This window comes from Cadophora gregata (assembly GCF_030347475.1).
Source record: "Cadophora gregata isolate MNR1 chromosome Unknown scaffold_14, whole genome shotgun sequence".
NCBI lineage: Eukaryota > Fungi > Ascomycota > Leotiomycetes > Helotiales > Ploettnerulaceae > Cadophora > Cadophora gregata.
This window is the reverse complement of record NW_026695937.1, coordinates 1,429,304-1,531,159: the sequence shown is the minus strand read 5'-3', so window position 1 is coordinate 1,531,159 and position 101,856 is coordinate 1,429,304. Positions and strand designations below refer to the sequence as shown.

The window sequence follows — 101,856 nt, the reverse complement described above, 5'->3', positions numbered from 1 at the left end:
AGCGGGAGATAAGTTATGAAAGCTGAACCATACGACACAATAGCAAATTCTTAACAGGCTCTAGGACTTGGAACTTGAAGTACGATTCCATTCCATTTGACTGATATTTCTGAACGCGCCAGAGGGGTGTGCATGCAGACTTTGGGGTTAGGGTTACCTACTAACGTGGGGTAGATGTACTACGTGCGCACCTGGGGGCTGACATCAAATTCAACGATAAAGACTATTCTTATTGATTGAATAGGTCAGCTGTACAATTGTATGAGGAGATCGCTGGATCGCTGGGGAAACGTGACGGACTGTATAAGAATGTGTCGCTGATGTAAGAATACCATGTCGAGACTGTGCAAGAGAAGAATTGACACAAGAAAAGACCTCCTCCTGGGTTCTAGATTGGAAGGTATTTGGACTGGTCAAAGCTAGCAAGTACAGCCCAAGACAAAGCGTGCGAAATGACTGTTGTGAGTATAGAGGAGTACCGTTGCGACATGGGCCGTCAAGCAGTGTATGGAGGCTGCGAGGAAAGCTAGGAGGTGACCCCACACTTCAGTTCATTCAAATGCCATTTAGAAAGGATTGAACATAGTTGAAAAGGTCAGAATCAGTCTTGATATTATTCATCAACTACCCCATCTGCGCACATATAAGCGTAACTAACTCACTCCCTCATCCCTGGATCATTCCAATCTATCGCACAAAAATCAACACAGCACACCCCTCATCCTAACTTCCCTATTCACTCCCCAACATCCACATCCCACCTTCCCACAACCCACCTCACTCCGCAATAGAAGAAACATCATACAAGGAAAAGGGGGAATAATGATGTATGCATCCATCCTTCATGTTCACATGTGATTGTCTTTAACAAACTCCAACGCAAACAGACAGGGTCATTACACAAAAAATTTGGAAAAAAGGAGATTGTTGGTTTGCTTTGATAGTAGTTGATCATTGTGATTGATCGTAGGCCGTGAGTGATGAATTACTCGCACTCCGTGGATATGCGATTTTGATTTTGCTGCTGCGAAAGACTTCCAGAAAAAGGAAAGACATGACAGTCGTAAAGAGAAATCCGTGATTGGAATATGGTGGTGATAGGTGCAATCGTTCAGTCTGTTCGTCGCATGATACTGTTTCGACTCTTGGTACGTTGCTGCGCAGGGTCGGGTCTTGAACCAGATGCTGCACCGATTGTTGATGCGTGGCGGCTCTTGACAGAGTGGTTGTGTAGATGACCAACGTCGTGTTTGCCTGCGTAGTTATTAGCGATTTTCCTGGGATAAAGTATGATGGAACTTACCATCACAGCATGCTCTGACATTCTCGAGTCTATCAGACTCGCGGTCTTGCTTCTCATACTGCTCTCTCAAATCTTCAGCACTGTCATGAACTTCGCTCGCCTCGTATATTTGACCGTTCTCGCTCATGCTATGTCTGCTTCGTCGGCTAGAGTATGACTTTGAAGGCTCTCCTGGCTTCCAATAGCTGCTTAATCGAGATGAGAAGCTACCCAGTGACGGACGAGTAGCTGTTGAGACCAAACGAGGTTGTTCATCGATGCGCGTTGACTTTGAAGGAGATTCATTACGCGTTGTGCGACTGTTATAAGAGGAAAGAGAAGCTGGGCCACGACGGGTGCTGCGGGTACCATTGCCGGGATTAAATTCATCGACATCCTCTTGCGTCAAGGCGCCATTGGCGACAGATTCGGTGTCTCCAACAGCATCCTCACCGGTCCGGAGAAGGAGATAAGACAAAGCATTGAACCAGGTCTCGTGGCGTTGTCCAGTTGTCGCGGTAAACTTGACAGATCGGCCAGGTGTCATAATGATCAAACTCTTGCGGTGAAGGCCAGGTGGCATCGGGTTGTCATCAGTCACCACTCTCACTGCTTCGATAGGAACACTCTTAGCCTTCAACTCGGTTCTGCCCGTTCCAGATGGATCACGGTCACTCCAATAGAGTGTTCTGGTGTACGGATGGACCCAGAAGTATCGTCTATGTCTGTTCTCTGACATAGCGCCACGTCCAGCCTTCCTGGTATACTTCCAGAGGTACTCTCCAATCATGGTCTGTGTAATGGCGTTGATCATGCGAGGATCGGTCCCAGGGTCAAGACCACCAGGCAAGCCAGCCTTCATGTTGAAGCGGGTATCAATTTCAGAAACAAACGACGAAACTGAGGACGCTCTCGATCTGCCAGTTCGGGTTGGGGACTGAATCTCCGCAGTTCCGGAAGAAGAATGAATTTGTCGTGGAGTTGCACCTGCTCTGATGGAGATAGGACTCATTGGTGGCTGCGAACTTGGCGTTCTGGGTCTGAACGATGGGTTCTTGTAAGCCGACGCAGGTAATGATGGAGGTCCCATGCTTCCAACTCCTCCGGAGGAAGAGTTGGAGCGTTGAGCAGAGGCTGGTAATGATGGGGGACCCATGGTACCAACTCCACCTGATGAAGAACCAGAGCGCTGAGCAGCAGCAGCAATGACTTGCTTGTGATCCATTGGCAAAGGTGGGTGGACACTGCTGATAGAGTTGTTTCGCCCGCTTCCAGCGCTGCCAGGTCCTTTCAAATTAACGACATCATGAACAAAGTCAGGATCAGCCATCTTGGACCTGGCTCTACCAACACTGCCAATACTCTCTTGCGATCTCTTGGCTCTGATGGACAATGGAATAAGAGGAACACGAGGTGAAGTAGGCGATTTGTTACCATCTTCAGCAAGAATGTTATCTTGTCTCTTGACGCGTAACATCTCATCAATTTGAGTTGCTGTCAACGCAGTCTGTGAGCTCTCATCGGTGGTCTCCACAGGAGCTGTCCTAACAGTACGCTCATGAGGATTACTGGATACCTCCTTGAACGGACGCTGAGATTCTGGAGTCTCCACCAAAGGAGAGTCACTTGGTGACTGACGAGTCTCGTCTTCGGCAATGATTGGTGTAGCAGGCGCCTTGCCCTTATTCCATCCGAATACTGAGCCGAGGAAGTTATTCTTTGGTGTTTGGGGTTGCTCTCTTTCGGCCACCTCGTCATCCGTATCGTCTCTGGGAATGATGACACCATCTCGTCTAGGGCTGCGAGGAGATATGGGCTCCGTATCGAGGAATTGTAGAGACGAGAATGCTAAGGGTGCAGGTACTGATGAAGCCTTGGGTGTGGCGACTTGAACTTCCTTCGCTGCCTCAGCTTCGACAAGTGGTTCAGCCTCTGTAGGCTCAACTTGCTCCGAAACAATATGGGACATCGTCAAAGGACTGGACATTGCCTCCAAGCTAGCAAGACTAGCCATAGGAGTATGAGCACGAGAGGCTGGTGGAGATGGGAACTTGGCAAGCTTCTCCTCCATGACCTCTGGATCATACTGAGAGCTCATATCACTGTAGGTGGAGTCGGAGACTGGTCTTGCGCGATCTTCATTAACAGTAAGATAATTGTTCATCTGATCGTTCAACTGCTCTTCATGCCATTGGACTGCGGCATCTGACATCTTGGGCTTGACTGGGGTATCAGTTGCAGTGTTCTTGTCGCTCATAACGCGCACTGGTTCTGGCTCGGTTGAGGTGTGGCTATCGCTCATGATGCGGACCGGCTCAGGCTCTGTTGATGTGTGGCTGTCGCTGGTAACACGAACTGGTTCTGGTTCCGTCGATGTATGACTGTCACTCATGACGCGAACCGGCTCTGGTTCCGTTGAAGTATGGCTGTCGCTCATCGATCTTCTTGGTTCAGGCTCGGTCAAAGTGTAACTATCGCTCATCGATGGGCGAGCATCTGGTGCTACCGAAGTGTCCTTTCCACCAGCCAAATGCGCTGCCTCTCTCACAGCAGCCCCTGCTAATCCAGCTCCAATTAAGGGAGCGGCAGTGGAATGAGGAGTAGCCGGCTCTGGCTGCCATGGCTCAGTCATCATGCCAGAATCGACCATCGGAAGTCTTGGAGGAGAAGCCGTGGAAGGGAGGAGAACCGGAGTTTCGCCAAGAACTGGCTTTGCTGTTCCAGGTCTTGATGTTGGCGTCGCTGATTGAGACGTGAAATTGATGCGGCTTGGAGTGCCTTGGATCGAATCTTCCTCATCACTCATGTCTCCCAGCTCAGCAAACAAGCTTTGCCCAGCGGCTTGAGGTGTCCCGTTCTGGCTGCTGTTTGCAAAGCTTGCTGGGCTGCTCTGGAAATTAGGCTCTTCACTGACAGCTCTTGAGCGTCGGTTGAGGCCACGGCTCACGCGAAGACGCAGACGTTGAGGCTGCTGCGAAGTTGGTGTCTTGACCTCTTCATAGCTGTACTCGTCGCCCGATGTGGAGGCAGTACTCTGGAATGATTGACGATTTCCTGCTTTGGTCAAAGCCAGAGGTGTTGGCTTTGACCTCGTAGTACCAGCTTGGCCCTCGGTCTCCGTGAGTTCATCACTGCCGCTCATTTCTTCGACACCAGTCTGAAAATCTTCGGTCTCTGTACCCCGCTCATTTGCAGTCTCGAATGCATCAGTTGTATCCTGTTCGTTGGCGGTCTCGAAAGCATCACTGGCATTGTTTACGGATTGTGAAACACTGGCAGCGCCTGTAGCAGCTCGGGCAGCTGCTTGGCTTGGGCTTCTTTGCCCATCGTCTTCTTCCCAGTTTGGATCTTCAATGAAGACCTCGCTTCTGCTATTCCTCAATCCTCCTAGCTGACCGGGCTTAAGGGGCTTCTTGAATTCTCTAGAATCAACCTTGCGGCTTCTCTTTCCATTTCCTGACCCAAATTCGGTTCTGCGAGCATCCAATTCATCTCTGGCATCCTGAAGCATGCGCTTAAGCTCCAATTTTTCGGTCTTCTCTCGATGAATGTTGCCCTTCAAGTTTTGGATCATCCGGTGAGCATGGTGCAGGGAGCTCTTGAGAGTCTCGGATTCGAGCATACTATGCCTTGGGGTGCCTTTGATAGGAGATGGCGGCGGTGAGTGTTCCGGAGTGACATTGTCAGGTGCTGTCTCGAAGTCTTCGTCACTGAGTCCTCTGGATTGTTGCTGATCCTCTAGTCTACCTCGTTGATGCGCAACAGCTCTTGCAAGTTCTTGATTCTGACCAGTCAAGTCCTCAACTTTACGTTGTAGCGCACCTCGTTCGTTGTCAGCCATAGTCATGCTTCGCTTGACACTGCCCAGTTCCACTTCATGGTGCTTGAGAGCAGCTACATGGTCCTCGGAAAGCTTTGCATGGCTCAACTTGATCTCATCCAGTTCCTTCTGCGCAGCACTCTTCTCGGATTGCAAGACACTGAGATTCTGGTTCAATCTCTTCTCTCGATCTGCTGACTCCTTCGCCGCAGCTAGGAACTCGTGGATTTGGGTTTCCAGATTCCAATTCTCATCCTTGTATCGGTGTTCACTCTCATCAAGGCTCCTAAGCCGCTGATTGAAGCCCTCCGCCTCGATCTCCAGCCTTGACTTTTCCAAAGTAACCGTCTTCAACGACTCCTCTTTCTCTGCTAACAGAGCTTGCAAATGCCGGACTTGTGATAAAAGTGATGTGCTGATTTCCGTGGCGAACTCGATATCATGAACTCGATTTGACGGTTGATTTCTTTGCTTCCTGTTTGGTACGCTTAATTTAGAGGGAGAATTCGTAGCCTGACTTTCAAACTTCGAGGGACTGACAGATCGCTGTAATACGTTAGTGGAGATCATTACCTGGTTGATATAACCGTGCTACCTTTGCGTCACCTACATATGGGGATCCACCAGCCATCTCAGCACTCGATACTCTTGATTTCGGCAGAAACGCCCTTGCCGTCTCCCGCCCGACCTCATTGTACTCTTTTTCCACCTCGACAAGCTTCTGGCGTAATTCTGGCGTGATGTCTCCTTCGCTTTGCTGCTTCTCAACATCCTTCAGACGCTCTGCCAGCTCTTTCCTCTGTTGCACGAGCGTGGTACCCAGCTTCGAAGCCTCTTGTATACGTCGCTCTGTCTCGGCGAGATGGGCTTCTAGAGCGCGCTTTGCTTGATCTGGAGATGCTGTCGGACCGAGAGCAAACAGCTGGTTGTCGAAATGCGAGAATCGATGGTGTGCCGAGCTGGTCGACGCGGAGAAGGGATCCTGTTGATCTGAAGACATGAACTCGGATTGAGATGCCAGGGACGGCTGGTCTGCTGCTAGGGACGTAGCCATGCTGGTGGCTAGAAATCAGAGAGCTACCACGAAGGTGGCCCCAAACGTGGCAATGTTGCTCCAGGCGTAGAAGGGGTACAGAACACGCGCTGGTCCTGCTCTCCACTTCTCCTCGTTCACACCACCGGCCAATATTGATTTACTTGAGACAAGCTGTGTAGGTCGTGGAGACGTAATGAATTGTAGAATTTGGCAATCGGCGCTTGTGCGACTCCGTGCGGGACACAAGGAGTGCTTGATTGACTGGAATGCTGGTTGTGTGGTGGTGAGGTTCCAGATCTGAGCTTTGTTGATTGGGCTAAGGGGCGCGTTCCTGAGTTGTGACGGTATCCCCACTGAGACAGACAGATGGCAGACTGTTTTATCGCCAATGTGACCAATGGATTTGGATGCGCGACTGCGACCCAGGCTGGGGTCTCGCGAGAGGAAAAGAATGTCGGAAGTAAACAAAGATTGAGGTTCGAAAAGGTGACGAGCTGAGTGAGGAGAACGATCTGGCGTCGATCACCATAAAAACAGCAAGTGCGGGCTGCTGGGCTGGGCTGTTGGGCAAGTTCACGTTCACGCAAGGAGCTACCTCTTGACCAGGATGCCGACGCGGCAATGTGACTGGACAGACGAGCTCACTGGTGTTTTCTCCTTGCCCTCCGAGGCAGTTATGATTGGCTGTCCGCGTCCCAAAACAACAACACGAATGGATCCCGATCAGTCAGACTGGGGCTTGCATTGACGACGTAATTTGAGTAAATAAACTTTGTCACAAGCAGTCCGAGGTTCATCCTGGTAAAAATAGCTGCTCTTCTAGAAAGGCGGATAGGTGATTCTTTGACCTTCCAGCCTGAGGCAGGCACTTATGTGGTGGAGTTCTCCCGCTCTGCATTAGTCAGCGTGGAGATGGAGATTGGTGGAGTTTTAAAAAGGCTGCTGGGCAAGGCTGAAAGGCAACAGCTACAAATCACAACGACGTCCGCCACCATATCTCTGCATTGAAGCTTGAGACGAAACAATCGCAATGGAGCCAACAGAGTTCACGCCCGCTGCTCCAGTAGCCCTTTTCAAGAAACGCGGCGGCAAATCCAACTTTCGCAAGAGAGCCGCCACTCCACCTCCCGCCTCAGACAGCGACTCGGGAGACTATTCCTCCTCAGAAGATGAGTCCGGACACAAGATCAAACGAAGGAAGAAGAACACCGGCGCCGTAACCGTATCTTCCAAGAACAATGCCGGTTCCAAAGCCGACCTCACAACAACCAAATACACGGCAGAGCGCAGCACCACAATCAAAAGCTCCAATGATGCGACCAAGCAGACGAATTGGTACGACGAGAATGCCACCGATGCTCTATCCAGCAAAAATCTGCTAGGATCGACAAGAGCGGTACCTGATGGCACATATAAGGGTCTTGCGAACGCTACTTCCTTCATTCAGAAGAATCCCGATGCGCCAAACCGAGTGGTTGGTCCTGTAAAGGCACCCACGAACATCCGAACCATCACCGTGACAGACTTCGCGCCAGATGTCTGCAAAGACTACAAACAAACAGGTTTCTGTGGTTTTGGAGATAATTGCAAATATCTACACGCGAGAGAAGATTACAAAGCAGGGTGGCAGCTCGACAAGGAGTGGGAGAATGTCACGAAGGGCAAGAAAGTCATTGTAGGGACGAAGATAGCGAGTGCGAATCGAGATGCGGAGGAAGATGATTCTGGGGATGAGGATGCGATGCTGGAGGGGATACCATTTGCATGTGTGATCTGCAAAGACAAGTACAAGGATCCGGTAATCACGAAGTGCGGGCATTACTTTTGCGAGAGCTGTGCGTTGAAGCGATATAGGAAAGATCCTAGTTGTGCTATCTGTGGAGCTGGAACTGGTGGAGTCTTCAATGTTGCGAAGAATTTGAAGAAGCTGCTGGATAAAAAGAGGGAGAGGAATGCGAGGAGGAGAGAGAAGGCCATTGAAGCCGGAGAGGAAGTCAGTAGTGAGGATGAAGATGATGAGTAGGCAGTTGAATTGAGGAGCCCTGGTTTTTCACACAATGGACGGTCAATGCATGTTGTCGGGAAACCATCAGGTTGGCGACCGACGCTTCAGTCCTCCGTTCGCTGTTTCGCATGCCGATGAGATAGTCCTACGCCCGTCCAAGAAAGAGCCATTACGCGAAACAAGACGCTGATCAGAGAGCATCCGTCCACGTAATCCCGTATCAGCAAATCGGAAGAGAGAAAATACGACAGACACGTGGTGAACTCAACCACGATGCCAGATAGATGCTCCAGTAGAGCAAAATCTACAGAGGCTGTGTGGTTTTTCAATCATTTCCAGACCCTTCGCGAAAAGATATATGCTACAGCCAGGCTCTTGATTAGATTAGTCAAATATAGACCATATCTGTACGAGGAAAGGAGCTTGGCACCACCCTCGCTTACTATGTTTACTATCGGTTTCAATTTACTCTGCCTATCTTTGCTTGTGGTGCTTATTTGGTTATGTTTCGTAACTGCTGCCCCTAGACGAGAATTCCCCTTCCGAGCATGTCAACAGAGCTTTAGCTTAGTAGCTACAAATCATATCCTTGGATTGTATAAATACTTTACCAGTCTAAAGTCACCAAGTCCTCACTCGATTCTTGCCTCTCTCCTCCGCTTTAATCTCAAGGAAACACCATCATCGGGTCAACGACCGCATAGATCACAATCGATACTTTGTTCTTTGAAGCAATATCTACAATACTTTTATCTCTCTCCCTCTCTCATCTTTCTCGCCCATCTCTCGCCCATTTCTCGACTCTGCTTAAATAGCCAGTTACAATTCCACCTTCTCACTTGAGCACTCTTCCCATCATCATCCTTTCCTCTCCCCATCCACACACATATTCAATCAAGTAGGCACCGTCAACACCCCACCCGTCCTCGTAATCCAGCTCAGCGACGGCGTCGTCGGACACGGTAAATACTTCGTCTATTCACACCATCGTCAGCAACCCTCCTCAATTTCCCAGCCAAATAGAAATCCCCAAGAAAAAAAATGCGAGGGCATAAAACGCAAGAGAAAAAAGCTAGGGTAGGGGAAAACTCACAGCCCAATTCGTCCAACACCCACCATCACACGTCCTCAAACAGCTCGTCACCGTCCGAATCGTCTCACACCCACAACTAAGCGTCACATCACTCGTCCTCGCGCACCGGCTATACGTCACTGGACACCCTGCGGTCCAACACTCTGGTCCTTCAGTTGCTGTGATGGTGGCGCAGTAGTCTGGCTGGGTTTTGGTTGTGGTGGTGGGGGAAGAGGATGGGGTGGTTTTGGTGGTTTTGGTGGTGGTGGTGGGAGGTTTGACGGGTGGGTAGGTCGTGGTTGTTGATGGTGTTCCTGTTGGGGGGGTGTATGGTGGGAGAGGAGGGAGGATTGTTGGTGTGGATGTGGATTTGGAGCTGGCTTTTGAGCTGATCTTCGAGCTGGTCTTCGAGCTGGACTTTGAACTGGATTTGGACTTGCTCGTCTTAGACGAAGCCGAAGTAGTCGAGCATCCAGTTTCTACTGCAGTCACATACTGCGTCGCACAGGCACCATTACATCCCTTAGGACATGGTGTATATACTGAGGAGACTGCTACCTTTGTAGGACAACCGCAGGGAACGGTGAGTGAGGAGAGGTAGATGCAATCTGGTGATGGACAGGGCCAGGGTGTAGGTGCTGGGCAGGAGGCCAAGTCCGTGGTGGTTGTTATCGTTGGGCAGGAGACTACGGAGGTTATTGTGTGTGTGGAAGGGAGGTCGATGGTAAGGGCATTGATGGGGAAGGAGAGAATGCTTTAGAGGGTTGGTTAGTTGAGTTGATGCTTGGTTTGGGAGTGTTTAGTACATCGAGAGGAGGGTGCAAACTCACCTAAGGAGGAGGCCAATGCCTGTGAGTAGTTGAAGAGGTGCCATAATGTAGTTGAAGTCTTTGGTCACGATCTAGTCAATACAAGGAGATGAACAGCACAACAAGAACAGATCAGATCACCATTTCAATTCTCAAGAAGCAACCAAGCACTTTATATCTTCTCACTCTAGCCTAGCAGCCTCCCGTTCCTCACCTCACACTATCTACCTGTCAATCAACCAGCTGCAAGGGGAAACAATTCCCTCCAAGCCGCGTCCTCGCACAAGCTATAAAAAGACCACACCTGCATCAATTCGGACTGTCAAAACCCACGAATCGGTACACTCTTACACAATCGTATAGCAATCACTGTTCCCTCGAATTCCAATTGGCTCACACGAGTCTTGTGTGTTCCCCATTCGCCAGACCTATAACTCTTTGAACGGAGGGTGCTGAAGGAGTCCGGTAGGACAAACTCGTAGCGTACTGTAACTCGCTTGATGGCTTGCTTACCTCGTATTGAACTTAGGCGACGGGAAGGAAGGGGCTTCAACCGGGGCCCGTCAGGACGGAGCAACATATCTGCTCTGCATGCAGGGGAGATAAATGACATGCATATATCCGTTTCGTGGTAGGACGGGGTAGTGCGGGATGCGAGATGGTGAGATCAGATGAGGGGTACGGTACGGAGTATGGGGTGGATAAAGGCCGGCTTGCTTCCGAATAACCCAGGCGAGGTAGTTAGTGAGGAACGGAGTCTCTAACTCCTTGTTTTACCTGCACTGTCCCAATTTTTGGACATGGTAGGGAGCGTGTATCATTGTGGAGCTTGAACAATTACATGTCACTGATATGCTTCCTAAGTACCTCCATTCAAATTCCCTTGATAACGCCATCATATACGCTATGGGAGACTTCTGCCGAAAAATCACTTGAAGAGTTGATTTCAAAGCTATCCCACAAGCCGATAGAACAATAATCTCTGTTATGAGGCCACTCCTCACAATTTACTCTTAGGATCCAGATCCGGTCCAGTCCCTTGCATATGGGACGCGGGAGCTTGTTGGACAGAGCCACTCTCGCAGCAGGATTCGGATGGAGCAAGAACGGAAGCAGTGTTCTTTGAGCCCGGTACATCGAGAGCAGGGTTCGCTGAGAAGAAGTCCGCCGGACGAAGGTGGAGTTGATGTATTTCGACAGGCCTAGTAGAAGTTAGCAATATATAATGACTTCACTAGGTAGAGACTTACATGACAGGCCAGTCCTCAACGCGCGGATTATGCTGAAGACTCATTAGCACTTATTTGTGGATTTCGTGGTGTGGCATACCGTCAACCCGAAGACGTTCCAAACCACCACATCATCATTCTCAATATTGTCATTTCTTGCGACTGCGTCTGAAACGCCGTCGACTTCCTTTTGACTTTGGTTGGTGAACTCTCCACCTGCCCAAAGCTCTCCGTCCTTGTATTTGGTAACCCAGACATGATGAGTCGCGAATTGCGCTCTCTTTGCCATGATTGAGTCTGGGTGAGCAAGCAACAATTGTGATGCCGATGGAATGAACTTGTATGCTACCGGCTTACCGGAAACCGGGTTCAATTTGGAGGGGTTTGTCATTTTCACAGTCAAATTTGTCCATGGTGAGGCATCGAGGTGCTGTGATGTCTTGATGGGTGTTTGTCTAACCTAGGATGCATTTAGTATAGTTCTGTCAGTTTGGAAAGGGGAGATTGACTTACCTCATATCCGCTGCCATATGGGTTGAATTCTTTTGACATTGGCATTGGCAGACTCTCTTCCGCCACGACAGTGTTGTTTGATCCATCAATCGCCGGGTCGATCCGTATACAAAACAGATGTTGATGGTTCTGAGCCAAAGCTCCCGCGGATACCACATTCCCCCAAGGACTAGTCTTCCCTGGATCGATATTGACCACACTTACAATACCGGTCGCCCGCGTCTCAACAGTAATTCCACCTGCTTGATCCAGCTTGTACGCAAAGATATACTCATAATTGGCTAGAGTAATAATGAATTGTACCACGAGCTCTCGAAGTCTGGTGACGACAGCTCTACTGGTTCGGAAGTTGGTGTGCTTCCATCCAATTCCATTATCCTGCTCGTGCAGACATACCACGTTCTTGCTCAAGCTTGCTTTTCCGTCTGGTTCAGTCAGGACGGCATCAAAGTACTTGATAGTTCCCAGACAGTCGCAGCCCAGAGCTAGGTTGTTTGCAGCACGTCCAGCACCGGCATCTCCGAAATCAAAGGCCTGCTTTCGTTGGAAAGGAGGTCGAGGATCTCCATATGGGACAGTCATCTCCGAAAGACTCAGTCTGTAGAGGACGCTGCGACCATCATATCTGACATCGTGAAGCGTTGCACCTTCTCGAGGGTTGAAGCCTATTCTGAATCTCCATTTCTGCCATTCGATCAGATTCCCGTCGACCTTGAAAGAAGGGCCTTCCGGTTGAGTGACATTCAATGGTTTGACATCGTTCCGAAGGGGTTGTGAGAGCAGTTCCGGTACATATTCGGAGGGCGAACAATGAGAAAGAATGTCTCTTTTGTGTGTTCCGCAAGCCAACCCGTCTTCCTTGCCACCAGTTGCCAAGCGGTCTACTCGTACAATCTCCTTGCTGTACGTATCCATGATAGGAATAATCGGCAGTGGATAGCCATAGTGGTTGGAGTCTTCATTCCCATTGCGGGTGTCTCTTGCAAAGCACAAACCTTGTGTATATCGAGGAGCAACCTCGGAGGGGTCGGGACCTCCATATGGCCACTGAGAAATGTTAGCCATGGCATTCTAGAAGAACCGCGATGGATGCGTACAGGATCAATAGCAACTACGAAGCCTTCTGGAAGGTGGAATTCTGCTACAGCTTTCTTGAAAATCGGTGATTCCACACATGCCTCGCTAAACTCTCTGAATTCGTGACTAGGATCGGTCAGCATCGACTTCTCCCACCGGATAGTTCCGAATAGACGGGGTACCGCTCATATTTGCACAACCAAGTTATACAAATCTGGAACGATGGTTTTGACGACCTGATTACTCACGTTGTCAATGCAGCCTGGTGCATCTTCTCAACAACCCGCTGCTGTACCTCCTTCCCAGAAATAAGATCCACGCACGACTCCATGTATTCGTGCTTTTGATCCCCTCTAATAACATCATATTGAACCTTTGCTACACGAGCCGGCCTAGGCGTGTGTGACGTTACTCTTCCGGCATTTTCTAGCTCCAGGAAGCGGGACAATTCTTGCTTTGGAGGCTCATCGAGGAATATGGATCTGAAATTGATAGCCACTTGAGAGCCTCTCGCTTTGAGAATGACTTCCCGAGCGTGATCAGATTCTTGGACTGAAAGCTGGTCGAGTGGATGAGGAGCTGCTCTGGATCCATCAGGGCGTAGTTGGCCCGTCGTTGATTGCTGTGCAGGCATATTCAATGTTCGAGGATGTGGCAACTACCTCAATGGATAAATGGAAAATGTATAAAGCTCAAAAAGCGGAAAGTGAAGCGGAAAGTGAAGCGAAAAGAGGATAATGACGGAGAGAATGGAGATGATACTTATATCATTAACTTAGTCAACACAAGCTGGGTACGGCACTGGCCCAGTTGCCCGGCTTGTAGCAATCCCACTCCCACTTCCTCGATGTGCTCTAAGACCCAATGTGGCAGGTCCAACCCAAGCGAGGACAGAGCCAGTGGGAAGATGCATGAGGAAGCTTGATGGAGCTCCAGACCTGCCGTGGCAAGAATGAGCCGAAAAGACGGCAGCAGGGCAGCACGAAGGAGGAAGAAGACTTCCTCTGGGTCGACAAGATAAGTATCGCTCTCTCGACAAGCAGTGAGGGGTGATGCCAATCTTCGGAGGCATGTGCCTGGATTAGTGGCACACCCTGTCCAATTGATCACAAGTGCCGTGGTTCTGCCGCTTTCCTTACTACATTGTCCATTATCAAATATCATTTGACCTGTCTATGCTAGATCCCAAGTCGACCATAAGGTGTAAAAGAAAGGACATTCGTTGTCAGACTCCAGGGGTAACTTGATAAGTAATGAAGTCGGTGCTAATGGCGGGGTACCCATGTGTTGGTTCCAAGTCGACAAGGTCCTGTGCTTGTACCTACCTACTGTAGCCGTGGTCAAGATCGAAATAGTGGCTCGCTCCAGAGCATTCCAACTCGATGTTTTCCATTCAATAAGTAGGAAACAACACCAATAGCACTTTATTGAAGCACCGCCTATCTACCTCCGATTTCTGCGTCTTTATCTAGGAGGCCAAAAGTAAACACAATGCCCCTCTATTCAAGACATAATCACGTGTGAGGGGTTCCAAATAGTGGATGAAGGCTGGAATGGAAGTGGAGCTATCAGTGCCGCCACGAAGATAGGAAGGAATGCGTCGAATTCTGCCATGAGTGTCCTCGTTTATCTGCATGTTCGCTGGCCTGTGCCTGTGGTACCTCGATATATCCATAAGCACAGTGTACCATGGCTCTCTCAGCAGATGAAAACAGTTGGACATGTCAATGTCAGGTTGGAAAAGTGAAAGAACAAAAACCAACACAGACAAAAAACCCAACAGTAGCTCACGTACCTATTCTCTTTTTTAAGAATTTCAATTTAATGTTTGGTAACATTATTCGTGTGCCCAGATATTGTAGCATTTTTGTGTATCAACCGAAATGGTCCCTCGAAAAAGTTTAGAGCACTCTGCAGGGACCAATCCCTTCCTGTCTTGTCAACAAGAGGCTAACGGCTGAGGTGACTGCAAATCACCCTCTACGCGACAATTTTCCTTTCAGAAGTGAGCAGTCTCTGTTCTTCTTCTATTGCATCTTCTGTGATACCTCACCTTACTTATTTCTGTTTCCTCGATCCTGCACGTCCTCTCTCTGCCTTACCTATCCCTTCGCTCGGCCCTCGAAACGTGACACCGCCCGCATTTACTTGATCAACTCGGGCGGTCAGTCTCGACCCGCAGAAAACTGTCGCCGCTTCGTCCACATTTAAAATATTAACACTACCTCGCGGCGCTCAGCTCAGCATACGTTCCACGTTCCCAGACTGCACGGCGCATCTGTAGCCCAAAGATGGATGTAGCTGTATTGAGAGGTCGCATTGTCGCGACACTCAGCCCTGATGCAGACCTTCGACGCCGCGCAGAACTCGACCTCAAGACCGTAAGCATATCTCAGGGCAGGCATAGTGGAGGGGAAGATTGAGACTGATTCTATACTCATAGGCCGAGGAGCATGCTGGATTTACGGATGCTCTCCTCGAAATCCTCCAGGCTGAGCAGGAAGCTTCTGTGCGAATGTCCAGTATGCAAACCTCCACCAAACACCCACACACAACCCCCCCTTACCCCGCTACTCCCACATGCTAACTCGAGACTGTAGCGGTTGTTTACCTGAAGAACCGAGTCACCAGAGGCTGGTCACCGAGCGAGGAATCCCCACAGAACAAAGCTATTGCCGATGATGAGAAGGCGAGGTTTCGAGAGCGCCTTTTGCCGGTCCTGGCTTCCTCCCCACCGCAGATTCGACAACAACTTGTGCCCGTCCTACAAAAGATCCTACATTACGATTTCCCCGAGAAATGGCCCTCCTTCATAGATATCACAGTCCAGCTGCTCAACACAAACGAGGCTGCCTCAATTTTCGCCGGCCTGCAATGCCTCCTTGCAATCTGTCGCGTGTACCGCTTCAAATCTGGTGAAAATCGAGCCGACTTCGACAAGGTTATTGAGTTGACCTTCCCAAGACTATTGGTTATCGGAAAGGGTTTGATACACGAGACAAGTGAGGAGGCTGGGGAGATGCTCCATGTTGTCTTGAAGGCATATAAGCACGCGACTTTCGTACGTTTAGGAGCTCAAGTTGTCCCGAGTAGCAGAAGTGCTGACAAAATTTAGTTCGAGCTTGCTGCTTCTCTGAGAGAGCAGTCTGTGGTTATTGGGTGGTTGGAGGTTTTCCTAGGAACCGTCACAAAAGCTGCTCCGGCCTCAGCCCTACCAGAAGACTTGACTGAGCGTGAAGCAAATCACTGGTGGAAGTCTAAGAAATGGGCATACTTTAATCTCAACCGTCTCTTTGTTCGGTACATAGGACACGCCCCCATCAAGATTCAATATGCTAATCTGCTGCAGCTATGGCAACCCCTCCTCACTACAAAAAGGCAACGGAGACGACTACACCGAGTTCGCCAAGAACTTCACTGCCAACTTTGCTCCAGAAATTCTCAAGGGCTACCTCTCACAAATCGAGCAATGGGTGGCTAAGACAACATGGCTCAGCAGACCATGCTTGTCATACACCCTCGTTTTCCTTGATGAGTGCATCCGACCAAAGCAGATGTGGACTCATCTTAAGCCACACCTTGATACCCTCGTTACCCACTTCTTGTTCCCGGTTATGTGCCTCAGCGAGGACGATATTGAGAAGTTTGAGACGGACCCAGAAGAGTACCTTCACCACAAGCTCAATTTCTACGAAGAAGTCTCCGCGCCAGATATTGCTGCCACAAACTTCTTGGTTACTCTTACCAAAGTCAGACGAAAGCATACGTTCACCATCCTGACCTTCGTAAACACGATCGTCAGCGCATATGAGGAAGCTCCAGATGCAAGCAAGAATCATGTGGCAAAGGAAGGTGCTTTGAGAATGATTGGAACCTTGTCAAGCGTCATCTTGGGAAAGAAGAGTCCAATCGCCGAGCAAGTGGAGTATTTCCTTGTTCGTTTTGTCTTCCCAGATTTCCGAAGTACTCAGGGATTCTTACGTGCAAGAGCCTGCGATACCGTGGAGAAGTTCGAACAGCTTGATTTCAAGGATACCAATAATCTGCTCATCATTTACCGTAACATCCTGGAATGCATGGCAGACCCAGATCTTCCTGTTCGTGTAGAAGCTGCTCTTGCTTTACAACCTCTGATCAGACACGACATCATCCGCACTAATATGCAGCAGAACATCCCTCAAATTATGCAACAGCTTCTCAAGCTTGCAAATGAGGTTGATGTCGACGCTTTATCAAACGTTATGGAGGACTTTGTTGAGGTTTTCGCAACCGAGCTCACCCCATTCGCAGTTGCGTTGAGTGAGCAGTTGCGAGACACCTACCTGCGAATCGTCAGAGAACTGCTGGAGAAGAACGATAAGCGAGACGACGACGAGAGCTATGGCGATTACTTGGATGACAAGAGTATCACAGCTTTGGGCGTCTTGCAAACAATTGGCACCCTTATCCTTACTTTGGAAAGCACACCTGACGTACTGCTTCACATGGAGTCAATTTTGATGCCAGTGATCAAGGTGACTTTGGAAAATAAGCTTTATGGTAAGATACTAGTGCATTTATGGTGCCAAGATGCTAATGATGAGCAGATCTGTATAACGAGGTCTTTGAAATTATCGACAGCTGCACATTTGCTGCCAAGTCAATCTCTCCAACAATGTGGCAAGCATTTGAGCTTATCCATGCCACATTCAAGGCTGGTGCCGAGCTGTACCTCGAGGACATGCTCCCAGCGCTTGACAACTTTGTACAGTACGGTGCCGCCCACCTCGTCCAGACTCCGGCATACCTCGACGCCATGTTCGGCATGGTACAGGATATGTTCGCGGATGAGAAGGTTGGCGGAGTTGACAGGATATGCGCCTGCAAGCTTGCTGAAGGTATCATGCTGAGTCTCCGTGGTCATGCCGATCAATATGTCCAGTCTTTCGTGAGTTTCCCCAATGCTTCAAGCTATGTTCAGGTTTCTGACAGGTTCCAGATTGGAATTGCGATGCGCACTTTAGTGAATGCAGAGGTTAAGGTCAAATCGTACAAAATCCACCTGATGGAGATGGTCATCAATGCCATTTACTACAATCCAGTGAGCACTCGTGTTCCAAGAAGTGCATGATCGGCATTCTGATTTATATTACTAGGTTTTGGCTCTTCACATTCTGGAGACGAACGGTTGGACAAACAAGTTCTTCAGCTTGTGGTTTTCCAACATCGACAGCTTCACCAGAGTCCACGATAAGAAGCTATCAATTGCTGCCATCGTTGCATTGCTCACACTCAATGCTGATCAAGTACCAACCAGTGTCCAACAAGGATGGCCTAGATTGCTCCAGGTGCGTACTGACTCCTTCCAATGGCATTCCACTAGCTAACAGTATTTAGGGTATCGTTCGATTATTCCAGACCCTCCCAGCAGCCACCAAGAGTAAGTCTCATTCTCTCTCCATTTTGATATCAGGCTAACCGCCCAAGACCGCGAAGAAGCTCTCAAGGATGATTACCCAGTCGATGGTGATGCGTACGATGATGATGAGGATGACGAGTGGGCCGGTGATGACACTGCCTGGAATGATGAGAACGAGCCAGAAGATGAAACCGATGGCAAGGATGAGAGCACTGCTTATCTTGAGTTCTTGAACGAAGAGGCAAGTCATCAATCCAGCAATTACTTCCACACTTACTGACTCGTTGCAGGCACAAAAATTCCAGAACCTCGAGGATAATGATTCGGATGATGAGTTAGGAGAGGAGAGTCTTCTGGAAACACCTCTAGACAAGGTCGAGCCATATCAACTCTTCCGAGATGCCCTCTTGAGTAAGAAACCTTTTGCAAAATTCAACAGAACCAATTATGCTAACCACCATCAGAACTCCAACACGAGCAACCCCAACTCTACGAGTCCCTCACAACGTCTCTCAACGCCGGCGAACAAACAATCGTCCAAGGTGTTGTGAACCAAGCCGAGATCAACGCAGCAGCCGCCGCCGCCTCAGCCACACAAGCCTTACAAGCTGCCCAAGTTCCCGCCACGAACGGAGCTCCTTGATCTAGGACTAGCAATAGATAACGAACCAGGGCGTGGAGGCCGGTGTGGGGTTTTGCCAAATGGGTCGAGAATCAAGAACGGTGTGATGCATGGCCGGGCGTTTATATGTGTTGGTTGGGCACTCCTCAGCGTCCAGGTCGTTTGAGTATTTGTGTTTTGTGGATATACTTCTCCCACTTCCTTTTTTTATTTTCCGGAGAGAGAAGCATCGTTTTGGGCGATTGATTGATTGATCGAGCTAGCGAGAATGCAACGTCAGAATGGATGGATGGATGAATGAATGAATGCAGAAAGAAAGGCGCGAGACCAAAATGCGAGATTGAGATTTTTTTTTCTTCAGATGGGTTTTGGGCGACCAGAAAGAAAGAAAGTAGGAAAGAAAGAACGAACGAAAGCATGAATGAATGAATGAAAGGTAGGTAGATACTTGGTGGACGGGATGGATGGATGGATGGATGTTCAAGTAGATGATACATATCAATGAATTCCAGTTGTCTTCTCCAGCTTGTTGTGTCGCAGAATTGCGAGTCCATTTGGCTTTTGTATTTGAATTTCGTCACGCGTGCTTGCTAGCATGAACCTTCGCCAGAGAGCTGCGTATTTCTGGTTCCATTTCTGGTTCCATTTCTGGTTCCATTTTGAGTTACCCCCCGGTCGTGTGCTAAGGTAGGCCACCTAATCAACAATGTACACCTCTTATCTAATCTCTTTCCACCTTTCTTCTGTCCCAATTCTTACTTTTGAATTATTTCCCGACCCTCCCTCTGTCAAGACTTATTGAAATACCTATTTATCCTTCCTTTTCAAGATCATTAACAGCGCAGGTGTCTATTTAAGCACTAAACAACATAGACAATCGCAGTATTTTGCACAAAACCCTTTCCATTATGTCCAGGACATTAACGCAACAGTAACTTCAAGAACTGAACCCACAGCCGCACTATACAATCCTTCTGCGATTGATACTCCACTTCTAAACAGCTGGCATACTTATGTTTGTTGGAGTCCTTAATCTCCTTCCTCAGCCACGTAAGCGAGGAGGTCTCTCTTCTCCGAAAGTTAATATAGCACCAGCAACCAGATACCCACAAAATTAGCACACTATCTTACGTGTTTCGAGACACTAAAAGATGAACTGATGGCTCGTGGGCTGGAGAAGCTTTCTTGGACTACAAGGGCTCCGGTTTTTCATTCAATGAAGTGTATGTCTCACAAGTCCCGAAGATCGAGGATTACAGTGTACAAATAAGTAGATGGGAACGAAAGGAGAAAAGGGACTTCTTAAAATGCGAGATTCGAAAACCGTGCGTTACATGTACTGTACTTAACTAACCCAGGAATAGAGATCAAAAGAGAACTCAAAATCAACAACCCGGCGCTTGGCCACGGATGTTGATCGCGAATGGCCTACCTAGACGAGCGCCGCCTCCGTCAGAAAACAGCCTAGGCGGCGTGTCAAAATTCTCCGATGCAGACTGATAAGGCTTCGGGCTGCGGGTCGGTAACAAAGAGCCTCACTTCATGATCTCACTGTGCAGCGCAGGGGTAGGCCCCAAAACGACCAAAGACAGGAGACTGTGATGCGGTGATGTGGTTCCTGATCAATCTAGCTAGGTATTGAATGTACAAAATCCAGGTCAGGTAATCTCATTCCCAAGCAGGCCGCCTGCCGCCCAGTAAACGTAGGACCAACCAGTAAACACCGAGGTCTGATTGATCGATCGATCTATCCATTGGCCTTTCCCAGCGCCAGAGCGGATCAGATCAGATCAGATCAGACCTTTATGCAAGTTCTTTATGAGGGGAGTGAGAGGTGAATGAAAGGGGAAGGGGGTTACAGTGAAGTGTAGGTGGTGATGATGGGGAATAGGCCGCAATGCGTCAACGCTCAATGCTTGCTTGCTCTGCTGGGTTGTTATCGAAAAAGGAAAAGGGGATGCTGTCCAGAGCAGGATGATGCCGTAGTGCCCGCCCAATCTGTGCACTTCCACTAATGTGATAATGCGATTCGATTGGCGGCACATAGATTCCGAGCCTGGCTTCCAGAGTAATTAGAGGGAGGAACCATCACACAAATCGCGCTCAAGCTGCGATGCGGGTGTCGATTCCTCCCAATAGTGGTGGCTTGCCTGGATCATGTTGAACCTCAGTTCGGCGAGCGGGTGGTGGTGCAACAGGAGATGGCGGAGGCGGGTCATCCTGGGCATACTCATCATCGTACTCATCCTCGTAATACTCCTCGCTCTGCGTACCCTGGCTCTGGCTTTGATGCATGGCAGCTGGTTGCTGGTGTTGTGCTTGTCGATCCTGCGGGGCAGCATATGGCTTTGGTGCGGCCTTGTTTCCCTTCTTTCCCTTTCTTCCCTTCATCTTCGCCTTTTCCAACAACCTCCTTCTCTCCGCTTCCTGCTTCCTAACACGTCTATCCTTCATTTCGTACTGCTTTATTAAAGCCTCGGGCGGTGTGCCGAAGATACGCTCATATTCGCAGAACTCGCAGATCCAGATGTCTTGTGGGGCAGGAGGATGGTGGAAGTTCCGGAATTCTTGTTGCTGACGACGTTGGCGTGCTGCAATCAGATACTCCTTGCCAGTTCGACGTTGATTCTTCTTTTTCGGTTCTTGCACTGGTGCTTGTTTTCCAGTGTTGGGCGCGTGCTGAGCTGGACCTCTAGCCTGAGGAACAGGATGGGGGTTATGGCTCGCTGGCAAGTTTGGGCTTGTTTGTGTTCCATGCGTGCTCATTCGAGTGGCTGCTGGAGCTGGGTGCATTGTGGCAGAACTGCTGGGGCCGGGCCATGCAACAGTGCCTGGGACTTGAGAATCGCAGGTGAACGTGAACTGAGCAGAGGCTGGACTGGCCTTCTTAGAAGCTTGTTGCTCCAAGAGACTGACGTTTTCTTGACCTCTGGCGGGGGTAATTGGACTCTTTTCTGCGTTCGCATTTGCAATTGATCTAGAAATAATTCCTGGAGATTCGGCTTAAAAACTTGTCAGCGAAGTGAACTTCCAATTCACCGTTATTGCACTTACTTGAAGGTGACCACTGAGGTTGTCTCTGCTTGGCCGTTCGTCCGTTGCCCCAATTGCTCGAGGTATCAGACAGCGTTCTCAGAGGGCTCCTTCCGTTTCTCACTCGACCGTACCTTCCTCTTCCAGGACCAGAAATTCCTTGACCACTACCCGAACTCTGATACACTCCAGCACCAATGTCTTCCCCTAGATCTTCCGGTCCAACTGCACCAACAATATCACTTGCAAGATGAACCCCATTCAGATTGGAATCTCCTGGTGTGGGGATCTTTCTTTTCTTCTTGTTGTTTGTATTTTCAAAGGAGTCATACCCGTCTGCTGAAGAAGCTGCCGAACCTGGAGGGTGAGGCTTTGGGTGCTTAGAGTCTGGCTTCTGGACGTAGCGAAAAGATCTTCCAGTGTCGTCCACCGAACGCCTCGAATAGATCCGACTTGGATACGCAGCCTCATCATCTTCACTATCTACCTCCTCCACATGCCGTCTCGAAATGTAGTTACGCTCAATCTCATCAGCCCTCTCCCGCTCGCTCGGATGCTGCGATTCTACTAATCCACCACCCGCACTAGTCTCTTCGAGGTCTCTTGGATTGTACGGATGGTAAAACAGGGGTGTGGTTGTCTTCGGTGTTGGGGGGTACTTGATCGTTTCGGCAACATCTGGGGAAAGCCTTTCACGTAGACGACGTTTGGGGAGAGGTCGAATAGGACGATCCGGGTACGGAGAAGTTGCATCTGGAGACATGTGTCGTGGTGATTCGGGGGAGTAGCCTAGAATAGGGTGGAAGCAACTAATCAGCCAAATGGACAGTGCAAGTGCTAGAAGGCGGCATTATCTGGGGATCTGGAATTATATGTGGTTGCTGAAAGAAGTAGGTGGCGGATAGGGGGACGAGGAGCCCAAGGACGAAATGCAGCATACCCATCACAGACGCAGACTTGGCAGGTGTCCCTGCCAGCGACTGTTTTCCCGTCTCTCTCACAAATCTTTCCAGTGCCTTGGGAGGTCCGATCGGTCGGGTATGAGCAGATCCAAAGGAAAATCCAACGGGGTAATTCTCGAGACTCTCCTATTGCTGCTGAAGCAAATCAGCCAAATTCCCCTGTTCGCCAGTCCCTCTTTCTAGATAGAAGTAGCAGATGTTCCCATGAAGATGCCCCGTGGAGAGGAGACCAGAAACTGCGTACACGTCCAAAGGGTTGGGTTGGACAGGATGTGCCGTGGAGGATTCGTACCTCTAATCCTAGTGCTGAAGACACCGGGTCCAAGGAGATGAGCCAAAAACGCACCGGGTATCACAAACGAGTAGCCAAAGAATGTTTGAAAGGACGCTGTCAATGGAAAGAGAGCAAGCCCGCAATAGCAAGCCGGCCAGTGTTGAGAGCAACAGGAGGTGGATTGGATTTGGTTTGGTTGAATAAGGTCGGGTCTGCACTCTGCACTCGTTTGGTCACTGAAGATGAGGTGGATGATCTGGTGTGTGCTTAACCCAAGTCTCCACTCAACAATGCCCTGCCCAGATCCACCCAATCACAAGAGCGCTTGGCACCGCGCATTAATAAGGCGGGAGTAAAGCAGCCTCGCCGTTACAGCAAAGGCAGCACCAGAGAGAGGTGTGCCTGCGCCAAAGGAAAAGATTGCCTAGGGATTTTACCACTCAATTCATTATTACACTGGACCAAGTCACCACTTGCACATGTCGCGTACAGAATGGTAAGTCTAGGTAAATGAGCATCTGATTATTATGAGACTCGCAGTAAGTCACAAATAAACTCGAGAACCGGCCAACCTACCTAGACCCAGTAGGTAAGCAGTCAATCGGCCTTTGCATACAGCGAGGCACGTGAACCCATGGCGTTGTCCTGGCCGGTCCTCTGTGCTGGGCTGGGTTGGGCTGGCACTGGCACTGGCAGAATTTCCGTCGGCCGTCTGATGAAAGTCAAGCTCCCTCCCAAAACCCCCTCCCCTCTCTTCTTCTCTTGCTTCTGCTCCAGAGAGCTCGTCCACTTCACGCACAACAACCCATTCGTAACGGCAGTCATGATCATTCCAACGTCTGCAGTCTCTCGTTCTCTGATCGCGCCTCTCTACAATACTCTTTAATCAAGCAGCTCTCTCGAATCCCTCTTTCCTGGTGCTGCCCTCGGCGCCCGCGACTGAGCTCGCTCACTTGGCTTCGATCCTCGACCCAATCCGCCAACGCTTCCACGCCGAGTCGACGTGGAAATTGGGCATCCAAATACAATTCAAAGAGCCACATCTAGGTCTGCGAGCGATTCCATCGCAGCAATGGACACCGCCAGACGATCCTCGAGAGCTGCTCGAGCCAGTCAACCTCTACAATCGACGTCACAACACTCTTCAGCTTCTTCGAACTCATCTGGTCGCGCAGAGCGAGCTACTAGATCACACAATAAAGCGGAATCGCCGCGAAAATCTACGCCATCAGGCTCATTGTCGTCGGAACCTCTCGACGACAACATCAGGGCTACCATGGAGGATTCTATCCAAACACGTCGAAAGCGCGGTCGAGGCGAGGAGCAGACCAAGTCCACGAAAGCGCAACCTATGCAGCCCGAGGTCATAAACGGTGTAGAAGAGGTCGGAGAGGACGATGAAGCCGTTCGTTGTATCTGCGGCTTCGACGAATATCCAGGACCACCTCAAATTGGCGACGAGGACAACAAAAATGGCATAAAAGAAGGCATAGAAGAATCTATCATCACGCCGGCCGACGTTACAGAAGATCTCGCGGGGTTCTTTTTACAATGCGACATGTGCAAAGTCTGGCAACATGGTGGCTGCGTGGGGATCATGAACGAAGATACCAGTCCCGACGAGTACTTCTGTGAGGAGTGTCGAAAGGATCTACACAAAATATATACTGCCTCTAATGGGTAAGTGACGATCTAATTGTTGCGACCTCTCAATTCCTTCGTCATCCTTCCAACTTGTCCATCAGCCGCCGACGCGACAACGTGGCGCAGATCAGTCTCACAAGGCTGGCTGGCTCCTTCATTTGCACCAACTCCCACGATGATTTCTACTGCATTCATAAACCTCGAAAAGTCGCTAACATGATGGGACGCAGGCAACGCTATTCACATTATCTTCCTCTTTACCAAACCATATCCCGGACGACTTCTAGAGCAGCATCCTTCTCCAAGGATGGCACACGATCTCCAAGGGGTAGCAAAAGTGGCCGACCGTCTTCCAGTCTCCAAAGTAATGCGAAGAGGAGATCCACTATGAACAGTAGAGATGCTGCCTATGACGAGGCAGCGGAGTTGCAGCGGGCCATCGAGGCTAGCAAAGGAGAGAAAAGTGGTGAGAGTACCGACGGCGGAACGACAAGACGTGGAAAACGTGGGCGGAGCGACAGTCTAGAGTAAGTAGTTTTGGTTTCGGAACGAGTGTTGGGTGTTGACATGTCCAGGAAACCTGAGGGACCAAAACGGCAACGGACAGCATCAGCCTCGCCTTCACCATCGCCTAATCGCGAGTTACAAACGGTCGAATCGCAAGCCGACTCGGACGATGGCACTAATGGAAAACCAACCGGTGCAAAGAAGATTCGGGGCGCTGCAGCGCGCAACCACAAGGAGAAGGAACTGAGGGAAGAGAGAGAGAGATCAAGGCTGGAAGCAGCAAACAAGCGCAAAGGCCGCGCAGAGCGTCGAAGAGTCGAAGGTGGGTTTCTCTTCTTTTGTGGATTCCCAACATACTGACGGTCGGTGTAGACTCGGAGCCTTCAGAAGAACTTCCACCTCAGAGCAAGGCTGCTGTGGCTAAGAGTACAGAGGTAACCGCACAACCCTTGGGTCCACCGCCGTCGTCTCAACCTGCCGCCCCTGATACACCACCACCGATTCCTCCCCCAGCTTCTCATAAAAAGGGTGGCAGGCCGCCTAATGCTCGAAAGGGAAAACTGGGCAAGAACCAGTACACGAAAGAGAGAGATGTCGCTGATACGGATGACCCTTCACCAAATCGATCGCAATCCCGGGATGTGTCTAAAGCAGATGAAAACGGACATACAGCACCAAGTAAGACGTCGAATCATGAAAGCAAAGTTGGAAAATCCAAGGGGCTCAATAGCAAGGTCTCCATGGCAGATATGAAAAAGCGAGTGACGGCGATTCTTGCTTTCATTTCTCAGACCGAGTACGAGCTGGGAGATTCGATATCACCTACCACCGGAGATGCGACAGAAAAGATGATTCGAGGCCTTGCAGATGGCCTGCCAATGATCAAAGTCAATGGTGAAGATGGTAACACCCCATCGACAGATGATGGGACTGGAGAGGCATCGTCCACTCGAGACTTCAAAGATCTGTCCTGTAAAGAAATGATTGTTGAGTTGACGAAGCAATTACTCAAGTGGCAGGAGGAGTTTGCATGATGATTTTGGTGTTAATAGGAGGATTTTATAGGCATTAGGAGTCGGTTCATATGGGAAAACGGCGGACAGGCGCTCAGGACAGACATTGGGACATGATACCACTCCCATCTTTTGATGATAGGTATCCCTAGATAGTGACTAGGATAAAGTACTACCCGGTACTAAGTGTATAATACATGACACTGCGGTCAAAACAGAACTTAAGCTGCTCTCCAGACGTCCGTCCCATTGAGCAAATTGTCTAGCTCCCACTGCTGCAGGTCTCCTCTCCTTTATTTTGTACTCTGCTTCGGAGGGTCAGTTGATGCTAGGAAGCACGCCTAGGAACTGTTGAACTGCATCATCGATATGCTGTTTGAAGAACCTCGGGCCCTCGCCAAAACAAACCGCTTCCTGGATCAACTTCTCGGCTAGCGGCTGCGAATTGAAAACAAAGTCGGGCGGGCTCGGCGCTTGCCTTTGAAAGCTCACGTCTTCAAAGAACCCACCGACATCAACCCCCTGCTGCTGATTTTGAGCATCCCAAATATGCACATCCTGCAGGCCAGTCTCCGGTAACATCGGCGACATCGTGTCGTTCGCAAAATTCTTGGATGTTGGAGAGTGCACAGCCGTCCACCGTTCCGCAGGGATACTCGCCGTCACATATGAACAACGCAGTCCCCACCTACTTAGCAGATACTGCTGCGTATTCCACGGATCGAGCCACTCAGACATGGATCCAATCTCATAGTTGACTGCACTATGTATCTTTGCTCTCAGCGGCGCCGACATAACAGGATGTGATGGCCCGAACAGCACCACGCTGCTATCCGTACCAACACCAGCACTAGCCTCATTTTGAAAAGCAGCTGCATATTTCTGGGTCGGTTTCGCTCCCGTCTCTAAACTTGGATCGGAATCTGAGATGCTCATTCGTGATAATTGGCCTTCTGCTAAGGACATGAATGTGTCTGGGGTCTCGTATTTGAATCTGAAGCGTGCGATGCTGGGTATAAAGCCCGGGATGGAAACTTCCCCGCGCAGGGCGCGGAACATAAGGAGGATGGTGTCGGTGTAGAGACGGAGGGCGAAGGATGAGGGGCCGGAGATAATGTAGTGTGTCCAGAGGCTGGGGAGAGTGTTTCGAAGGGGTGAAGTGTTGAGGAGTCCGTAGCCTAATCGTGGACTAAATCGGCCAGTGTTGGGTTGGATTTGTTGAGACATGTTCAGGTGAGGAAAGGATGCCGAGTTGAATTGTGGGAATATGGTGCTCATTTGTACAGGCGTTTGGTTGCGCACGTTTGACGACATAGGAAATGGCGATTTCGACGATGATGCTTCTCCCGCGACTCCCTTTGGAAACCCAGGTCCCGGTCCAGCTTCCGCGGAGACACCTAGCAATCCAGTTCTCACCCTCTCGTACTCTCCATCATCCTCCCCATCATCCCCAGCAACCTTCTCAGCAACCCTCGCAATACTCAAAAACCTCTTCGTGGAGTCTCTCAAATGATCCAAGGTCTCGCTTCTCTCACTCATGTCGCTTCTCCTTAGACCTGGTGGGACTTCCTCGGATTTGACAACATGTTCCCCAAATTTTAGAAACTCGTCGCTCATCTCTTCAATAGCATCTTCGAGAGATGAGATTCGATTGCGCAGTTTGTCATTTTCGGCTTGTTTGCGCTGCATGTAGGTACGCTGGGCGAGGCGTCCTTTGGCTCGCTTCTAAGGTTAGAGGTTAGAGTTAAAAATTTGTAATATTGAAGCGACGGAATGTAATTGAGACCTAAGACAAGGAGATGTTACTTACTTCTTCTCGTGAGTCATCTTTTGAAGCTTTCCGTGGACGGCCACGAGAGCGTCCAGGTTTTGATGAAGAAGGGTCTTTATCCATTTTGAGCTTCAATATCCAAAGTCGGATTTGACCTGCTTTTAAACGAGACCTTCTGTCTTACATACAGAGTTGCAATATAAAGGATGTTCGTCAAACTTAGGCTCATGTGTATTTACTTCTTTGGGGTCTATTGCTCAATTATTAAGCGAATCCTTCTCCCCATGCAGGCCGATTACTGATCATTGCTTGTGTAACGTCGCTGACCACTCTTCGCCTGTCAACCAGATTTGTTCGAAAGTTTTCACTGTTGATGGTTGGTATTTGCAGTGGGAAATTCCCGTTTGATAGACTTTCAGAAAATGTCTGAAGTGAGGAAGATGCATAGCCGAGCAATTTACTCACCCTTTCTAGGTGGAACGGCAGAAGATAGCCAGGACTCCAGCACGATATCATGTTTATCAGTGAGTCTAAACTCTTCTGAATTCTACATTCATAATCATTCATTAAGTTCCCATTCTTCTATGCCGGATTATATCCTTTACTCTCTTCGGTACAGTTCAAACCGCCTAGGAGCGACCGATCCAAGTTCCTACAGGTCACCAGATTTGCACCACTGTTCATCATCAAGTCAGTATAGCTCTTTTCACTGTCTTCGATAAGGGATTGGTGTGGAACATAGAAGTGCTTTGAGGAACTTACCTGATGGTTCTAATGTCAACATTCTCGGCCCGGATATTCGAGCATGTCTCATTGCTTGAACAGACAAGATGAGCCACAATAGGGGCAAATACTCTGTTTGTACGACCTCTGATATTTCTGAAGGTGACATCCTGGATGTTCAGTTTCGACTGTCGTAGTTAGTTCAACTGAAGGACAAATAATAGCAGGAAAGAATCTTACAGGATGCTCAAAACAAAGCGTCTCATTGTCCTGTCCATAGCACTGGGTGATAGTGAGACCGTAGTCGACATTATCAAGCCACATTCCATCGTATGTCACGTTGCGGACAAGACCACGTCCCCCGCCACCGGTGAGTGCGGCTGATTTCTCAGCGTAAGAGTTAGGCCAGACTTTGATGCGAGCACCCTCCGAAGAATTGTACATGTTTACATTGGTCACAAGAATGTTTTCAACGTAGCTGCCAGACGAGTTAGCTTTACTTCTGTGGACAGAATAGAACCTGGGGTATTGTTAACTTACTCGACTCTTTCTGGATATTGCCCTAAGCTTCCAACTGAGATACCGTGGGTACCATTGCAGCTCAGGTTGCGGACAATGATATTAGTGCTGTTGGGCTTGAAGCTGACGCAGTCTACCAGTGATTGATTAGTCTTGTCTCATAAAGTCTGCAGACCATAAACTTACCGTCAGCATTGGTAATCGTAGAATTCTGGATAATGATACCGGTTGAGCGATACGTATCCCACCCATCAGTATTCTTCTCGAAATTCTGGTTATTGGAAACCGAGTACAGACGCATGTCTGTATACACAACATCACTTGAGTTCGCAATAATGTTGTGCCAGAACGGAGATGCAGTGAGACTTAGGTCAGAAATGGAACCACCCTCAAGTCCGACCGTTGCAAATAAGATAGGGCGATTCGTGCTCTTCTTCGCAGCGAAGGCATTCCACCAGGTCTGACCATTGCCGTGGATAGTTCCACCGCCGTAGACATTGACATCTTTGCCACCGAGAAGAAAATAACTGGTAGCGTTCTGGAAAACAAGCCGGAAAGAGTTCTTCTGCCAGTAATCCGTGTCGTTTGTGAACGAGATGCTGCCTTGAATATCCAAGTCGACAGACGAGAGATATGTGAGGTTCAGAGGAGTTCCAATGACATATGATGACTTCTCCAAAAAGATGACGTGGCCGCCATTATTACAATCCTCAATAGCCTCGAGGATGTATTTGGAGTCATCAGAAACTAAATCGTTGTGACTGTTCACAAGACATGTTTTGTTTCTTGGGGGAGAGCTCTGAGCAGTGATGGGACGAGGTGATCTGAGATTTCTAAAGACTGGGATTTGAGAGATGCTGGAGGCGAAGGTACACAGCGGCGCTGCTAATGAGAGCAAGAGAATACTTGATGAGACCATTGTGGAGTTGGAGATACGCCGTACTAAAGAGCTTCAAAACAACTTACATCTTTATATACTTCTCGTTCCGATCAGATGTCCGGCTCCCGGCACAAAACTCGGCAGGGACTGTCCCAATGTGCCATCCTTTGTTCGGGACATTAGGAGCGACAGTGTCCCCGATTTCTTGGGTATCATCCTCGACCTTGAGCCTCAGAGGCTTTTCAGTGCAACTCTGACCATTAATAGCGGCCGGAAAAACTATGAAGCACGAAAGATCAAGAGTGGGGGATAGAACGAGATGGTTCAGCAGAAAAGTTCGGATAACATGCGGGGTTGCGGGGGAAAACATGGGGACTCATGCTGGAAAAGTAGCAAGTGGAGCGGAAAAGAGAGTTCGTGGAGGTGAGATAGGTATCAAGAGTTCAGATGATGTTATAAATTTTCCGTTTAATTATGATTCGTCAAACTTTAGGCGAGTTCATTGGAATGGGAAATACCAAGACGGGAAAATACGATTCCTTGGGAACTGGCACTGCGAATGGCTGAGCTTGGCACATGAGTCATGAGTACATGTGGGAAGGTTATCGTGATATCAGTGCTACATGCGCGTTTGATGAAGCCCAATTGATGACTTCTTGAATTGTAATTCTCTTCACTTGAATAATAGAGAACTGATTCATGACGAGTTTGATAGTGCTTGTGGCCAGAACCGGAGCTGAAGATGGAGCAATCAAATATACGCCATTCGTCAACAGTGGGAAGAACTGATATCCTGTCTAACGAACAAGGAAGAGATGCGTTCGGGCTCTCATGTACGGCACATTGACCTTAGGGGTCGAGATGGCTCAGGTTATAACTTCAACATCAGATGACTTCCTTCAAATTATGGACATGACACTTCAAAGCGCTGAGTATCTATTACTCGTTATTCGATTACCTACCTATCGCAACGAAATCCCAGCATCATCAATACCTGCAGGAATGATCTTGCAAGGTGTCTTGCTATTCTGGTTCATGGCCAGCCAAGTAGCCCGAAGGTGAACTTGTCAGAGCCTTCAATATCCTTGGACATCTCCTTGAGGTCATCAACATCCCAATGAGCCCACACAAACTTGCCATTGAGGAATTTTGCTTCTGGGCTGACGGCCCAAACAACGAAGTTCGTCGGCAACTCCACTAAGTCGAATATTAGCGTCAAGCTATGTAGGCCTGGATGATCAAAGGACTTACTGGAGTCGAATGGAAGCTCAATACCAGAATCAGACGTTTTGTCGTTCACTGGTTAATCAACATGTCAGCATGCTTCGATAGTAGATCAATTCAAATTGAAGGATCAGCGTCGTGTACGTCTTGAAGGAGGTACTTACTGGCAGTCATGATAACCCCAGGATGGACATTCAGAACGAAGAACTGAGGAAACTCATGGTGAACATATTCGAAGAACTTGGCAGCTGCCAACTTGGATGTGTGGTAGCCAGAATATCCTGGCAGGTACTTCAGATGCGTAATTCCAGTGCTAATGCTGATGATAGCAGCATCTGAAGCAGCCACAGGCACAAAGGCAGTCACAACGTTGAAGTTCCCCTTCACATTAACTTCGAAGCCATTGTACCAATCCTCCAGGTCTGCTTTTGCAACGGGGTTGAGATTAGGCAAGAAGCCTGCATTTGCAACAAGCACGTGGACTGGTCCGACTGCGGAGTTGATGGATTCGAAAGCGGTGATGAGAGCATTCTTGTTGACGATATCTGCCACGTAAATGAAGATCTTGGTTTTTGGGTACTCTTTTTCAAGCTGCGACTTGGTGTTGAGGAGAGTTTTCTCGGTTCGACCAAGGATGGAGATGCTTGAAGCTCCAGATTGTGCGAAGGAGCGGGCAAGTCCTACACCAATGCCCGCACCACCACCAGTAATGACGATGTTCTTACCGGCAGTGGAAAGACGGGAGGAAGTTGGATCTATTGCAGGGTAGGTATCCCGATGGTAGTTTTTCACAGGTGATGGAAATTCCATTTTGAATTCGGCTCTCTTGGTCTGATGTGACTGGTTGGAAAAGTATGCTTTGAGGAAGTTCTGAAAGTTGATAATGCTTGAGCTTTTGGAAATTAGAATGGCTAAGACTTCTTCTAGTTATATATCCAGTGAGTCTCTTCAGCTGTGACAAATATGTTCAAGCCCTGTTAGGATCAGACCGAAGAGGTATCGGCACCTATGCTTATTCACAATAGTGTTGGTAATACGTGGCCAATGAATTTTGATACTCCCGGCTGCTCGAGTTGTTCTAGTGCCCAATTTGCAAGCTTCTGTTTACTCTTTCGGGAAATCTTGAAAATGGCTGTGAATGCATGCCTTTGTTTGGTGGCTCGCTAAGCATGACAGGGGTTGGCGGGTTGTTTATTGATGCCTCCGAACGCCTCAAGCCCTGGCAATTTAACATGGCAGTATCTTAATGGATTACAATGCGGCGTGCTTAGCAATTGCATGCTTCTATTGCTTCCTGGAAAGCCTTTGTCATCTCGATTGCGATATTTCAGATTGGGATGGTAGTCTTGGCAAAGGCAAAAACGGAAGTTCGAAGGCTTCCAAGGCCACCTGGAGGTTTCTTCCAGCAGCTCTGAACTCGCATTATAACCTTATAAGTAAACCCAAGAGTCTCTTTACATCTTTCCAACCCTCTCCTACATCTCCTGCCTCGTTGTTAATCGCTGTTACGTTGGGACCTTTCAGATGAAGGACTTCATCAGAGACTCGACATTTGGTCAGATTGTCCGCCTCCTGACCCACAGCAAAGTTTTCCTGTATCCCGAAGAAGAGCCCAATTTCAAATGTCCCAAAGGCTATGGCGACAATACAGATCTGCCAGAAGCGATTGTCAGGGAGAGAAGTCGATCGTTCTTCTCGACCGCCAACAATCCCCACACCTCCTATGTCGACAGTGACGAAACAAACAGCGTATCCGAACGGAAAAGCGAAGAGCAATCTCCAGATGAGAACACAGAGAGTTCCAGGAACATTGATCTTGAGAGAGCGAATACAGGGAGCCTTGCGCGCACAAAGAGTCGACCAATCCTGCCATCTAAGTCAGCGGATGGTACAATCCTGGTGGATTGGTACGTGACGGGTAGGATTCTGCGGCTTATATACCCTACCATCATCACTTACAGACTTCAGATGATCCCGAGTATCCCCAAAACTGGAGCACCGGCAAGAAGCTTTACGTTGCTTTTCAGATCCGGTGTGTCAAAATCTATAGATATCTTATATTTGAACTAATCTCTGTAGCATCTATTCCTTTACAGTCTATGTTGGATCATCTATCTACTCACCTGCCCTCGGAGGTGTGATGGATGAGTTCAATGTCAGTGCTGTGACTGGTCTTCTAGGCTTGGCGTTGTATGTTCTTGCATGTAAGGGTTCGCTCTTCCTTTCTCCATACGTGGTCTAATGAGACGACAGATGGTGTGGGCCCAATGCTCTTTTCTCCCTTGAGCGAGTGAGTACCATATGCTTTTATTATGGAATACCTGCTAATTTACCCTAGGATACCTGCTATTGGTAGAACTCCCATATACGTCTGGACTTTCGTTCTCTTCGTCATCTTGCAGATCCCAACTGCGCTGTCGGATAATTTTGCTGGATTGCTGGTCCTTCGATTTCTGGCAGGCTTCTTCGGTATGACCTATGGATTAAATATGGACCGAATAACTGGCTCACTGGTCCATAGGCTCCCCATGTTTAGCTACTGGAGCAGCTACTTTCCAGGACATGGTGAGTTCCACAGACGCCAGAGCTGAGCAGTCGCTGAACATGATTAGTACGCTATGGTGAAAATGCCACATCTATTGGCTTTCTGGGCCGGTGCAGGTAATTCATTTGGGAAAAGCTTGAATTCAGGTACTGATATTGTCCAGTAACACTAGGTCCAGCCCTAGCTCCCATCATCGCCGGCTTCAGTATATCAGCCAAAGATTGGCACTGGTTTAGTGCGTCCCTAGACCCTATGAATAATGTAAACCACATTCTTATGTCACAGCCTGGGAAGAGCTCTGGCTATCCGGCCCGATATGTCTCATGATGTTCATGTCGCTCCCGGAAACCTCAGCGTCGAACATCCTCCTTCGACGGGCTCGCCGGCTTCGAAAACTCACCAACAAATCCAACCTAAGATCACAGTCTGAGATAGATCAGGCAGACATGATACCCAGCGATGTGGCATATGACGCGCTGATTAAACCGTGGCAGATCAACTTCCTGGATCCTGCTGTGGTGGGTACTCTCTCCCCCTTTTCGCTCGCTTAGCTTATCCTACCGACGCCCATATTTATTTGCTAATTCCCACTTCAGGCCTTCACAACTGTTTACACTGCACTCGTGTACGGTATCTTCTACTCTTTTTTCGAATCTTTTCCTTTGGTCTTCCCGGTCATGTATGGCTTCAATCTCGGAGAATCTCAATTGCCATTCTTGGCAGTTGTTATCTCACTGTTGTTCTGCGTACCACCGTATTACTATTACTATTACTACATCGTCGAGCCTCAAGTCAAGAACAGGGGCTTTGGTCCACCTGAAGAGCGATTGATCCCTGGTCTCATAGCTACCTTTTTCGTACCCGCTGGTCTGTTTCTGTTCGGTAAGTGCTCAGATCGACTCCCGGCATTCGTTTTACCGTGGTCTGACATCTTTCTCTACTCTAGCATGGACATCCAATCATTCAATCCACTGGATTGCCCCGACTATCGGAGTGTTCCTCGTAATGATAGGTTGCTACACGATCATGCAAGCCATCTTCCTCTACTTGCCCTTCACTTATCCCCAATACGCTGCATCGTTGTTTGCTGCAAACGACTCTGCTCGATCGGCATTCGCGGCTGGAGCGACGGAATTCTCGGGTCTAATGTTCCATAAACTAGGCGTCACGAGGGGCTGTAGCTTGCTGGGTGGGTTGACCGTCGGGTGTACGGTATTGTTCTACTGTTTGTTTTATTTTGGGGCGGCTTTGAGGAAAAGGAGTAAGTTTGCTGTTAAGTGAGTAATGATCTCATGTGAGTGGGAAGTTTGGAAGAAGGATGACGGAAGATTGTCGGTGTTGATGGTGGTAGAAGGTAGCCATAGTGGATGTTAACATGTATTTGGAAGGTTTGAGATCGAAGAATGCAGGTTTGACTTATTTTATTGTTATTTTTGGCTACTGGAAAAGATACCTTGCACGAAAATCTGGTCTGCAAACTTAGTGCTGCCACAATTCACCTAAACATCTCGAATCGTTCCCTTTGTGATATCCTGACTGATCTATTGCTGGTGCAGCCTACTGTGCAAAACTACTGTACTCTTTGTTGAACGCCTGGAAATGTTAGCAAAGCCTACAAAGTACCGTGGACTTGTACTCACCCTTCCAATCACCATCTTTCTAATCTCAGTCGTTCCTGCACCTATCTCATACAATTTGGCACTTTCACAGTCAGTACCACTCATCCGCGATATGGGAATCAGACTCACTCTCTCAATAATCTCGAAGCGGGCATCTCTTCAACATATCCCATGCCGCCTAGCAACTGAATACAGTCAAGTGTGCACTCAGTCGCTCTCTCTGCAGCGTACATAATAGCACCTGCACAATCCTGAGTTCTGATCTGACCAACCTCATCAACCTTCCTGGCAGTATCGTAGGTATAAGCTCGAGAAGCTTGGAGCTTGGTATACATGTCCGAAAGCTTTCCTTGTACAAGTTGATTATGGGCAATTGGAGTACCGAACTGTTTCCTCTGATGCGTGAAAGGAAGAGTAACGTCCATAGCTGCCTGCATGATGCCCAGTGGCCCAGCACTAAGAACCAGGCGTTCTAAATCCAAACCCTCCATCAGGACTTTGACTCCACGATTGACCTCGCCGAGTACATTCTCCTTTGGTACGAAGACGTTTTCAAACACAAGTTCTCCGGTATTGCTTCCACGCATACCCATTTTGTCTAACTTCCGAGCACAGCTGAAGCCCTCGAAGTCTTTCTGGACAATGAAAGCCGTGATGCCCTTGGAGGCCTTGTCTGGCTCCGTTTTCGCGTATACCACAATAACGTCTGCGTCAGGTCCGTTGGTGATCCACATCTTAGTTCCGTTAAGAACGTATCCGCCATCAACAGCCTTCGCTGTTGTCCGCATGCTCACGACATCGCTTCCTGCTCCACTCTCAGACATTGCCAAAGCACCTACACTAGTTCCAGCGATCAAGCCGGGTAGGAACTTCTTCTTCTGCTCCGGATTTCCATTCAATTGGAGCTGATTTACACAGAGTTGGGAATGTGCTGCATAACTCAAGCCAATTGACCCTGAAGCTCTTGATATTTCTTCCATAACAACGCAATGTGCTTGGTATCCCATGGATAGTCCACCAACATCCTCATCCGCAGTTATTCCCAGGAACCCCGCATCTCCGAGCTTCTGCCACATCTCGTTTGGGAAGGCATTGCTTTTATCTGTTTTGGCAGCGACGTCTTCTGGAATTTCTCGTCTTGTGAACTCCTGGACACGTTCTCGAATTTCATCTAAGTCTGCAGAGGATGGTGCTTCGAAGCTCTTGGGATGTTTCGAGGAAGCATTCCGGTGCTGGATTGCTGATATTGGGATCTGAGGCTTGACTCGAAGCTGTAAAGTTGGGCGACTTGCCAATGATCGAATACACCTCGCTGTCGCCATTTTGCTGGATACAGTAAATGCGAAGGAGAATGGAGAACAATGGTCTCTGGAGACCTGCTCTACATTATTGTTGTTTCTTAAGCCGAGCCGCATCCATCAATGACCGCAACTTTAAGCCGATGCCAATGTGAAATCCCTGTCAATGACCCCAGGTTTCGGTGATCCGCGAATAACCGGCGTAAGTACTGCAATCACCTCGGGACATTTGAACAGGACAAACTTCTTCGAATTGATGTAGGAATTCTATACTGCTGCTGCAGCTGCGGCACACTCTAACGAACGCAATGTTGACTTTTAGGGCCTCAAGAGAGGCATTGAAGCTCTCGAGGCGCATACCGAGGTCCTCACCACGATCATTTCCCCTCCCTGTACCGCTCTGCTCTCGAAGCATTGCAACGCACTGCACGCCCAAACAGGCCAATGCCATATCAGTCTTACCTACTGTTGTCGATCCGTCGTCAGAGGAATACAAGGAAAATGCGAAGCAGATGGGAGAAGTCATGGGGAAGCTGGAGGAGTTGACAAAGAAGATTCATCAGGGCGGCCCACCAAAGGCGAGGGAGAAGCATCTGGCTAGGAAGAAGATGCTCCCCAGGGACCGAGTCGCGGCTTTGATTGATCCTGGGACTTCGTTTCTTGAGCTGTCCGCATTGGCTGGTCATGAGGTATACCCTGAAGCGGAGATACCGGCTGGTGGAATCATTACTGGCGTTGGTGTGATTGAGGGGGTTACTTGCATGATCGTTGCGAATGATAGTACTGTCAAAGGAGGAACGTACTATCCTATCACGATCAAGAAGCACTTGAGAGCGCAGGCTATTGCCCAAGAAAACAATCTTCCGTAAGTCTCGAATATCGTCCTTCAGAAGATGTCTAACAGTACGCAGTTGTGTGTATCTTGTCGATTCCGGTGGTGCCAATCTACCCCACCAAGCAGATGTATTTCCTGATCGAGAACACTTTGGTCGCATCTTCTTCAACCAAGCTAGAATGAGCTCTATGGGGATACCACAGATAGCAGTGGTCATGGGTCCTTGTACAGCAGGAGGAGCTTACATGCCAGCCATGTCAGACGAGAGCATTATTGTTGACGGCCAGGGACACATCTTCCTTGCTGGACCGCCACTGGTCAAAGCTGCTACTGGCGAGGTAGTAAGTGCAGAAGACTTAGGAGGTGGGAAAATGCACACCACTGTGTCTGGTGTCACAGATTACCTTGCAGTAGACGACGCTCACGCACTCGTCCTCGCCAGACGCTCCATCAGCAATCTGAACTGGCCCAAGAAGCCCTTCCCTGCTCCAACGACCTACGAAGAGCCCTTATATGATCCCGAGGAACTCGTCGGCATCGCAAGCACCAACCTTCGCAAACCCCTACCCATCCACGAGATCATCGCTAGAATCGTGGACGGTAGCGTTTTCTCGGAGTTCAAGCGTGACTACGGTAGCAGTCTCGTAACAGGATTCGCTAGCATCTACGGCCATAAAGTCGGCATCATAGCCAACAATGGTATCTTGTTCAGCACATCCTCACTCAAAGGAGCACACTTCATCGAGCTCTGCTGTCAGCGCCAAATCCCGCTCATCTTTCTGCAGAACATCAGTGGTTTCATGGTCGGTACAGACGCGGAGCGCGAGGGAATTGCGAAGAACGGTGCGAAGCTGGTCACTGCCGTTGCGTGTGCCAATGTTCCGAAGTTCACTGTTGTCGTGGGAGCGAGTAACGGCGCTGGTAATTATGGGATGTGTGGACGCGCATATAGTCCTCGGTTCCTGTGGATGTGGCCTAATGCAAAGATTGGTGTCATGGGGTCGGAGCAGTTGACTGCTGTAATGGAGACGGTTGGAAAGGCGGTGGATCCAGAACTGAAGGCGAGGATTGAGAGGGAAAGTGAAGCAGTGTTTTCATCAGCGAGATTATGGGTAAGTGTTGCCATTCCCTCTTCTTGCTATCCTTAAAACATAAGTCTTAATGTAAGAAACGTACTGACAAATACAGGATGACGGTGTGATACCCCCAAGCCACACGCGCCGTGTATTGGGTCTGGGCCTGATGGCTGCACTAGGTGGAAAGAATGAACCGGATCCTACCAAATTCGGGGTCTTTAGAATGTAGTTGTAACAGTACATTAGGGCACCCAAAGAAATGAATCTATTTACAATCCTATCCTTGCCCAAGCTTCCGTTGGAGGTGTCGTTGCTGCTACCGAGTCACGATGTGTGAAACAGTAGCTCCTCCCCCGAAGCGAAGTAAATAAATGCTCGTGGAGCCAGGCCGTGACCCATCGCTACCTAGCAAGCTCCTCAATTGTGTAGTATCCCTTCCGACAAGTAGACGCTTTCACGTAATCACGATCGCCATCGCACCTGGGATTTCAATATCAATTCGCATAACATCCATTCCAACAGCTATCGGTGTCCGTGCCATATGGGCCCAAACTCTCCCTCAACCATTCCACAACTCACGATTAAGATATCTACCTGCACAGGTATCATATATGGTTCCACGAGCCAGCGGAGACCATATGAACCATGTCATCTGACATCATGCAAGCTCCCTGCCATTATGCTGTCCCAACCTCGTTCACATGCTTCAATCCAAACTCTGATTTCCAGCTGCGTTCCCAGTAACTTCCCGAGATTAAGACATTGATGGTGCTTGTATACCTGGTTCGCAGTGATCTTCCGCGGAAAGCAAGATGGCATTCCGAATAGACTTTGTCATGCGACGGTAGGTTTGAAAATATCGCACTCGAAGTTTCAAAAGGAGCTTTCCTCGAAGTCAAATTCAAGGCGTCCGAAATTTGAGAGTTACACACGTGAGAGTAGAATTGACATGTAGGTCATCACGAGGGCAGAACAATTGCGGGTAGATGGAAGATAGAAGCTATCAAACAATACACGCCCGTTGTATTCCCTTTTCCTGAAAAGGTGTCTAAAAAGGAACCTATGTAGTGGTACAGTACACAATAAAAGAGAGTCTGCGTTGCTTGCAATCAGATATCCAATCCAACCCACTCCATCCCGTATGATAACTCCTCCCATCCTATCCACTTTCCAACCCTAACTCCTCTCTCGTTCCATTGTTGAAATTCTATCACAATACATCACTTACTCAGCATCCTTCTTCTCCACCACTGCATCCTCGTATTGGGGAGGTGGGCCCTGAGCCTCGAGGAACCCTTTCGATTCATCCTCGGACTCCTCATCAGCCTCCTCCTGCATGACTTCCGCGTACCTGGTCTTATTCTGGCCACGACGGAAGAGCATGCGCCATGTGAATACAACGATATGTCCAACCACCATACCGATAAGGCTCGCAGTGATTCCAACCATGACACCGATGAGAACTGGTACCAGAACGTGGAAGACGATGCCACGGATGAATCTGGAGAGGCTGCCGTGTCTATGGTGATGGCGCCATGGGCGGTGAGATCCATGGGGGCGAGGACGGCCGTGGCCGGGATGCTTGTTGTGTGGATGTTTGCTGTGGTGAGGCTTTGGCACAAAGACAGGTCTGACTTCTGGAGATGGACGCTTAGATCCGCATCCCTTCTTCAAAGCTGCCAGACGATCTGCAACAATCACACGCCACTTGCAGAGAAGAGTTGTGCACTCGCGGTCGTCGTCTGTGGGATTGGAGAGGTTCGCTGGGGCGGTGATTCCGCTGTTTCCGAGCATAAGCTTTCCAGAAGGCGTCTCGAGGATTTGGAGGTCGACGGTTGGGAGGCCTTTGATGAACTTGTCGGCTACCTCGACGATCTCCAAGTGAACCGCTAGTAGGTCAAGTTGATCCTGGGGTGATGTTGCTTGACGGCCGATGGCGAGAGAGTATCCCAGCTTGGGATTCGATGCGTATTGCCACGTATCATCTGCACCCTTGATCATCTGCGATGCAGTGAGAGGTTCCATGAAACTCTGGGAGGTTGGATCGACAGGATAGATTTGCACCCCGTTCAAGAGAAGTTTATCGGGTCCGTCCTGGTGGGAGAGGCTGAAGTTGAGTTGAAGAATAGACTCGGCTTGCACTGAGCTTGTCTTGTCGTTGAAAGCCGTCAGAACTGGGCAGCCTGGGCAATTAATCTCCATCACCCGTCCTTCCATTCCGACTGCATCTTCAAAGGGCAGCGTCTTGATGACATCGGTGTCTGCTGAGGAGATCTCGGGAGGGATAAGGAAGCCTCGAGACAGGCTGGCCAGAGCCGCCACGGCTCCTAGCTGAGCGATAAACATGATCCGGCTGCTCGATGCTGGCTTTTGTGATGTTTGGATGTTTGTAGTGATTTCGATGAGAAGGATGTTGCAGTGTTTGTTTTCGTGAGAGACCAGATTCTATCTGGCTTGGTTGTCAAAGAGGAGTCGTAAGATGGCGGAGTCAAGATACAACGGCTCTGAAACAAACGCCACTCGAGGACATTCTGGGTTAGCTTGGCATGTCCCGCATCCAATCACAGACGAAGCAAAGTACGGCAAGTGGAGACAACCTGAAGCGCAACCTGAGCAGCGCCCCGGCACCAAAATTGGAAGATCCCGGCGTCAGTATTCCGGGCACCCCGCTATCAGGAAAGGTACCTACCTATATGGACTCGAGACGAGGTACAATTTAAAAGCTGCTGTTCAACACGGAAGTATCATCATTGACTTGGTCTCGGAAACGTGGTTTTGTCGGCCTTTCTTCCATCTTATGCTGTTCCACTCCGCTACTCTATACGTCCTTGAATGGTTCCATTGTTGTGCACTGCAGGCACAAATCTCCAGTCCAATCGATAAGAAGGACCCCACCTTTTCAGCAGGTAGGACCCTTCAGATATGGGGCTGATCGCCGCGGACGTCATAACTTAGTCAACTCCATAGCGTCCGTCCCAGCTGTCACAACACGAAGATTCTTTTCACAGTTTCAATTCATCTTCAACAAGAATCAAACGGCCATTCCATTAAGAAAAATCATTTTGTGTCTTTGCATCTCGTCAATTGAGTCTGCGAGTCTTCTATTTTCTCCTTTACAGCGTCTTTTCCCCGCTCGTTCTCGAGCTCAACAAGCTTCAACATGTTCCGTTCACAGCTGCTCCGCCAAACAGCTCGCGCTGTACGAGCTTCAACAGCGTTCCCACAACCAATTGCCACAAGAACACTACCGGCAATATCTAGTCAGAGGAACATCCACAACACCCCTTTCCTTCGACAGGATGAGAAGAAGCCCGGGGAGGACCATGAGGGTTCGTTCGCCCGGACTGATCCAACCGTCGAGGTAGAGTATCCAGCAGAGAGAGACCTCCCTTCTAGTACTCCCGTGCAGGGAAGAGGTGGCATGCATTTCAGACGTACGCTTCCGTCCTTCTCGCTGGAAGGCAGGGTCGGAGTTGTGACTGGAGGTGCTCGTGGATTGGGGTTGGTAATGAGTCAAGCTATGGTTATCAGTGGTGCGGATGTGGCTATTGTCGACTTGAACAGTACGTTCCGAGTCCTCATGTGGAATACTTGGCTAATACTTGACAGAGGAGGAGGCAGAGAAGCAAGCAGAGCAACTGGTAGCAGCATTTGTAAAAGAGAATCCAGGATCAGACAAGTACGCCGTCACTTCCCTAAAAATGGAACCACACCAAGACTGACAGTGAACCAGAGTCCCCAAAGTCACAGCCCACTACGCCGACGTATCGTCCCAAGATTCCGTCGAAGCCGCCATCGCCGAGATCATCGCTGAGCACGGAAAGATCGACAACCTCGTCACATCCGCCGGATTCACAGAGAACTTCGAGGCAATCAACTACCCCATCGACCGCGTCCGAAAGCTCTGGGGCGTCAACGTCGACGGAACATACCTATTCGCGATTGCCGTCGCGAAACACTTGATGGAGAGAAAGGCACCAGGAAGCATGGTCTTCATCGGTAGCATGTCAGGAGCTATTGTCAACGTCCCACAACCGCAAGCGCCATACAATGCTGCCAAAGCGGCAGTTAGACATTTGGCTTCGAGTTTGGCGGTTGAGTGGGCCCATGCCAATATTAGAGTCAACTGCATTTCTCCCGGATATATGCTCACAGCTCTGTAAGTTGGCCAGGTCTATACTTACTCAAGACAACATTTCTAACCATAAAACAGCACAAAGAAGATCCTGGACGATAACCCAGATCTGAAGAAGCAATGGACGTCTCTTATTCCTCAGGGTAAGATGGGTCAGCCAGAAGATCTGATGGGCGCCGTCACTTTCTTGTCCTCCGACGCATCTGCATACGTCACAGGTAGGCTCCGCCACTCCATACACTTCTCGAGTATCTTCTAACAAGGAAAAATCAAACAGGCGCCGATCTACGCGTCGATGGCGGATACACCGTCACATAAGCCTTACGCGGGTCGGGGTGGACATTGATGTTGATATTGCATACAGGGGAGAACATATAGATATTGGTAAAAATAGAATCAAGTGCATTGAGCGCCTTGCAAATCTTAGTCCAGGCAATGCTACAGTCGAAGTCGCTGCTAATTCAGAAGAGGGGCAGCCTGTCGCTCTTTTTGTTTACATTGTGATATCGCCTGCTTATTGGCTTCGCTTCGCGTCGCTCACACTCATACCGAAATTCATACTTGAGCCATTAAGCGAATATACTGGATGATTACTAAAGATCAATCACTTCACTTCATGGGACCCCGGGTGCAATACGTTGCTCTTACGCTGCCCAGACTCGGGATATGTACTTGGGTATTATACATTTACTAGTCACCTATTTCTGTATTTACTCAACCCTCCAGGCCCAGGTAAAAACCTGTACCATCGATCGCATCGCTTCATTTAATCGCCTCTTACTTAATGCCTTCCAACGCCAGAGCAATGTATACGCCGTGCAATCAAGGCATTTGTTCACTCCATCTTCCACACGGAACCAAAGCGTCTATCAAATATAAGACGCAGCTGCGAGAATGAACCACAATCGCTTCAAAACTTTTCTCTCCAAAGTACCCACGCAACAGCCACCCGCTAATGTTGTACATAGCTGATAATTAGAGCTCCGTGCCTTTACTTCTTCTTCTTGTATTCTCTTTCATTTCGGTTGTTCTTCTCCTTGTCCTGCTTCAGCAACAAAGTGAGTTGACTTTTGCTTCTGGTCAAAGTATCTGCTACTGGTGCTGCTTTCACAGGCTGGACTGGTCGTTTTGCAAACATATCGCCTTGCTCCGCTTGTTCTGTGGCCCGTGATTTGCCTTTCGATTCTCTTGTTGAAGATGGTGACGTTCTCGAGGGAGACCGAGGCGGGTTGGGACCAAATTCACCTAGCTGTACTTGTCCAGTTGCATCGGCCAGCGTTGGGGCCAGGCTAGGAACACCCTTGGAATCGTGTTGCACAAGTCGCATGGCGTCTGATCCAGACGACTCGGGGGTTCCAGCCGATTTTGACCTCGGTGACTTCAGTAATGTCGTCTGTGGACGCTCCGGTTCCGGGTCACTGGTACGGTCTATCGTTCCTTTAACTTTTCGTTGTAGACGAGCATTCGCTTCGGCTAGCATAATCCTCTGAAGTTCCAATGCCTCGGACTCCTCCGGAGCCAGTTCCTCCTTCTCCTCTTCCTCCTGGAGATTTTCGACACGTTGAAGTTTAGAAGATGGTCCAGGTTGTCCAGATAGGCCACGCTCGCTGGAGGAAGCACGCACTTTTACACCAGCTGATTTCCGTGGGGAAGAACGTTTCGTGTCAGTAAGCTTCTTCTTCGCTAGCTGACTACTAGCGGATCGGTCAGGAGATGGAGTGAAGTTCTCTTGAAATTTTGACTGCGTCCTTGCAGGTGGTCCATCCAGCGGAGAACGGGTTCCCGAGGTCGCCTGCGCAGCTTCGGCTTCTCTAGTAGCCACATCCGCTGAAGATTGAGATGTTTGCGAGCTTTGTCGGCGAACGATCACGGGGCGCTTCTTTTTCGTCGAGGCAGCGAAGCCAGGCTTCTTCCTATTCGGAGTCCCGGCCTTCTTATCGGCCTTTCCCTCCTGTGTATCTGGCGAAGGTGGCTGAACTACAACGTGGGAATTAGGACTGATGGGCGAGTTTTCTTCGCCCTCCTGTTCTGACTCATGGGGTGAGATGAACCGAGCCGTTGGGCGTGGACCGCTTGTAGATGGCCCTCTTGTTTTCTTCAAGATTGGGTGTGGCATGGGTGCAGGCCCCTTGGATGCGGAGGAAGCGGTAGTGGTCGTCCCACTACTTGTTGATGGCCCACTTGGGCGAGGGTGGTGGAGAGCTGTGGTGCTCGAAGCTCCAGGTAGATGTTGAATACTTTTGTTCTACAAATCCAAATTCAGTACGGTACAGCGTGTGCGGGTGGGCAGTTCATACCGGTGGTGATGGTCCTTCGACACGATTCGGAGGTCCGCGTAGTGGTACGAAGGTTGGTCCGTTCGAGATGTGATCAAAGAGTCGGGCAACAGTCGCAGCTTCTAGGTGTTTCTTGTCGCTGTACCATATACGCCACCAATAGTTCTCTAGACGCTCCGCCGTAGGATCCAGGAGCCTGCGCTTCGTAGTGGTATACACTGTTGAAGAGTTCGAATTAGTCGGGTCCCAATCAAGGCCTGGTAAAGTTTACCTTTCCAGAATTTGGCAATTTCTGCTGCGTCCAATGGCTCGGAGGCAATCTTCTCAATACTCTCATTGATTTCATCACTGTTGACCACGATCCCTTTGGGTAAAATCAACGCCATCATAGCAAGGCCAAGGTGACGCAGGTCGTATTGACAGCAGCACTTTCAAGGCAGGTGGTGAACACCTCCCGAGAAAGATGCTGCGCCTAAATGTCAAGGACTCCGCATCCGGATATTGATATCAGATCAGAACGAGAAGGTACGGTATGGCGATTCGGACTTCCTCGGTCGGGGCGCAAGATATCCGGGATGCGAAATGAGGCAAGTGCAGTCCATGAACCACTACTCCACTCCAAAATTTCTTTTCTTGCCTGAGAGAATTTTGAACGCTTGCAAGCTCTTCTATCGTCCTCCCCTCTCTTCTCTTTACTCTGCACCAATAGCCACTTCTCTTGCTGCAAGACCAGACCTAAAGTATCGTTCGCTTATGGATGACTCGGAAGAAACTCGGCAAGGTGACACAGAACTCGAATCATGTAGCTGAAGAAAATTTGAAAAGTCGACTTCGTTATACAGGGCTGTGTGAAACCAGATAGGGACCGAGGAAGAGCTGAGCTGGACTGAAGGTGGGGTCGAGAAATGGCAGCTTCTGCAAGATAGAAAAATTAATTAGCTAATGGGTGGCTGCGCTGTAACAAGCAGCGGTGAGACAACAGAGCAACATGCTTATAATAAAGCTTAAAGAGAAGGGGGTAGCAAGTGAGGTATAGAGGAACCAAGCTGACTTTTTGAGGTAGCCCAAGGTAAAGACAGACAGTGTGCAGCGCAAAGCAGTGAAGTAGTATTGAAGAGCAATCAAACAGCTAGGCCAGGCAGGGTCAGGGCAGGGCAGGGCAGGGCAGGGCACCTAATCCAGGGACGGATCCGTTTTGTTCTGGACTTTCCAATAGTGGGGAACGAGAACGAAGGGTGTGGCGTCGGCGTGGGTGCAGGTGCAGGTGCAGGTGCAGGTGCAGGTGGTGTGGTGCAGGCGTGGGAGGGAGAGTGGGAGGGAGGTGTGAGTGGAGTGGAGTGGAGTGGAGTGGATTGGAACGTGGGAAGGAGGGGTGGTGACCTGCAGAAGATGTCGGTACAGCAGTACAGAACAGTAGCACCTTACCTGCCTTCTACTTTGCCCACGAGTTGAGCGCAGGTGAGATTTGAGCTTCGAAGAGGCAGGTGTGAGCTGCAGCGAGTGAGAGTGAGAGTGAGCAGTGAGCACTTGGCTGCGACCTAGTGTGTGGCGTATGTAGGGTAGGGTAGGTGGGAAAGAAAGAATGGAAGGATGAAGAAGAAGATGAAGATGAAGATGAAGGGATGGATGAGGACGGACAGCAGGAGAGAAATGACATGATATGGAGTGAACGAGGAAGTGAAGTGAAATGTTTCCTTTGCTTACCGCAAGAGAAGAAAAATGAGCTAAGACAGAGCTCAGCTCAGCTCAGCTCAGCTCAGGCTCTGGTCTGGTCTGGTCAGTGGTCAGGTCCGGTCCACTCGCTCAGTTCCGGCCAGTCCAGTCCAGTAGTTCCGTTCCAGTCCAAGTTCAGTTGGGCGGTCGGTCTTCTTCGCTTTGCCCTGTGTCCTGACCCAAACTCAAAATGTGGTGATGAACGGACCTCGGATTTCGGAGGGTACAGAGAGGGCTATTATTACTGTTCCGTGAGCTGTGTTGCCATGCCCTGACTCCCTGCCTCGTCGTCCCCTCTGGTGAAATAATAGGTAAATTACTTGTCAAGATAAATTTACTAGGTAGGTACTGGCTGAGGAGCGATGTGATGAGCTGTGCTGTGCCTATGCAGGAAGGTAGGTAATTTACCTACCTAAATTACCTCCTTAGGTCCTTGGTTGGGCAAGGAAATGCTAGTGAGGGATTCCACCCTTCCGTCTGTTCCTGTTCTTCGAGAAGGATTGGAGCATCAGGCGTCAACACCCAAACGTGGCAGGCGTGCAGTCAACTTCCTAGGTACAGACAGATAGGTGCGGCGTAGTACAGACAGATGTACAGACGTGTGTATAAATGACAAGTGGACACAGAGGCAAGAGGTCAGCATAGCTTTGTTATATATTATGATGGCCAGGGCCCTTGCATCGCGGATCAGTACCACGAGGCGAGAAGTGTACTATAATTGATATGATATGACCGATCCAGTGCAGCGCCGCGCAGGGTACGGCAGGGCTCCAGGTTGCAGGGCTTGCAGGCTTCCAGGGCTTCCAGGGCTTCCAGAAAAGAGCAACTGTGGTCTGGGCTGGAGACGGCGGCAGTGCGGACATGGATGGGCTTGCATGCCTTCTGCGCCCCTGGAGACTGCCCGGGAGCGACTTTGTGTGTACAAGTAGTGCATTACGGCGAGCACTGGCGGCGGCAGTGCAGGGCGTCAAGTCCCAAACCAGCACCAGCCTGGACGAGCAAAGAATGCGGCAGCCCAGTCAGCAGACTCAGGGGATGGCGACCTAGGTAAGGTAGGTAGGTAAGGTACCTAATTTAGGTAGACTCGGTACCTATCTAGGCAATTTTCCTACTTGTTGTTTCTGCACAAGGTCATCCGTTGGGAACAGAACACTGGGACGCTGATATCTCACCTACCTACTGGAGGAACCTGGGCAGGTAATAATGATGTGCGCGCTATTACTGCCTGGCTTGGATTGCCGTCTTTCTCCTCTCCTCTCCTCTCCTCTCCTCGGGCTGCTCGGCACAAACACCAGTCGGGTCAAGCTTCGAGCTCTCAAGTCAAGTCAAGTCAAGTCAAGTCAGGGCTGTCCCTCGGCTCGGTTGCCTCAAGTCTCCATCAAAAGCCGGGCCCTACCTAGCTCTCCCCGCACCCACGACCATAGCTCTGTCTCTGGGGACCTTGGGTACTATCCGGAACTGTACAGCCTCACCCATTCATTCCCATTGGCATGGTAAGACACAACATAACATATCAATCTGGGAGACAAACCAACATACGACAGAGCTGGCATACTACTTCCACAAGCCACATCATGACTCTCATTCGTGTTCTTGTTCTTCTCGACTATCGATATATGAGTGTATTTAAGTTCGTCCCCCATTCTCTTGCATCCAGATCGCTTCAGCACTGGGTCACTGCTCAGATATCAAATCTCTCCCTGACCCTTACCACCCGGCCGTCACTCACCGCCACTCGCCAAGTTCAGCTTCCCGACGGCGCTGTTTGATTGCCTTCCCATTTCCCATTATCCTTCTCATCCCACCAATCCCTCCGTGAAGGTAGGGTTCAGTTCGAGCTGAGAATGGCCATTATTCGTCTTGATCTGATCACAAGCCCGACTAGCAAAAAGCCACCACCCTGGCTGAAGTTGCTGAGCGTGTACTACAAGGTGGGTCAAAAGATGAACAAGTTGAGCAGTCCTTCTGGAGTTTCCAAATACTCTTCGAGTGCCTACGGCCGGCTCGCTTCCGGGCCAAAGGCTAGGTATGTAAGTCAGTCGACGTAATAAACTGTACTGCTGACCTTCTCTCCAGGCGAGTACATGCCTGCATGCCTTTCGTAAGTCGTAGTTCACATCGTGTGACGTTCAAGAGATTGAAATATATAGCCGATACCACTGAGACAGCTCATGATATCTCCCCGTCCAGCTCAACGGTACGACCACTCTCCCGATCCGTTGGAATTTGCATACTACATGTCCTTGCTGCACAAGTAATGTGCTGAGTGAGCTCTGGGTTTTACCTTCTGCCTCAAGGTCATCCTCAATCTCCTCCCGCTTTGCACATGCTTCGAGATGGTAAGTCGTAGTGCATGCCTCTTGAAGATGATGAGCACTGCAAGCAAGCACGCCATATCACATCGCCTGCCACCTTCGACTGGTTATTTTCCTCCATCTCCGTATCTTTGAGAAGAATACGCCAAAATTCGCATTCCCATTACACATGCTATCTCCTATCTCTCCTCGCATCCCATGCATCTGATCAGCCGCATCGCATATTCCCAAGGGCCCAAGAGCCGTCATCTGATAGCCATCCCACCAGCCGACAACCAATGATTTGTAGGGCTTCCACAACGTTGTTTTAGCGTTCCCTTGCCTCATCCTCCGACCTCACGGTGTGATACAGTACTCACCAACCCCCACTCAAGCCAAAAGTTCCACCCCACGTTTTCGATGCACAATGCAAGGGACGGCACGGCGGCGGGTATGGCACTCCTCCATCCCGGCGAGGGCGAGCACATTGCACTGGACGCACCACCTGCAGCACCGCTTAGAACTTGCTTGGAACTTGCTCTACAATGTAATCTATCATTTTTCGCGCATCCACTTCCTCTCACCATCAGCGAAAGAAGTAAAACTCCCTGCCACTCCACTCTGAGCCCCGAGCCATGGTACTGGGTCTATCAAAATTGGACGGATAGGGATGAATTGGGTGTCAATGGTTTCGGATATATTGTAATCTGTTTCATGAGACCAGATACCGGGAAACACATATGTGATAGAAGAACGGATGAGTGTGTTCAGTTTTGTCTTTGCTTCTTCCTGGCTCTCGGGACATAGGGGTGCTGGGTGGGTTCGGCACAACGTAACCGCTCGATCGGCAACCCTACGGTAATCATACGATAAGTGAGAGTTGTTACGAGCAGTAACTTTTCCTTTTTCAACATCCGAATCAAAATGCTGATCCTTACTGCTGACAAACCTTGGTGGACCAGGTGGAATAAAATTAGCGTCGCGTTGGTCAGAGATGAAGTCAGAGGAGGTTTTGTTTTGACATTAAGCGAGTGAGTGGAGCTGGTGTTTATTTTGCGACGTCTGAAGCGAAGCGTGTTGGTGGATGCATTATAGCAGCCGGGACATGTGCAATTGGTGTCACTGATATAGAAATAGCTTTCAGATTCCAAGTTCTATCTAGGACATGTACAATCGTTCATATCTCTATGTAGATGAAACTCCGCTGGGTGAGTCCGACGCTGAGTTTCAAAGTAAACAATTCCTTACCCACCTCGCAACGCCCCACTTCCGCGTATTTCCCATTATCGATCATTCATGGGTGAGTAATTGCGCATTTTCATCAATTCTCATATCTGAGAGAATTAAGGGCAGAAGACCCCATTCCAGAGTCCTAGTTATCTCCTTCCCCGCTTCATGACCCTTTGTCAACCTTAATTCTCTTCCATCAAACCGCTCTACCCGAGCGTAATGTCCCTCCAAGTAGACACCCAACCAGCGATAAAGCACACAATATCTGCTGCAATCGCACATGGCCAGACGATTCGAATGAAGTAATGCCCTGCTTCAGGTTAGCCAAATCCATACAGGCCATTGTTTCTTCAGATACAGCATCAAATCTGAGAAAGTAGGAGTTGATGGGCTGATGACGACTGAAAGACTTACAATTCAATGCGGTCATTCTCAAAGTGAGCAGCGCGACGAAGAACCCCCCATAAACAAGTACAAGACCGAGAATCACGTAGTCAAAATTATGGCGCTTGTAGCTACCAGACATACGTTAGTACATCTCTCTCCCAGGACAAGAAATCAAGAAGAGAGTCGTCAACCCACATCCCATTGAAGAAGACTCTCTGCCCTCTCATCACGTCCAACTTCCACAACGCGTATCCAACACAGAACAAGTTCAAAAGACTAAACACGACCTCCAGAAACAGCCATAAACTAACACCATAGCTCATGATCGACAGAATATTAATCGGTAAGTGTAGCACGAACGCGAGCAAACATACGCAGCGTCGGGCGAATGATGGCTTATCGCTAAGATCCCATTGTGTGATGTACGAGCGGAAGGCGGAGGTCGAGAATTGGCGAGGAGATTTGGTGGAGGAGCTTGGATTTACGAGGCCGTTTGTTGAGGATGAGGAGGGCAGGATGTCGGGTTCGATGCGGCCCCCTTGGGCGGATTCGCGGAGAGAGAGGAAGAAAAACATTGTGAAGGGAAGTTGAGGGCCTTTCTGTGTTCTATTTGAAGGTGTTTCGTCTTGCTCGTTAGGGTCCTGGCGATCAGTTTGGTGAGACTTGCGATTTTTTTTGGACCGCAGCTGTATTGAAGAAGTATAAACGAAGAACCAGAAATTTTCCAAAGGCGGGGAGGAGCTCTCGTTCTTTAATACAAGAGGTTACCGAGAAAAGGAAGGACTTTGGACGCGCCGAAGGATTGTAGTGAGACTCATATTTATCATTACCAACAAATTGGGGGGAAAGACTGCCTTGTGCAAGGCGCACTCGCGTGTTGGTTTGTTGGTATTGTGCATGAGGCGGCAACTCTGAAACTTCAAACGACTGCTATGGGATAGAAACGGGAGAATTTACGCTTTGAATTTGAGGGAAGCAATGAGATTGAGGGGAGCAATGAGATTGAGGATTGAATAAAAACAAGAGTCGCCGGTTTTCGTTCATGAAAATTGCCAGAGCAGACACCAAAGGCAACAGTCAACATTGTGAATCAGACTGCTTGGCCAAATTCAAAGAGGCCTTAAATCAAGTAATACCAACAGGGAGTTTCAAAGCCCCAGTGTTGGAAATGTTGGAGATATTTATAGGCTACTGAGCCATTCGATGCGGTCATACTCAAGCGAGCGTCTACCTCCGCCCCACAGTATGGGGTTCGAATGGAGCGCTTAATACGAGGCCGTGGCTGCGGCGATTGCGGCTCTCGTTGAGAGAGCTTTCGAGCGAAGTCCAGTTCTTAATTGGCAGCAATTGCACTAGGATGATACTAGCTGCAGTGGTGATGGTAATCTGCAGGTCCTAGTTGACACCGTGAACTTGTCTCTTCCTGGAGTTCCGCCTGACATGCTTGACACTGCTGAAATCTGTGAAATTCAAGGCTGCAAGGGAGTCATAGTAAATCTGAATATATCAGGCAACTGTCCTTAGTTGCAGTACTTCTGGATCTTTCAGGCTGCAGAAGTCAAGTCCACAGTAAATTGATAGTGGTATCAAAGTTCCCCCGAAAAGCTATTCGTACACATAGCCATTGGGTATCATGCGACAGCTGCGACCCTTTTCGAGGAAACAAGCAAATCTCGTTAACTGATCCACCAGAACTCCGAGCCAGTGAATTCAAATACACCCTCCAATCTCGACAGTCACTTGGACATAAAGTACTTTTCAGAGCCTATGAAGCTCCAGGTTTTGGACTGTTGGCCGCGCTGCCACCGCCCCTCTTCATAAGCCCTGCAAAGAATGATGCAAGGGCTTCATTCTGGTTCTTTCCATCCGGGGTAGCCACATTGCCTGGTGACGCGGGCTCTGGTGTTTGGTAGGTTTGACGGTCCTGGGGAGTAACTTAGCACTTGAAAACCAGAGAAGGGGAACACTTGGAAACTCACTCTTAGCCGTTGTAGCATGTCATCCGCATCTACCTGGATACCACCCATGTTGAACTGTACGGGACCGATATGCTCATTGACACGGCCCTCATCATAGTGCTCTTCCTCGCCTTCTTCGGCCTTAGACTGAGAAGATTGCCGGCCACGAACCACGCGGCTGCTGTCCATGGAGCTAGGTTCGGCTCCTTGTCTGATCTTATCCAGGACTTCCACTTGGGTGGCTAAGAACGTCTGGGCATCTTGGCTCGAGACCTCTAACTTGAGCCCATTGCCTTCGGAAGCTGTTGCTTGAAGCGCGTCCAGGCTTGGGTCGCGAATCGTTTCTTGGTATGCCTCTACCGCAGCCCCAGGGAGTGGTGGGGTCTCTTCATCCGGACTCGAGTGACTATTCACACCATTGGTGCCGTTCTGGACCACCAGATTATATGATTCCTCGATATCCAGAGACCAACCCTTGTTGACAGCTTCAACGTCGAAACCGTCACGCAAGACCCTGATTTTACCCCAAGAATCCCAGTTTGGCGGTACAAGCACCTTGTCACGGTCAATCACGTTGTGCTTGAGAGGCTGTCGTTTCAAAAGAGAATGAATCCCAAGAGATGAATGTACGAGGCTCTGCAAAGGGCTTGTGACAGATGGTGCTGTGTATATGAGAGATGCGCCATCTAGAATTCTGTTAGTGTTGAGACTTTGGATATTCAGGGAAAGTCTCACGCTTCAGCAAGACCGTCCTCAGAAATTGCAAGACAAAGTCAAATTCTTCCTCTCTCCAGGACCGTTCCTTTTCCAGGGTTTCAATCTGGTCAGACTGACAAAATAAGTATTAGACCCTTAATATGCCTCGAACAACTCACATTTTGACACACGACGCAAAGTGGGAGCCCCAGAGCTTCTTCCCACTCTCCAGGTCCCAGAGGTAGACTAATCTCCCCATCTGTGGAACTAGTGACCACCCCCCCATCGAGACTATTTCCACCTCTACCCCTATCTCGCCAACTGATCATGACTTCTTCCATTTTCTCCTTGCATTCTCCATCCAGCGAAACCAGCAGTGTCCGTAGCAGCCGTATCCAATCCCGTAATTGCCTGAGCCAGAACCATGGTTGCGCCCAGTCCAGCAGCACCACAATAAGAGTATTGGGGATCGTTTGCGGTGTTAATAGGGGTTGCAGCAGAGGTGTGAAGGATGGCGAGGGGTCCGAGAGAAGATATACGGAGAGACGAGCAAGGATATCTGGGGGAAGTTAGCTGTATTGATAGCTAAGCTCTCCGAAGCTGCCCACCTTCGTGATCCGCATCTAGAACGTCGTGGTATGTGTATCCAAGGGCAAAGTTATTCGCTATCGGGGGCTGTTTACTGCTCTGCCGATCCTGTGTCCTTCTGGTATTATCCGTAGAAAGAGCTTCTAGAAACTCCTTTTGCGACTCTGTCGTGCCCCCTAAAGCATTGTCAGCCAAGTTGCTTAACCCTCCTTCCACGAGCCTACCTAAAACGAGGATATTCTTCTCTGGCAACCGCTTTCCACTGGCCACACTATCTAACAGGGACGCCCATAGGTTCTTCTCCCCTGCGCTCTTCGGTCTATCATGGTCACTAGATGCCGAGACCTGCGTATAGGTGGAAGTTCTGTTGTTGGAAGCCATCATGGTATATGGGTTTCAGGAGGTCCAGCAACCGGGTGTTTTCTGGGCTCCTTGCTGCTGTCCTGTGCTGTGATAGCTCGATTATGCATCCCCGTAGGTTCCTCTGCGACAAATCTGCGATTACGTATGGGTTTTACGCGTTGTTGGATTCGATTTCATGGTGCAAGCCTCCAGCCACGGAAAGTCGTTCATAAAAGTTGTGAATCGCGTCCCTGGTGAACGCGAGGCGCCAGGCTAGATGAGTCGGCAAACGGATCCAAGGTTTTTGAGATTCGCAGCCTCGCCTGACAACTCAAACCACTAAAACATTCAAATGCAGAGCATCCGACAAATCCAGGAACTGAACAAGCGCGAGCTCGAGGCTGGTGTGTAGGTAAAGCTCACAGCCCTTGATCTTCTTCTTAATGACAGATTTTCAGGTCCCCAAACGCATCATGGCATACAGACTATCGCGACACAGCCTACATATACATCGGCGGCCTGCCATTTGAGCTCTCCGAGGGTGATGTAGTTACGATATTCTCTCAATATGGCGAACCGACATATATCAATCTGATTCGCGATAAGGAAACAGGAAAGTCCAGAGGCTTTGCATTTCTGAAGTACGAGGATCAACGCAGTACAGATCTGGCAGTCGACAATTTAGGAGGGACTGTGATTATGGGGCGAACTTTGAAAGTAGATCATACTCGGTATAAGAAAAAGGACGACGAAGCTGAAGAGGGGCACGATCTCACGCAACGGCCACCAGAGGATGACGAGGATGGCGAAGGCAGGAGGAAGAGACGGCGGACAGACGAAAGCGAGAGCGAGGAGGAGAGACCTATGTTGAAGGAAGAGCGCGAGTTGGCAAAGCTTATCCAGGACCACGACGATGAAGACCCTATGAAAGCCTATCTGGTTGAGGAGAAGAAGGAAGAGGTTACAATGGCTTTGGCAAGACTGAAGGATGGGAAGAAGTCTGAAAAGTCCAAGTCTAGGCATCATCACCACAGGTCACGACGACAAGAGGATGGGGCTGGGAAAGACAGCGGCAGTCGCCGTTCTCGTCACCGAAGTGAGCATCGAGAGAGGAGACACTCGCGTTCCAGAGAACGGACCCCGGAGCGTGCAGATGAATCTCGAGTTGAGCGGAGCAGGACATCTGGACATAGGGATGAGCGAGACGATTCGAGATATCGCAGAGAGAGTCCTAGGAGAGAAGGAAGGGATCGAGGAGGCCGGGAGAGGCCTAAGGAACGACCGAGAAGGAGAGAGACTTCTGTTGAAGATAGACGTCATCCTTCCAGGCGGTACTCTTAGGCGAAAAAGAATCATGAGGCCCGTCTTCCAATGTCTTGATTCCAGGTGTTTACCGAGAGGCTCCTCTCCACAGTGTATGCTTTAGCTTCAAATTTCAAGGAGATGAAAGCCTTCTTGGGGGCAGCATCAACAAGGCGCCTCTATTTCGACGGAGCTTTTCGTCATCTCACTATGACAAACACATAGTCAGAGCATATATCTGCCTCCAACCCAAATGACTCCGATGACCAAAACCATCCTTCCGCGGAGCCGATGCCAACAATATGCCCAGATACGCCACGCTAAGTAACACCAATCTAAATATGAGCCTAATTCGCCCCAAGGTACCGTTTCCATCCATCCCTCACACAATACCGCCGACCATCCTCCCCTTCAGCAATAACAAACTTCTCCCATCTTCCGTCTCGTCCAGCTCCAATCACTATGATACTATGGTCACTAGTCCATCCCAAAATACCTTTTGGGGGGCGAAATGCTGCATCGCTGTTCAGTGGAGTCGAACTTCCATAAAGCAGTTCGTCACCGATCTCGAAATGTGCTGAAGCAAACGAGTACACATCTGAGAAGACTCTTGGCAAAAGAGGTATGCGACCCAGGATCCCCCATTTCTGGCTGGTGTCCACATCACTTGGCCCTGGGCTCCCTCCTCCACCACCCATGGTGGTCAATCTCCGATTTAGTGTCGGGGCTTCAGTTCTCGGTGGTTTGGAAGGGTGAGGGATGTCGAAGACGTGAAGCGTTGATTTATCAGAAGTGACTGCCAGCAGCTGCCCAGATGGAGCAATCGACAGTGAGAAGATAGTTGCATGGTCCACACCACGCCTCAACTCGGCAATACGGGCACAGTTGCTGGTTGCAAATACTCGTATCAAGGTCCCCTGGAGATATTAGCGAGATCTGGCGTGTGGTGATGTTTACTTGCCGTCTCGCTTGCAGTCGCCAAAATCTCACCGTCCCGGCTGATGTCAAGGGCCCGCAGTGCGGAGCCATGAGCTGGTATGATACTGACATTGCCCGTAGAGAGCTCAACGAGCTGGACCTGTCCCGGTGTTCTCCCAGGGAAAGCAAGAGATGTTGGCGTTAGACAGCACAGACCCAAGGGGTTGTCGGCAGTTTCGAAGACGGACCACAGCTCCGGTGGGCTTTTGAATTTGTAGACGCGGACGCTATTCTGTAGTGCAACGATGACATGTGTTCGCGATAATCGTACGCCACGAACAGTCGTGAGAACCGGTATCTGGATAGCAACCTGCTGTTTTGCATCATCCCATATGATGACCTGCTCAATATCAGCACCCTCTTCTCCCTCCTTTGTACTGTGCGTAACCGACTTTGTTCTGCGGAAATTTTGGCTGCCGTCCACCTCCGATAAGTGCGATGAAGTTGGCCTTCCCAAGCATTTGAGCAGCACCTATACCAGCGTTGAAATCTATACTCTCAGCATGTGTTCCTCAGTCGCTGGTGCGAAGGCTGTACCTCGAGAGACCCGGAGTTGGCAAGGCTCAGAGTTGAAAACTGGCGGCAGAAGTTAGCTCGGCTTTCCATCATGATTTTGAATAATCGCAGAGAACTCACTACAAAAGCCAGTATTGAGTCCAACAGAGAAGCAGCTGGCATCATGGTTGAAGCTGGCCGAGAGGGCCACACTCGAGCTTTCACTCTCGATGGCCGGCCTGGTATTCATGGCTTCGGGTGCGGGGAGGTTTCGTGTTTTGTACGGAGAGGCAAAAATGAGCTACTGAAGCAGTGAAATATGTATGCTAGTTGTTCGTGCTCATGTTGTTTGTGATTCTCATGACATGGACGAACGAACGTCGAGTCTTAAAGTTTGGGCGGTGCTGCCACATGTCGCGAGGCTGGCAGCCTGGCCCACGATACCTTATCAGGCGTCCGCCAATGCAGGAGCGACCCCTGCTAGCGTCCATGGTTAGCGGCTTCCCCTGTTTTCCCCCTATCCCATCCCATCTCCATCTCGCTAACCCTGAGACTCAAATTTACTCCGACCGCGACTTCGACTTCGTGATACTCTCCCAACTATCTCCCAAGCAAACGGCCTGCCTCACCTTTTTTTGACACCCATAACAATCACACGAATTGGTTGCGCCACCAGTGCTCGTCCAGACCGCACATCCATCACCATGTCATCTCCATTGAGCGCAGTATGTTGATATCCCCTCCTGGCCAACCCCTTTTGCCTATTCTGACCACAGCGTTGCCTGGTAGTACCATGCTGGGGTTTGTTTTCCGCACATCGACAAAACTGCTGAGCCAGTACTAATGTTGCCATACTCTTAGATCAAGATCCGCAGAAAGAAGAATGTCAAGAAGGGTATCCAGTTCTGTTTGATGGTCTGCGGTGCCTCGGGTACAGGTACGTCGGACGACACCCACGACACTTCATGAGACAATTGACTCATCGCGCCAGGTCGAACAACCTTCGTAAACACTCTGTGCGGAAAGAAAGTGCTGGCAGGAAAGGATGCCGACGATGCGACAAACGCTCACCTCGAGGAAGGTGTCCGGATTAAGCCCATCACTGTTGGTGCGCATTCGAGCCCGTCCCTCGTGCCAGTCGAGCACCAAAGCTGACAATATTGCAGAGCTGGAGCTAGATGAGGAGGGAACTCGTATCTCTCTGACTATCGTAGACACGCCAGGCTTTGGAGACCAGATCGACAATGAGGCGAGGTATGTAGACAGCCAGGGGAGCACACTCACAGTGGCACTGACAAAAGTTATAGCTTTGGCGAAATTGTTGGCTATCTTGAACGACAGTACGATGATATTCTCGCCGAGGAGTCCCGTATTAAGCGTAACCCCCGCTTCCGCGACAACCGTGTCCATGCACTTCTCTACTTCATCACACCTACCGGACATGGGTGAGTCGCCCTGCTGCCAAAGACGGGTGACAGCCCTCTAACTTACTGCAGTCTCCGCGAGCTGGATATCGAACTCATGAAGCGCCTCTCTCCCCGTGTTAACGTCATTCCAGTCATTGGCAAGGCCGATTCCCTCACACCAGCTGAGCTTGCCGAGTCAAAGAAGCTTGTTATGGAGGATATCGAACACTACAGAATCCCGGTCTACAACTTCCCTTACGATATCGAGGAGGATGACGAGGACACTGTTGAGGAGAACGCCGAGCTCCGTGGACTTATGCCATTCGCCATTGTCGGTTCGGAAGAGGTTGTTGAGATTGGAGGCCGTAAGGTTAGAGCTAGACAGTATCCGTGGGGTGTCGTAGAGGTGGACAACCCAAGGCATTCCGATTTCCTCGCCATTCGAAGCGCGCTTCTCCACAGCCATTTGGCAGACTTGAAGGAGATCACTCACGATTTCCTCTACGAGAATTACCGTACTGAGAAGCTCAGTAAGAGTGTTGAGGGTGGTGCTGGAGCGTAAGTTCATCACCTACACCTCTTGTTGACACAGACTAACCAGACCTGCAGCGACTCGTCGATGAATCCAGAAGATCTCGCATCCCAGTCCGTTCGCCTGAAGGAAGAGCAACTCCGCCGCGAGGAGGAGAAGCTCCGAGAAATCGAGGTTAAGGTCCAGAGGGAGATTAACGAAAAGAGACAAGAGCTCTTGGCTCGTGAGAGTCAACTCAAGGAGATCGAGGCCAGAATGCACCGAGAGCAAAGCGCACATCTGGAGGCTACGAATGGAGCACACACGGACTCCGAGGCATGAAATCGGAGCAAGAGTTACTTTGCGAGCGGGTGGACTTTGGGAGGACTTGGCCTAGCTTGGCAACTAATTGGTCTGTCGGATGATATCCAAGTTGTCAATGGGGGAAAATGGAGCTATGGGATTTCTTTTGCAGGTCTTTGTCGGCATTTGCAAGAACTATTCTGGCTTTGAGAAGCTAATAACGTGTTTTCTTATCAACTTCTAATGCGGCGGCTGAATTACTTCCCTTCTTCAACGTCCTTGTGATCGAGGCACAAGCGGACGGCTGTGAACGGTTTATGGTTCTATTTATCTTGTGGTTATAGCAATGAAAATGTTCAACTATGTCCCAGAAAAGCCAAGAAAGTTAGAAGGCTGATAACACTTAAAACATGGCTCATTAAACGCTAAGTCTTGGTGGTAAGTGATACCTAGCAAGTATGTCCACGTCTCAAATAGTCGGCTTTCTCCCCTTCCACGGCGTTGTCACCTTATAACTTTGCCAGAATACAATGCGATGTAGAGTTCGAGAGATTTAAAGTGTACAGCATAGCGTGTAACAGCCAGCAAGTGCAAGTGAGTCGAGGTATACAGGGCTTCCGTTTGCGGACTGAGAGAATGTGATGTGGTGCCTCCAGACAGACTCCTAATATCTAGTCGCTGAGCAAATCTTTCTCATATCAAAATTCCTGTATGTGGGCTTTTTCTTCGCTTCTCACCTCTCGAATAAATGGAATTGTCATATGTCCAACCATGACATGAATTACTTATTGTGACTGTCATGACTGCTGTCTAGAGGAGGAGGGGTGGGTTTCTGGGACGGCAGCATGTTGACCCGCCCCGGCTGACGCTCCCCGCCGTCATCAGCTTCAAGCACCCGACCGCGCCACCCAGCTCTCCTCTTCCAACAACAACCACAGCATCCATAAATCGCCGTTCTCGATAGCAGAATCACCCAGCACGATGTCTGGAACTACCAAATACACAGCAGCGCCGCAGCGCGACTCGTTTGATGAGACAGCGAACTACAGTCAGGCTCCTCCCTCCTATGCGGATCAGCCTTCCAGCTCGTCTACAGATCAAGAAGCTCTTCTTGGAGGCGCTCCAAGGAGCAGCGAAGATAATATACCAGATGACTTCAAGGTTCGTACGGTCGAGGATATCGTCTCGGCTAGCCCTAACAGCTTATAGTTCGGCGGCTCAGTGTCTGAAGCATCGATAGATATCCGCATGGCCTTTGTCCGAAAGGTCTATGCTATTCTTTCTGTTCAACTTATTGCGACTGCGGTCCTGAGTTCCGTCTCTTTCTTCAGCAACTCATACAGAGACTGGATCCAAAGTAATCAGTGGATGATGTGGCTTTCGGTTAGTTGTATCCGCTTGCGTGGCGTGTCTTCTGCTAATTCCCAAGCTTTTCGGTGCTATCGGTTTTATGATCCTCACATACTGGAAACGCAAGTCATATCCCACGAACCTTCTGTTCCTCAGGTATGCAGTCTCAAGTCTTGGAGCCAACATTCGATCTCTACTAACCTGTCAAACAGTGGCTTCACAGCTTTCGAGGCATATTCAGTGTCGGTCATCGTATCGTTCTACCAGTCCAGAATCGTCCTCCAAGCAGTGCTTCTGACAGCCGGAATCTTCGTTGCTCTTACACTATTTGCCTGCCAGACAAAGTATGATTTTACTTCCTGGATGCCATATCTCTTCGGAGGACTCTGGTGCCTAATTCTCTTCGGCTTCATGGCTGCCTTCTTCCCTCACAGCAGTACAGTTGAGTTGGTATATTCCGGTATTGGAGCTCTGATATTCTCGGCATATATATTGGTCGATACCCAACTTATCATGAGACATTATCATGTCGAGGAAGAGATTGCGGCCGCAATCAGCCTCTACCTTGATATCATCAACCTGTTCCTCAATATTCTCCGCATTCTCAACAGCCAGCAAAACAACTAAGAAGTGGTCGTTTGGATACGGACTGGCGGAGGTGGATGAAACAGGCACAGAGTTTTGGTCTGATTCCCAAGGGTGTTTGTTGGTGACTGCATTCAACTTGGCTGGCGTTTGACGGAGAGCTAGTTGCGGAGCCACGGGTCTTTTTAAGTTCTATCAATGAAATAGTTTCTGCAAATGTCTACATTCGCTCGGAGGTTTCAAAGCATCCAGCGACTCAGGGTGGGGCATGCGGAGTGGCAGAATGAACCCAGACATTCTGGACCCTTGAATCCCGTTTCGGAACAGAGTACGGAGGCATTTTTCATGTTCTATCTGAAGCTTTTTTTCTTTCTCGACGAAAATAGGACATGCTGGATGGATTGAGCACTTTCAGATGAAGCTTATTGTTTGATGTCAGCCAACTGTCGAAAATGGCATGGACTGGCTTCTATTTTTTAAGCTTTCGGTTGGAGTGCAGGAGCTTCAGGGGCTCGCAAAATGTACGCAGGCGGGTGGAACAGACCACCTGTGGGGAAAGCAGGAGGGACCAGCCAGCAATGTACAGAACGATGAGAAAACACAAAATGTTCAGTTCCCTTGCGCAAACTATTTCATCCACTTCCTTCTCTCGTTGCAAACTCCTCCTATACCTTACCGAGCTGCTCTGACCCCCTCCTCACCTTTTCTCTATCAATATATTGCGCTCCTGATCACCGAGATCGCCTCTCCTATTGGTCGTCGATCACTTTAGACCAGACCAGCGGTCTTGAGCGGCACTTCGCCCTCACCAAAAAATATCCTCCACACCGCTTTGCTCAAACAAGCCGAGCAGCGAAGTACCCAGGTCCTCAACACCACGCTCGTTCCATTTCCTTTCGACGCATTATACCCTAGAATATATATGACACTCGACGTCTAAAAACCACCAACAGGCCAGTGGGAGTTTTCAGCCCTCCTCATTCGGTCATTCCACTCGCTCTCTTTCCTTCTCGCAGCTCCTTTTCCCTTTGCGTGCTACGAAGGGCAATACACAATGAGCGGCCCCCCACCGACTATTGAGATACAGAACGAGAAACTCGAGGCGGCGCAAGAGTGGTTACATCAGAATGGAAACAATGTGGGCGGCATTGAGTACACGCCCGCAGTGGAAGGTGCCGAAGATGGGTACCCGACGCACACAATGACTATCAGGAGGAAAACCAGAAGGAAAGAGGATGGGCCTCTAGAGATAATATGCGGATGGATTTTCCAGCATCAGATTGGTACGCTCTCTGGCCAATTGCCCCAATTGCGCGCGGCTGCTAACCATATGCTGCAGGTCTTTCAGTCAACTTACTGATGCTCCTCTCGTTGACCCATATGTGCTTTCCTCGAGCTCGCAGACATGCTCGCAAGTTCTTTGAACTCTCCTACTACAACCCTGACTCGGGAGCATATCGTGCGGGCTGGAATGATGCTTGGATGGTGTTCTTTTGGATTGTTGTCTTTACTGGTCTTCGCGCCGCAGTAATGGAGTACATTTTGATCCCTCTGGGCAAGAGGGGAGGTGTGAAGACTGAGAGAGATCAGACCAGATTTGCTGAGCAGGCTTGGCTCTGGATCTATGCTACAAGTGCATGGAGTTTGGGTTTAGTAAGTTGTAGCGATACTAAAGAAAATTGTGTGCTAACAGACTCAGTACATCCTTTCTAATTCCGACTACATGTGGGATTTCAAGGAGCTGTGGACCAATTGGCCAAATCGCGAGATGGACGGACTCCGAAAGTGGTACACTCTCGTCCAGTATGCCTTTTGGCTGCAGCAGGTTCTTGTCATCCACCTCGAGGCAAGGAGAAAGGACCACTGGCAAATGTTGGCGCACCACATTGTTACGACAGCACTGATATTCACGAGTTACGGATACCACCAAACTAAAGTGGCCAACCTCATTCTCTGCACCATGGACTCTGTAGATCTTGTCTTCCCAGTAAGTTGCACCTGTGCCTTCGAGGTTATGCGCTAATCGATGTCACAGCTAGCGAAGTGTCTCAAGTACATGGAATTCACGACTGTCTGCGACGTACTCTTTGGTCTTTTCATGACTATCTGGTTCGCCACTCGGCATGTGATTTTCTGCATGATTTGCTACTCTGTCTGGGCCGATATCCCCAGGACAATCGATTATGGCTGCTATAGTGGCAAGACTGGCTCTATCAAGGGGCCCTTCCCAGCTCCAGATCGATTTGGGCATCTTTTTGACCCATTCCGCAACCCTGAAGGCGTTGTTTGCTTCAATCACAAAATCAAGTGGGGGTTTCTCAGCGCCCTCCTCTTCCTCCAATTCCTGACGATCATCTGGTTCTTAATGATCGTTAAAGTGGCAATTCGGGTCCTCAAAGGCGGAGATGCCGATGATGTCCGCAGTGATGATGAAGGTGACGAGGAAGAGGAGCTTTTGGACGAGAAGATCATATCCACAATTGAGCAGATCGATGAAATGGAGCTGGCACCATATGAGGAGGAAGTGGGCGTTGAGTCCATCAACTTGAAAGGCAGGAATTTTAACACCAACAAGTATAAGAAGACTGCTAGCAGCGCCAGCGGAGTCAGTCTTCCAGGGCACAGCGATAGGAAAGAGTTGCTCGGACGGATCGGGTGCGACAAAGGCGTTTGAGAGGGAAAATGCTTGACTGATGGACTGACTAATGATTCCGGGGCCAAGATGGGGATGGAGTTTGTCTTTCTATCATCCCATGCATTCATGGTCGTTTATTCCTAGGTCACCGGATACCAGACCAGACGGTACGAAGGGAGTGAAGAACCAACGAATGGTTGCAGTGGCGGATGTCTCACTGCACATCTATACTGCGCTCTCTTTATTTCGTTCTTTGTATCGGCGTCATGGACGAGATGATGGATGTGTACAGAAAGAAAGAGTTGGAACTATCCATGTAAATAAGCGAAGGCGAAGGAAGCCAAGTGCAGACCTGGATTGGCAATCAGAACGAACTTTTGGCTGACTTTCCTTCCTATCTGATCCTGCGGTGCTACCATTATGACTTCCTCCTCCATTTGTGACGCTTTCGTGAAGTTGTACTAGTGGCCTAATCAAGCACTTATCCTGACATTTGAGGAGATTCTGTTCTCCGACCGCTTGCCGAGGGTATCTTGCACGACCACTTTGACAGTAACCCTTGGCCTGGCGGGATGGTAAGTTCTGGGTAGAGAGCAGGACTAGTTTTGATTCCTCCACCGTACAACGTGGCAGATGTCAGTCGTTTATCAAGGTGGTAGTCGGGCGAGTACATGCAAGTTCTGATTTTGCCACTCCTTTCGTTGCTGAATCAAGATTATAAACCATCCAACGCAGCTTTCATATGCTCTGCAGATGAATTGGTTACTGAATAAGAATGGAGGAAGTACGAGTGCTGACAGCCGATTGCTGTCTCCTACTAAGCTCGGCTTTGCTCGTGTTGAATGCGAATGACAATGAGGATGTCTATATTCTCTACGTCAAGAACAACAACGATTGTGAGGAATAGATAGAGATACGACATTGGCTCTCCAGAAGCTGGCACAGATGTATGAAGACGCTTTACTCCTCCTTGCACAGATGTGATAGGTCTCGACCTCCACGGCAAAAACCTCATATTGTATCTGTGATCTCACTGACTGAAATCAAAGGCATACCAATGTATAGACACGCATGGAGAACGTCCCTTGAATTAAGTCAAGAATTCCACTGTATATCTAGAGCTGTACGATACACCAAGAACAAACTCAAGCAGCCCTAGCAAAGTTGGCCGGAACTACATGAGAATTCTGATAAATGTTCACATACTCAATATATGACACTGCATCTCCTTATTCATTTGAACGTGACATATAACGTCAGCTGTCAACTGGATTCCTCTCAACACCTTTCTCCCTCTGGACGCAAAGCAGAAGGTTGTCCAGGAAAAGGGGAGAAAACAAAAACCCATGCGATCTTCCAAGCAAATAGGACAGTAAAAAAATCGAAACACTTTAAAGGTGACACATCAAAACAATACTTAGGAAATGCAACACTCTTCTCGAGAAAGTTCGGAACAAGCGAAGAGTAGGTGCTCGTTTTATGGAATCGATCGGCCAGATACGCTACAGGTTTCCACTTGTTGTGTTGATATGTGGGGATTGAGCGAGGAATATGGCTTCGCTGATGGATTAAGGCAGGTAGGGAGCAGCGAGGCAACTTGCTGAGAGACGTCTAGTCGGGCAATTGTCAATGTCTGCCGTCGTCGAGGACTCCTGCTCTGATATTGATCTTCTACAGAAGAAAAATCGCCTTTGTGCTCGTTGGCATCTGCCCTGCTCGCCAAATACTTATTGCATAGGAAGTGAAAAGGAAATAAGAACCAGTCGTATCACATTGACTTATTACATAAATACTCCTCACAACTCCGATATGTTTGTCCTTCCCTTTCCCAAATATATCCCTAGTGGCGTCGCAGCTAGCTAGCTCACTTACGACTGCAAAAGCCGAACCTGGCATGCTTGCCTGCGTAACCTAATCGTAACACCAGTCCAGCCCGATCAAGTTTGGAGCAAGCCCAGTCGACCGTATTTTCGCCGTCTCAAGAAGAAAGGAGAGAAATAAAAGAGGTATTGTCCTATAACAGGATCAAGTAATTTGATGGTGCTATGCCAGTATCTCCGTTTTCTTTCTTGGCTTGCCACCATCTCCCGCTGACGTCGGAGACTTCTAGTATTTCGTGCTTCGAGAAAGAGATCTCGTTGGCGTCATCCGGGTTGGCCTCATATGAGTAGATGGCTTTCGCCCGGTATGGGTACTCTGTTGGCGCTACAACTTCCCCGGGCGTTTGCTGTTGCTCGTTGCTCATGGGTCCGCTGGTCCCTAGGTTGCTGGTTGGAGTAGGCCCGTTGCCAAATCGTGGCTGAGATGAGTTGCGATCCCCTCCTACTGGTCCACCTGGGAACCCTGCAACGGGCGATGAAGTCTCGAACCCTCCAAGTTGAGCTGATGTGTACATCTGCGGTGGGACGTTCGAGGAGATCGAGGTGTCTGGTCGCCCATTTGCAATTCCATTTCCGTAGCTCATTCCCCTTCCACCTTGGGAGGTTCGGTGATCTTTGTGGAGAGCGAAGGAGTCGAGGTAGGCACGGGGTACGGCGGAGGGGGTTGATCCAAAATAAAAGATCCACACAATCTGTTGTATTGTTAGAGCGAGCTGGGAAAGGGCAGGGGATTCCATACATTCACCATGGAAAGCAAGATATGTCCAGCAGCGGTTGCTTCCTTAGCACCGTTCGAAGAATAAATTAAAGAATTGACCGATGAACTCGTCAACACCAAACCACATGCAAGATACCCAACGATAGCAACGTGGTATGTCTGTGTCGTGTCTGATGCGATAACCACAAATACCCCAGCGATGCAGCACAGCATATACGCTATGGCAAACCAGGAGTAATTCGGAAAAGCATTGTCAAGCTTCTGTGCTGTCGCAATTATTGATCCGACGAAAGCTATAACCCAAGCAAGCTGTGCAATCGTCAGTCCATGTTGTTCATCCTTCTCCCCTGAGGAGAGAGGAATGGGTGTTCTCAACATACCATGGCAATAGATACCGTCGCCAGTGCGAATGGATCGCCCAGGATGTTATCCATACTCATAGTCCTCATCCCGCCTGTCCTCCGGCCCTTCATATCCATTCCGCCGTTCATTTTGCGGAGAGATGGCGAATGCAACGATCCGTACGATGGCATAAGGAACAGCGGCGTCGAGACCGGCGGTTCCTGGCACGGGGTATTATGTAGAAGTTATCGGCGTCAAGATTGAATCCGATTCAATCGGAGGCCGAGTATGATGAGAAAGGCAAAAGAGATAGCGGGAAAGTATGGTGCGGTGGATAATGGTTTCAGCTGAAGTGGCCGTGGCTGATGCAAAAGTGCTCACTCCGCAACGAGATCCAGGGATGATCGTGAGGTCGTAGATGAGTGGACGTGGACAGAAATGAACTGAAGTACAGAGCAAAGGTGATGAACAATTTCCGCGTTGCTGACAGCCTGTCCAGCAAGGGGAGGGAAGAGGATGGGAATGGGAATGGCGACCGTTGAAGGAGCGTGGGAGACTGGTCGGTCGGTCGGTCGGTCTGTCTGTCGATGCAAGAGAATGTGAGACGTCGAGACGAGAGAATAATGCGATCGGTCGTGGAGGAAGGGAGGGAGGGAGAGAAGTGGAGGGAGTGGCAGTAGAAGGAGAAGTGAAGGGAGAAGGATCCAGGTCCCAATCAATTCCAGGGAGGCGGATTGCGGATTGGGTGGAGTCGAGGTTACTGTGGGTGCAAGTGGGTGCAAGTGGGTGCAAGTGGGTGTGGGTGTGGGTGTTGTCCTGGTGGTACAGTAGTCAGGTAAGGCCAGGCAAGGCGAGGCAAGGCGAGGTAGGTAAGGTATGGGCCGGTAGGGGGTTGAAGGGAAGTGGTCAAGGCGGTGGTGGTGGTCGGGGCAGGGCAGGGCAGGGCAGGGAGAAATATGCAAGACCAATGAGTTCCCGCAGAAGACGAGACGACTCTGTCCGGATTGGGATGCCTGGAGCTGGAGGTTGGCTGTTGCGACGACGAGCTTGGGGGATGTGTGTGTGTGTTCTTCTGGTGATCCGGAGCGGGAATGTTGATGTTTTCGATGTTCGTTTCGTGTTGGGCAAAAAAAGGAGTTGATGTGATGCCAGCTTCTCGGGGTGCAGAGCTAGGGCTAAGGTTTTTGGGCGGCGGGTTGAACTGGGGCGGTGCAGTCAAGTCCAGCGCAGTCCAATCCAGTCCAGTAGTCCAAGATTGTACAAGTACGGAGTACAGCGAGATTGTTCTGGAGCGACAGTCCAGAGGAACAATAATGCAGTTCGCGGTTGGCGGCGACTGAGGTTGATCCGATGATCTGCTTGATTAATTACGCGGCTGCCGGCAATGATAGGGCAGGCAAGCCAGACCAGGCCAGTCCAACAGCAAAAGACTGTCTTCCAAATTGCTCTCCTCTGGCTCAACAGCTTCAAAGCCGACTCCAATGGATCAAGTCGCGTCTGTCTGGTGTAGCGCTGCGTCGGATGTGCTGCTTGCTTCCGTGATATGTGCTGCGTGCTGCGCTGTGCCTGTGCCTGTGCCTGGAGGTGAACGTGAACGTGAAGCCGTTCCTCGATGGTGTTGTGGGCCAATAAAACAGGACGCTCCCGTGGATGGTCCGGCGTGTTCGGCCCCTGGAGATACCAATAAATTTCTTTGCTTGCTCGCAGCTCGCAAAGCTCAGGCTTGACACGAGTCGTTTCAAAAGGTTGCTGGTGGCGGTTGGCTCTCAGTCAATCTGCCTGACACGGACCTTGCTGATTGCCGATTTGAGGGGAAGCGAAGGGCGGACCTGGAAATCAGGAGGACGATGAGACAGGACAGGTTGACGATTTGTTGGCGTGCGTTTGTCTGACGACTATGACGACTGCCAGACCAGACCAGTTCGTCTGTAGACAGGCCGCTGATGTGGTTGTCGTCGAGTTTCAGCGGTGAAGGAGTCTTGGAGTCTGGAAAACGAGCAAACAATTGGGCCTGGGATGTTCCTGATGCTGTGCTTGTGCGACTCTACACCACTCCTGACAAGCAAAACATATGATATGCTGGCGGCGGCTAAATATCTTCAGCACAGCACCAATATCCTATAAAACCACTATGTCTCTGCTGTCAAACATGCAGCCAGATAAGCATAAGCCTCGTGGACGCCTAGATGAAGTTGGCGTGGCGTAGGTAAGGCACTTGGAAGACTAAACAGATGTGTTCGGTGTTTCGAGGGGTGTCAAGTGTCAAGGCAAGTGAAAACGCACTCATGAATACCGGGGAGATGGGTTTTTATCAATTCCCAGGAACTTAAGGGCTTCAAGAGATCGACATCTGTCAAGTCGTCTAGGCCGCTCAATTACGACTTCCTCCTGCAGATTCCTGGTCATACACATCTCGCTATCGTGGAAATCATGGAAGGCTGCTGTTTCTCATAGGTCAAGCCACGGAAGATGTTCACCACATGTATCCAAGCCGTCTGTGGCGAGCAGATTGTCCAATTATATCGAGACATGGCTGTGGCTGTGCTTCCAAACAAGGCATGAGATCGCCGGATTCCTGGAGAGCCTGCTTTGGACTGTGAGAATGAATGGAAATGAACATGCAGACTTCCTCGGTTGCTCTTCGCACAGAATAAGCTTTATAGAAGCGTGGAGTGGCAAATGGAAAGATGCACCGACTCCATTTTTCACGTTGTGTCAAGTTGTGTGAGGTAAGGAAGGGACGGTGCAGTGCAAAATCAGGCCCTGGATTTGGCTTGGCTGCCCATAATGCCATGCTCTCTCCGGTTCAGTGGCCAATTTTGACGTAGTACCTAATTCTGAATATATAATTCCATCGCTTTGAAATTGATAGAGTAAATGTAAATACTATTTCTAGAAAAGTATTTAAACATTCTTGTGACTTTCCGATTATTGTGTCCAGAAAACAAGGTGGTAGTGACTCTGGGATTGGGCACTCGCGTGTCAGAACCACTTACCTTCCCGCTAAGAACATGGCTTCGGGCCAATCAAAACTTGAAGAGATACAGATATTCCATCACAGAATGCTGCGTCCGGAGTATTCTTATTTCCCAAGTTTACGTCTCCCTGGACTTGGGAGATTCAGGAACGTGAAAACGAGCTGTTCGAGACCCGATGCACATTATCTTCCGCCTGTTTCTGCGTCCTTTCCCCATACTATTTTCTAAGTCTCCTGTCCCGATGCTGGAGTCTCAGATCAGAACAGAATGGTTCGTTTCTTAACCTTGTATGCATTGAAGTCACCGATCGGGCAGAAATAGATTTAAGGCTTGGTACAGCTAAAACATCTCGTTCCACCGGGTCCCATACGAACGACAACAGTACAAGCGACAAATTTCAATGCCCACTTGCGTTCGTTGCCCAGCCGCCACATCACCAAAACCCTTCCACAGTGACATTGCATTGATACCTTTCATATCACTTGGACTTGGACCACTATCCGGAAAGGCCATTTTGTCCCCATAGAGATCGTAGTTATGAGACACGGATATTGTGACTCCGTTCATGCGCGATATCCAGGCGCCGATGCCATGTGTGTTGCTCTCAGCTCCTGAGATCCATAGCCACCTCAGCCCTATGGAGGGTAGCCTCAAGCCTCATCGCAAGGAATGTTGCGTCGTTATGCATGTCTCGCAGTTGTTTCTCCCCACATGTTTCCTTTTGTGCTGGATGGCTTCCCCATCGGGACTGCTGTAGCAATGATACGATCTCACAAAGCGCACGTCATAACTTTTGGTTATCAGTTGTGCGTGCAAGATTCAACCTCGCATTCCAAGTCCAATCAAGTATTCCATGGATTCGGGATGCTCACAGATCATTGAGCTACAGTAGTGGTCGTCAATATTGGGGCACCAAGATATGTTATGCAGCTTGACCCAGACTGTCTTTGGTGGAGCGTCTATCTGTACGACCTGAGGCGGGAGGACGATAACTTGGAGATGCTGCTTGTGGTAACAGTATGACCATATATTGGAGGTAGATTGTGATGGTTACGAAGGGTGATGCTAATTATAGTAATTAAAATAGGACGATTCCAGCAGGCTCGGCAACAAAAGCCATTAGTGAGAACTGCAAACATCTTCACTGACCATCCCCAATACTCTACGAGCTCGCAATGCTACATACATATAATACCAGGGCCTACGAACAATTTCTCGACTTCAGCATCGGGGTAATGGGTATAGCATTCCCCGATGTCGAGCTTTGGATATCTGGAACTGTGTCTGATTGGCTACTGCCCTCCTGCCTGAGTGATGCCAGTACTCAAGTCTACCACCGCTACCGTCCTCTCTACCAGCTAGTAATAATAAACATCAAGTTCTATAGCTTGAGTCGAATCAGTATGGTCTCATGCTGAGGTCCGGGGAGTCTGTTTCCCCAGATTCACATCTAGCTGGGGAATAGCCGAGATTTTGGGCCGGCTGGGCTGGCAGCCCTGTGGAACGGTGTGGCTTGAAAGGCGGCTAGGTGTGGCGGCGCCCATCGGGATGTTCTCAAGCGACAAGCTGTCCATGTTACGTGCTCGCAACCTTCACAAACGAACCTTGCTCAAGGAAACGTCTCTGCCCGCAGGTGACAGCTTGAGAGACCGACGATAATACGATACTCGCGTGTGCACTACAATTGACCAATTTCCCGCAGACGGGCTTGCTTCCGGACGAACAGGCCTCAATGTGCCATTCCAACTGCCCTTTTCCAAACCTCGCGCCATAGCCCACTTTCGAGGGACTGGCAGGATTTCCGACCAAAGGGTCATCTACCAATACTGTCCAAGCAGCTTGGACGACTCTTTACGTGATGGTATCATACTCAGCCATAGGAAGTCCAAGTGACGCCTCGTCAGATACAGGAAGAGGTCGGAGGTGAGGCATGCAAAGGGCGAGCTCTGGCAAAGGCTGACAAATTTACCAGAAGAAGGTCGAGTAGAGCTATGAAGGATCAGAATCTGGGAGGCGAAGCCTCTTGGATGAGTAGCAATATCAATCTGGTCAATACAAGTATGGCCCCTGCCGAAGTGTCCCATATTCAATCTGCGGCACTGGTATCCTCAATTAAAGGCTGTTCTGACCATCCCAGTTATCGGAGCCGGGACTTTGGCGATGCCCTCAGCTATGGCGCATATGGGAATCGTCCTAGGCATCTTTGTGATACTCTGGTCGGGTATGACAGCAGCATTTGGGCTTTATTTCCAGACCCGATGTGCCCGGTACCTAGAACGTGGATCTGCCTCCTTCTTCGCGCTGTCGCAGATTACCTATCCGAACGCGGCGGTCATATTTGATGCCGCAATCGCCATTAAGTGTTTCGGTGTTGGAGTGAGCTATTTGATCATCATTGGAGATTTGATGCCCGGGGTCGTGAGGGGATTCAATGAGAACGCTGATGCTGTGCCATTTCTTGTCGATAGACACTTCTGGGTTACAGTATTCATGTACGAGGCGAAGTCCTTCATCTCCTTTCTCTCGCTAACTTCCGCAGGCTCGTCGTAATCCCACTTGCCTTTCTTCGCCGTCTTGACTCTCTCAAGTATACAAGTGTTGTTGCATTGATTTCCATTGGTTACCTGGTCATTTTGGTTGTTTACCACTTTTCCAAAGGGGATACTATGGCGGACAGAGGAGCAATCCGAATCATCCATTGGGGCGGCCTGGTTCCCACCCTCCAAAGCTTCCCCGTCATAGTTTTTGCATATACGTGCCATCAGAATGTGAGAATGGCCTCCTGGATACAGGTCACAAAGCTAACGGGTACAGATGTTCTCTATTTTGAACGAGATCAAGAACAACTCCGCAAGAAAGTGGGTACTTTTGCTCAAGTCATGTAGTGACTCACTCACAAACTCGATATAGTACTACGAGTGTCGTTGCAGCAAGCATTGGATCCGCTGCATCCGTCTACATCCTGGTTGCTATCACAGGCTATCTGTCATTTGGCAATAGCGTTGCTGGAAACATTATTGGAATGTGTAAGAATTTCTCGAGTCCTTTTGCCGTCCCGAGTTGACATTTTAGATATTCCATCGGTCGCCTCGACCATTGGCAAAGCAGCAATTGTAGTGCTTGTCACGTTTTCGTATCCTCTGCAGGTTCATCCGTGTAGGGCATCCGTCGACGCAGTTTTGAAGTGGCGGCCAAATGGCTTGAGGGGTGCACGTAATTCTCCTCATGGCTCACCAGCACGATCAGTGCCTTTACTCACAGGCTCATCAGCTCAACCAGTTGCACGAAACGATGCCATCGGAGAGCTACGATTTGCTCTTATTACTACCGTCATCATCGTGATGAGCTACATCGTCGCCATGACCGTCTCGTCACTCGACAAGGTTCTAGCCTATGTTGGAAGCACCGGCAGTACCAGTATTAGCTTCATCCTACCAGGATTGTTCTATTACAAGATCTCGGCACCTGATTCGATACACCACCAACGTCTGGCCAAGGACGAAGATGAAGACGAAAGTGGCTCTGACACGGAGGGCCTCAATGGCCACAGAGGCTTGAGTTCGACCCATTGGCGAAAGACCATTCTTCGGAAGCTCTCATTGGCTTTGGCCATCTATGGTCTCTTCGTGATGACCCTGTGCTTGGGAACGAATCTGTTTTTCACCGGAGCTGCGCACTGAGACGTCGATACTGAATTGTGCAATTCCCTAGTAGCATAGACAGGAGTTTGGGTCGGATACAAGCCGGTGCTGGTACAAGAAGCACAGTCTTCAGCATCTTGAGCGCTGGAAATTCGCGCGTGTTCAAGTTAATGTAGATACGAGGGCGCATAGAAATGGATGAAAACCGCATATATATTTGCATACAACTAAGGTCTTTGTATCTTCCAACTCACATTAGTATCCTCCCTTTAATCCTTGGGCTTCTTGTTGATGTTTTGAGAATATCGGAACCAAATGGCACACCCAATGCTCTCTCAATCACCTTGCATCGCAGGCTCGTTTCCGTAGCATGGAAAACTCGTCGGTCTCTTGCAAGCTTCCTAACGCCATCTCTTGTTGTAATACAATGCTATACTTCTAATCAAACGCCCCCATATGCTACAGATCCCCAATTCGTACACATCCAGCCATGCTCCTTCAACTCGTCGATTTTGGGCGGAATTTCGGTTCCAGCAATCCAGCCTATGTACCAACCATGTCAGCACCTCCTCACTAGAAATTACAAGCCAGAGCAGCTCACCATCGACAGTAATCTCCAAGCAGGATCACTGGGCTGCGCGCCAACTCCGAGCCAGTATTTTGCCCTCGCAGAATCGAGTTTGATGTCCTTGAAGGGCTTGCCCTCGCCGTCCACGGGTGCCTTTGGTATCGGGTCGTAGGTGCCTGTCTCCGATCAGCTCCTGCGTTCCTTGCTCTGTCCATCGATATTCCCACGAACCTAGAACCTCGATCGGCTTGCTATTCCTCGCTGTCCTGTACCCGTGTTAGCAGAGAAGGGACAGGTGCCTGTGCAAGATCGGAGCTTCTGCATCGCACCTAGCTTGCGCAACGACAATGTTGTAGAAAGGGGCTTTGCGCCGCCCGAAGCGGGCTAATCTGATTTTGACTACCATTGGGGCGTGTGTTCTGGTGGGAGGACTGGAGGATGATTATCGCTGGAGTACGAGTAGTAGGTACCTATCTTGACTTTTTGGAGTCGGTGCTGGTGGGTCCCGCTCCGCTGCGATCCCCATTCCCGCTCCACCCCGCTCATGGTGATGTCAAACGTGACAACCACGACCAGATGATCTTCGACTCTGAACCGATGATTATTCAACGATGAATTAAAGCAAGTTAGGAAACAGTCCCTTTTTTTGCTTGACTTTGTACTTTTCGGTATCCTGGTAAACCGTAAGTTTACTGTTCACATCTTACGACCCCTTGGAACACTCAGTCCAGCCAACAGCAATTCAGATTGATCAACATGAAGGTAGGTGATAGTTTCAAATTCGTGTTACAAGAAATCCTCGAAACCTCCCTAACGCCTCTAGAAGACCCTCTCAGCAAAGAATGCTGCTGCGTTGGACAAGGATCTCATGAGCATTGGAGCCTTCTCTATCGACCAACTCATGGAACTGGCTGGGCTATCGGTTTCTCAAGCCAGTATGTAGTTCTAGCTTTTGGTTCTGGTACTCATCATTTTGCAGTCTATCGAGTTCATCCTCCCAGCAGAGGACGGAGGGTATTGATTGCTTGTGGTCCCGGGAACAATGGTAGGGCAGCCCAACGATTCGATCCACAGCCGACTCGTCGTTACTAACAGGAAACAGGAGGTGATGGTTTGGTCGCAGCAAGACACCTCTGGCATTATGGATATAAACCTACAGTTTACTATCCCAAGCAGAGCAAGAATGAACTCTACCAGGTATAGACTCGAAGTCTTCACATACACTTCATGTGCACCTGCTGCGTGCTCTTTTCCACATGAACTAACATTCTCTTCGAGCGCCTCTCTACCCAACTCAAGAACCTCAACATCCCTTTCACGGAAGATTTCTCTACGGCACTAGGAGACTCAGACCATGTAGTAGACGCTATATTCGGTTTGTCTGCCTCCTAAACTATCATCTTCTTTACAGACATCAACTCCACTAGCTAACTCCAGCCAGGCTTTTCCTTCGCAGGCCAAGTCCGCGAGCCCTTCCCCGCCGTCATTGAAGCTTTGCAGCGCACGTCACTTCCCGTCACATCGGTCGACGCTCCTTCGTCGTGGGATATTGAGGATGGGCCGCCAGCTTCAGGACCCGGGTCAAGTTTCAACCCAACGGTGTTGGTCAGCTTGACAGCGCCCAAGCCACTGGTGAAGTATTTTAAGGGCAGGCACTTTGTTGGCGGGAGGTGAGTGATACTAAATTGACTGTTGACTGTGCTTGGTTTTTTGACTATTGATCAGATTTGTGAGTCCAGATATTCAGAAGAAATATAATTTGGAACTGCCCGAGTATGAGGGTATTGATCAGGTTGTGGAGGTGGGAAGCGATGGTCAGAAATTGTAAGGCTTCGACTATTATTATGGTCTAAACGATGAAAGTGCTTCTTGTAGAGTTCTTCTCGAGTCTGTTCTGTGTAGAGCTGGCCCCTCCTCCAAGCGGTGTCGAAGTCATACACATAAAGACCACATCAACTTCTCGTATTCTTACACTCGTAGCTTGTCCCTCTAGCTAGACTCTGCTCACATCGGGGCGATACTCTGATGTCATTATTTGCCGCCACTCTTCAGTCCACCTGAGCATCCTCAAACAGTACCAACACTGTGCCTGCTTTGCATATATCCTAGATCCATTAGCAGGAGTCCTGGTTCGCCTGGAGGCAACTTACGCCTTCCTTGTGAACCAATTTAGCAACTGTGCCATTCTGCGGCGATCTAATAACAGTCTCCATCTTCATACTCTCGATCCTGATGCGGTCAGCTTGCGTCAAATGCCATCACAAGTGCAGGATTCTTACACTACCAATGCCTGTCCTTTCTCCACTTGATCACCCTCCTTAACCTCGTTCCTCAAAACCTTGCACGGCATTGGTGCAAGAACACTATTTGCCACATCTTTTAGTCCCAAAGCCTTCTCGAACCAGCTGGGCGATGCTAGCGTTAGGTGAGTCTGCTTGCCATGCTGGAAGAGTGTGATCTTGTCACCATCTGTGACGATTGTGCTCTCAATCCGTGTATGTGGGAAGAACGTCGAGATCGATGGAGACTTGGGCTTGCATATCACATTGCTGTAGGTCTGGTCAAGACCGCCACCCTTCACTTCCAAATCAAACAGATCTCGGCCCAGTTGCTCGACCGAAACAGTGACACGGGCTTTTTCTTCGGTATCGTTGGTGATGAATGTAAACTGTCGTCGAGCACTCGCCGCAAAGCCAACAACGGCTCCGTGTGGACCTTGGGTAACTGTCGAGGCCGGTGCAGAAAGCTCCTTGGACAAAAGGCCAAGTGCCGCCTGGGCAAATCTTTCTGGTTCGATGACTTCAGGATCAAACAATTCGTCGTTGTGTTTCTGGATATAACCAGTTTCAACTTCGCCCCTGATGAAGGCAGGGCTCTTGCAGATCTTCTTCAGGAATTCGATGTTGGTACTCAGTCCCACAACTTCGTATTTCTGCAGCGCTGCGTAGAGCTTGCGAATTGCTACTTCTCGAGTCTCCCCACTGACTATCAGCTTTGCAATCATCCCATCGTAGGCCGAGGACACGGTATCGCCTTCGATAAAACCGGCATCGATACGGACGCCTTCTGACAATTCAGGCGTTTTGAGATGGATGAGCTCGCCCGAATCAGGCATGAAGTTCTGACTAGGATTTTCTGCGTAGATTCGAGCTTCAATGGCCCATCCACGCTCCGCTATCCTTTGAGCAATAGTCTCTTGGTCCAGAGGTAGTTTCTCACCAGCAGCAACTTTGAACTGCCATGAGACAAGATCTTCTCCTGTGATCTCTTCTGTGACTGGGTGCTCTACCTGTAGCCGGGTGTTCATTTCCATGAAGAAGAACTCGTTCGTGTCGTTGTCGAAGATAACTGAAAGCACAGTCAGTCAAGTTCAGGAATTGCACATCAGCACCCACATTCCACGGTGCCTGCTCCTTCATAGCCTACGGCCAAAGCAGCAGCTCTAGCTTTCTCCCATAAGTCCTGACGAATGTCTTCCGCAAGATTTGGAGCAGGCGCCTCCTCCAAGATCTTCTGGTGGCGTCTTTGAAGGCTACAATCCCGCTCTCCTAGAGCGACGGCATTCCCATGCTTGTCAGCGAAAATCTGCACCTCGATGTGTCTCGGAGTTGCAATATATTTCTCCACGAGCATCTCATCGTCGCCAAAAGAATTTCGCCCCTCGCTTTTGGCGCTTTCCAATTTGTCCAGAAATTCTTCTTCATTAAATGCAATTCTCATACCCTTTCCACCCCCTCCCTTGACAGCCTTGACCATGACAGGGAATCCTATCCCCCGAGCTTCTGCCAAGAGATGATTTGGGTCCTGATTTCCACCATGGTAGCCAGGTATGCACGGTACCCCCGCCTTGATCATGATATCTTTGCTCCTTGATTTGTTTCCCATGGCCTCAATTGCCTTCCAGGGTGGGCCAATGAACACCAAGCCCTCCTCCAGGCATCTTTTTGCAAAGGCGGAGTTCTCGCTGAGAAAGCCATAGCCGGGATGTAATGCCTCGCAAGACTGCTCCTTTGCTACTTTTATGATTCGTTCGCCATCAAGATAGGCATTTGCAGAACCAAGATTTACTGCGAACGGGCTGGAAAGCGCATGCTGAGAATTGGCGTCTGGGTCAGTGTAGATGGTTGTGCACTGTACTCCCAAGGCAGAAGCTGTCCGTCCGACCCGTAAAGCAATCTCACCACGATTTGCAATGAGTACGGAGGTGATTGGTGTGCTTTGGCTCGATGTCGCAGAGGAGAGGAACCGGTAGTGGGAAACCCGAGGAAGAGGGAGAGCTCGGAGCTTGGATGGAAACATGTTTGGGCGGTGATGGAGATATCGGGATTGCGGTTGCGTTTGCAGCGGGAGCAATGTCCTGTCCTTTCAATAATAACCTTGTTTTGCCATCAGACTACTGCCCGAACAGAGAACAGAGAAGGATCATTCGAAGAAATGGGAGTGGAAGCACGAGAGACCAAATATCAATTACCTTCCAAGTCTACTTCGAGCTGCCCAAGCCATCTCAACAGCTTCCCCGCCAGTGCTAAGCCGAAGCCGAAGCTAGCCGAGCGTGGAGAATTGAGGGACGGCACCTAAGTTAGGCGAGTCAATAATAATTCGTGGCAAAGCGCAGCATTCTTCTTCCTTTGTTGTTGATGATTCTCTCGAGCTAAGGATAAGTAGAACAGAATTCGTCATGCTCTGAAATCGCCAAGCTGCGCTCGGAGAGCGAGCATCTCGCTTTGATCTGCCGTTATCAGGAAGCTTTGCCAGAAGACGACTTGGTTGTGTACCGTATCAGAGTGCTATGCGCTGTGGCGTGGCGTACACCTGGTCATCGAGAACTATGAAGCCACTGATATGTTGGTGATCATGGCTTCAATATATTGGGATGCTTCCTCGGTGGATATTGCCTCTGTGTCACAGTGTTCCATCCGAGTGGGTGCGAATTGGATGTCATGTCATCCACCAGGCTCTGCACTCCTATTTGAAACATCTTCATGCGCTTCGTTCGCTTAGATTGTTTATCCGACGTTGGCTGACTTGGGGATAATTGCCTGATGTTCCTGCGACTAGATGCTCCTGCCGCCGAAAGGCTAAGTAGACAGCCGTCCCAAGGTAATCAGAACTCCCGGTCGATCGCTTGAACTTCTTCCGGCGCAACTCACTTGCAACACCATTGCATGCATCAGGTACCCTGGAACATGTGGGGTTGTGGGGTAATATAAATATCCACATTGGTCGTTGGTCTTCAGCCAAAGTCTCGGCCAATCTGGGGAAGGCAACCTCTGATCAGGTATCCGATGCGAGTGGACATCTTTTGCCTGTAGTCAGGCAAAACTGTCATCGCCTCGACCAGGTGGCATTGCGATATCAGCTGCCAAGATTAACCACTCGCGATCAACATATTCAAGCTTTCAATATACTTTCATCTAAACGACGTGGTATTTGGAGATTGGGACTCAAAAGTCGGCATAGCTCAGAAATGGCACCTGTAGTGCTCGTCGGGCCTTAAGGACTGCGTTCCCACACATAGACGAGTCTCTATCCATCACTGACGTTCGAAGTGGTTGAATTTGGTACTTCTTTGTCTGGTTTACGTACCTTCATCATGCGCTCTATACTTCCCGGTAGCACTTTTGTGCTTGCAAGTCATGGTGGGTGTCGCTCAAACAATGTGGTATCCATCTCTAACTTAGGTAGTTCTTGCTCAAGTAGATTCCAAGACCGCTTGTGACGCGGTGACAAACATCTGTTACTCGACGTATCTCGCTCGTGAGTCAGGAATCAGTATCGGAATTGCACTCCCTATGAATGTGTCGGATCCTTACGATGCAATTATCTCAATCAGTGCACCACTAGCAACTACGTGGGCTGGATTCGCATGGGGTGGGACAATGGTTTTTAATCCACTCACAGTGGGATGGGCAAATGGTAATACGGCTGTGGTATCCTCGCGATTTGCATTGTAAGCCCCTACTATGAAGTTTTGGAGCAGGCTGACACGAACACTACAGCGGACTAGGCCTCCCGCCGTCCTACGATGGCGCGGAATATACTCTGTTAAAGGGGACCACAGTCAACAGTACACACTGGAAAATGACAGCTAAATGCTCGGGTTGTACATCCTACCAAGCGAACGACGGATCCCAAGCAGTACTGGATGGTATGGGAACGGCACAGTTCGCCTGGGCTCAAGGGACCACCCCTGTCCAAGAACCAGCAAACAATAACTCGGCCTTCAATATGCACACGTCCTATGGTAAATGGACTCACGATCTGAATGCTGCTCGTAGCCCCAATTTCAATGCTTGGGTTGCAAGTAACATTCTAAGTCCAGCTTCATTAACCACAGCGCCCCAAGGATCAAGTGTGCAAGTAACGACCTCCAAGCCCGCAGCCACGATAGTGACGAGCACGACTTCTTCTGCTAAAGCAGGTCCTACGGTTGCGAAAGGGAAGATACCCACTTCATGTTCGGGAGCTGGAGCACCAAAATTTTCTTCTGTTCTCGTGGGTTCAATTTCATACCAGTCCATGTCTGCTATGCCAAGGGACTATCTGGCGAATCGTGTGCTTTATTCATGCTCTGCTTCATGTTCCGAACCCTGAGCTTATGAGGAGTTTTACTGACACCTTTTTTTTGTAGGCAAGCGGATGGAAAGCAACGAAGGTCTTAGGCGGTCTGACAAGTCCACGGAGTATCATTTTTGACCCGGTAGGCAACATGCTCGTGGTCCAATCTGGAAAGGGTATCACACTCCATACAATGACTACAGACGGCTGTATTTCTGCCACAAAAACACTCGTCGCTCTGAATAGTCTTAATCATGGCATTGCACTTAGTGCTGATGGCAAGACGTTATATGCCAGCAGCATGACCCAGGTTTATTCGTGGCCATATACGGCTTCTTCGGGGACGGTGGGTACTAGGGCGACCATAATAACCGGGATGTTCAACGGTAAGCCATGACTCAACCACCTCTATGACATGTTTTGGAACCCGTACTGATAACACAATCAACTACAGGTGGTCATTCTACTCGCACGCTATTGTTGTCGCCAAAAAACCCAAACCTACTGGCAGTGTCTCATGGCTCGAATGACAACTTCGACTATGCGTCTGGGAACCCAAAAACGGCCCGCGCTTGCGTTAAAGTATTCGACGTGAAAGTAATCCCGAGTGGGGGCTACAACTACGTGTCTGATGGGTGGCTTGCAGGCTATGGCATGCGAAATGAGGTTGGAATTGCGTTTGATGGCAACAGCATGTACGTGTCATCCTTGGATCTATGTTCTAACTAGGTATGGCTGACAATGCTCAAGGCTCTGGGGTGTCGAAAATAGTGGTGATAATTTCTCTCGGGGTGGAAAAGATGTTCACCAAGAGAACCCGGCTGAGAAGCTCAATTACATTGGAGATGTCACAAAGAACAACGACAAGTGGTTCGGATACCCGACCTGCTATGCGGTCTGGAAACCAAGCGATTTTACAGACCAAAAGTTTCAGATTGGCGACCAATTCGTAATTGCCCCAAATGCAACTTTCAAAGATGATACTTGCAAGAGTTTGTCAACGCCACCATCGCTCGTCTTCCAGCCTCACTCGGCCCCCATCGACAGCAAGTTCGATGATACATTCAGTAATCTCTACGTTACCTTCCATGGGTCCTGGAATCGGGTTCCAACTACTGGATTCAAGGTGGTGCAAGTGCCTTTCACGAGAGGTGCTGATGGTGTGTACAAGCCCGTTTCTACACTTGCAACCACCACAGGGTACAAGGATATCTTTTGGAATCCAGACGTCACCAGATGCCAAGGCAATGGACCCAGCTTCAGTTCTGGATGCTTCAGACCCGCTGGACTTGCTTTCGATGTTGCAGGTAGACTTTACATGACTAGTGATATATCTTCTGACGGGGAACTGTGGGTACTAGGCCAGTCTTGAAATCATGATGACCATAAATCGGGTTTGCAGCTGTTTATAGCGGAGCAATGGATTTCACATACCAAAAAACTACCTCAATTCGTGCGGCATCAGTTTTGACCGACAAGAACAGCGAGACCACCACATGCCTACAAGCCAGAGCTGATGTCAGAATAGACAGATTTGGCTTCAATGCAATGACTATCGCAAAACATATGCTAAGAACAAGTCTACAACCAATCTAGGGCAACTGACCAACAAAATCTGATCGTATAAGAGTTTCTGAACGTGCGAGAGTTTTTATCTTTCAAAAGAATAAGTCACAAGGCAAGGCTTTACTGTGTTTAAGGGTGTATATAAATACATTAGTCTACATCCACTTTATTCGAATTGCTTATTTGGCGTTTTAATTTTATATAGTGGTCTCCTTACATTAACTTCAGAATTGTCCCTTATAATCGCCTCGTGTAAAATTTTAAGAATTTATAGCAGCTATATACCCGCCACTGCCCTTGAGATCGAGTGCGGATGGAGTTTCACTTTTTCGCAATGGTCTTTGCCAGCCTGTTCAAACACCTGGTTTCCACCGTGCATGTTATAATCAAGTTGCTCGTGTAACTTCCTTTGTTCCGGGTGGGGCTGCGTCATAGGGGTATGTGATCAAGAGCCTTTTTACTATTACCATCACCGAGTAATACCCTAGGAGGAAAATCCGCATCGAATACAAGATGTTCCGCATGTACTCTCTTTTTCATAGTCAGTTTTTATCTTGCTATATATCTTGCTACTGTAAAGATAGTTCAATACAGCAGTGGTTCCGCTAGCTCAAAATTCTTATCACCTCTCTAATTGAGCTCAGTGTAGTTAATAGTGAAACGGCCGTGGAACGACGTCGTTTTAAGGCTCTCTAACCGACTAGCGTTTTAGCCTTATAAAACGCACTATAGTGCGTTTTATAAAGCTATAAACGCACGGAACGAGGTAGTTACTAAGAACAGACTAATAAACTAAGATAAATTTACCTAATTTTTTAACTATTAAAAATACTTATAATATAACCTTATAATTAAATATACTAATAATATAACCTTATAATTAAGTAAAAACTAAAAAATACTATTAAAAATACTAAAATATACTAAAATATACTAAAATATACTAAAATATACTAAAATATACTAAAAAATATAAAAAATAGTAAAATTTATATATTAAGTAATTATATAAATAGATTTAATATTATACTTTAAAAATATATATATAATAATTTAAGGGTATTTTTATAGTTCGGATAGCTTAGTTTACTATTTCTAATTAAAGAGGTATAAACTAAGCTAAGCGAGATTACCTTCTTTAACCTCTTATATATTACCTTTTTATCTTCTTTACTTTCTTTTTATATTAGTTATAGATTTTAAGAGAATCTTAATTATATTTTAAATCACTTAATATTATTAATATATAAGACTATTATTATAATATTATGACTACTAGTGCTATAAAGACAGGACGTTATATAGAGTACTACCTTATATACTAATTAATAGAATATAAAAATAAAAGTCATCTCTTAAGAATCTAAAGTTATAGAAAAGAGAGAGACTTAAAGGCTCTTAAAACTATATACTCGAGAAAAGAGGCTAGCTAAGGTACTTCCTAAAGGGGATAGCTATAGCTATAGCCGAGCTAGCTAGAGGTAAAAGGGGTATCTTTACACTTTATATACTATATAGTGTTATACTACCTCCTTATCTAAAAAAAGCTTATTCTTAAGTGTCTATTTAACTCTTTATTATTATCTAACTTATTATAGTTATTAATACTATCTTCTTAAGCTTTTATCTACTTTAAGAGCGCGACTAGAAGGCTAGCTTACTTAAGATATTATAAGTGGAATTCGCAGAGCTTATAAAGTGTATATTTAAGGTTAGACACTAGGTACTATATAAGGTTAATATCCTTATTTAACTATAAGACTTTATATAATAAGTTATTATATTACTTTTAATAAGCTAGTATAGCTTTGACTTTTTATTTATTATCGCCTATTATATTAATAGGCGGCAAGGGCTATTAGACTTGTCTTAAGAGTAAGTTATTAAGGTGCTAGTGTAGCTTATTAAGGAGAAAGATATTATAGATTTTTATACTTAATAGGATTTTTAGCTTATATAAGTTATATACCTTTTTTAAGACTTTAAAGAGGCTATTAGTAAAGTTATCTAACTTATAAGAAGGCTAGAGTATATTATAATACCGCCTATTAAGCTATATAAAGTCGCTTATATTAAAGTCTATAGCGTAACAGGATTTATTATAAGCTCTAGATATATAGTCTTAAGCTTAGAGTAAGTGAGATTTTACTATATCTTACGCTTTTTAATAACATAAGGTATATTTTATAGCTTAATAAGCGTTTAGCTTATTTATTAGTAAAGCTAAGTCTAAGAGGTCGATTTTTTAATTTTATATGATTTAAAGAGTATAACTATAAACTACTTTATAAAGAGATAACTTACTAAAAGAGTCATGAGGTAATATAAGTTAAGTGTAGTTTATAATTAATAAAAATTCGAACTAGTTATCTTAGTAGTAGCTAATAAAAAGCTAAAAGTATCTTTATAAGTACTAGTTATATATTTTAGTTTAGCTATCTATCTATAAGTAGTTAGCTATTAATAGCTTATATTAAGAGCTTAAGATTAAGTTAAATTACTTCTAAAAAGTGGAAATAAACTAAGGCTCTTTATTTAAAGTTATACTAAGTAAGGCTCTGAAATACTTATAGATATAGTAAATATATAATATAATAAGCTTTTAAGAGTTAATACTTTTCTAGTAAGAGATAGAAATAGCTTATTTACTAAACCTATTAATAATAATAAGTATATTATTATAGTTATATTTATCTGGAAAAAACAAGTAAAAGTCTATAGTCACGTGTTTTTAAGGGCGTGTAGGCACTAGTAAAGGGTAGAGAAAGCTAGGCTTCTTATCTTTAGAGACTTATATTTAATAGTAAGTATAGTAATTTATATAATAGCGCTATACTATAGTTAATATACTATACTACTAATATTAAGCTAATAGTAGTTATAGCGTCTTTTAAGCGCTAGGGTATACTATTTTAATTCTATCGTATATCTCTTAAATAAAAAGAGTCTAAAAGTAGTCTATATTAAGTATAATAAGGCAGTTATTATAAAAGAGGAGGTCTTTTTTTATAGTAAGCTTACTTAAAGCGTCAGAGAGAGCTTACTTTTATAAGGCTTAAAGGAAAGTAATAGCTTTATTTACTTTAAGGACTTAGTAGATTATAAAGATAAGCGAGGAAAAGCTTGCGATATTTAAAGAAGAGATTATAGCGTTAATAGGCTATATAAGATATAAGTTCGCTATTAAGAGGTTAAGGTCGACTTAGTTATATTAAAGGAGCTATTATAAGCGCTAGCCTCTCTTAGTAGTATTTTATATATTTAGTTCCTTACTTTACTAAGAGAAGGCGTTTATAAGAGGGTTTTATATACTTAGATAGTAAGTGATTATAAAGTTATAGTTAGTAAGTAACTTAGCTTAGTAAGCTTATTAAGTATTTAGCTGTTTTAAGGTTATAAAGTATTTAAAAGCCTTATGATCTATTATTATATAAATCTGTTAAAGGGAGTATCGTGTACTGTAGGGAGGAGCTTCATGTAGTGTGAAAGTCTTGATTTATTAAGGTATTCTAGAGCTCCCCTATAAGAGGAAGCTCTAGAAGTTCTAGTTATATAAGTAGCCTCTAGTTGGCTAGAGCGCCTTAGGGAGTGCCTCAGGTGCGTCAGGTGCACGACACACCCCCTCGCTTAGCTTTATAATAGTAAGCGAAGCGACGTAAATAGTGCAGATAATACTACCTGAACTATAATAGGAGTTAATACTAACTGATAGCGTCAAGTCTTAAGCGCCTAGTAGCTTTAAATATATAAACTAGGTAAGTCCCCCGGAACGCTCTTTCCTTAAATAACAACTTCGATATAATATTAGTAAATATAGCTAAAAGCTCCTACGCCGCCCGCGCCTTACGCGCCTCTAACCTCGCCGCTACTTATATAGTAAAGAAGAAGACTATAAGTTATTAATTTAAAGATTCCGATATAGTTAGCGTTATAAGAAATTATTAGAACTACGCTAATACTTATAAAATAGGCCCGTAGCTACTGTAGCTCCCCTGCCGCTGCTACTCTACTACTACTACTATTACTATTACTACTACTAGTACTAGCACTAACTCCTGCCCGCCGCCCTACTATAGCAGGGGCTATCCGTACTATACCTTACAGCTACTATATTCGCAGTAGTTTATAGGGTACGCCGGGCGACCCCTATCGTAACGAAGAGATAGCTTCACGCTATTTTTATTATTATAAAAATAATAAATTAGGTTATATCGCTACCCTTACCCGTGCCGCTGAACTCTTCACTAGCTACTTAGTAGCCCGGGCCCTCCTAGAGGGCACACGCGTAAGTGTTTCCTTATATTATAGTATTAGAATAACGAAGTATTAAGGTATTAATATTAAAGTACTAAGCGAGGCTAACTCTATAATATATATAAGCTCTTATAGTCCGCCGGCCCGCTATTCAGAAGGCCTTAGAAGCTAAGGAGAACAAGGATAAGAATAAGGATAAGATCTATACCGCTATCTGTAAGTTATAATAGTAATCTTATAGATTTCAGATATTATCTAACTATTAATATCAGCCGCTACTTCTACTCTTACCTCTACTCTCTATAAAGAGACTACTATACCCTCCCCCCGCCTTGTTTTTAACGCTATAAGAATAGGCTCCGGCTCTACAGGAGCTACTATTATCGCCCCTGCGGCACGTTTAGCTTTACATACCTCTACTTTAGTAAAGGTTAATATTATAGCTAGCGCTACCCGGCAGTTAATTAACTTTCTCCTCTCTCCTTAGTAAGCAGTATAAGCTTTACAACCTTTAAGTAATAGCTTAAGAACATTACCCCTTTATTATTATAGTTCGGGCTAGCGTATTAGTATAGCTTTATAACCTAGAAGTCGCAGCTTAGGATCAGGTCCCTTACTCTTCGCGTTATTTTAGCGCGACTTTATAACCCTAAAGTAGTAGCTTAAGATCAGGTCCTATAATTCTACCTCTTCTCTCCTCTCTAATAGCGTTTAAAAACTATAAATATAAAGTAAAGGAAACGTGATAAAAGAAAGTGTTTATATAGATTATATAGCTTAAGTAAGCTTCTTAATATTAGCTCGAGAGTCTTAAAAGTTTAAAAGAGTAATAAATACTTTAAACTTCTGCCTTAGTAAGTTTTTAGTTAAGCTATCGGCTAGTATATCGTTTATTAGGAGATATATCACCTAAAAACTCCCCTTTTTATACTCTTATTATAGCTATATATTCTATATATCGACGTACTAAAGCTTCGTTAAGATTCGCTAGTTCTCTTTAACTATTAGCTAAATCATCTATTTATTATCGCAGAATATATTCTACAGAGCTCCTATATTAAGCCTTAGCTCTTTAAAGAACCTTTAAAGCGCTATTACCTCCTTAGCAGTCTATTCTACACTAAGAAGCTCTACTTTAGTTGTTGAAGTAGTAATAGTGTTTTATCAGGAGACTTTCTAAATAATAGCTCCTCTAAATAGTATAATTAGGAATCCTTAGGAGGAACAACGCGATTTAGTATTATCTATAAAAGACGCGTCTAAGGTAATAAGAAGGTATATCTCTTTGTCCTTCTAACTATAAATAATAGCTAGGAATCTTAAGCTAAACAAATATTATATAGTCTAATTGACTACCTCCAAGTATAGCGCACTTAGGTTAGTAAGGAAGTATGATAGTTAAGAAGTTATAAAGGCGATATCTAGCCGGAGTATAATAGCTATATATAGCACTAACTTAACTTTCTCTTAATATTCCTTAATTTACTTGAAAGTTACTATACTAAGGTTCTTAACTAGCTTATAGTACAGGAGAGGTGTACTAAGGTACTTCCTATCTACTATATTAAACTTCTGAGCTATCTTCTTAATATAAATATCATATAAGAGAGATACTATCTTCTTTTCCTTATTTTATACTACTTATACTCCCAAGAACTATTCTATATCTCCTAAGACTATTAGCTTATACGCCTCGTATAATCTATCTATAATTATCTAGCCCTCTTCAGCGTATCTAATATAATATAAGACCTGAATATTATTAACGTAGAACGTTATAAAAATAGTCTTATACTAGTTTATAAAGATATATAGCTTCTCCGCGAGTAGAGACAGGTCTAGCTTACTAAGTGTCTTTACAAAGTCGCTATACTAGAGTATAAGTGAGTCTCTTAAGCTGTAGAGCGCTTAGTTAATTTCTACTACTATTCCTAGTCTTTTCTAGCTTTCCGAAGGGAAATATAAGACTAAGGCGCTCCTCTTATCTCTCTTTACATTAATAAAGGCGTTAATTACGTTAAACTACTTCACTTCTAAGTCGAATTAAGCCGCTAGTACTATTATAACTCAGAATAACCTCACTATAAGTATAGCTGCGTAAGTTAAGAATATCATAGAGTTATCTTATATATTACCTCGTATTATAATCCAAGACTTATAACACTTGAGCTATCCTATAGAATCTACTTTATAAGTAAATACCTACTTTAAGGGAATCAGTAAAGTAGCTACGTCTTCCCTAGGAATTAGTCTCTAATAGTCTCGAGCTTCCAAGTTTAATATCTCCCTTTCCGCGTTAGCTTTAAACTACTTACTATATAAGTAACTCTCTAGCTCCCTCTAGTTCTTAAGTAGCTTTAGGAGCTTCCCTTAATATTAGTTTTATAAGTTAGAAGCTCTTACCTCTACTCAGATATCTAATATAGCACTTAAAACTACTATATAAAATATAATAGTATTATAGCTATTAGCTTATATTAGAGTCTTACTACAGAAGGTCGTAGTAAATTCTTAAAGGCGCGAGTAGCTATCTTATCTTAGAGCTACTACTATAGAGTAATAGCTACGTGCGATAAGCTTTTCATATTCTCTCTAAGCTTCTTAAGTTACCTAGATTCGATTATACTCTATTACTCGCTACTATTAGCAGCTATTTCTAACTACCTATAGAAACTTAGTCCCTATCGCTTTAGAAGGAGCTTCTAGAAGCTTAATAACCTATTACTTAAGGTCTTATAGCTATCAGCTAAGTAATATAACTTAAGGGTATATTCGTTAGCGCGCCTCCTTAATACCTAGACTAGTATTATTACTACTTATAGCGTCCCTCTAGTACTAGGGTAAGAGATAATTAGTCTCTATAACTTTAGTATCTCTTAGGGCGCCTTAACTTAACTTCTTATAAGGAGTTAGATCTCTACTACTATTAGCGAAATTATTATTATAAAGGATTATATTATTACTCTCTACCCCTAAGATCTAACTCTTATAAGGGGGTAATTCAGAGGTCTAAGGGAGCTCTAGTGAGTCGACCTCTATTAGCTCTTATACCTCTAGTACTACCCCTGAGCTTTATAGAAGCTCTATCGGAGTAATATCTATTAGTTCTAGTACTTCCTTAGCGACTAGTATAGTAGTCTTAATACTAACGTTAGCCTTAAATACAGCTTCGTTTAGTTCAGCTGTATATTCCGCTATAACTACGTCGGTAATATTACTAATACTATACTTTATATCTAAAGTAATAACGTTCTCTTCTAGGTCCTTAATAAGCTCCCTTAGAGTAAAGGTAGGTTAGCTAACCTTCCTCTCTTTCTCAGGGGAATAGAACATTATCTTATTAAACCGGATATTACATGTGATTATTACACGGCGTAGCTAGGGCACCTAGATCCTATATAAGTTAGAAGTAATATAACTAACTAAGTATCTAACGTACGCCCTAGGGCTAACTTTAAAGCCTTTATAATTCCTTCTAGCCTCTCTATCAGTTGTAACTAAATATACACGCGCTTTATACGTGTATACTCTACTCTAGTTAAGTCTTAAGTTAGTTAAGAGCTTCTTTACTATTAGTAGATCGTACTACTAAAAATAGTTCCGAAACTATTCCTAGAGTACTTAATTTGGACTTCTTATCCCTCAGCGTGCGAGAGGACTTATATTATAAAGGTAGATTACTATATAATATACCTCTAGGTAAAGCTTCTCCGGCAGGTTCGCCTAAACACGTATCTTAATAGATTTAGTAATAATCTCCTGTCCTACGCGCTTTACACTACCTATAAGTTCTTTAGTATATAACAGGGGATTCTCTACCTCTATCCCTTCTCTTATAATCTATTCCTTATACCTTAACATGCCTCGAATAGCTATAACTAAAGTATTATTATCATACTAAATAATATAGACTAATAGTCTATATTAACACTTAGTCTAACGCTTAAAGTTCTCTAAGACTAGTATAATATGGCTAGCTGACTTACTTAGTAATATATAGCTAAAGAGCTTCCTACTATACTTATCCTTAATAACAAGTAGCTAGCGAGTACTATTATAACTTATATTAAAGTTAAATAAGTCCTAGAGGATTCAGTAGAATAGCCTAGCTGCCTTATTCTTTAACTCCTATCTTAATATGACGTTTCCGGCGTAAGTAATAATATAGTCTTTACACTAGATTCTTAATACTCCGTTAAATTATACGCCTCTCCCTGCTTTAAGTAATACCTATAGAGCACTCTCTCCTAAATAGCTTATACGTAGGTACTATAGTTACAGAGTTACAAAACGCTTCTTAAGTAGTTAACTTAACGATTAGAAACCTTACTTATTTAAGCTATAACTTAGAGTTAGGTATATTATAATAAGCGTGCGTATTAAGGTCACTAGGTTATAAGAGCGATAAGAGTATCTGAAAAGCTTATATTTAAAGAAAGTTAGGTTAAACTTTCGAACTAGCTATCTAATAACTACGCTTATCTAAACCTCCCTATACTATAAAGTAGTATCTTTCCCTAAGTACTATAGCCTAGCGTCTTTTAGTAACGCCTCTAAGATAATATTAATATAGAAATCACGGACTATAGTAATATTATTAAGTGATAAGTCTTAAGTATTTAAACTATTTAGCTTAGCTAAAGAGCTCTTAAATACTTGTTTCCCTCTGCTAACTACTAGAATTCGTTATATTCCAGCTTCTATATAGTTATTATCAGTTAATCTCTTAAAGGAACTTAGAACTAGCTTATTCTCATAATTAACTAAGTACTAAGCGCCGTAATTATTAACTAAGGTACTTTCTAAGAGTACGTAAGGAATATTAATAAAGTCCGTAGCATAGATTCCGAGCGTTTTTTTTAAGGTCTAAGAGCTTTAAATTAATAGTAACTATATTAATATTTCCGGGGTACTTCCCTTTAGCTTACTAAGATAATAGTTCTTAGTCCTTACCAGGCTTCTTCCTAGTAATCTAAGTTATAAAGATAGTAGTCTAGCTTTCCTTAGAGATCTCTTAGCGTAGTTCTACGTACTTAGGTGCTTAGATAATCTTATAAATCCTCTTAATTTACTTGTTATTTAGACGGAATCTTATACTATTAGCTTAAAAGCTATTATAGGTAAAACAAAGCTTCTAGCACTTAATTAAAGGGTGCTAGTATCTAATTCCATAGGGGCAGTCAGTCTTCCTATCTCCTTAATTTAAATAAGAGCGATTCTAAGAGCTTCCGGAATAGTCTTACGAGCCTCCTATATTAGAACAACTACCTAGTATCAGCGTAGCGTAGAAACTATTAGCTCCCTTGCCTCTGTTCCAGTAGTGCTCCTTTATATTCGCTATAAACACTAGACCGTACTTCTCTAGCGTTATACTATACTAACATCCTAGAGTGTTATCTCTTATAATATCAGCGAGTACTTAAGTAGCCTAAGTCTCTAACTAAATTAATACTACGTTTAGGAAAGCTTGTATATTACGTACTTCTTATATATTAGGAATATTATATACTCTTATAAGACGGAAGTTCTTTTACTATAGCTTATACTATATACGAGGTTTAATTCACGACTTCTTATCTTAACGTGTTAGTAAGCTAAGTATATCAGTATAGTCCGAAATAATAGAGGTTAGTACTACTGCGTCTGAAGGTGCTATATCACGCTTAATAGACCTAACTAGTACTTATAGTCCTACGGCGCCCTTAGCTGTGTTATTATTAATTACGTTAGTTAGAATAGACTAGCTAATAGTACTATTTACCTAGTTAAAGAGGTTCTAAATACAGTTATTAAGCGCTATCTATTTAGCTAGCTTATTTAAGTACTCCTTTATTCGAGCTTCCTAGAGTACCTTAATATCTTTAAACTTAGCTTCTAAGAGCTTACTTATAGATACTAGCAGTTCTATTATACTCTCTCTTTCCTTAGTAGTAATAGTGTTCTATTTCGCTAGTAAATCTAGGTCAGCTTATATTAATAACGCTATCCACTTACTAAGGCGACTATTTATCTCCTCCTATATAGAATCGTTAATACTTAAGAGATTCAGTCGTTACTTAATAATATTTCTAATATCATTAGTATTAGAGTTAATAAATCTCTAGATTCCTTTAAGTTCAGTATAGTACTAGAAGGTCGTCTACTACTAGAGCTACTACTTTCTCTAATCGAGAGTATCGCCCTTATATTTAATTAACTTATCTTAAAGGTATATCGATATATCTGAGAGGCTTTCTATAGAACTAATAGCGTTAAAAGTATTTCGGGAAGTTCAGGGAAGTATTTAAAGGAGTTCTTCAAGTAGCAGTATAAGTATCTCTTAACACTACCTGCAACTCTACTTATACTATATAGTATACTCGTATAGTAGCTTAAATAAGCGAATATAGCTCTTAACTATCGTGTACTATAGGGAGGAGCTTTATATAGTATGAAAGTCTTAATTTATTAAGGTATTCTAGAGCTCCCCTATAAGAGGAAGCTCTAGAAGTTCTAGTTACATAAGCAGCCTCTAGTTGGCTGGAGCGCCTTAGGGAGTGCCTCAGGTGCGTCAGGTGCACGACAGGGAGTTAGTAAGCTCTGCTTACTAATAGCTAAAAGAGCGAATAATAGTAAGTATCTCTTTATTATAAATAGTATAGTTAAGCTTAGCTAGAAGTATAGTCTTTAAAAAGAAGGTAATAAGAAACTAGTCTTTACTATACTATTAGGAAAGTATACTTATAATTATATTATTACTTGTATCTATCTTAAGAAAGTAAGGTAAGTCTTATTTATAGTATTAAAAGAGAGGCGTACTAGTTAAAGTGTACTTAAGATAGTTAAAAGTATCTTAATAATTTATAAAAAAGATAAAAAGAATATTACTTTTTATTAGTTAAATAAGAGGTTTCACTATAATTTTATAGTCTTAAATAAAGCGTTAGTAAAAGTTATAAAAGCTAAAGAAAGATTATATACCTTTTATAGTTTAAAAGTATTACTATTAATAAATAATAGCGACTTTCTTAAAGTTTACTTTAAAGCTAAAAGTAGAAATAATAAAGCTTAAGTACTTTATATAAGTAATATTAAACTCGCTCTTTTTTAAGTCTACTTAAAAGCTAGCGTTAGTGAGCTTTTTTAAGACTCTCTTTATATAAAAGCGATACTTAGTAAGGTTATCTAAATAGATAAGAATATCGTCTAAGTATATAGTATAAAAGTTATTAAGGTAGTTAAAGAGAATATTATTTATATAGCGTTAATATATTATAAGGCTATTTGTAAGGCTAAAGGGGAGAACCTTATACTTATACGCTCTATATTAAGTACAGAAGGTAGTATATTCTTTAAAGGCTAGGTTTATTTGAATTTAATAAAAGGCTTATTAAATATTTAGCTTTATAAAGACTTTAACACTTAAGATATAGGTAAGAGTCTTATTAATAAAAGGTAAAAGGTACTAATCTTTTTAAGTAAGGGAATTTAAGACTTTAAAGTCGATATATAAGTAAAGGAAGCTATTAGCTTTTTAAATAAAAAGTATAAGAGTAGTAAAGAGAGACTAAAAGGGCTTAATAATGCCTTTATCTAAATTATCTATAATATACTTCTTAATAGCCTCGAACTTATCACTAGATATCTTATATAAAAAGGAATACTTAAAGCTTTTCTCGCCTTCTCCTTTAAGCTTAATTTTATAGTTATATAAGCGATATAGTAAGAAAAGGTTACTTTCTAACTTTAAAAATATATAAGTGTATTTCATGTATTCTATAAGAATAAAAGGCTCTAAATCTAATTCTAATAATTATTAAGCGACTTATAGCAGCGTCTAGTAATAAAAGGCGAGGTTAATAGTTAACTTAAAGATAATAGTAATACGTTAGTCTTATAATATCGAGTTCTTAAGTAAAGAGTCTATTTTATATAAGGTAGCTATAAAGACTTTATTATCTAATTTACGTTTATATATTATATAAAATATAGCCGCGCTTATAATATACACCTTTAAACTAACTGACTTTAATATATTATATAATATATTAGTAATATTATCTCTATATTAACTAGTGTAATTATTAAAGAAACATCTTATTTAAGAGAAAGACAAGGCTTTTATAGACGTAGGCATAAGTATAATATTAGTTAGCTCTTACTATATTTAGTAAAAGGAAGCTATAAGAGAAAAGGCGTGATTTATAGATATTAACTTTAAAAGAGTTATATTTAATATATTTAAATCTAAAAAGGAAGCTATAAGTAAAGTAGTATAATTTATAGATATATTTATAAAAGGGACGTGATTTCTGAAAGAAGCGAGGGAGAGAGGATTAGTAATCGCCTCTTTTAAGAGGTATATAAAAGCGTCTTCTCTCTTTTTTATCTTTTTCCTTTATAACTTACCTAAGCTTAAAGCTAAACTATAATAAATATTATAGTATAGTACTTATAAAAGGGAAAGTCTATTATAGCTATCCTTTATAAGAGTAGAGAATATATTATCTATTTTTTCTTTGTTTTATAGAGAAATTAATAAAGGCTCTATTAGTATTAAAGGCTATTCTCTCTATTTTATATAAGAATTCAGCTAGGAAGCTACTAGAATATTAATAACAATAGGGGAATTAATAGTAGTCTATTATTATTAAGTGCTTTAATACTCGTCTAATTTCTAGTCTTAATAGTTAATATCTTATTAGTATCACTACTGAACTTACTAGTGCTATAAATCTTATATTTAAATATTATAGCTATATAAGATTATAAGTAAGTAGTCTTAAGGCTAGTGTAGTTATTATTATAAGGCGTCTATAAGAACTTAGTATTATACTAGCTATTCTTATTTAAAGATAACTTTATAGTTTCTTAAATAAGTAATTAAAAAAAAAGTATAAGTCTATAGACGCTTATTTATAGTTAGGTTTAATATAATATAATAAGAAATTACCTTACTAAAAGTGCTATTATATCTCTTAACTAAAACAGAGGTTAGTAGATAATAAAGTAAAAGTTTAAGGAAAAAGGAAAAAGACTTAAAAAAAGAAGAATTAATAAAATAATATCTATTAGCTTTAAAGTTAAGAAGTATTAGTAATTAGTATAATAGGCTATTTTAAGAGAGAGTTATTATAGTAGTAAGAGATTTACTTTTAAAGAGCTTTATTAAGTCTAAATATTATATATCTTATATAAGACTTAGAAAAGAGCTTTTACTTAAGCTTATTCTTTTTTTTAAGTAGTAAGCTTAAGGGGTAGTTTAGCTATAGTATCTTTATATATTTTCTTATTATTACTAAAGCCTTTCTTAGAATTTAAGGTCTTTATATTAATAGTATTTATAGCTAGAGTTACTATATATTAAGTATATAACATAAAGTGTTAAAAGAAAGCTAAAAGAGTTAAAGTATATAGTATTTTAGTATATATAAGGAAAGTATAAGATTAAGAGAGAATAATAGGTAAACTCAAGTCTACTTAGTAAGAAGTAATATCTATTATAGTAAGTTAAGTTAAAGATCTTAAAGGTTTAATAGCTCTAGCTAAGGCTTTATATTATATAGCGTAGATAGTTTATTTAGTTATCTATCTTTAGTCTTTAGCTTAAATAGCTACTACCTACTTTTTAAGAGTATTATAGCACCTATATTTTAAGTATAATTAGCGATATAGTTTAAGTAAAAGCTTATCTTAAAGGTTTATTTATAAGATAGTCTTATTAAATATTCTAGTAGTTTAAGCTAGTGTTTAAAATTAGTAATAAAATTCCTAAAAGCTTATAGATAGCTTTATAGTAAGTAAGTTATAATTATCTCGTATAGTTTATTATTTATTAGGATTTATAAGGAAAGAGACTACCTTCTTAACGAGATCTTTAGCTTTTATTAGAGTATTATTATTATTAAAAGTCAGCTCTAAAAATATAAGCTTAAGGTAAGTTTTAGCTATACCTTTAGTTTAGTTCAATAACTAATCCTTCTTATAGTTAGTATCTATAAAGTATAAGGCTTAACGTTAAAGGGTATTTTATATTTAAGCTTCTTATAACCTTAAGTTATATTTGACTTTATTAGATAGTCGATTTTAAAGGTTAAGGATCTTTTTAATATATATAGTAACTAATATTTAAGAGAAGCTACTAAGGGTAAGCGATATTTTTATAAAGGTTTAGTTTATAAAAGAGCTATTAACATAAGAGTCTAGAGGCTTAAAAGTAATAGAGTAAGCTTAATATAAGTTATTCTTGTAAAGGTAACGTAGTTTAGCTTTATACTATACTTATATATTTACTATTTTAACTTATAGACGTTTAATTTTAGTAGTAAGAGAAGAGAAGGGAGTTATATTATTTTTATAAGCTTATACTTTTATATAAAGCTATACTACTTTTTTAAGAAGTCTTAAGTGTGCTATATTACTACTTTTAGTGACGTGTTTATTAGCTTATTCTTTTATATCTTACTAGAGAGCTTTACTTTTTACTTTTAAGCTCTTTAAAAGGGGTATTATCTTTTTTAAGGCTTAAGTTATAATAAAAGAGTTTAAGGGAGCTAAAGGAATTAAAGAGAAAAGAATTAAGGTTAGTATAAGTAAAGAGGATACTATTCTTTAAGTTAAGCTTAGTATAAGCTTTCTTTATATTAACTTATACTTAAATACTATAATATTACACCTTATAGTAGTATATTATAAAGGAATTTAAGAGGAGGATATTTACTATCTTCTTAGATATAAAAAAGAGAGCTTTAGATAATATAACTACTAGTATTATAAAGATAAGATATCACGTAAAGTACTGCCTTATATATTAATTAATAAAATATAAAGATAAAAGTCGTCTCTTAAGAATCTAAAGCTATAGAAAAGAGAGAGGCTTAAAGGCTCTTAAAATTATATACTTGAGAAAAGAGGCTAGCTAAGGTACTTCCTAAAGGGGATAGCTATAGCTGTAGCCGAGCTAGATAGGGGCAAAAGGGGTATCTCTATACTTTATATACTACACGGCGTCATAAATATAATATTAGCTTTTATAAGATAAATATTATAAATAGTAGTTAAAAAATAAAGTAAGATTATACTTAGTTTATTAGTCTATTCTTAGTAACTACCTCGTTTCCTTATAACCTTTAAAACAGATAGCTGTTTTAAGTTATTAAAACGGACTAGCGTCCGTTTTAAGCTAGCTTCAACGCACGCGCGTCAGTTAGTAGTTTACCAAGAACAGGAAAACTATTGACTACACTGATTGAGCTGTGATTAAAAGCTATAGTTCAGCTACTATGGCGGAAACAATATACCACTTTACCACCAAGACCTCCTGGTTACTTCCTTCTTTTCATAGCTGTCTGTAACAACGAAGCCAATATTTGGGAGCTGTGGAAACTTTACTATGGAGATAACCACTGGATTTGAAATTTCGAATCATTGGATCAGGAACCAAGAGGTACCGTACAGACTTTCGAGGGTTACCCAAGGTATGTACAGCGGGAGAATGTCGATGAGATATTGTGTTTGGAGATATCCTTCAGAGGCTCAGAGGCGATGTTCTACCTTGAACATGCATGGTTTGCTGTGGGGATTCAGCAAGTCATAATGTTGTACGACTCGGTACAGCAAAGGATCATATAGCAGTACAAGGTTCATTGAGTCTGGGTCAAACACAACTTCTGCAAACCTTTGAGGATACTGAAAATTGAGCAAATGAGGGGAGCACAAAAAGGTGGCGTTTGAATAAACCCCTTGAGATAACAAACGTGCGGGTGCGGATTTCACGGAGGTGAAATCGCCACCACCCAGCTGGGCCTCGAAGAGGACGAAATTATAGACCGCGGAAACAGTTTCTCAGCTGCAGTGGCAATGGAGCAGCCTATAATACGCAGAACACGTAATTCCCTGGTGCCCTGGAGAATGAAGACAAACCAACGTCGAGGAGGCCAAGGGGAGCACAGAGCAAAGCAGCAGAAGAAGTCTGAAACCTCACCTATCTAACACAGGTTAAACACGATCTCAAGTTAATGGCAGTAAGTCACTAGGAACTTATTGAGAGACTAACTATAGTCAGTGGCTCGGCAAACACAAAGTAGTCTCTCTCAATGCATATTAAGAGATTAACGCGATGCTGCACCTATAACCAATAAGTATCACACAGCACCGGGCATACCTAGGTGGAGCATTAAAATTCATGGAACCTGCAATGGAATTTAAGTTCTATTACAGTAGCTCCTGCTAGGTAGACGACAGGGTTAGAAAGTAACATGCCTTTCGGAGCTTTCTCATGATACAGGAACCCACTGAGGTAAGGAATATTGCAAACAGCTCTTGTTCCTATACTTTTAATCTAGTCTGAGTAATCCTCAAACCCCCAACTGCCGCACCCGTCCAAAGTAGAGGATCAATAAACTCAAAGGACCAGGAGCTTGGGTAGAGCATTCCCAATGGTCACGAGTTGAAGAGCACAAGTAAATATTCCCTTGTGGATACAAATCCCATATCTCTACCCGTACAGGCCAAGAGTTGGTTATTTTTTGATATTCCATAAAAGATGGATGATATTGTAGGAAGCTCAGTGTCTACATCCACATTTCCAAACAGAATATGGTTTTGCAATGGCAAGACTGTTCCTTGACTGATCGGGCAGGTATTGAGATGAGCACACATCACAGTTTCGTGAGTTCCTTCCCCCAGAAGCAAAAAACAGGGTCCGTGTAATATATCTCATCATATCGAAATAGCATGTTGTTATTATCGGTGCCGATTTTCTAGGCGATACAGTAAGATAGCCGGCAGCCGAGGTCTAGCGTCGTGTGGGGGCGGGGAAGCTAGAATAGCGGGGACATAACTTTATTCATAAGTTCTTTATACTACCAGCGCTCTGGACTTCGTCTTTGCCCTTGTTGAGATATTCGCCTCTCTGGTATTCGCACGTTCTGAACCGATTGTTATAAGCTTGGCTACTTACACGGGAGGTTCATTTGACTCGACGATCCACATGTTCACAAGTTGACTCAGAATAGTAGGAACCACGCATCGAGTACTTACAATGATTTCTAAGATTGACGTCTCTGCCTATGTCTTAGGGGTAGGGCTCACAAAATTCATCAAGCCGCGAGGTTTGCGAGAATACCCGGAGATGGGCTATGAAGCTGGTGTCAAGGCGATGCTGGATGCCCAAATCAACTACGACGATGTTCAGACTGGAGTTGCCTGCTATGTATGGACTTCTTTTCGTCAAAATTATTGTATATCTATTCAGTTGAGTTTTGAGAACTAGAGACCATGTCGAAGGAGCCTATGTCCCAATTACCTGAACTACGGTACTGACCTTCCTGTAGTGTTACGGGGACACTACCTCCGGACAGAGAGTCTTCTACCAGTGAGTGTTTTTCAAATGTGATTGTCGTCATTCAATTCATCCTCAAAATGAGGTTACTTTACTTCGGTGCTATGTCAAGATTAATATAAAGCGCCTCAGTCTATCTCCCGACGTACTGACCTGGATTTGTCTAAACAAGATTCGGGATGACATCTATTCCAATCTACAACACCAACAATGCCTGTGCAACTGGCTCGACAGGGCTGCATCTTGCCCGCACCCTAATCAAGAACGGCGCCATAGATTGTGCACTAGTCATCGGATTTGAAAAGATGGAGCCAGGTAGCATCAAGAGCAAGTGGAGCGACAGACCAAGTCCAATGGGCTTATCCGCAAAAATGATGTATGAACTCAGTGGCAAGGAAAGAGGACCTCCGAATCCACAATACTTTGCCAATGCTGGTAGGGAATACATGGAGAAGTAAGCATGCGGTAACAGCCTTGTTTCTGAAGATTCGTACTTCGGGATTTGATTCTGCTGTGAATAAAGTTTCCGAGCGATCAATATCTGACAATCATTAGATACGGAGCAGAAGCCCAAGACTTTGCCGAAATTGGACGCATCTCACATGCACACTCGCAGAAGAATCCCTATGCACAGTTCAACCAGGCATATAGCCTCGAAGAGATTGAGAGCTCACCGATGATTCATTTTCCTCTGACCAAACTCCAGTGTAGTCCAGTAAGTAATGCACCAAGCGTCAATAACACAATGATAGAATGGCCCTCACTACCCTGCGAGTCCCCTCCAGGCTCGGTAATACTGCAGAAGTACAACTGACTATGATCAAAGACGTCAGATGGTGCTGGAGCTGCCGTCATAGTCTCGCAATCTTTTCTGGACGCCCGACCACATCTCAAGTCGCAAGCAATCCTCATCGCAGGCCAAAGCTTGATGACAGATACGCCAGAACTCTACTCCCACAGTGCCATGTCACTTGTCGGTTATGATATGACCAAGCGTGCAGCACAAGCCGCAATGAGGGAGGCCGCAGTATCGCCAAAGGATATTAAAGTCTGTGAGATTCACGACTGTTTCTCGGCCAATGAACTTATCCTTCTCGACGGGCTCGGATTCTCGAAGCCGGGTGAGGCTCACGAGATGGTACGTAACGGAGATATCACGTATGGAGGACAGGTCGTGGTGAATCCTTCTGGCGGCTTAATCTCCAAGGGGCATCCATTAGGAGCGACAGGCTTGGCACAATGTGCGGAGTTGACATGGCAACTGAGGGGATGGGCAAACAATAGACTGGTAGATGGAGCTACAGTAGCTTTGCAGCACAACCTGGGTTTGGGAGGCGCTGTCGTCGTGAATGTGTACAAGAGGGCAGATGGTGGGGTAAATAAGAAGTTAAGCGATCAGGATATCAAAGACAAGAGCTGGCTCGGGTACAATGCTGCTGTTGAGGCAAGGGGCATTAGTAAGGAGGATGCGGAGAAAGTTAGAAGTCGGAATTGTAAGAGCCAATGGGCTCTAGGTGACACAGAGCAGAGATTAGCAGCAAGATTATAAATGTTCTTAAAGATATATCTTAGTATATAAAGGCGAGCCGAATTGAAATCTGTCTAATTTAAAAGCTTAGTGAAAAATATTAAAACCTTCCTCTTTTTAAATACATGTATCTAAGGGACTCTATAATTAAATAAAATTCTCTCTAATATAGGTTAAATATTAATATTTTAATTTTAATTATATAGAATATCTAGATTTATTAACGCTATAAAAGCGTATAATAATTATTAAAGTCGAGGATCTTATTATAATAAACTCTTATTTAAGTAAATAGATAGGGTTTAATTCGGCTTATCTTTATATCTTATATTATATACTATAAAATAAACTTTTATTCTACTTTAGTTAGTGCCTTAGGCATTTAAGTAAGACTTTATATTATTAGTATTTTTATTAGTAAAACATTCTGGCGCCGGGTGTATATGCTATCCGCTATTTTCGCTATTTCCGCTATTTAACAGCCTCTTACGCCTAAAGTAGCCTTAAAATATAAGAGGCCGCTATACGTCGG

At 46.3% G+C, this 101,856-nt stretch overlaps 29 protein-coding genes across 30 annotated transcripts; 14 read left to right on the top strand and 15 right to left on the bottom strand.

Moving 5' to 3' along the window:
- Positions 1–1,111: 1,111 nt before the first annotated feature.
- ONS95_004527 (uncharacterized protein) lies at positions 1,112–6,156 on the bottom strand (the record flags this gene model as incomplete). The annotated part of the gene is made up of 3 exons (XM_058497892.1): positions 1,112–1,254; positions 1,304–5,648; positions 5,713–6,156. 3 exons carry the CDS (start codon positions 6,154–6,156, stop codon positions 1,112–1,114), a joined length of 4,932 nt encoding a protein of 1,643 aa, XP_058352622.1.
- A 1,012-nt stretch (positions 6,157–7,168) lies between these two features.
- Positions 7,169–8,161, top strand: CWC24 (RNA-splicing factor; the record flags this gene model as incomplete). Its single annotated transcript, XM_058497891.1, has 1 exon — positions 7,169–8,161. One exon carries the CDS (start codon positions 7,169–7,171, stop codon positions 8,159–8,161), a length of 993 nt encoding a protein of 330 aa, XP_058352621.1.
- A 2,733-nt stretch (positions 8,162–10,894) lies between these two features.
- On the bottom strand, positions 10,895–13,477 carry ONS95_004525 (uncharacterized protein; the record flags this gene model as incomplete). The annotated part of the gene is made up of 5 exons (XM_058497890.1): positions 10,895–11,306; positions 11,354–11,713; positions 11,767–12,813; positions 12,864–12,969; positions 13,092–13,477. 5 exons carry the CDS (start codon positions 13,475–13,477, stop codon positions 11,271–11,273), a joined length of 1,935 nt encoding a protein of 644 aa, XP_058352620.1. The 3' UTR covers positions 10,895–11,270.
- A 1,222-nt stretch (positions 13,478–14,699) lies between these two features.
- On the top strand, positions 14,700–19,383 carry ONS95_004524 (uncharacterized protein). Its single transcript, XM_058497889.1, has 12 exons — positions 14,700–15,224; positions 15,287–15,365; positions 15,444–15,904; positions 15,959–16,143; positions 16,193–17,382; positions 17,430–17,770; positions 17,822–17,923; positions 17,979–18,170; positions 18,220–18,262; positions 18,310–18,482; positions 18,532–18,652; positions 18,706–19,383. The coding sequence occupies exons 1-12, from the start codon at positions 15,135–15,137 to the stop codon at positions 18,882–18,884; spliced, it is 3,156 nt and encodes a 1,051-aa protein (XP_058352619.1). The 5' UTR covers positions 14,700–15,134; the 3' UTR covers positions 18,885–19,383.
- Positions 19,384–20,545: 1,162 nt separating this feature from the next.
- On the bottom strand, positions 20,546–23,362 carry ONS95_004523 (uncharacterized protein). 2 transcript variants are annotated; one of them, XM_058497887.1, is made up of 4 exons: positions 23,151–23,362; positions 22,837–22,990; positions 21,918–22,685; positions 20,546–21,865 (listed from the first exon to the last, which is right to left on the bottom strand). In XM_058497887.1, exons 2-4 carry the CDS (start codon positions 22,838–22,840, stop codon positions 20,967–20,969), a joined length of 1,671 nt encoding a protein of 556 aa, XP_058352617.1. In that variant the 5' UTR covers positions 22,841–22,990; positions 23,151–23,362; the 3' UTR covers positions 20,546–20,966. The 2 variants fall into 2 exon arrangements, with proteins under 2 accessions (XP_058352617.1, XP_058352618.1); XM_058497888.1 differs by having other exon boundaries at positions 21,918–22,993; positions 23,205–23,362.
- Positions 23,363–23,550: 188 nt separating this feature from the next.
- Positions 23,551–28,316, top strand: ONS95_004522 (uncharacterized protein). Its single transcript, XM_058497886.1, has 4 exons — positions 23,551–24,812; positions 25,007–25,303; positions 25,352–25,605; positions 25,656–28,316. Exons 1-4 carry the CDS (start codon positions 24,205–24,207, stop codon positions 26,315–26,317), a joined length of 1,821 nt encoding a protein of 606 aa, XP_058352615.1. The 5' UTR covers positions 23,551–24,204; the 3' UTR covers positions 26,318–28,316.
- Positions 26,615–28,291, bottom strand: ONS95_004521 (uncharacterized protein; the record flags this gene model as incomplete). The annotated part of the gene is made up of 2 exons (XM_058497885.1): positions 28,107–28,291; positions 26,615–28,021 (listed from the first exon to the last, which is right to left on the bottom strand). The coding sequence occupies exons 1-2, from the start codon at positions 28,188–28,190 to the stop codon at positions 26,615–26,617; spliced, it is 1,491 nt and encodes a 496-aa protein (XP_058352616.1). The 5' UTR covers positions 28,191–28,291.
- Positions 28,317–28,491: 175 nt separating the features above from the next.
- On the bottom strand, positions 28,492–30,713 carry ONS95_004520 (uncharacterized protein). Its single transcript, XM_058497884.1, has 5 exons — positions 29,496–30,713; positions 29,331–29,442; positions 29,031–29,268; positions 28,830–28,978; positions 28,492–28,743 (listed from the first exon to the last, which is right to left on the bottom strand). The coding sequence occupies exons 1-5, from the start codon at positions 30,226–30,228 to the stop codon at positions 28,650–28,652; spliced, it is 1,326 nt and encodes a 441-aa protein (XP_058352614.1). The 5' UTR covers positions 30,229–30,713; the 3' UTR covers positions 28,492–28,649.
- Positions 30,714–30,828: 115 nt separating this feature from the next.
- On the bottom strand, positions 30,829–32,326 carry ONS95_004519 (uncharacterized protein). The gene has a single exon (XM_058497883.1). The coding sequence runs from the start codon at positions 32,221–32,223 to the stop codon at positions 31,531–31,533; it is 693 nt and encodes a 230-aa protein (XP_058352613.1). The 5' UTR covers positions 32,224–32,326; the 3' UTR covers positions 30,829–31,530.
- A 611-nt stretch (positions 32,327–32,937) lies between these two features.
- ONS95_004518 (uncharacterized protein) lies at positions 32,938–35,239 on the top strand (the record flags this gene model as incomplete). Its single annotated transcript, XM_058497882.1, has 11 exons — positions 32,938–33,331; positions 33,382–33,445; positions 33,493–33,617; positions 33,667–33,703; positions 33,752–33,882; positions 33,935–33,978; positions 34,026–34,074; positions 34,122–34,193; positions 34,244–34,476; positions 34,555–34,840; positions 34,905–35,239. 11 exons carry the CDS (start codon positions 32,938–32,940, stop codon positions 35,237–35,239), a joined length of 1,770 nt encoding a protein of 589 aa, XP_058352612.1.
- Positions 35,240–35,515: 276 nt separating this feature from the next.
- ONS95_004517 (uncharacterized protein) lies at positions 35,516–36,899 on the bottom strand (the record flags this gene model as incomplete). Its single annotated transcript, XM_058497881.1, has 3 exons — positions 35,516–35,551; positions 35,599–35,659; positions 35,707–36,899. 3 exons carry the CDS (start codon positions 36,897–36,899, stop codon positions 35,516–35,518), a joined length of 1,290 nt encoding a protein of 429 aa, XP_058352611.1.
- Positions 36,900–37,122: 223 nt separating this feature from the next.
- MCCC2 (Methylcrotonoyl-CoA carboxylase beta chain, mitochondrial) lies at positions 37,123–39,527 on the top strand. The gene is made up of 2 exons (XM_058497880.1): positions 37,123–37,740; positions 37,787–39,527. The coding sequence occupies exons 1-2, from the start codon at positions 37,184–37,186 to the stop codon at positions 38,856–38,858; spliced, it is 1,629 nt and encodes a 542-aa protein (XP_058352610.1). The 5' UTR covers positions 37,123–37,183; the 3' UTR covers positions 38,859–39,527.
- Positions 39,528–39,533: 6 nt separating this feature from the next.
- ONS95_004515 (uncharacterized protein) lies at positions 39,534–41,258 on the bottom strand. Its single transcript, XM_058497879.1, has one exon. It carries the CDS (start codon positions 41,130–41,132, stop codon positions 40,011–40,013), a length of 1,122 nt encoding a protein of 373 aa, XP_058352609.1. The 5' UTR covers positions 41,133–41,258; the 3' UTR covers positions 39,534–40,010.
- Positions 41,259–41,946: 688 nt separating this feature from the next.
- On the top strand, positions 41,947–43,239 carry ONS95_004514 (uncharacterized protein; the record flags this gene model as incomplete). The annotated part of the gene is made up of 5 exons (XM_058497878.1): positions 41,947–42,349; positions 42,396–42,465; positions 42,520–42,945; positions 43,000–43,139; positions 43,199–43,239. 5 exons carry the CDS (start codon positions 41,947–41,949, stop codon positions 43,237–43,239), a joined length of 1,080 nt encoding a protein of 359 aa, XP_058352608.1.
- A 673-nt stretch (positions 43,240–43,912) lies between these two features.
- ONS95_004513 (uncharacterized protein) lies at positions 43,913–45,586 on the bottom strand (the record flags this gene model as incomplete). The annotated part of the gene is made up of 3 exons (XM_058497877.1): positions 43,913–45,166; positions 45,219–45,415; positions 45,469–45,586. The coding sequence occupies 3 exons, from the start codon at positions 45,584–45,586 to the stop codon at positions 43,913–43,915; spliced, it is 1,569 nt and encodes a 522-aa protein (XP_058352607.1).
- Positions 45,587–50,640: 5,054 nt separating this feature from the next.
- On the bottom strand, positions 50,641–51,396 carry ONS95_004512 (uncharacterized protein; the record flags this gene model as incomplete). The annotated part of the gene is made up of 3 exons (XM_058497876.1): positions 50,641–50,744; positions 50,849–50,949; positions 51,017–51,396. 3 exons carry the CDS (start codon positions 51,394–51,396, stop codon positions 50,641–50,643), a joined length of 585 nt encoding a protein of 194 aa, XP_058352606.1.
- Positions 51,397–52,586: 1,190 nt separating this feature from the next.
- Positions 52,587–54,447, bottom strand: ONS95_004511 (uncharacterized protein; the record flags this gene model as incomplete). The annotated part of the gene is made up of 6 exons (XM_058497875.1): positions 52,587–52,745; positions 52,801–53,465; positions 53,515–53,608; positions 53,655–54,034; positions 54,084–54,239; positions 54,288–54,447. The coding sequence occupies 6 exons, from the start codon at positions 54,445–54,447 to the stop codon at positions 52,587–52,589; spliced, it is 1,614 nt and encodes a 537-aa protein (XP_058352605.1).
- Positions 54,448–54,757: 310 nt separating this feature from the next.
- On the top strand, positions 54,758–55,746 carry ONS95_004510 (uncharacterized protein; the record flags this gene model as incomplete). Its single annotated transcript, XM_058497874.1, has 2 exons — positions 54,758–54,813; positions 54,864–55,746. 2 exons carry the CDS (start codon positions 54,758–54,760, stop codon positions 55,744–55,746), a joined length of 939 nt encoding a protein of 312 aa, XP_058352604.1.
- Positions 55,747–56,054: 308 nt separating this feature from the next.
- On the bottom strand, positions 56,055–57,430 carry HSV2 (Phosphatidylinositol 3,5-bisphosphate-binding protein; the record flags this gene model as incomplete). Its single annotated transcript, XM_058497873.1, has 5 exons — positions 56,055–56,624; positions 56,756–57,025; positions 57,078–57,175; positions 57,223–57,261; positions 57,322–57,430. 5 exons carry the CDS (start codon positions 57,428–57,430, stop codon positions 56,055–56,057), a joined length of 1,086 nt encoding a protein of 361 aa, XP_058352603.1.
- A 454-nt stretch (positions 57,431–57,884) lies between these two features.
- On the top strand, positions 57,885–60,223 carry ONS95_004508 (uncharacterized protein; the record flags this gene model as incomplete). Its single annotated transcript, XM_058497872.1, has 8 exons — positions 57,885–57,905; positions 58,042–58,117; positions 58,172–58,288; positions 58,347–58,434; positions 58,488–58,625; positions 58,677–59,144; positions 59,196–59,856; positions 59,925–60,223. The coding sequence occupies 7 exons, from the start codon at positions 57,885–57,887 to the stop codon at positions 59,437–59,439; spliced, it is 1,152 nt and encodes a 383-aa protein (XP_058352602.1). The 3' UTR covers positions 59,440–59,856; positions 59,925–60,223.
- A 158-nt stretch (positions 60,224–60,381) lies between these two features.
- ONS95_004507 (uncharacterized protein) lies at positions 60,382–61,377 on the top strand (the record flags this gene model as incomplete). Its single annotated transcript, XM_058497871.1, has 4 exons — positions 60,382–60,561; positions 60,610–60,783; positions 60,830–60,906; positions 60,963–61,377. The coding sequence occupies 4 exons, from the start codon at positions 60,382–60,384 to the stop codon at positions 61,375–61,377; spliced, it is 846 nt and encodes a 281-aa protein (XP_058352601.1).
- Positions 61,378–62,389: 1,012 nt separating this feature from the next.
- On the top strand, positions 62,390–64,009 carry LAG1_1 (sphingosine N-acyltransferase lag1; the record flags this gene model as incomplete). The annotated part of the gene is made up of 4 exons (XM_058497870.1): positions 62,390–62,618; positions 62,675–62,988; positions 63,035–63,322; positions 63,371–64,009. The coding sequence occupies 4 exons, from the start codon at positions 62,390–62,392 to the stop codon at positions 64,007–64,009; spliced, it is 1,470 nt and encodes a 489-aa protein (XP_058352600.1).
- A 1,975-nt stretch (positions 64,010–65,984) lies between these two features.
- SHO1 (Transmembrane osmosensor) lies at positions 65,985–67,101 on the bottom strand (the record flags this gene model as incomplete). The annotated part of the gene is made up of 3 exons (XM_058497869.1): positions 65,985–66,542; positions 66,590–66,877; positions 66,949–67,101. 3 exons carry the CDS (start codon positions 67,099–67,101, stop codon positions 65,985–65,987), a joined length of 999 nt encoding a protein of 332 aa, XP_058352599.1.
- Positions 67,102–71,746: 4,645 nt separating this feature from the next.
- On the top strand, positions 71,747–73,568 carry ONS95_004504 (uncharacterized protein; the record flags this gene model as incomplete). The annotated part of the gene is made up of 8 exons (XM_058497868.1): positions 71,747–71,811; positions 71,861–71,946; positions 72,026–72,380; positions 72,428–72,656; positions 72,703–72,746; positions 72,799–72,914; positions 72,961–73,101; positions 73,159–73,568. 8 exons carry the CDS (start codon positions 71,747–71,749, stop codon positions 73,566–73,568), a joined length of 1,446 nt encoding a protein of 481 aa, XP_058352598.1.
- A 459-nt stretch (positions 73,569–74,027) lies between these two features.
- On the bottom strand, positions 74,028–74,503 carry MRPS16 (37S ribosomal protein S16, mitochondrial; the record flags this gene model as incomplete). The annotated part of the gene is made up of 4 exons (XM_058497867.1): positions 74,028–74,072; positions 74,131–74,273; positions 74,329–74,363; positions 74,427–74,503. The coding sequence occupies 4 exons, from the start codon at positions 74,501–74,503 to the stop codon at positions 74,028–74,030; spliced, it is 300 nt and encodes a 99-aa protein (XP_058352597.1).
- On the top strand, positions 74,426–75,925 carry ONS95_004502 (uncharacterized protein; the record flags this gene model as incomplete). Its single annotated transcript, XM_058497866.1, has 7 exons — positions 74,426–74,780; positions 74,864–75,032; positions 75,077–75,142; positions 75,200–75,294; positions 75,376–75,472; positions 75,539–75,767; positions 75,823–75,925. The coding sequence occupies exons 2-7, from the start codon at positions 74,966–74,968 to the stop codon at positions 75,923–75,925; spliced, it is 657 nt and encodes a 218-aa protein (XP_058352596.1). The 5' UTR covers positions 74,426–74,780; positions 74,864–74,965.
- A 321-nt stretch (positions 75,926–76,246) lies between these two features.
- Positions 76,247–78,734, bottom strand: ONS95_004501 (uncharacterized protein). Its single transcript, XM_058497865.1, has 3 exons — positions 78,569–78,734; positions 77,493–78,473; positions 76,247–77,445 (listed from the first exon to the last, which is right to left on the bottom strand). The coding sequence occupies exons 2-3, from the start codon at positions 78,394–78,396 to the stop codon at positions 76,373–76,375; spliced, it is 1,977 nt and encodes a 658-aa protein (XP_058352595.1). The 5' UTR covers positions 78,397–78,473; positions 78,569–78,734; the 3' UTR covers positions 76,247–76,372.
- Positions 78,735–79,690: 956 nt separating this feature from the next.
- Positions 79,691–82,027, top strand: ONS95_004500 (uncharacterized protein; the record flags this gene model as incomplete). Its single annotated transcript, XM_058497864.1, has 6 exons — positions 79,691–79,736; positions 79,783–80,047; positions 80,097–80,592; positions 80,729–81,041; positions 81,110–81,350; positions 81,406–82,027. The coding sequence occupies 6 exons, from the start codon at positions 79,691–79,693 to the stop codon at positions 82,025–82,027; spliced, it is 1,983 nt and encodes a 660-aa protein (XP_058352594.1).
- A 17,267-nt stretch (positions 82,028–99,294) lies between these two features.
- On the top strand, positions 99,295–101,381 carry ONS95_004499 (uncharacterized protein). Its single transcript, XM_058497863.1, has 5 exons — positions 99,295–99,667; positions 99,789–99,829; positions 99,969–100,250; positions 100,352–100,511; positions 100,623–101,381. Exons 1-5 carry the CDS (start codon positions 99,497–99,499, stop codon positions 101,343–101,345), a joined length of 1,377 nt encoding a protein of 458 aa, XP_058352593.1. The 5' UTR covers positions 99,295–99,496; the 3' UTR covers positions 101,346–101,381.
- Positions 101,382–101,856: the final 475 nt, after the last annotated feature.

Excerpts from the sequence above, each read along its gene's own strand:
- ONS95_004524 (XM_058497889.1), top strand. The coding sequence starts at position 15,135 with ATGGATGTAGCTGTATTGAGAGGTCGCATTGTCGCGACACTCAGCCCT. Across the intron at positions 15,225-15,286 it reads CAGAACTCGACCTCAAGACC|GCCGAGGAGCATGCTGGATT; the intron begins GTAAGCATATCT and ends CTATACTCATAG. Across the intron at positions 18,263-18,309 it reads CCTCCCAGCAGCCACCAAGA|ACCGCGAAGAAGCTCTCAAG; the intron begins GTAAGTCTCATT and ends TAACCGCCCAAG.
- ONS95_004523 (XM_058497887.1), bottom strand. Across the intron at positions 21,866-21,917 it reads ACCTCAGTGGTCACCTTCAA|CCGAATCTCCAGGAATTATT; the intron begins GTAAGTGCAATA and ends CAAGTTTTTAAG.
- ONS95_004522 (XM_058497886.1), top strand. The coding sequence starts at position 24,205 with ATGGACACCGCCAGACGATCCTCGAGAGCTGCTCGAGCCAGTCAACCT. Across the intron at positions 24,813-25,006 it reads ATATATACTGCCTCTAATGG|GCAACGCTATTCACATTATC; the intron begins GTAAGTGACGAT and ends GATGGGACGCAG. Across the intron at positions 25,606-25,655 it reads AGAGCGTCGAAGAGTCGAAG|ACTCGGAGCCTTCAGAAGAA; the intron begins GTGGGTTTCTCT and ends CGGTCGGTGTAG.
- ONS95_004520 (XM_058497884.1), bottom strand. The coding sequence starts at position 30,228 with ATGGTCTCATCAAGTATTCTCTTGCTCTCATTAGCAGCGCCGCTGTGT. Across the intron at positions 29,269-29,330 it reads CAATATCCAGAAAGAGTCGA|CTACGTTGAAAACATTCTTG; the intron begins GTAAGTTAACAA and ends CTCGTCTGGCAG. Across the intron at positions 28,979-29,030 it reads CGCTTTGTTTTGAGCATCCT|TCGAAACTGAACATCCAGGA; the intron begins GTAAGATTCTTT and ends TAACTACGACAG.
- ONS95_004519 (XM_058497883.1), bottom strand. The coding sequence starts at position 32,223 with ATGGAATTTCCATCACCTGTGAAAAACTACCATCGGGATACCTACCCT.
- MCCC2 (XM_058497880.1), top strand. The coding sequence starts at position 37,184 with ATGTTGACTTTTAGGGCCTCAAGAGAGGCATTGAAGCTCTCGAGGCGC. Across the intron at positions 37,741-37,786 it reads GCCCAAGAAAACAATCTTCC|TTGTGTGTATCTTGTCGATT; the intron begins GTAAGTCTCGAA and ends AACAGTACGCAG.
- ONS95_004515 (XM_058497879.1), bottom strand. The coding sequence starts at position 41,132 with ATGTTTATCGCTCAGCTAGGAGCCGTGGCGGCTCTGGCCAGCCTGTCT.
- ONS95_004501 (XM_058497865.1), bottom strand. The coding sequence starts at position 78,396 with ATGTTTCCATCCAAGCTCCGAGCTCTCCCTCTTCCTCGGGTTTCCCAC. Across the intron at positions 77,446-77,492 it reads AGGAGCAGGCACCGTGGAAT|TTATCTTCGACAACGACACG; the intron begins GTGGGTGCTGAT and ends CTGTGCTTTCAG.
- ONS95_004499 (XM_058497863.1), top strand. The coding sequence starts at position 99,497 with ATGATTTCTAAGATTGACGTCTCTGCCTATGTCTTAGGGGTAGGGCTC. Across the intron at positions 99,668-99,788 it reads AGACTGGAGTTGCCTGCTAT|TGTTACGGGGACACTACCTC; the intron begins GTATGGACTTCT and ends ACCTTCCTGTAG. Across the intron at positions 99,830-99,968 it reads GGACAGAGAGTCTTCTACCA|ATTCGGGATGACATCTATTC; the intron begins GTGAGTGTTTTT and ends TGTCTAAACAAG.